At 42.8% G+C, this 137,793-nt stretch overlaps 1 protein-coding gene across 8 annotated transcripts; it reads right to left on the bottom strand.

The window, feature by feature from the left end:
- Nucleotides 1-29,079: 29,079 nt before the first annotated feature.
- Elovl5 (ELOVL fatty acid elongase 5) lies at nucleotides 29,080-109,389 on the bottom strand. Of its 8 annotated transcripts, none has more exons than XM_074081924.1 (9): nucleotides 99,217-99,252; nucleotides 59,340-59,405; nucleotides 56,965-57,152; nucleotides 43,851-43,928; nucleotides 42,516-42,687; nucleotides 40,734-40,858; nucleotides 38,870-39,004; nucleotides 36,802-36,985; nucleotides 29,080-29,923 (listed from the first exon to the last, which is right to left on the bottom strand). In XM_074081924.1, exons 1-8 carry the CDS (start codon nucleotides 99,221-99,223, stop codon nucleotides 36,842-36,844), a joined length of 915 nt encoding a protein of 304 aa, XP_073938025.1. In that variant the 5' UTR covers nucleotides 99,224-99,252; the 3' UTR covers nucleotides 29,080-29,923; nucleotides 36,802-36,841. The 8 variants fall into 8 exon arrangements, with proteins under 8 accessions (XP_073938025.1, XP_073938023.1, XP_073938024.1 ...); XM_074081922.1 differs by having other exon boundaries at nucleotides 29,080-29,866; XM_074081923.1 differs by lacking the exon at nucleotides 29,080-29,923 and adding an exon at nucleotides 32,771-32,980.
- Nucleotides 109,390-137,793: the final 28,404 nt, after the last annotated feature.

The following is a 137,793-nucleotide window of genomic DNA, read 5'->3' as shown; positions in this document are numbered from 1 at the left end:
TAGACTGAAATTAAAGATTCGTAATGAAATACATTTATCAAGGATGGATGGGTTTTAAACATTCCTCAAACCATATTTTAAAAGATAGTCACATTACAATATGATCTGGCTTTGAGATCGCCCATAACTTGATTTATTATAAATGATAGTCAACCCCTGGACTAGGAGGTTGGAGCTGCTGAAAAAGAATTGCATCCTTTGCCTCCCTTCAAGGATGGTACCAGGACCAGAAAAGACCAAGTTTTGAGAGTGAATTTGGGGAAGATTGAAGAGAGACTTCTCTGCCCTCTGACCTCTTCCCAGAGCTTCAGGGCAGGCTCAGAGAGGGTAGATATGGCTGGACCCTGCTCAAGGGAGCAATCTTAATTATGTTGGGGGAAGTCCTCCTCAGAAAAGTAAAAATCATGTCTTTTTTACCTTTTGATGCTTGAGATGAGTTCTGCTAACCCCAAGAATCTATCCTCCCTGAAAATGTAAGGACAGTGGCTTCAATGTGGAAGCCAAGGCATGGCTGTGGATATCAGTGAGTGGGCATTGGTGGGGGAGTAGGGATGGAGGCACCCCAGCTGCTCAGAAGTGTCCACTTCCTGACAAGTGACCCAGCTCACTGGCAGATGATGTTTTAAGCCAGATTTGCCTCCTGCAGTTGGAATAAGAGGAGCAATGAGCTATGGAGGAAAAATTGAATGAGAGACAAAACTATGATAAGCTTCAGGCCTGCAGATAAGCCACAGTTGGAGAAAAGACTATGGGACACTGTTAGGAAAATTTGGGGCTGGCTAAACTAATATGTCCTTCTCTGGGACTGTCAGTGAGAGAGCATGGCCTGCCAGCAGATGAGTCTGCCAGCTGGTCCCTGGATAGCTCTGAGGCCTAACACACAAGGACCTTTGGACAGGGAAGTTGCTGTTGAATGCTGACCCCATGTTTTGCAGAGATGAAGCAACAAGACCCCGAAGGTGGGGTGGCGAGTAATTATTGCTGATTCAAGAAAACTAGCAAAATTGTTAAACTATAATCACGGGTAGGGGACATAGCACTGCCTAATGAGGTATTCCTCTGTTATCAGCCACAAAGAGTGTTTGGAGTCCTGTGAGCAACGGACATCACACTGCTATGGAACCACATGGGGAGGCAGACACTTCCCCACTTCTAGGACAGGCACCCTGACTTCAGCCACAAGAAAATTTCATGCAAATGGAGAAAGGCTAGAAAGTGACAGTGAAAAATGAAAAATTCTTTTGTTAGGTCTATGAGTTTCTGCACATTTAAAAAGTTTAAATTACTATTATTATTTAGGTAAATGTTAAGGTTTTCAGGCAACTGTTCTGATAATAGTTTTGGTAAGTGATAAATTTATGGGATGCAGAGCATAGGGTAGTCTGACTTCATCCTCCTTGGCCTAATCCACTTTTCTACTCCAAACACTGCATTTGTTCCGAGGATGGTAGCTCCTGATGACTCCTCTACTGGTGTCACTGTTGCCTCCCCCCACTTGAGCCTGGCAAGAGCAGGAAGAGCAGCAGAGGAGAAGCCCTGGGGAGAGATGAGGAGGCCTGTGGAGGCCTGAGGGGGGAGAGGAGTTTATCCACCCTCACTTTCCACTCTCCCAGGCCCCAGGAGTTAAGGGGGCTCAGCCCTCGTCACTCTGAGGACACTGGGGAGAGAGGTGCTTCCTCCTAGTGCTCAGTGGGCTCTGATGAGGGACGGTGGGTGCTGAGACAGTAAGGTGCCTCCCTGCCACCCATGATGCTGTTGTCACTACAAGCTCTCTCTGAGCCTCAACAAGCCAGGGAGGGAAGATAGTAAAGAATACCTGATTGGCCTAGGAGCCAGAGGGAAGGCAAAAAAGCAGAATATGCAGTCAGCGGTCCCAGTGAGAGTAGAACCATAAGGGAAACAAATGACTGCCTGAACCAAAAAGTGATGAAAGCATTTAGGAGAATTTCAGTATAAATGCATACAAATGTACATCATGGGGCACACACATGAATACACACACAAAACTTTCTGGGGCCAAAAATCTTCATTTGTGAGCTAAAGTATTAGTAAATGGTTTGAAGGAGAGGGTGGTCAGTGTTGAGACCCATGCCTCAAGGTACGTCTTAGAACAGAAAAGCTATGCCTCTCGGCCTGGAGGACTGAAAGTAGAAGATAAATGTCTTATGACCCAGAAGAAAAATACAAAGATAAAAACCATGAAGACAGACCCGAGAAACTTTGCATGCAAATAAAAATCATTGTGAAAGGATCAAAAAGAAAAATGAGAGACATGAAGAAAAGAGATGGAGTTCTAGGCAAATTGATTAAAAATAATTCCTGAACTGGAAAAATGGAGGTAATCTGATAAGTTTTTATTTTTGAGACCAATTGGTATAAGAATCTGGACCTGCAAAACTGGAAGGAAAAATACATTGATGTAACTTCCAACTACAGAGAGAGAAGAATTGCAACTCAAGAATTTGATATCCAACCAAAACATCACTCTCCCATCAGGGTAAAAGAAAGGATTCATAGCACCGAGAGTTCTTGCCAAATCACAAAGGAGTAGGAACACACAGGATTTAATACACAGAGGAAGAGGTATTTCCTATTGGCAGGCGATTAAAAGGATAATTGCAGGGTGAGCACTGGTGGCTCACACTTGTAATTCTGACTACTTGGGAGGCTGAGATCGGGAGGATCGAGAAAGTTCGAGGCTAGCCTGGTTAAATAGTTTGCAAGACCTCATCTCCAAAATAACCAGGGCAACATTGTATGCACATATGAATAAAAGAAATTAAAAAAAAATAACCAGGGCAAAATGGACTGGAGGTGTGGCTCAAGGGCTAGAGCACCTACTTTGTGAATGCAAAACCCTGAGTTCAAACCCTACTCCCACTATCACCAGCCATAAAAGAGTAAAGACAGAGTGCCTGGGAAAGTATTTTAAAGAATAAATGAAGTGTCTTGAAACAGGGAAGACATGCCTCATAGGAAAGCCTGTCTGTGGTTAGGAACACAGGGACTAAGCCATGTCTTCCACACATCAGAGTTGAGGGATGACTGAGAAGAGGGTGTACATGTGGTTAATATTCCCACTAAGTGGGGTACAGTGGGAACTAAAAGCATTCTGAAGGTCTCATCTCATAGCAAAGACAATATGCAGTGGGAGAATTAAGCATTTATTTAAGAAAAACCACTGTTGTGTATTTCCCTAATACGAAAGAAATATGGGAATGTAGAAAAAGTAATCAATAGTGTGATAAAAAAAATTATAGCAAACCAAGTTAGAAAGGGGAAAAAGAGAGTGAAGGATAGGTTGTTAAAACCTGCAAAAGTAAGAAAAAGAGGAATAAAATGAGACAGCAAATGTAATGATTAAAGGAATAAAGGTTAAAAAAATCAATTTTTCACTCAAAGTGAAATAAATGAATTTTCCTACTAACAAATCTTTTGTTGTGTTGTTTTTGTTTTGCAGCATTAGCACTTGTACTCAGGCCAAGCGCTCTACCATTTGGGCACCCAGATCTTTTTGCTTCAGTTAATTTTAGATATGATATTTTTGCCTGGGGCAACCTTGGCCCTCAATCGTCCTAACGACACGTCCGGCTCCTGTGTAGCCGGGGTGCAAAATGCTACCAGTAGTTGCTTGTTTGTTGAGATGGGGTCTTGGTTAACTTTTTGCCCTCGCTGGCCTCAAACTGTGATCCTTCCCAAGTAGCTGTGATTACAGGTGTGAGTTACCACACCTGGCCCCTATTAACAAACTCTAAAAGATTGTATCAGAAAACCATTCCTAGCTCTATCTTACTTAAGAGAAAGGCACTTAAACCAGGGGTAATGAGTTTTGAAAACAAAGTATTGCACCAGCTGGGCGCTGGTGGTTCACGCCTGTAATCCTAGCTACTCAGGAGGCAGAGATCAAGAGGCCCAAGGTTCGAAGCCAGCCTGGGCAAATAGTTCATGAGATCCTATCTCGAAAAAGAAAAAAACCACAAAACAGGGCTGGTGGAGAAGCTCAAGTGGTAAGAGTGCCTGCCTACCAAGTGTGAAGCCCTGAGTTCAACCCCCAGCCACACACACACACACACACACACACACACAAAAGTATTGCACAAAGGTGATATAAATACAAAGGAATGGAAAAAAGATGGATGTTATGTTAGTACAAAATGAACTGTCCATCTTCCTGCCTCAGTCTCCCTGAGTGCTGGGATTACAGACTCACACTAGCACATTCAATGCAGGGGACCCTTCTAAGCATAGGACTCTTGTGTGATTATACAGATTGTACACCTCTGAAGCCAGCACTGTTTCTACTAAAAGTGTTTTCACAGAAAAATACATTGTAATTTCCACCTATGTCTGAAGCTCTGATCATTGGTTTTTTTGACTGCTCAGCGGATCATCTTGAAATTCATTAGTGGCGCCCTGACACTGTCCTAGTAGGAAGTCCCTCTGGAGACCCAGTTCTTGTACAGTCTATGCTACCAAAATTCGATGAAGTGTCACAGGGCTGGTACCTGTGCTGTAGCTCCAAGGGAGCCTGGGAGATCCCCTCTAACATTTTCTGGTTTACTTAGATTTTAATTATGGCTAGCAGCTAAATTTAGCAAGTGTCTTAAAAATATCACCTGTTCATGTGATCCTTGGCTGTTCCCTCTTAACCTGAGGATGCAATGCATTGTAATAAGGAGTTCCTGAGATTATACATCCTCTTATCCAAGGTAATAATTTAAGTAGCAATATGGTATTAATCTTTTGCTGTTGTGATGTCTTTATTTGGTAATCTTAGGATTATTTCACTTTTATTTGTAAGACTGGTCTGTAGTTTCTTCACTGGTTTTACCTTTATTAGGTATTACTATTAAGATAAGATGAAATAGGGGCTTTGTTTTTTCTATGGTCTGAAATAATTTGGATGATAATGGAATTTTCTATTATTTAAAGGTTACATGGAACCAGGCATGGTGGTGCACCTCTGTAATCCCAGCTTGGTGTCCAATCACATCTAAAAGCCACCAAAAAAAAAAAAAGACCCTCTACCTCATAAACTATATTTTGTGAACTATCTCATGTTGTTCTGATCTTTCCTAAGTGTGTTTTTTGATTAGCCTGATAAGATTTTGTCCTGTTCACAAACTTATTTTTTCAAGAACATACGATGCGTGAGACACTGCAGGCCCTCTGCAGATGGGCCTGGTATGGGTGATGGTTCCTCACAGCCATAGCCAACTTGTGGAAAAAGTTATGAAGCACTGAAGAGGCAAGAGGCAACCGTGACAGGGTCCGTGACTTAAACTGGAGGGCAGGCAAGGCTGAGGCTGTGGTAGATGGCAGGAGGCTGCAGCTTCCTTGGGCCTCCACCCACACAGAGGTGAGGTCTACTGCTCTCCACTGAACCTGGGTGGACCCGGTGACTTGTTGTGACCAATTAAATGCAGACTCGTGTAACTTCTGAGGCAGGGTGTTAAGAGACCGTAGTTTCTGCCTTTGCTGCTTGGAATGTCCTTAGAGGCCAGCTGTAATCATTTAACTGCTCTAACACCACCACGCTGTGAAGAAGGGCAGGTCAGGAGCCAGGTGTGGTACCACAAGTCTGTAATACTAGCACTCAGGTGACTTGTGAATTCAAGGCCAGCCTGGGCTACGTCTCGAGTTTCAGGTCAGTCAAGTCAATGGCTCCTGTGGTCCCACCTGGAGCAGAAGTGCACAGCTGAGCTGTGTCTTCATTCCTGTCTAATAGAACCACAGCAAACAGAGCTGATGTTCTCTCATTCCATTTTGGGCACAGTTAACCCACACATTGAGGAAGTGATCTTTGGCAGAAACAGAAGTGACATTCAAGCTTTGGCACAAACAAGACTCCTTAACTTGCATCATAACAGTAGTTTTTAAATTATGCTTCACAGAACCATTCTGAGCCCCTGGGGAAGAATGGAGAAAGGAAAAGGGGCCCACAGTTCACAGAAAGGAGGGTGTGAGGAGCAGTAGGTGAAGTAATGGATGCTTTGTGTGGGACCCGAGGGTGCACTGGTGCTGGGATGACTGACTCTGTGACACCTGGAAGCAAAACGATTCGACGGTTCAGAATAAGGGAATAAAGAAACAACCCAACGCATCCTCCGATTCTTCTGGTCTCTGGAACATATTGCTTCAAACCCTAATTTCCTGGGGTTTCTATAAACCCAGTCCCAACAGCCCAGCTAGAGGATCAAAATGGAAGAAGTTTCTGGAGGACTCGGACTCAGTTTCTACTGCCTCACCAGGGACACCTGCTAGGCCTGGGCTCCCTTCTAAAAGCCACACCTGCTAGCTAGGTGTTCGCTCCATCTTCCTTAGGAAGGGGCTCGGAATAAGGGGAGATGGCAGGCAGTCTCTGTGTTAATTACAGCCCTTTATTTATTGCATACTTACTGTGTTTCAAGATCTTATTTTAGTAACACAACCCTATAAGAAAGAAAATATTAGTTCTATGCCTTAGATGTGGGACCTGAGGCTCAGAAATTTAAGTCGTGTTCAAACTTATGCTGCCACTAAGAGGCAATCCCAAGGCTAAGGCTTTTGAAGGCAGTGATTTCCCTGTGTCCCAGATCACTCAGCAAGAATGTCTTGCATCCTGAAGTGGCCTCTCAGTGTCGGGCACATGATCTTTCTTTGAAAAAGAGGCTTTGGGGTGGAATGAGCGCTTGAAATTATGCTGTCTTGGCACAAATGGCCCTTTCTAAAATGTCGTCTATTTAGTGGTGGGATTCAGCATTTATAAGTAGCACAGGTGTTTATAGAGTGTTGGGCACATCATTGTGTCAGAGGATATAAGCTCTGCTTGCAGTCTGAGCTGGAACTCTGTGACAAATGGCTTTATTATTCAAAAATTTCCAACCCCAGTTTCTGTCCCCTTCATTAGAATACTTCAGGAAAGAGAATGTCTGGTCTGTTTGTATCTCTAGTATCTAGGACAGGACCCAAAAGGGTTTGAGGGCAAAAGATTAGGGCGGGAGAAAAGGAGAAAGAATGAATTTATCGTTAGCATCTGTCATGAGGTTATCACTCTGAGTTAAAACAATAGGCAGGGCTGTTGAAAAGGTTTGTTGTGGATCTGGGTAGCAAGCTTTTTGGAGGAAACAGAATCTGTAGCAACAGCCTCTTTTGCACAAAGGGCACAGGAAATGGAATCAGTGTGAACACGGAACACAATCTGATGCTTTGACAACCTCCCCTTTCTCCTTGTTCCTCCCGAAGCAACTGATGCCACAGAGGTGGAACAAAAGCAAAGCAGTCAATGAATCTGGTTGCTTCCTTTTCCATTACCTTGTGGATAGCAACAAGAATGCAAAAGTCAGAGCTGCCTCTGACACAGTTTTGTGCCACCAAACTCACCTATGTTCTTTGATGTCCTTGGTCCTTTTACCTTTGCAGAGCTACCTCCCATTTTAGGATTGTGCCAGGATTAAGTGGGAAGGTCAGCTGCAAGGGCAAAGAAGTCAAACTAATAAGCTCTCCACTTCTGCTTCTTGAGACTACTTCGGTTCTGAAGGAGAAGGCATTATTTTTAGAATTCCTACAGGCTTTCACCCTGTGCGCTGAATGAGTAACTCGTAGCAGCTCCCTTAAGTTTAACCCCTCTCTCCTCCACTTGCTCCTGGCAAAGCGAGCACACTTTCCACCCAGACAGAGACTAGAAAATTTGCAAAATAATTTTAACCCTCCACATATCTTTCCAATTTGGGCTCTCACCTCACCCCTGCTATCAAAGTCATCTTCAGTCTCTGTGCTTGTTAGAGGCACATTGGGAGAATGACCTTAATGTTTTTTGATGAACCCATGACCTCATGCATGCTTAGTCCACGCTCTACCTCTGAGCTCTACCCCCAAACCCTCAAACCTTCAATCATGTTTAAAGTACAGGCTAATTCTTCTGATGTCTGCAAAGGGTGACTTCATGGGCTCTTCAGACAGATGATAGAGTTACTCACTTCATGCCATTAGAATACAGAGGCTGGATGAAGGGAGAAGAGGTGCACACAGGTCACCATACTTGAAGTTCACTTTAATAAAGCTTCATGGCCTTTCATAGAGTTGGTGGATGAAATCCCTGATCATTTCTAAATCAACAAAACACTTTAGAAATGTAACTTCATTCTGTGGTTACTTACGCTAAACTACCCTTGACTAATCTTTAAAAAAATCACAAAGAGAAGTCTATGCTTTTCCCTCATTGATTCAAAACCCAGGAGCATCTTTCAGAAAAATTTTAAGAGAAAGATACATACAAATAGTCATATTGGGGAAACATTTGTGCCCAAAGCAGTAGAACACGTCCTATTGTAATAGTGAGTGGTTCTTAATGTTGACTTATCCGAATGAGTAAATGTATTTCTTTTTTAAAAAGATGTCACTATGGTGACTAGAAAAGGAGCTAAAGAGGAATTTTGAGAGTAAACACAAAACTTTAGGTGGGGCTGGGTGTGGTGGCACAGGCTTGCAATCCAGCACTCAGGAGACTGAGGCAATGAGTCTCTGAGGTATTGAGAGTTTGAGGCCAGGGTCAAAAACAAACACCAGGGGCTCACGCCTGTAATCCTAGCTACTCAGGAGGCAGACATCAGGAGGATCACAGTTTGAAGCCAGCTCCAAGAAAATAGTTGGCAAGGCCCTATCTTGAAAATATCCAACACAAAAACGGGGCTGGCAGAGTGGCTCAACTGGTGGAACAACTGCCAAGTAAGTTTGAGGCCCTAAGTTCAAACCCCAGTGCACACACACACATACAGACACACACACTGTACACACAAGACTTGAGACCCTGTAAAAAACAAAACAAAACTTGACTGGATCTGTACTTAGAATAAAAAGTTAAACTCTGGGTAATGTGTTTAACATTGTACTGAATCTGGCTCAGTGGAGACGGGTCTCTCTGTGTAACTCAGGCTGGATTTGAACCCTCCATTATTCGGCCTCACCCTCCTGAGTGCTAGGATTATAGGCATGAACCACAGCCCTGGCTTGGTTTTTGAGATGGTAGTGATTACAATAAACATAGCTTATCCTTCAGTTCTCTAAAGCAGGTTTTAAGTAAAATCAGAATCTGACAGGGACTCTTACATTCATTCTGTACACAGATCCAGGAAGTTAAGCCACAAAAAGAATTTCCTAGTTTCTTTGGTATGACTTATGCAAATAAAGTTGGCATTGAAGATCTGAAGAACAGTGTTTTAAGTTCTGAAATACAAATGGCTTTATGCAGAGACACAGATGAGTAGAAAGGGGCAGGAAAGGGAGAGATTTCTTTTTCATATGATCACCAAAATGGTGCCCTGTGTACAGTTTTTAAGGTACACAAGATGGCTGTTAACTCAATGCAAGTAAGTTTGAGGAAGGAAGAAGCTGGTGTGAAATTCTGAGATGAAACATCAGTGGTGAGATGTTGGAACATGTAAAGAAAGTCATCCATGTTTGCCCTCTCTTTTATTTACTTTCTCTCCCACCAAACAAAACCTCTATTCATATTTAAAGGAGAAGGAAATATTTGTTGAGAATGTATTCATCCTTTCCTTATAGCTTGACAAGATTAAACATAACACACACACACACACACACACACACACACTCCAACCTCCTCATTTCTCTAGAAAATCCAAAATAGATCTGATCTGCTTAAAATGATTCCTTCAACAGCTCCCACTGCTCTGACCTCCTGGCAAAGCAGACCAACCCTCTGTAAGTTGGTCCTCCACCCTCTGTCCTCATCCACTCCTCACTCCCTTCCTTTGATGGTTTCCACCTCCACCAAGTTGACTTGGAGACCCTTGGGCATAGGCCTTTGCTTTTCCAACTCCCTTTACCTCCAGTTCTGCCCAACCTCACATTTAATTCAGATGCCCCCCACTCCTTGAAAACCTTCCAGGACTATCTCATTGCTCCAACCAGGACCAATAGTTTCACACACCTCTAACACCGAGTTTGTTTCTAGAACACATTGACTTAATTACTCATTTGCCAAAGTGGGTGAGGATAAGTGAAAAAAAAATCTTCATTTGCTTGACTAAGAATATTTTCCTGGTAGTGATTTGGCAACCCCAAAATTAGCAGAGGAAGTAGCAATGATTAATGAGACTGCCAATTTAGATTCTGATTTTCTGTTGTGAATCATTTATTTAATCTACAAATGCTTTAAATGATCTTTCTGTGTATAACAACAGTGTGACTAACTAAAAGTAATGAAGATCACATTTAGTGTGAACATATGCTCAACACCTGTTTTTGTTCTAAGTGCTAAAATTGCAACCCCCATATTTATCTCCTACCCTCACCTTGCCCATCCCGACACACACACACACACACACACACACACACACACACACACACACATGACCAGATTTGGTCATTATTAGAGTCTTCAAGACAAAGTTCACCACATTTCTAAAGTTAGAATGGAACTGGGAAGGGAAAGCTATAAGAAATGGTGACAGAGACCTACTAGATTGGAACCTGAGACTGCCTTTTCACCTCTCCAAACAAACCAAGAAACCAAGAAAATCATTTATGAAGGCAAAACTGCTGGGGTAGTCCCCTTGCACCCAGTCATGTGGGTCTGAGTGAAGTACAGTCAGTCTGAGAGTTATTTTAGGAACATCGTCTCAGCAAGCTTAGCATACTTCCTCTGAAGTCACAAGTCCAATGAACCCTTGAACTGGAGGACTGAAGTCCCTACTTCCTCTTGTCACTTGGAAAGCAGTTACTCTGATGATTTTCTGTGTGACTACTGGGAAGTGCTTAGTGATATTATTAGCTGCATCTTGGCCTGTTTTGGTGAAAGTTTTGATAAACACATTTTTAATTGGCATGAACTAATTGCACATATTTGTTGTGGGGAGCAATGTGATATTTCAGGCTATAATACAACGTGCAGTGGTCAAGTAGGGTAATTAGCATATCCTTCGCTTCAGACGTTGATCATTTCCAAAATCCTCTTTTCACTGGGATGGTGGCAGAGACCTGTAATTCCAGGGATGAGGCAGGAGGATGGTTTGAGGTCAACCTCTACATAGTGAGAACTTGTCTCAACAACAACAGAATCTCCTGTCTTCTAGCTACTTTGAAACATGCAAAAAATTATCATTAACTATGCAGATAAAGAGTGCAAAGAGTGCACCCAGAAAGTCTAATGAGATGACATTAAAAAGTCTCAATATTAAATATTATTAAACATTTAATATAAACATTATATTTATATATTATAATATAAATATTGTCATTAATATATATTTATTCAAATGTTATATTATATAAAACAAATATGTTATATTTATATTATATAATATTTATATAACATATTTATATTTTAATATAAATATTAAAATGTCTCGATATTGAATATTAACTTTTCAAATGACAGTTGAGGAACTGTCAAATGTTATTACCTAAAGCAATCAGTTTTCTGTTATAGAAAGGCAAGGTTATAGAGCTGGCATGACCTTTGTGTAGAATCTTTTCCCACAAGGTATAATGAGAAAAAGCATTGGATCTTTTTTTTTTTTTTGCAGTACTGGGGTTTGAATTCAGGGCCTATACCTTGAGCCACTCCACAGCACTTTTTTGTGAAGCTGTTTTTTTCAAGATAGGGTCTCGGGAACTATTTGCCTGGACTGGTTTGGAATTGCAATCCTCCTGATCGCTGCCTCCTGAGTAGCTAGGATTATATGTGTGAGCCCAGCAAGCATTGAGTCCTAAGACTCTGTTTAGTCCTGTTTGTCTTTGGGACCCTGACCCAGTCACTCTAGCATGAACTTTTTTCCACATCTACAAAATAAAGGTCATTTTGCCAGGCACTGAGCGCTCACCCTAGCTACTTGGGAGGCTGAGAACTGGAGGATCATGGTTCAGGGCCAGCCCAGGCAAATTGTGAGACCCCCCCATCTTCAAAATAACCACAGCAAAATGGAGGAAGGATAGCTCAAGCAGTAGAGTGCCTGCTTTGCAAGCCAAAGAACTAAGTTCAAACCCCAGTCCCACTTGCCCCCCCCAAAAAAAGTTGAAGAGCTCTTTATTGCTCTGTCTGTGCTGGATTAGTCCGTATCTAGATAAAGGAGGCCAGATGTTAATGCCATTTAACAAGTCACTCTCCCTCACCTAAAAAGAGGAGGAGGGTGAGAATTTCAGTCAGCAGCCATCTGACTTGTCTGAAGCCCATCTGGGTCCACTGACTGGCAAGCTTTGCAGGCAGCTGGATCATGTCACTTTGACCCTACTGGCAAAGCAGAAGAACAGTCAGATATGCTAGTTTTCACCTAACTCATCCTCAAGAGGGAGGATGGGGTGCAAAGTGATTCTAGGGAAGGGTTCATTGCAATTCTTAGCTCTTTGTACAGAGCCCAAGGCCCTTCAGCTAGCCTCACTATCCCACCCCTGCCTTGTTTGCATTTCCCTACATCATTTCTGGGTTTTCCCCTCCTTGGTGGCTCATGTAGAAGACAGCATATCAAAGTCATTCACCCACCGTCCCATCCCGCCTGCACACACTCTCCTTGTCAGAACCTAGACTTTGTGCAAGGGTGCCTCCAGCCCCATGTGATTAAGTGAAGGCTCCCAGGGAAAAATCTGATTAGTCTAAGCCAGCCACTGCCTCTCATTCTCCTCACCTGTGATTGGTCTAGCTATGGCTTAGGAGTGTAATCTTGGCCAATGAGGGGAACTCCGTTGAGAGGCTTCTGGGAAAACATACATTGTGGTGTCTGTGTGGGTTGCCTGGAATGCTTGGCCATCTTTCAGAAGTGCCAAAGATAAACTTCCCAGCTGAGCAGAGAATAACCGGGATCTTGGGAGGTACAACAGCCTCTTAGCTCATCAGCCCTGGAAACCTCTAACTCTAGAATTCTTGGTATCTGAGATTACAGTCTTTTCCTACTGTGTGAGTCAGAAGCCCGCAGCATCTGTGTATAGCTCATGCTGGTGGACTGGAGGGGCAGTGAGGAAATCTCATTTAGAATTCCACAGTTCTGAGTTCAAATTTCAGTTCTTTCTTCCACTTGGAAGTTGTTGCCGAGGGCAAAATTATTTCAAAACTTAGTAATTCCTCCTTATGGGAAGAGACATTCCATGACTCCCAGTGGATGCCTCAAACACAGGATAGGACCAAACCCTTTAAATAACGTAAGTTTCACTAGATTGATACACCTATCATAAGCTTTGATATATAAAATACACAAGTAAGAGACTAATGACAATTACTACTAATAAAGTAGAATAATTACAACAATGTGCTGTAATAAAATTTTTTTAAAACTCATGAGTTATTTATTTCTGTAACTTTCCTTGTAATATTTTTGGATCTTGATTGTGTGTGGGACAATGAAGGCTGGGAAACTATCAATGGAGGGCTGCTCTGGTTTCTGTGAGTGGCTTGAATGGCAGTTCTGACTTAGCTCCTCTCCTTTCATAAGATTGCAAACGGGTGTTGGCTGGGGTTGCTGGATTCTAAGGCTTAACTGGAGATGGTGTATGTGCTGCTGAGGTGGCTTGTCCACATGGCTGAAAAAAGGGTGTGGGCTGTGGTGGAAGACCTCAGCTCCTCTCCACATGGACTTCTCTACACGACTACTTGAGTACTCTCTGTCTTAAAATATAGGTTTTAGCTGGGCATGGTGGTTCATACCTGTAATTCCAGCTACATAGAGGCAGAGATAGAAGGAGCCAGTTTGAGGCCATCCCAGGTAATAAAAGTTAGTGAGACCCTATCTGAAACAAAAAACTGGGGGTGATGGTGAACATATGTAATCCCAGCTACATGGGAGATGAAAGTAGGAGGATGGAGGTCCAAGGTGAGCCCCAGGCAAAAGCATGAGACCCTATCTGAAACAATAACTAAAGTAAAAAGTGCTGGGGTGGTGGCTGAAGTGTTAGAACACTTGCCTAGCAAGCATGAGGCCCTAAGTTCAAATGCCAGTACTGCCAAAAAAGAAAATTATACAGAGATTTTATTATTATTTAGGTATGGCAAGACCATACATCAGGAGATGACTGCCAATGGAAGGATAGTTTGTGGGCTGGGGATACAGTTCAGTGGTAGACCATTTGCCTAGCATGCCTTGGGTTTGATCCTCAAAAAGAAAGAAAGAAGGAAGGAAGGAAAGAAGGGAGGAGAGAAAGAGAAAGAAAGGAAGGAAGGAAAGGAGGGAGTGAGGGTAGGAGAAAAAAGTTGTTTTACATCATAGATCCCAAGAGGAAGGGACATGCCACACCCTGGGAGTCACAGGGGGAAGTCTGGAGGGGTCAGGAGGCAGAGGATGCAAAGGGAAACGAGAGCAGGGGAGTCTGCGTGGGGGAAGACATAGTTAAGACAGAGCAATCAGACAGAGCATTGACCAGTTGAATGTTTTCCGTGGGCTCTGGGGATTAGAGCTGTTCCTGGTTGTCTAGGACCTGGCCCTGGGGTGATTAGGGGAGGTACAAAGTGGCTCTGAGTCTGCAGCTCCATAAAGAGGTGGCTGGGGTGTGGGCTCGGTTGGTTTGTGCTCTCAGAGGAGCGTTTTCCTTGCTCTAGCTAGCAGTGGGAGGGCAGGTTGGAAATTGCAGTCTCTCCAGGGTCAGCAGGGCTTCAGATGTCAGAGTATTAAAGGTGAACATAAAAGAGACGGGTGAAGTCTTCAGGGCATGGCGCTGGCTTTGCCCAGAGCAAGCAATCCAAGAGTGCGAGACAGAAGCTGCAGCATCGTTTATGACAGACCTGGGCTCAGAAGTCCCATGCTGTCACCTCTGCCACGCTCTACAGACTAGGGAGGAAACTCAACAGGGCACGGATACCTGAGAGGTGAGGACCACTGGGGCCATCTTGGAGGTTGGGTACCACACACATTTGGTAAGGTCCTTATCCTCCAAGAGTTGGTCTCTGCATCCAAAACAGGTGGTAGTAACATCGTTAGTCAGACTCCCCAGTTGCGAGCTACAGAAAATGACAGCCTTGCTGAGGCAAAAGAGGAATTCACCGGATGAGTCTGAGACAACTCACCCAGTAGAGGGAAAGGCTACATCCAGGTACTCATATACCTTTGCAGAAACCAAGGGAGGCCAGGAAGCAAGAAATTCATGAGGGTCAAAGCCTCAGGATTGAGCTGGCAGGGAAAGTAGTGTTGGCATCACTACCTTGGCTGAACACCAGTTATGGTGACCAGAGCTCAACTCCCATTCCCATGCTGCTATAGAGACCCTAAACCCTGTCTATACCCAGAAAGTTCCATAGCACCAAGGGGAGTGGAGAAAGGAGGATGGGCTCTCATTTTGCTTCCAAGAACACAGCAAGGTCCACTCCACACACTGGCCTCCTGGCCTCTCAGGAGGGTTAATCTCCTCCCTTTAGAAATCCAGAGTGCTCAGCAATTGCTGGGGTTCAAAAGGCAGAACAGAATTTGGGGTTTGGAAAGTGGATTTGGAGATCTCACCCAGTCAGTGATGTGATCCTTTTTTTTTTTTTTTTTTTTGAGGTGCTGGGGATCAAACCTAGGGTCTCACACATGCTAGGCAAGCACTTTCTGACTGAGCTGTACCCCAGCTCCTACCTCTCACTGTTCCTAGCTATGCCCTCACCCCACCTCCTCTCATCTGCATATACTTGTCTTAAATGGCTGACAGTCGTACAGATCATAGCCATATGCTGATCTGGTTGCTCTGTGACCGCAGTTGGAGGCAAGGGCTCAATAGGTGATTTGTTTGTCTTTTTTTTATTAGCACACACTAATTGTACAAAAGGGGTTTGGTTGTGATAGTTCCACATATTCATAATATACTTGGATAAATTCACCACCTCTATCACTTTCTTACCCTGGCTTTCTAAAACAATTTTTATGGGTTTTGTTATTCTATTTCCATATGTGCATATGAACTACTTGGATCATGACCACCCGCCTTCATCCTCTCCTTTACTCCCCCTGCCCTTTTGTTTTACTCTCGTGACTCATTTTGTTTTTCGGGTCTACATTCCACATATGAGAGAGAACATGCAATGTTTGTCTTTTTCAGTTTGGCTTATTTCATGTAACAGGATGATTTCCAGGTCCATCCATCTTCCTGCAAATGACATAATTAACAATAGGTAATTAAGGCAAACAAACGGAATGCTTCCCATGGAAAGTGCAACCCTAGCCCCTGGCCTAGGACTAACCTGCTTTCCAGGTGGGTGCAGCTCCCATCTGTGTTACCATTGCCTCACCTCCATCTCAGTTTGAATCACCAAGGTGTGGCAAGTTACCCTTCCTAGAAAACCTGCACTTTGTTAACCGTGGGCATGGGCCTTGCTGCCCCAACTCAACTGTTTCAGTCAAGAGTTTCACCTCTGTGCGTTTAAATGAAACTTCAGCATGGGGAAAGGCCCCAGCCTCTGATCTTTTGACTTACAGTTTTTCAACTTTATTATCCTGTGAAAGTGGTAGACATTCAGCAGAAACCATTCTTTTCTTGCGTTCTGGTCTTTTCACCACTTTGTGGATGTAGGTTGACCTTCTGTTGCAATGCAGGACTCTGGTGTACGACAGTCACAGGGCAAACAACCGACTCTCTAGCAGGTAGGGTTGCTGGGCCGTGATTCTCCCTCAGCGAATACATTAAATACATCTGTAATCCCAGCACTCCACAGGCTGAGGGAGGAGGGTCATGAGTTCAAAACCAGCCTGGGCTACATAGTCTCATAAAAATGGGGGGGCAGTGTTTCTCCTAATGAAGAAGGAAGGCAGAAGGGGTCGTAATTAGCAGGCTCCAAGTCAGCACTCACCTGCTCATGCTCAGGCCATGCCCACGTGCAGTGCTCAGCCAAACACACGGGTGAGAAGACATGGGGAAACTGCATGACCTGCTGCTGGCAGGTGTTAGCGGAGAAGGGCCAGCTTTGGGTAGGAACTTGTTTCCTGATCACAGAACTGAAAAGTTTTGTTACACTTAGGAATGTAAAGACTTTCCAAGCATGGATAAACATACGCCACTGCCTAAGCTTATCAAAAATCTTCCTGGAGGGCTGGTGTGGTGGCTGTCATCTGTGTTCCCAGCTACTCTAAAGGTAGAGATACGGAGGACTGATGTTTGAGGATCGCTCAGGCAAAACGCTAGCAATACCCCATCTCAACAACCAAGCCAGACATGGTAGCTTACACCTATTATCCCAGCAATGCAAGAGGTGTAGGTAGGAGGGTTATGGTCCAGGCTGGCCATGCAAAAAGGTGCAATAAGTGAAGCAAAAAGAGCTGAGACTGTGACTCAAACAGTCGAACACCTGCCTAGCAAGTGCAAGGCTAGACAGGTTTTTGGGGTACCACCAAAAACCCCAGACAAAATGAAACATTCTTCCTGGAGCATCTTCCTAAACTAAGTGCCATGGGACTTTTGCCAGGAAATCTTTATTTGCCATCTATCAGTTTCCACAGCACCCATCAGAGGGGGAAAGCCCTGAGGTTTGAACTCAGGGCCTCAAGCTTGCTAGGCAGGTGCTTTGACCACTTGAGCCACTCCACCAGCCCCCCACATTTGTTCTTCAATCAGTAGAACAGCCTTGTTTTTTAAGGGGAAGAAAATAAATAAGAGCAGCTGATGAGTCAGGAGCTGGGGTATGGTGCCCACCTGCCATCTGGGGACTACACAAATCTGACAGGCCCCTCCTGGAGTCTCCTGTTCTTATTTACAAAATAAGATCTGTAGGCTTCAAAAAAGATCAAATACCTGGGTGTAAACCTAACAAAGGATGTGAAAGACCTCTACAAGGAAAACTATACACTTCTGAAGAAAGAGATTGAGGAAGACTATAGAAAGTGGAGAGATCTCCCATGCTCATGGATTGGTAGAATCAACATAGTAAAAATGTCGATACTCCCCAAAGTAATCTACATGTTTAATGCAATTCCCATCAAAATTCCAATGACATTCATTAAAGAGATTGAAAAATCTACCGTGAAATTCATACGGAAACACAAGAGGCCACGAATAGCCAAGGCAATACTCAGTCAAAAGAACAACGCTGGAGGTATCACAATACCTGACTTCAAACTATATGACAAAGCAGTAACAATAAAAACAGCATGGTACTGGCACAAAAACAGACATGAAGACAGAACAGAGGATCCAGATATGAAGCCACACAACTATAACCAACTTGTCTTTGACAAAGGAGCTAAAAATATACGATGGAGAAATAGCAGCCTCTTCAACAAAAACTGCTGGGAAAACTGGTTAGCAGTCTGCAAAAAACTGAAACTAGATCCATGTTTATCACCCTATACCAATATTAACTCAAAATGGATCAAGGATCTTAATATCAGACCCCAAACTCTAAATTGATACAGGAAAGAGTAGGAAATACTCTGGAATTAATAGGTATAGGTAAGAACTTTCTCAATGAAACCCCAGCAGCACAGCAACTAAGAGATAGCATAGATAAATGGGACCTCATAAAGCTAAAAAGCTTCTGTTCATCAAAAGAAATGGTCTCTAAACTGAAGAGAACACCCACAGAGTGGGAGAAAATATTTGCCAGCTACACATCAGACAAAGGACTGATAACCAGAATATATAGGGAATTTAAAAAACTAAATTCTCCCAAAACTAATGAACCAATAAAGAAATGGGCAAGTGAACTAAACAGAACTTTCTCAAAAGAAGAAATTCAAATGGCCAAAAAACACATGAAAAAATGCTCACCATCTCTAGCAATAAAGGAAATGCAAATTAAAACCACACTAAGATTCCACCTCACCCGTTAGAATAGCCATCATCAGCAACACCACGAACAACAGGTGTTGGCGAGGATGTGGGGAAAAAGGAACCCTCTTACACTGTTGGTGGGAATGTAAACTAGTACAACCACTCTGGAAAAAAATTTGGAGGCTACTTAAAAAGCTAGACATCGATCTACCATTTGATCCAGCAATACCACTCTTGGGGATATACCCAAAAGACTGTTACTCCAGAGGCACCTGCACACCCATGTTTATTGCGGCACTATTCACAATAGCCAAGTTATGGAAACAGCCAAGATGCCCCACCACTGACGAATGGATTAAGAAAATGTGGTATCTATACACAATGGAATTTTATGCAGCCATGAAGAAGAACGAAATGTTATCATTCGCTGGTAAATGGATGGAATTGGAGAACATCATTCTGAGTGAGGTTAGCCTGGCCCAAAAGACCAAAAATCATATGTTCTCCCTCATATGTGGACATTAGATCAAGGGCAAACACAACAAGGGGATTGGACTTTGAGCACATGATAAAGCGAGAGCACACAAGGGAGGGGTGAGGATAGGTAAGACACCTAAAAAACTAGCTAGCATTTGTTGCCCTCAACGCAGAGAAACTAAAGCAGATACCTTAAAAGCAACTGAGGTCAATAGGAGAAGGGGACCAGGAACTAGAGAAAAGGTTAGTTGGAGAAGAATTAATTTAGAAGGTAACACACATGCACAGGAAAGCAATGTGAGTCAACTCCCTGTATAGCTATCCTTATCTCAACCAGCAAAAACCCTTGTTCCTTCCTATTATTGCTTATACTCTCTTCAACAAAATTAGAGATAAGGGCAAAATAGTTTCTGCCTGGAAGCGAGGGGGTAAGGGAGGGAGCGAGAGGGGGTGGGGGGGCGGTAAGGGAGGGGTGGGGGGAAGGGGGGAGGATTGATTCAAACATTGTTGCACATATGAATAAAAGAAAAAACAAACAAGCAAACAAACAAAATAAATAAATAAATAAATAAATAAAAGATCTGTAGGCAGGCACCAGGATGTATCGGCAAACCAAAAGTCTGCGATTTCATAGCTCCTAGAAAAAGCCAGATGGGATATCCTCATAGTTCTTTGCTAATGGGGGAAGGGGGAAAATGAGATAAAGGATTTTAAGGTTAAGAAGTCCTTTAGAAGTCAAGAAGAGTTCTGAGGAGGCAACACCTCAAAGAACAGGCAAGGGGTAGCAGGGTGGAAGATGTGGGGTTCTGCTCCTTTCTTACTGTGTGATAAAGTGACCACAGACCTGATGGCTTAGAAAACAACATGTGTATTATCTTACAATTTGGGAAGCCGGAAGTCGAACATGGATCTCTCATGGAGGTGTGGACTAGGCTAGATTCCTTTCTGGAGGCTGTAGCTCCTGGAGGCTACTGCGTTCTTGAGTTCATGCCCCCTGCTATGTGATATATTGGGACCAGAGGTGGAGACCAGCGGGACATTCTTGGGTGTTGGGGGGTATGTCCTCAAAAGGATGAAAGCATTTCTCATTTGAGCTCCTGGTAGTTCTCACCAGGGGGCTATCTGGCTTTTATGTCTCTCAAGTTGTGATGTTTCTTCCTGCACATGTCCCCCCACTTGTCATGGAACCTTACCAGCCTGCACTATGCTGTCTGGCTGGATTTTCAGCTCCCAACACTGCCCTAATTGAACCTCCTACTTTATAAGCTAGTCTGTCTCATGTATTTCATTATTTTACCAAGAGGCTGCCAATCAAGTCCCTTTCCTCCACCTCAAAGCCAGCAGCACAAGTGAGTGACCATTTTTCCCTTGTCAGATCTGCTGGGAGAGGTTCTCCCCTTTTATTAACATGTGGTCATATTGTGCTCACCAGGCAGTACAGGATAGTTTCCCCATCTCGCCCATGCTCCAAGAGAGCATGCGAGCAAGTCCGGGCCGTATGAGTATCTTGGGATGTGGTTGGTTGGTGTACTGTCTACACCACACAGATGAAATCTATTGTTTAAAGAAACAGGAACGGTATTGAGAAATTAAAGGATGTCACAAATACTGAAATTAGGCTCAATATAAACAATATAAAGAGGTAGGTAGGGTTGACAGTTAAAAAAATCCAAAATTATTATACAACCCCAAATAGGAAAACACTAGTTAACAGTGCTGGAAGCAGTTAGTGCTTTGTGAAAGAGCCAGCAAAGGTTTATCATGGACTTTTTCCTCTCTGCTACATATAAAACTTCAGAGCAGAACTAAAAATCTAAAACCATGCTGTCTGAAAAGCAAGAATGTGTTAGATTCACTCAACTGCTCCTGCAGGGCTAGCTTGACGTTTAGGGGTGGAAGGTGGCAGGACCAGCCACAGGTGGCACGAAATAATCATGGAGCTCCAGTCAGTGAAAGAATTTGTAGAAACCACAGTGGTGGGGGGCGATGGACGGATGGTAAGGGCAGCCTCTCTTTTGTTCAGTGGCTTGGGATACAGAACAAAATAGAAAATATCTATCCAGGGCAAAAGTAGACTTAGGGCCAAGTCTACTTAAGAACAAGGACCAGTTTGATTGAGGGTGTGCCCAGGATGTCTCAGCCCAGGCTCTGTTGGCACTTTGGATCAGATAATTCATTGCTGGCCTGTCCTGTGCACCATGAGAGGGTTGGAAGTCCAGGAAGCATTCCTGGACTTCACCCATCTGATGCTGGGTCTCCAGGCGTTGTCAAATGTCCCTAGGTTGGTGGGGAATGGGGTCAGGAGAAAAATGACCCCAGTTGAGAAGCCCTGGTGTAGACTCAAAGAACAGGCAAGAGGGAGCAGCAGTCCAGCAGGTGGAGCCCATGAGCCTGGGGACAGTCTCTGGTTCTGTGAGGTGCCAAGGAGCTTTTCCCCAGCCTTTTCTGGAGCCCAGCCCATTTGAATATTGGTCTCCACCTTGGCGGGGCAGGCTGTAGATCAGGAGACTGCAGGTACAATTTGTTCAGTGGTTTCACTCTGGCTGTGTCTGTTATGCAAGCACGGGTTTTAAAAGACCTTTCACTTGGGCAGGTGATAGGCTTGTTTGCAATCTAAACAGCTTGGGACCTATTATCTTACCCAGTTGTTTTACTTCATCGATGTTAACTGCCTGGCCTCCTGACCCGTGATGTGTAGAGAAAGGAGCAAAGGAGGGCAGTGAAGAGATGGGGAGCCAGCAGGGCCACCTCTGCCTGTACAGATGCTTGTAAGCGAATTAGAAAAGGTGAATGGATGGGAAAGGGCGCCCTCCCGGGGCAGGTCAGGAGCAGGGCTGAGAGAGCAGATGGCACTCACCTCCTGCTGTGTTGGGAGTGCAGGACAGTGCACTGAGAGCCAGCAGGGTCGCTGTGGGGGCTAGCCCCCCATCTTAACCTATCATGTGAGACAGAGGTTTACACATGCAGGCGACACTTGGGAGCCCCTAACTGCAAGATGAGCTAAACTTCCTAACCAGCAGTTAGCATTGTGGTACAAAATATGGCTAGATTGCAAACATAATAGGATCTGGAGGAACCAGTGCAAGGTGACTTACGAACATTCCAAGGGGGAAAAGAGCACAAGGCTCTGTGTGTCTGGCCTGATGAGCCCCTCTTCATTTGTAAACTTAGGACACAGGTGACGAAGGGCTGCAAAGCTAAACACGAAAGCTACGCTTTTGCAAGTGAAGGCAGACCTCTAAAGCTCTCCTAGGTTGCAAACTCAAATGGTACAACGATGTTAAATGCATTTGCCTCGGGAGATGGTGTTCCATAAAATAAATTCTGATTTGTTGTGTGAATTCCCATCACTACATGTTGTACATGAAACTTCCTTCGATGAACATGGAAGAGCAGAAATTCCCAGGTGTGCGAGGTGCCATCCAGACAATCGATGGAGAATCTCAGGAAGGTAAATGCTGAGTCCGTGGCAGACTATTTTCCCATGTCATGGAATGTGACCTTGAGTCACAGAATTAGACCAGCCCTAATGTGCTGGTCTAATTCACTCTGGGGCAGACGGAGTGAAAGCAGGTGCTTACATCAGATATCTAGTCTCTAACTACATGGATGATGAGTGGATGGATGGGTGGATGATGGGTGATGAGTGGGTGATGAGTGGATGGATGGGTGGGTGAAAGTGAGAAAGAGTGTGGTTTACCTACACACTTTCTTTCACTGAATCATGTGGCCAAGGGAAAAAGATCACTTGCAATGTGAGCTTTAGGTTCCAGGTTTCTGCTCTTTGCCTCTTCAGCTTCCACTGTCTCCATTGCCCCCTGGATACCTTACTAATGACTTCTTCCTTCATGAAAACACTTGCTCTACCCCTGACTTGCCCGCCTCAATACTCTGTGCCCCCGGAGCAAGTCCTACCTCTTATCCATCTCCCCAGTGCTTGAAATCACAGAGACTCTTACTTTGGTTTTCAGGCTTCATATGCAGACGGTTCCAGAAGATAACAGTTCATCCACTCTCACCATGCAGGTGAACTTACCAATTATTTTCTGAGAGAAGGTTTTAGTTTGGAAAAACGAGAGCAGAAGAATGCTTTGGAGATCCCAGTGGTGGTGTAAAGTGGAGTTGGACAGAAAGCAGGGGTTTGTAAAAGTGAAATTAGGGTAAGCTCCCATTTTGTTTAGAACACCTTCTGTCAGTACTAAGGCTCCTCAGCTTTGGACTAACTTAAAGATTATTGGTGACCACAGTGCTGTCCTCTCTCTTCCCCATCAGTCTTCTGAAGAATGCTCTCAACCGTGGCTTCAGACCTCTTCTAGCAGTTGTTGGTTAGTGTAGTACAAAGGCATCTCCTTGAGAGAGTTTATGCTAGCATCTCCTCCCTACTTTAGACACCTGGGTCCAGAGAGAACAGGTGGCCCAATGTTAGTCATGGCCCTGGACTCAGGGCTTCCTCCCCAAAGGCCTCTCAGGCACTAACAGAACCACTCAATGAACCCAAGTGATGAAGCATTGCAGTGGTGACAAATGAGGCTTGCATTCTTGTAATCAACCCAATTGCTTGGGTAGAGCTTCCAGACTGATTTAGGGGGCATGTGTACAACTTTGACTCTTTGTCTCATATTTGGGTCAGAGCAACAGGAGGGACACATGACTTGCTTTAAAGTTAGCCTCAAAAGTCATTGTGTAACAATCTCATTTTCACTAAATGCAGTGGTTTCTTTAAAGGACATACAGGGCATTTGTAATTAGTCTGTTTGGTTGAGTCGTCTTGGAGAAAATCTTTTAGATTCACCAAGACTTAGTGTTCCACTTGTATAGTGGGATGTAGAATTTGTTTGAAAAAAAAAGAAATAAAAATCACAAAATAAAAGTAACCATCTCATCCAGACCCTAACACACACACACACACATACACCAGCAGTTAGAGAACAATCTCCTCTACTCCTTAGACAAGATAAAACTAGAGAGAAAAAGAAATGCTTATTTTCTAAATCATGCTATCAACAGAGTCCAGGGTTGATATTCTGATAGTTTAATGTACTCAGAGAACATAGTTCACTTAAGAAAACAAACTTTTCTTTTTAGATACTTCCCCAGGGACAGTGAAGTAGTCTTCACAAATTCAAAATCAGCAGAAAGCAAGCAACAAACAACCATCCTGACCATTGTCCTTCTCCAAGGACAAATAGTTTCCTCAAATTTCTGATTCATCTTGGCAACATCTACAAATAAACCCAAATGACCCAGAATCTGAATAGATACAAAGAACTGTGTGTGACTATGTCTGTGGAAATGTTTTCCCGTTATCCCGAGTTAGATCATCACGTGTCTTATTTCTCAAGTGTTAGTTCTATATGGAACTGAGGGTCAGAGGAGAGAAGGGATGCTTAAAGAATTGGACCCAGCTGGGTGCCCATAGCTCATGCCTATAATCCTAGCTACCTGGGAGATTGAGATCAGGGGGATCAAGGTTCGAGGCCAGCCCAGACAAATAGTTCTCGAGATCCCATCGCCAAAATAACCAAAGCAAAATGGACTGGAGGTATGGCTCAAATGGTAGAGCACCTACCATTCAAGAGTGAAGCCATGAGTTCAAACCCCAGTCCCACACCCATAAAAAAAGAATTGGACCTAAGGGGGACAAGGACCATATAACAATGGTCCTTGGTCCATGGGTGTGCAGGTGAGAAAAGGGAACTCTTACCTTGCCAGTATCCAGCACTGCAGCTTGACCAGTGTGCCTGACTATGACCCTGAAGCTGAGAGTGTTTGTTGATGAGAACTGGAACCCAGTTCTCTCCCACTGTGTCAAGATGGCTAGTGAGCTCTCACAGAAGGGATTCATCGGTAGCTAGGGTAGGTGGAAACTGACATTGCCAGAGGGCAGAGCAGTCAAAACACAGCTGCAAAGCCCAGACCGTGTTTTGGAAATGTCTGAACTTGCATCTCTGCCCTAGACCTTGGTGGACTTCCTGAACTTGCAGGAACTTCCTGTCTCCCCTGTCTCTGCCCCAGTCAGCCAGGGTGACTCACTGCTGTCATGGGCAGTTTGCTCCTTATAGAAGTTTATCTTTCAAACCAGCTCTTCTCTGGCCTTGTAGTAAAAGATACTGCCCCAAAGAAAACTGTTTCGGAGAGTGCCCAGCCTTGCTTTCCATACCATTCAGGGTTTCTGAGACTCAGTGATCATTTTGGTAGGTCCTCAGGATAGTGACATTCTGCACTTTACAGATGAGGAAACAGGCTCTGGGCTCTGAGGGAGCAGATTCATCCGGAGTTTAAGAGTAGTAATTATCAGAGCATGAACTTGAACCTCTGGATTCTCTCTCTCCTCTCTCTCTGTCTCTGCCTCTCTCTCCCCCACCCTTTCCTCTCTCTCCCCCCATTTTAGGTGGGACTGGGTTTTGAACTCGGGACTTTGTACTTGCAAAGCAGGCTCTTTAAACACTTGAGCCACACTTCCAATCCATTTTGCTCTGGTTATTTTGGAGATGGGGTCCTGTGAACTATTTGCCCAGGCTGACATCAAACTACGAACCTTTGGGTCTCGGCTGCCCAAGAGCCAGGATTACAGGTGTGAGCCACAGGCACCCAGCTTGTGTCTTTTCTCACACACCAGGGATTTAGGATCCATTTGAAAAATGCTCAATGATTTGTTCAAGATCACAAAGCCCCTTACCCCTCTACAATCAAAAGGTTCTTTTTATATGAGATCATGATTTGGAAACCAAGAGCAGTATCTACAAGGGGAAAGAACTTTCCTCTCATTTTCTGACAGTTGTTCATTTCAGGTAAATTAATTACTAGGTGAGGAGCTGATTCTTTCCAAAAAAAAATAGAATGACACTCCTATTATAATGTGGCAGAAACTCTGACAAAATCAGAAAAACTCAAAGGGGAAAACAAAAATCACCTACAATTCTCCCACCCAGATGTAACTACTGTTGACATTTTGATGTATATACTCCCTGTCTTTTTTGTACACAAATATTTTAAATAATTGCGAAAAGATGAAATAAAGTGGTTGATAATGATATTTCCACGACCATTTTCCCACACTTACATTTTCTTTCAAAGTACGTTTGACTGCCTAACCGTGAAAGATGCACCTGCTTTATGTAACCTAATGGTGGTTGTGAAGTTGTTACCGCTGCTTTAATTATAAACAAGAGTGCAGTTAGCATCTTTGGTTTTATTAAAATTTAGTGGTGTTTCCAGCCAGTGATTTTCCTGGGTCTTGGTTTGAGAAAAATTTGACATGGGGGAAGGAACAGAAAAAGTTAATGGACATTAGCTCAGTTTTCACAGGAGAAGGAAGAAAAGTAATGCCACAGTTTCAAGTGTCTCTCTGTAAAGGTCACTTCCTTCCCTTTGCTCTTAATTCTGTTTCCTGTGCCGTGGGCTATTTATCACCCCCATCTCTGCTGCTCTGTCCCTTTGTCTACCCCACCTTGGCCTTCAGCTATGATCCTTTGTTTTTGCCCCTCATCACATTGCAATCCACCCGCCTGGTCTCCCCAGCTGCTGCTGAATGCTCTGTGTCTCTAATCTGCCTAAAAAGTTACTTGTAAGGGCAACAAATGAGGAGTCCTTGTCATACTGTCCGAGGCTGTGCCATGAAGCTCTTTGACAAATCACTGCACCCATTTTGCTTTGTGGGCACATCCCCACGGCCCAGCTACAACTGACCATCGGAAGTGGCAAGAAGCATGGACGTATTTTGGTTTGCTTTGGGTTTTTGACACAGGGTCTTGCAATGCAGCCCAGGCTGGTCTTGAACTCACTACCCTTTGACCAAGTACTGGGATTATAGTATGCACTGCCACGACCAGCAAGCTTGAAGATTATTAACAATAGTATGACCTACAGATTTCTTTCTTTGCTGGACTGTGTTATTATGGGGTTTTAACTCTGGGCTTTGCACTTGCAAAGTAGGTGCTCTACCGCTTGAGCTATAGGCCCCAGTTCATTTCACTTTGGTTATTTTGGAGATGGGAGTCTTGTGAACTATTTGCCCAGGCTGGCCTCTAACTGTGATCCTCTGGATATCAGTCTCCCAAAGAGCTAGAATTATAGGCATGAGCCACCAATGCCAGGCTCCCTCTATTCCCTTTGTATCAGGAGCTGTTTATTCAGTTGTTAGAACTAAAAAAGTTGGGGTGAACACTGTTCCTATTCTATAGTGTGAAAAACACGTGAGAGGTTATAAAATCCAATAAGCCTGAACTGAGTGCCCCTAAAAAACAACCATCTCATTTGTAGCAAGGCTCTAAAAATAGTATCCAATGTGTCCTTCACCTTCACAAGTATTTTTGTCTTCAGTTCTAAATCCAAATGGCACAGAACAGCAGAATTTATACATTGCTTGCAGAAGACCATAAAGCTCATTAATTCTTAACACTGGTGGGGTCTGACTGTTCCCGTCATGTGCTCCATTCTAAACTGCACCTGGGTCTACTCTTCTGAGCTAAGAAAGCTGTCTTACTGACAACCTGAGGGCTGTGAAGACACATCACCCTTCACACATGAGACAAGGTCACAGCTTCTGAAATGGGGGGTGGGGAGGGGGCGTGGCATTCATCTTAGGCTCATCCATTCAGATTCACTTACTCAAATATTTAGGTCTCTCCTGTGCACTAGGCAAGAGCTGGAAGACAAATGAGCACAAGACAATGAAATGTGACAAAGAAAAATGAAGCCAAGTCAGCAAACTGTGGGGGAGGCAGGAATGAGTTAGGGAGGGCCTCTTTGGACAGTGGCATCTAAGTCAGGGACAGGTGATGCAAGTAAGTCTCTAAGGACAGCAGGACAAAGGCCCTGGAAATGGCTGTGGTTCCTCAACAACCAGCCACTAAGTGCTGTGGCTAAATACAGTGGGGGAAGGTCTAGGAGGCAGATCTGAGGGGGCAGGGCCAGCCCCAAAGTGTGTGTAGTCCAGAAGAAACTGAGGATTTTATTCCCTGAAAGGCAACCACCTAGCCTTGGCCTTTTAGAGGGGAAGCTAGGGAGCCCTGGGTGATTTTATAGTCTTGCTCCACTGTGTGTTATCTAACAGCCAATCCACTGCAACCTCTCACAGGTCCTGTCCTGGTAGTAACACCCTTGGTTTCCCAGCATGGGAAGTGATTGGCTAGGAATTCTGGGGAGAACCTCCAGGTCTTGTAAAATGGCTCTGTGGCCCAAGCCCACCCTCCTGGAGATTTGACACCTCAGATGAGCCACTCTGGTACCCTAGGTGTACTGGAAACAGAACTTAGTCTCACTGCCACCAGTCAGTTTCACCATTTCACCTCGCCACTTACATCTTTGCAGACCATGTAATCTATGCATATGTTCTGGAATCTGAGAAAGTCACATGGTTATTGAGTGATGGTGAGATATAATTGGGTAGAAATCCTGCTTTTCTCACTATGAACCACGTTGTCTAACACTTCCCAAGTGTTCTCTTTGTCAAAACATTAGTATCCAGATGTGGTGGCACACACCTGTAATCCCAGCTACTTGGGAGGTAGAGGCAGAGGGATACAGTGTTTTAAGACCTGCCCAGGCAAAGATAGCTGAGTGGAAGAATTTATTTTCTTTTATTTATTTTAGTCAGGGTTTTATTATGTAATCTAGATGGCCTTGAATTGATCCTGAATTCTGGATTCTCCTGCCTACATTCCCAAGTGCTGTGACTTACAGGCGTGTAGCACCACACCTGGCTAGTTCTGGTTCTCTACAGCATAGTCAGGTAACTGGGCTGTGATAATCTAAAACATTTCAAAACAAATACAGAAGAGTATACAATTTCCAAATACAAAAATAAGCTTAGCATTTGAAGAGATGGAAATGCTTATTATCCTGATTTGATCATTACACACTGAATACATATGTTAAATGGTCACAAAGTACCCCATGAAGTTGTATGAACATTATATCCTAATAAAAATGAGCCAAAGCTTTAAATCAGATATTTTAATATTTAGGTATTTGAGTGATTCTCCAAACATCTCTTCTCTCATTCATGACTAGATATCCTCCTTGGACAATGTGGATTTACCAAATAATTTAAAATTACACTGATGTCACTTACAGACAGACCATCACCCCCAGCTAGAAAGAAGCTGCCATCAAGACCTGAGCAAATGCAACTCTCGTGGTACACAGAAGCACAGGTCTGGAGTTGCTTTCTCTGGAATCTCCCAGATGGGGTTAGCTCCAATGTCAGCACCAGTTTTGGAAGAGGAGGGCGCAGACCATGCACCTTGAGCAGGTTATTCCTCATCTGAAAAATGAGAAGAGAGCCAGTGGTGCCCAGACACGGGAGAAAAGCACCCCTGTGCCTCACTTCAAGAGGTGCCTGGTGCCCAGCGGCCGCCTTAGAACCCCCTCTGAACAGGGGGTGAGTCCTGTGAGTGATCTGCAAGGCTGCTGAGATTACTGATGTCATGCAGGTCTTTAGAGAGTTCCCACCTCTAGAACAGCACATCTTCTCTGGTGTCTGTGTTCCTCCAACTTCGCAATTTTCCTTTGATCCAAACTCTGAGTCTTACTCCATTCGTGCCTCTGCTTCTTCAGAAAGCTCACTTCAAATCCCAGAACAGGTCCTGGGGCTCAGTCCACACGCACCTGGATCTTGGACTTGTGTGACACTTGAGACGTAATTTAGTCCCTTGACCTCATTTAGAAAGGACATTAAATCACCGTCCACCAATTCTCTCCAACACTGGGATAAATTTAAAGTGTGCTGTAAAAGATTACAAATTTTTTTCTTAGCTATATCCTGTAAACGTTTGAGTCTAATCTGAAAGAAGCCAACAAAAGTGAGATATTAAATATAGATGAGGAGGAGGGTCTCACCTTAGTTCACATTTCAGGCTGCCTTCTCAGGCAGTGCAGATTCACTTGGGGGATGGGAATTACAAACCCACAGACTGTCAGAGCTTCCCTGGGTGTAGGGCACCTCGTATTGTATGTTGTGCTCAAAGTCTAGCCTTAGAGATGCATGGGAAATGTGCTCAATTCCTTGTCAGCACCCTGTAAGAAAGGGAGCTAGAAGCAAACTAGGGCTGTGTGAGAGTCCCACTTTGGAATCACAGAATATTCGAGACAGGTATAACTGGAATACTCCCATAACCCCTCATTTGTGGGTGAGAGACCTCCAGAGTCAACATGCACCTGACCAGAACTACACGCCAGTTACTGCAGGAGCAGATGCTCTCTTTTTGACGGACCATTTATGATTAGACAATTCTCATATGAACATATTTTAAGTTTAAGATCTGTCTCATCTCCTCTCTCTCTCTCTGCAGTACTGGGGTTTGAATGCAGATCTTTGCACTTGGCTAGGCAGCTGGTCTACTACTTGAACCACTCTGCCAGCCCTTTGTGTTGGTTATTTTTGAGATAGTGTCTCACTTTATTCCCTGCAATCCTCCTTTTTGTCCTTCCTCATGTAGCTGGGAAGACAGGCATGCATCACTGTGTCCAGCCATTGATTAATATGAGATCTCAGGCCAGGCATCGGTGGCTAACACCTGTAATCCTAGCTACTCAGGAGGCAGAGATCAGGAGGATCTCGGTTTGAGGCCAGCCTGGGCAAATAGTTCTCTGAGACCCTATCTTGAAAATACCCAACACAAAAAAGTGCTGTGGAGTGGCTCAAGTGGTAGAGCGCCTGCCTAGCGTGCATGATGGTCTTGAGTTCAAACACCAGTACCACAAATATATATGTATATATATATAGATACATGTGTGTGTATATATGTATGTGAATATATATTGTGGAAGCAATAGTGTAAGATATGGATTTAAATGAAAAATTGAGGGTTGGCAGCGTGGCTCAAGTGGTAGAGCACCTGCCTAGCAAGCATGAGACCCTGAGTTCAAACCCCAGTACCACCAAAAAGAAAAACATAGGGTCTCATGAACTTTTTGCCTTGGTTGGCCTCACACTCCCATCCTCCTCATCACCACCTCCTGATTACAGGCTTCAGCTATTATGCCCTGATTAAACGTAAGGTATCTAAATTCATTCATATTTTTTGAGAAATTTGAGTTCCCATACTAAAAGGTAGTATTAAGTGAGCTTCAGCCAAGAATTGAGTAGAAATATGTTAACCAATAGAATTTCAAATCTGATGCAAAATCAACCAATGTGTGCCACCTTCTGTCTACTTACCTATTTGGTAAATGACCCTTGATGATAATGACTTAATGTAAAGCTGGATATTAAAAACTTATGTTTCTGTATTTACCTTAGGCATTCATCTCTTTTACAACTAAGGAAAACTGAGGTTAAGAAATGGGAGGTAACTTGCTTACGATCCCACAGTGGTAAGTAGCAAAGTCTCTACTGTAACAGTTACACCAGGTAGTCACCAAACACACTTGGACACCTTCTAGCATAGACAGGAGTGTTCTGTCTGTGCCCTGAGATATGTCCAGCTCTAAAATAAGGGTGTAATTCAGAGCCTAGGTTGGGGCCATCACAATTTCCCTTTCACTCCCATTGGGAAAGCTGTATTTGGGATTTGGCTTTCCACACTCTCAGTGCCCTTAGAGCAGAGGGCCAGAGCTCTAAACGAAGGGTACAAGGAGCAGGCAGGTGGGATTTGGTCAACATGACTGACTATACAGCCTTCTTCCAGGAGCACAGATGGCTGGAACCTGGCACAGATGCTTTGCTACAAAGACATGCCCATTTCACTGGGCAAGAGGGAGGCCCACAACTTGCTGAAAAGCTCTCGCTTGGGTAAAACACTGCCAATCCATTTGCCAAGGGAAATCCACATCTATGCCCATTCTTTGAACAAAGAACACCAGTAGTGTGTTGACATAATCACTGAAGAATGTTTTTGTTAATGTGGAAGGTAGCTTGCAAACAAGGACCCATTCCTCAGGTGCCCACATTTTCAGACTTCAAGTGCCCTCTTCAGTTTAGAAGAAAATTTCTGGCTCTAAGAGACGACTTCCATTAGTTTACAACTGAGAGGGAAGCAAGTCTAACTCTCATCGCCACCAGCTTCGTGCTTCTCAAAGGACTGCTGGTGAGCATAGCACAGCAGGAGAGCTACGGTAGGCACAGCTGGGAATGCTGTTCCCATGGCATAATTACCACTTCCCCTTGGAAGTGCTGAGCAAGCTTCTACACATTTCTTCAATGAGAACATTCAGACAAACTCCACCTCCCACTTTACCTCTTAATTTTAAAAACAAGCACTTTTACCCACACATCCAGTGTCAAGTGCGATGTCTGTCTCCGCCTGTGCACATTTGGTTCCTGAACTTGGAATGCTGTCTCCCAGACCACCTCCAACCTCCATCTACCGGAAACCCACATGGTCTTTCAAGGCTCAGATTAAAGGCCAACTCCTTCAGAGCTTTCCTTAATTACCCTTGCTAGAAGAGGTCTCCCTCCCTGGACTCTCAGAAGTTGGCTTATATGAATATCATGTCACTCGCCACAAAGTGTCCTATGCTGAAGGCATCTGTGTTTGATCCCTTGAGCAAAAGTTCCTCTGGGGACTGAATTAATTTCTCAGAGATCCCTGTCTGCTTGGTCCACCTAGTCCAGTCCTCTAGGCTAAGCCCTCCCAATGAGCATTCTGCAAAGGTCTGGCCAACACAGCAACACAAATGGGCTACAGAGTCAGAAAGGGGACATTTATTGTCAACCATACATTGGCTCTCTGCCACCAGTACGCTATTACTTCACTGGGTCCATATTGCTTGTTCCTACAACTTCACCCTGGAAGTCTTCCATGACCTTAGACCAAGTGCCAAGTCTAGATGTTCCATGAAGACGAGGGCAACCATGGGCCTGGGAAATTTCTCCCTTCAGGTGAGAGCCATAAACATACTGGAGAAAAGAGATGAAGGTCATAAAGACGTCATTGGAGGACGAAAGTGATCAAAGTACATTATATGCATGTGTAAAGATGTCATAACGAAACCCATTATTTTGTACAACTGACATATAAAAAACTTGAAAAGGATGACAAATGGGTTTTAAATCTATGTCGGGAGAAAGAACTAGTGACCAATGGCACAATGATAAGACCAGAGAACAATTTACAGCAACCACTGTTTTGTTCCTATTTCTCCTCTGAGGACAATAATCTCCAAATTAAGAAAATCTGGTCCGGATTTGAAGTCCAGGACTGATGAGGGAGAGTGGGACATCTATGTTTGACTGAGTTCATGCAAAAACAGTCTCAGCACTGAGAAACTGAGGATGTGACCATCATAACTCTTGAGAAATAATGAACGGATGACCAGAGACCAACAAATGCTATTCTGTTTTCAAAGGGAAAAGAAAGTAGATTCTAGAAAGGTGAATAAAATAAAAACAAAAAACACCTCTGACAAATCAGGGAGTAGATGATGAATATTTTGATTCCTTTCTTTTCAACTCTGATTCAACAGAAAGAATACCACTCCAAATTCCCTTCCCTTTTTTGGATAGGATTACTAGTGCAGCCAACCAGGGAAGTAACAGTAAAACAACAGCTTACAGTTGAAAGAGACAAGTAGGGTACACTGAGCACCCTACCTTTTTCTTGGTGCCAGGGATCAAATGTAGATCTTGCAAATATCAGGCAAGTGCTCCAGGCCTACTATCCTCAGTCTTAAATCACCACTTGTAGTGAAGTTGTACTTCTTACATGAGGCTCCACTGCCTTTCCATTTGAGTAACAAGGCTGCTGGAAACAGAAGGGAGCTAGGAGTTCTTCTTTTCTGCCCAGATGAGTGAGCTCATCTTTCTAAACAGAAAAGGAAAGGTGCAGGGGCAGCCTGGCCTCATGTTGTCCTTTCACCCACTCATTCTTCACGAGGGAGGAGACACATGGACTGAGGAGACTGGGAGGTCTCAGCAACTGAGCATTTCTATGTTGGTGTGGTCAGGTCAGCAGGATAAAATCTGTAACTGCAAGGGGAGCTGGTGCAAATTTCAGGGCTGATTTTCCAAATATTTTAATAACCAGTTAGTTCATCAACGGGCCAAAAATAAAAACCAGCATTGGTTGTGCTACTGCCAGCCCTGGTGAGTTTAACTTAGTAGGGTTATCAGCTAGAATAACTAGAGAGCCATGTTGTGGTCTTATTCTCACCAGTCCAGTCTTTTCAGTAAGACATTTACTATTTTTGATTTCTATTGCTCTGATTTATGCTTTACTTTTTTCCACTTTGCTCTGAACTTAAGAGGGGAAAGACAGGGGTATGATTATTACCACTGACCCCAACAATCCTCTGGCACCTTTTCGTATCACAAATACTAAATGCAATTTCAGATGTTGTTCTAAGGTGATATTTACAAACTTGAAGCCGCCCATGCCCATACGGGGGCCTGGGTGGGATAAATAGAACAGAAGGGAGATGGGACACTCATCCCATTCCTTGCATTGTGGACACGCAAGGACTGTGAATTCAGATGGGCCAGAGTAGAGTGGGAGGGGCCAGATCTGGAATATGAAGTGGTTTTTGGCAAAGAAAGCGATGGAGGTTTGGGACCAAGAAGGAATCTCATACTCCAGTGCAGAGGTCAGCCAACTAGGGCCAAGGTCTTCTGTTTGCACACAAAGCTGTTTTAGAACATCGCCAGACCCTCATGAAGCCTAAAATGTTTTCTATCTGGCTTTTTGCAGGAAAAATCTGCAGACCTGTAGTCTAGACCTAGGAAAGTAAGCCTGCAGGTGAGGGGAGAGAGTGGAAGCAAAGGCAGGGAGCGTTAAGGAATGTCCTTGGAACTGGGACCTTTAGTGGGGAGGCGTGGAGAGGGCAGAGAGTAAAGAAGTAGGCTAGGGTGGGAAGGCCACTGAGCCTTATCGGGTGAGGTCCTTCTTCACAGAAAGTGAGCGATCATATAAACTTACATCCTGATGAATTTAATAAATTCCACAGAGTAAAGAATGTGGATTTTTTTTCTTCATCTTTGAGAACTGGCATTACATCAACAATGTGAAACACGAGCACTGGTAATCAAAAATGCTTTAATGACTAATGCTTAGACATTATTTGACAGTGCGGGTGTATCCAGATGAGCTAAGCACACTTTGACAGCACACTAGTGAGTGTTATAGTTTCTGTACTGAAGAATGGAAAGACATCTGCAAACTAGTACCTAGGAATGAGGACATACATTTACAAATATACACATTCTAGGTTTGATAAGGTAAGTGTAAACAGATGCTGTGACTCCTTCCAAACAGAAAACCCACAAGACTAGTAAGAGAACCCGCAGGCTCCTTGTAACATGAATGTGCAAAATTAAAGCATGGTAAACTGATATTTACATAAATATCAAACCCACAACTAGTTTATACATTGTCAATGACCTTCTGTAAGATGTGTCACTAGTGGTTCAATGAATTTTTTTTTTTCCAATGGAGAAGATATTCAGAGGCTAAACTCTAACACTTTAAAATGATACACGTAATAGTCCTTACCTGTTTGACCACTGCCTCAAGTGTGTGAGACATGACTTTACGACAAGCAGTCTATTACTCTTAAGCGGATCTAAACAAATCTTTAGATTCTAAGCAGAAGAAAATTACAGATGCTAAAAGACTTACATTAAACAAGGTATCACTGTCCAACTGCCCAGATCTCTTATGCTGTACTATCTGTTTAATTTTACCTTAGTTTTTTTTAAAGGTTCTTTCTTCTTCCTTTGCAAATTCTGGTAAATTAGGCACATTTAAAAGGAATTTGTGTCAAAACAGATAGCAGTATGGAAACCAATCCAAATTTGGACCCCAGTAACCAGCTCCCCATTGTTCATCTAAGGGACTCTGTCAAATGGTTGACATTCAACACCTCTCCTGGAAAGTGCATATCCTCTCTTGCACAGGTGGAAAGCAAAATGGACTTTTTGTTCCCTGTATAAATCCACTTAGCGCTTCTGAAATTAAAAATGGCCTATGTACCCTACACTCTTCCTAGAATCTTGAGGACAAAGAATATATGTTTAAGTTTCACCAAGACTGCTTTAGAGTTCCTCTCTCTGCTTTTTTTTTTTTACATTATTAATAGTGGCACTCAAAATAAAAAAATAAGATCTGTTAAAAAGTTAAACTGACTGTTCCACCAGATTTGAGCCTGCTGGATTGAAAGCCAGCATTACAAAACTGAAGGTGCCGTTTCTGACTTTGCATCTACAAGTCCACTTGAAGTTACGTATCTCACATTCATTTCATAAATCATGGTCTTTGATTTTTCTGAACAGAACTATTACAAATGAATACAAACTTGAAACATACCCTAATTAAACTAATAAGCTTTGGGCCCTGCTTTTTAAATTTTAAGGCATGTGTGTTTTTCTACTGTAACAACATTATACAAATTTACATTTACAATCACATGCATGATCTACAGTTTAAAAAAAAAAAGGGTCTGGATTACAGTGTTTTTAAATTGTGAACCACAATTCAGCACCTATCATGTTATAACTAATAAGGCAACAGCAGTGTCATATACTACAATATACTCCCTTTCCACAGTCTAGCGCGGGGGGTCAATGAGAGCCCAGAAATGTGAGAAATCTTATGCCTACTTGTATAATCTGTGACGTATTCGAGGGTTTTGAACTGATGAAAAAGTCCTACATGAATCACACTATTGTAGACTGGACTAGTTCCAGCAGCTGTTAAGGAGCGTCAGGCACAACACAATTGTGCTTACGATCACATGGTGGGGTCTGCATGTTCTCAGCTCTGCCGCTTCAATCCTTTCGCTGCTTCCGGGGCTTCACATTGTTTTCCAGGGAAGAGAAGGTGTTGGTGTGTCCGTTCACAACAGTCGCAGACCCGTTCAGGTGGTCCTTTAGGTGGTCTCTCCTCCGAGAGGCCCCCTTCTTGTTGTAAGTCTGCAATGCATAAGGGCAGATGAAAGCCACGGACCAGGGGGACTTCACTGGGAACTGCATCTCTAACTAGGCCTCGTTTTCTTTTATGATAAAAGCTTCTCAACACCTACTCCTGTGGTTAAGTAACCATGAGTAAACTTTGGCCACTGGTTTCAATCACTTCTCTGGTGTTTTGAGGCTTAGCCTGAGGTTAGTTCTCTGAATCACAGGCTACAACAGAAATGCCATTTAAAGCACTGCACAGAAAACTCAACTTGTACTCATTCCATGTTGCCTTTTTAGTATCTGGATGGCAGAGGACAGGAGCTATGTGGCCAAATTAGTTGGCGCATGGTCCACAGCGTAGACCATGAACTCTAAAGGCCAGAAGTCTGTGAACCCCACAAGCCACGGAGAGGCTCAGCGGCTGCTGCATACTGCTGGGCTTCCCTCCTCAGGCCCCATGGCCTCTGTCCTTGCTCCTGATCTCCTGGGTCTTCCTCAGATCAGTGTGCAGCGCAACTACCAGGCACTGGCCACAAAAGCAGGAACGCAAGTCATCCAGGAGTGACTGGGGGCAGGAAAATCAGTGTTGCCTGCCATAATCATTATATGAAGAGAAACTTACATCAGCACATCATGTAGATGAACTGAACCCCTCAAACTAGAGCACCGGATGTGTAAGAAAACTAGGATTAAAAAAGCCCCTAAGATCTGTAGCCATATCGGGGGATCGTGATGGACATTTCCTCTGACATTTCATTTAGCCATAATAATGCCAGGTAGCAGAAAATCACCTCTTACAGAGACAGTATGATTGTAATAGTGGGCCTATCTGAGAGGGTACGGGAAGGCAGGAGAGGAAAGAGAACAATAGAGAATGAATACTATTGAAATACATTGCATCTGTGTATGAGAATAGTTTAATGAAATTTGTTGTAAGCTATTGAACAGGGGAGCAAGGTGATAAAGAGAAATGGGGGTTAGTCTGATTAAAGGATAGTATATACATGTGTGAAGAACCAAGGTGAAACCCTCTTGCAGATCAATATACACTTAAAAGAATAAAGGACAGGAAGGCAAAACGAGTCCTGTCCAGGGGAGGGTAAACGGAGAGGATGAAGGAGGGTGAATATGGTCAGTATACTTTGCACACATGTGAGAAAACGGAACAGTGAAACCTGCCGAAATTGTTCTAAGAAGAGTAGATAGGGAAAATGATGGATGGAGTGAATCTAATTAAGCTTCATTGTAAGCACAGTTGTAAATTTACAATGAAATCCCCGTACAACTAATCTATTCTAATTTTTTTTTAAAAAGAAAATAACCTTATGGTCTTGGTGTGGTAATGCATACCTATGATCACAGCTATGTGAGAGGTGTAAGAAAATCACAGTCTGAGGCCAGCCAGGCCAAGAGATGGAGACCCTATCTCCAAGGTAACTGAAGCAGGGCTGGGGGTGTGGTTCGAGTGAGAGTGTTTGCACAGCAAGCCTGAGGACCTGAGTTCAAACTTCAGTAGCGCCAAATAAACAAATAAAAATAAAAGTAATTAAAGTAAAAAGGGTTGGGGGTGTGGCTCAAGTAGTAGAGTGCCTGTCTAGCAACAGTGAGGCCCTGAGTTTAAACTCCAACACTAAAGAAAAAAAATCAACTCATGTGTGCCCAACAGGTCAGCAGGAGCAACACAGTACCCTGCCACACAGTTTTGCATTTCTATATGAATCCCAAGAATTCTGGCCCAGAATCTACAGCAGATATGAGCCACTCCTCCCTCCATCCCCACTAACTCATCTTCATTAGAGCTGGCATCCAGCAGGGACTCCATCCCTATTAATTGAACGGATGAGGCCTGTGTTAGAAGGGCCCCCAGAATACCAGAAACCAGTGAAGGGTGAGATTTACCTGAATGTAGAAGTTTGTGAAGAGAGCGATTAGGGAAATCATGTATCCAATCTGGAAATACAACCATCCCAGAGGGAAAGAGCACGGCCAGAGGACCCCACAGCTGGTCTGGATGATTGTCAGCACGAACTGAATCTGGGAGGAGAGAAAAGGACAGAGCTGAGCAGCAACAGTGCACAGACAAGGTCCAGTGCCAGACAGACCGTGCACCCAGCACCCCTAAATTTCACAATCAACATTTGCCAATCTTTCTGTTAAGTTCAGTATTTCATAACCACAACGCATGAACAACATTTACCACAAACTCTGTGCGTGTGTCTCTTCTATACGTTCTCCCTCTTCCCTCCAAGCTACTTAAACCCCCTTCTCCAAACCTCAAGAACACAGTCTAGACAGATGAAAGGCTCGTTATAAAAAGTTTAGGAAGGAAGGGTGAGGGTGTGTTCTTCAAGGGCTTGGTGATGTACAGTAAGCTTAGATGTTCTTTCTAGTCCTCATCCATGTATGCTTTCGTGTGGTGAACGCTGGTAAGTAGATTTAACCTCTTCTTGGCAAATAATGCTAAGTCCACAGATGACTTCTGATGAGTGAACCTTGAAGAGCAAGCTGGGCTTGTGGGTGTTAAAAGGCACAACAGAGGGAGCAAGGTCTGCCCATTGGATTTCAGCTTCCAACATTTCTATGTGGACAGTCTTCTCTATCTCTTTTTTTAAGGTTAGTACTCTAGGTTGGGAAGTAACTATGAGTGGTGCTTAAAATCCAGACAGACTGGGTACAATATTCTACCTTGAGGCACAGGATTAATGGGAGATCACCTCCCACACCTGTTCTTTCATGCTCTGCTTCTGCCAGAGGCAAGGCATCGTCCCTCCAAGTATAACAAGGAGGTTTGAGAACAATTACCTTCCTCATGGTGGGTGAGGAAAATTAACAAGGACTGTACAGCAGTTGGTAGAGGTGAGAATGAAAACGTCAAACATACAAGTGGCTCAGATTTTCTCAGCTTGTTATTCTTTAAATATTGAAAAACCGTAACTGACTCACAGGGATCTGAATCAGCTTGGCTTGTTTGGGAAAATATTCTTATAAGGTAAGGCAAGGGCTGAGGGTTTAATGTCGAGAGCCCCCCATCGGCTAGTTTGGCCAACTTCTCAGTGTTCTCATCTACAAAACGGGGAAATAATCTGGCTCTAGAATACTCCATGCAAAATGGTTTTAGCATGAGTGCTGACATGTGCCTGCAGTTAATAAATATCAGTGTTTCTCATTAGTAGTAGCATCAATAATTAGCTCACAAAGGAATTCAGGAGGGGAGGAACAGGCCTCTGTGATATGCTGACAACTGGGAACACTTAAGAAAAGATGGGGAGAAATAACTATCAAGTGCAAACAGTTGTTGCCCTGTCCCTGCTATCTGAAGAAACAGGAGCCATTCTCACCAACAGGTGCTCTGCTACAGATGGCCAAGGGGCCACCTGGTACTGTCCTAGTCAATTTCCTCACTGCCTAATAAACTCGAATGACTCCACAGCTCCATCTGAAACTCCTGGGATCACAGATGAACAGTTTCAGGCTTGGATTTTGGACAATAGAACATACACACACATACACATGTGTGCACATATGTGCTTATATACTCATAGTAAGAACAAAGAACTGAGCATGAAGCTAGAGATGAGACTCAAGTCCTCATTCTACAATTCAACTTGCTGTGTGCCCATGGGCAGTTTTTCTATGATTAAAGTAGGAACATGCTGACCTGTCTACTGCAAGGGCTCGGTCAAATGGGAAAGGGACATCTCAGAGCCTATCAAACAGTAAGTTCAGGAAGAGGGCTATGTCCAGCAGGGTGCAAGTCACTTACCAGCTGCCCCTGAGTGATGTACTTCTTCCACCAGAGGTACGGACGCATGGAGGGGACAGAAGACAGACCATAGTACGAGTACATGAGGACATGGATGAAGCTGTTAAGTGTGGCACCAAAGTAAGCTGCAGAACAGAGGATTTCGGAGGAGGATGAATTAGCACTTTATGCACAACAGGTGAAAAAAAAATCCAAGATACTTTTTGAATAAAGAAGTGAGATGCTTTTGAACAGAGCATGGCAAACACTGCAGCTGGAAGCTGCATGGAAGTGTGGTGAGAATTCAATCTTTGTGTGGGCAGGCAGTCACCACGATGCCTGATGCCCAGGAGTCAGTTAGAGCTGCCATGTGCCCCACTCTGGTACCTTCAGGCTTGGCTCCCAGACTCCCTCCATTTCCCAGAGGCAGCTGCTTTTGCTTCCATGCCAGCTGCCTCAGGTGTGCTATTCTGAAGGCTGGGGGAAGACAACTTATGGGCAAGGTGCTCAGAGCAAGCTGTTTCCACACACTGGCTGAGGTTTGGAGAGGCCTGTGGAGTCACCTCCTAATTATTCCCCAGGACTGTAGTGCTGAAGCCATGCTATCTATAACAGGATCCAGAGTCAGTTTCTTAGGGATGAAAGACTCATCTGATCATATGACTTTCTTTTCCAGAAGGACCTCTAGTTTTTTTCACTCTCTCTGTCCTCTTCGGCAGAGAACAATGAAACCAGCTGTTGGCTCTTCCATGAGCAGCTAGAGACATACAGGGCTGGTGTTAGCGAAGGGTGTCTGCTGCTGGATATGTGGCCTTAGACTAGTTATGTCCATTCTCTGACTCAGTTTATCAGGGGCCAGGTGGGGTTACTCGTCCTACAGGATTTTTCAAAAATTACAGGACTCTTCAAGTATAAGGAGGGGCTGTGTCTATTAGAATTGTCAATCAATCCACAGTCATGAGGTGTGATGGGGAAAACACTAGGGAGGAAAGGAGCTCAGCCAACTTCCAGGCTCTTAAGTGTCCTCCCAAGCCCAAAGGAGCTGTATTTGGAAAGTCCTTTCTAGCTCTGCAGCTTTCTGGCTATGGATGTTGGTGGTTGTTAATCAAGGGCAGTTAATCAAGGAAGAAAATGATCCGGGAATAGACCAAAAGGTGCTCAGTCCAATTCTCCAAGGCCAGATGACAAAAACTGTGACTGAGACATTTGTTAAAGTTCCCAAATTGAGCCTTAGGGTGACAACTTAATCTCTGAAAATTATAACTTTATAGCACTGTGTTCCAAAAATCAGCTCCAACTTGGAGAATTTGTATCAAATTTTGGTGCGTATCATAGAAGTGGCCCTGTTAGCCACACTTCATTAGAGTATGTGGAGGCTTCCTAATGCACCACATAGCTAATGTTGTATTTTACAACCAGCCATATTCCCTACCAGCCATATTCCCTGGTACTCACTTGATGGTATGATTGCATTTTCCTGGTGTGCCCTGCAGCAAACACTTCCCAAACCCAGCAGAAAAGGATTTAGAAAGAACCAGAAACAAGCTGCCCTCGATGATGGAAAACGTCCTTATTTCTTAACATGCCTCAGGCTACTATCTCCCTCCTCTCACCCAAATCAGCACAGGGCATTTATCAGAAAAAGGTTTTGTTGGGTGCAGGCCATAAAACGATCATGAAAGCCACCTGGACACAAAGTTCAAAAGCTTGACCTAGAAATCAACAGCACTTTTTTGAAAGCCTCGGCTTCCACTGAGCCTCTCTGCTCACAAGTGCTCCCGAGGCGCCCTCCGTGGTACTTACAGTGGCCGCAGGGGACCCAGTTCATCACAAACCACCAAATGTTGAGCATGGAGGCGTGGTGGTAGACATGCAGGACTGTGATCTGGTGGTTGTTCTTGCGCAGGATGAAAAAGAACGTGTCCATGAATTCTATGAGTTTGGAGAAGTAGTACCACCAGAGGACCTGGATGATCTAAGAGGAAGAGGTCAAAGGATTTAAGGTTTCATCCCCTCAATGCTTCTCTGGAATATTGCCTCTGACATGTTACCAACATCCCAGAATCCAGCACCAACCCAGAAAAGCCCAAGCACCCTGGCTCCTAACATTCTGCAGGCGCTGGAAGCTCTGGCTGCTCGGTGCCTTTAACCAAAGAACACGGTGTGGTGGGATGGGCGGTGAAAGACAGCAGAGAAAGGCTTCCAAGGGCCCCACACTCTTCTATGCCCTATCAAGAACAGGAAGCTGAAGGTTCCAAACAGTCTGTCAGTAGAGAAACGCCACCCAAAAGATGCTTTTGCTTCCAGCATCTGGCATGGGACAGGTAATGTAAGACACAGGAGAAAAGGAGCAATCCCTGCCAACTGATATGTCCAAGTGATGCTCCAAGGAGACGTGTGCCCATGCTGAGCTTTGGCCATCAGCTGTTCTTCAGAAAACAAAGAAACAACAACAACAAAAAAACCAGGTGCCAGTAGCTCACGCCTGTAATCCTAGCTACTTGGGAGACTGAGATCAGGAGGGCTGTGGTTTGAGGACAAGAAGGACAAAAAGTTTGAGAGACCCCAATCTCAACCAGTAGCTGGGCACAGTGGCACACACCTGTCATCCCAGCAACATTAGGAAGTATAAAATAGGAAGATTGTGGTCCAGGCCCACCTAGGAGAATAACAAGGCCCTGTCCTCAAACTAACTAGAGCCAAAAGGGCTAGAGGTATGGTTCAAGCAGTAGAGAGCCTGCCTAACAAGTGTGAAGCCCTGAGTTCAAACCCCAGTACCACCAATAAACACCTCAGAGTGTAAGTTGGGTTGGGTTCTATCTTTAATACCACTACTCAGGGCATTTACAAAAGTGATTTAAAAAATTTAAAGACTTTATCCTTATGATCTCATTTATGTAAATAAAAAACCTGATAAAATACATGCAATTTTCCTCATCAACTCTTCACAGGATTTATTTTTGCAGTGAGGGACGCTCCTGTTTTCACATTCAAATTTTCATAGCATGTGCTGTACACGTGGCTCTTCCTTAGAGCTTACTTGGTAGAGAGGTTGTAGTCTGTGTCTTTTGTATAATTTCTTTATTAAAAATAAAACGAAAACCACACATATCTAAGAATTGTTGAAGAGAGACCTACCTTCATGTCTGATTCTCCCGCACTGCGCGTGCCCTGGCAGAAGAAGTTGTACTTGCCCTCCCATACTCCCGTCACTAACTGGAAAAGAGAGCACCAGTTAGCCACCACGTAGAACCAGGGAAAGCCTAGAGTCCACTTCACTAGTGAAGAAAGCAAACGCTGTTGTTGTTGGAGACAAAGTCTCACAACGTAGCCAGGCTGGTCCAGAATTTGTGATTCTCTCCTCTCAATCTCCCAAATGCTGGCATCACAGGTATACCCCAGCATGCCTGGCTGAAGAGAACGTCTGAACTGCTCAAAGGGTGAGCATGTTGGCAGATTTAAGTGGGGGACTTGGGAGTCACCCCAGGCCTTCAGAGACCCTCCTGGTGAAATTGGGAAACCCCATATCACTACCCTCTTGGTTCTCCCTCAAGGGCCCAGACTAATCCAAATGCAGAATGCATACCATCCTGCCCCCAACAGATTGAGCTGCTTTCCCAAGCGAGGGCACCTCCTCCTCGAGTGTGCAGTGTCAAAACCACCTAACGAGCTCGTTAGATACAGATTGCTCAGGAAAGCAGGACATTTCTAACCCAGCAAGTACACCTTGGGGTCCAAGAATTTGTATTTTAAACAAGGTCCCAGGATGCTAATACCAAGGCCGCTGGTCTGGGGACCACACTTTGAGAATGATGCTACAGGCCCAGGGATAATTCAGTCCAACTTCGTATTCCTTGTCACTTCCTGTTACTGTGTTATCTTCTGGACCCATGGACTAGACTTCTGCAGACTGAGGAAACTGCGCCATACCTCAGAACTCACCTGCAGAACAGGACCAGACTGAGGTACAAGCTCTGTGTCATCGCCCTGCAGTTTTTTCCCAGGTCACTGGAGGGGGCTTGATTCCTCACTGACACACAATGAGATGCAACAGCTTAAGACAGGCCGAGGGACCCACAGTAATGGTCCAGAGGGAAACTCTAACTCGATGTGAGTGTGTATTTCTACACTGTCTATCTGCCATGTTCCAAAATAACACCACTGGCTCTCAAAGTGTGGTACCCTATCTGGCAGCATCACAAGGAAACTTCTAGAAATGCATTCTTGACTCCAACCCCACACCTTTAGGATCTAAACTCTAGGACAGACCATCAGGCTAGGCCTCAAAGTACTCACACACCCTGTTGAGACTCTAATGCTGTGACTTTCAAAGTGTGTTCCCGACACTCAGTTCCAACATCGCCTCAGGAACTTGTTAGTCTCATGCCCCACCCTAGATTTTGTGAAACAGAAATTTCGGGGTTGGAAGCCTAGTGTGTAATAACTAGGCTTCTGAAGCCACTGAAGTTTGAAAACCCCTAGATTGCAGCTGTGGTTTCCATTCTAGCTGCATCGCAGAATCACCTGACCATGAAAGGAGCCTCTTACAAAACTCTCCAGGTAATTCCAGCCTGGAGAGGTAACTCAGCCTGGGAACCAGTGGTTTTGAGCTTCAACTAAGAAACAGTGTGCCTATCAATAGTGTTTTAGGAAAGAGAACACAGTACCCAAGAGACAACAGCTGCCCTTGAGTATAGGAGTTCGGCTGGGTGAGCAATGCAGACTCCCTCCAGGGAGTGGCAGGTTCAGACAAAGGTCTGAGGACGTACTGTTAAATTTCCATCCAGTCAGTCTGACCTCAGAAATAGATGCCAGCTGTGGGCGTGGCCTTTGCACTCATATCAACACCTAGCTTAGCATCTGATGTTTCTTCTAACTTCCTTTTTGCTGTTTTCCGTCTGCTTTATTGCCTTCTACACACAAGGAAGCATTAAGCGTTAATAAGGTTTTCTTGACCAAAGAACAGCACAGGGATTTGGAGTGCTGTCTGACACAGCAGAGAAACATCATTTTATGATGCAAAGCACAGTGGGAGGCCCAGAATCTGAGGAAAGCAGCTAACTCCTGTGGGTCATTTTCACTGTCAAAAGATGAGGCCAGTCTAAATTATCACTAATAGTTTTCTAATTTTTCAATAATTTTTATGCTGGGACTTGAAAACAGACTGCACAGCTCTAGAGTATCTCATATCTCTGAAAGACCAGGACTCACAGGGTAATTTATTAGAAAGTGTATTATCTTTTTGGTCTCATGCCCTGCCTAAGTCAGGGCTAGTAAAGTAGGTTGCATGCAGATATCAGAAGTTCTAAAATTCAAGATGCAAAGCCTGAGTCAAAAGTGGGTCAGGAAGGGCTCAGTTGTGGCTCAAGCATGATATGTTGAGTTCTAACCCCAGTACTGCCAAAAAGCAGACCAGGAAGTTGGGGTGGGAGGAGGCTGTCATGGTGTCCTCAGGAGACATGGGTGGAGAAGGATGTGGTATCCAGGCTCACTGTCCTTCACTGCCCTTCTTTTCACCCCAGGAGGGAAGTGATGAACTACCTTCTGTGGTCTGAGATAGAGGAAGGGAAAAGATGAGGCTCCATAGGCTGGCACAGTAAAGTTTCCAGGAAGTTAAATCTGTGCACTTGAAACTCACTAACATGATTATCTTCATTAGGCTGTCTTCTGAAATTTTACCATCTTAAAAGTACTATATTCTAGGACCTTCCATCACTGTTTCCCCCAGCTCAGCTCCCACTTTGGTTTATGGTGTCCTGCAATGTCCTATGTTGGTTTTGCTTTCATCGATTTATAACAGGATGGCTCACTGTGCATGCACACAGATGGGTATGGATGACTGTGATCGTGAATGTATACCTTGGTGGGAGTGGGAAAGCAAGGAGCTCCCTGGGGAAGAAAAGGACAACTGCTCCCTAGTAAGCCTTTTGATGCCTCAACCCCAAGGATGGGCACAGACTGAGGGGCTCCTGCTAACTTAGCCGAAGGACTCCTCTGGCATGTTTCCCTTCTTTTGTCTTCCAGAAAGAATCCAGCTGGGATTACCTTGAAAATCCATTTGCTCTTTCCCATCGCCCCCAATAAATGAGAAAATCCCTATGTAAAATGCTGTCTTTGGAGAATAAGAACTCAACCCTGGGTGGTGAGCCCTTTGAGTACTGACACATAAACCACACACTGGAAGCTGCTCGTGTGGTGGCCCTGCTGTTCGCCTAAGACAGCCATTCCTCCTGTACCTGCAGGAGAACCCCAAACTTCCCTGTAACATTCCCTCCATGGCTACTGTCATGTACCACTTTTACTGGGGCTGCTGAGCCTCTCAAACCAGTAATTCCATGTTCAAAACTCTTCAAAGATTCATCATTGCCTTCAGAATGAAGCCGCAAATCCAAGGTGCAATGTTCAAGTATTCACATTCTACCATAAACCATGAGCTTATCTTTTGCTCCTCTCTTACCTACAGTCAAATCACACCTCTTCCCGCTCTCCAAGTACACCTTTCCTTAATCACCACTGAGGTCAAAGGGCGAGAGCCTGCTATGAGCTAGGGAACCTTGGGTAAGGTCCTTCGAGCCTCAGGTCCCTCCTCCTCAAGTGGGATTAACCTTTCTGTTCTTGCCTCAGAAGCATGTCATGATGTCAGTGAAATGAAATATATAATGTTTATTCTGCCATGGTACGTAAGGCTAAATATACTAAATCTTGGCAAAAACCATTATTTTATTCTTTTCAACTAGAATGCTCTCTAGTTGATTCCAGCTCTCAGAATCCTATCCCACACAGTTCAGTTAAAATCCTATTTCCTCCTTGAGCACTGCAGCCTGAGGTCTGCTCTCCTTCCCCTGCCATGTTCCCTTTCAGCTTCTGCTAATGGGTCTGTTTTATGGTCCCCTCCCCCTCAACAGAAGATTTTGGGTTGTGTCTGTGACTCCCAGTAACAACAGATTCAGCACAGGGACTTGTACATAGGAGGTGCTAAACAAATACTCATGAAGCTGATGAGAAAAGTTTAAGGCACTGAGGCACTGTGTTTCTTTCCCCCAAATCTAGGCCTAGTGTTTCATCTGCAGCCAAAAACAAAACAAAAGATTCATTTCATTTTGCTTTGCAATGTGATAAAGTACTTTAATGAGGTTGAATCTGTTGATAGATATCTGAATTCTGTTTGTAGAGGAAAACCATCCCTCTTCAAATGTTACTGGGGACATGGAATTCTTCTCGTATCTCTGGTTTCAGAGTGATAAAATAATTTAGCACAAGAAGACCAAAGACTGGAGTGAATGTTTATTTATCTAAGTCTCTACCAAGTCTCTATAAAATGGGCCAGTTTTAGAAGGTTCTGTTCCCTCCATCCCCATCAGAAGAATCCAGGGTATCCACAGGTAGTATACCCCAAGGCTCCTGATGCAAAGAACTGAACTTTCTTCCAGTTCCACAAGGAGCTCACTGCGGGAGACAATTCCCCAGTCATGTTAATCACAGTTTCCCTTTAGGGCTTCTCTCCAAAAAGCTGCTCTGCTCAATCTCTGGAAGTTCCTCATGCTGCGTGTAAGCAGAATCAGCTCAAAAGAAGGCAGGACTGTATCAGGACGAAAATGCAGGCCACAACAAACAGCTTTGCCATTACCTTTGCAACTCTCCATGCTACCAACTACTCCAAGAACAAACAAGGGAGCATTATTTACATGGTTCTTCCCAAGTCACCAAGATACAAGCAAAACCACATGTGCGTTCTCCTTCCTTGGAGTAAAGCAAACCTTAATTAGTTCAGGGGCGTGTGAAGAGCTGTAATTAAAACACAGGCAGAAGCACTTTTCTCTCCTCAGGGGACAAATTCAATAAGCAATGATGGTTCTGTGCATCTTTTCACTGAAAGAAAATTCAGAGGAGCATCACAGCTGGGCCTGGATAAAGCCATTAACAGAATGAGCCATTCCTAATGGAGAGAGCTGATTTCCCACCTAGTATTACATTTAACCACAAATGAGGTCTAACCTTCAGTGTGGTACTTTCTGGAATACTACCGAAGCATCTCGGGAAATAAGATCATCTGAAACACTTCAAGACTGAACAGAAAACACTACTCTCAGGGCCCTTCTCAGCCCTTCCTTTACCCCAGCACCCCAAGATGCCAGAGCAACAGGATCACCCATTCCCAAGGAGGATAAAAGCTGGAGAGCTACTCGGACTCCACCCTCTGGGCGGACATGGATTGAAAGGCAGTAAAAACCGCCTCTCCACCCTTGAATTCAACTGTTTCACAGGACCTGAAGCATTTTCCTAAGAGGGTGGCCCATCTCACAACTTTGATTGTTTCTGTGTGTTTTAACATGCACATTTTAGGTCTGGTACAAGTGCATGTTTTAAATGAGGAAACAGAGAAGTGACATGGGTCATCCCAGGACACACAGCTTTTGGTGCTACACCTCTGGGATTAACACTCAGAAGTCCTAACTCTCAGTCCAAGTGCACTTCAGAGTCCAGGCTCCTCTGACCTTCGCTGTCCAGTCCTTAGCAAGAGCAGGGATACTCTGTCTATGAAGGATGATGGAGGAAAAGTAGACCTCTAGCTGCATCTTTATCCTTAGCAGATGTCCAGCTTAAAATTAGTCATCAGCTACTCTGCAATTAAAAGTATCCATTTCCTCTAGGATTTAGCTCCAATTTTGGCAGTGCCATAATAGAACAGAGTAAAATCAAAGTATGTAGCTTCAAATCTCAAATTTGCTTACACTCCATGTCCAGAGCACTGGAAAGTCCATGAAGATAATTTTATACCTATGGCTCCCAGAAGAGTTTTGCCCCTTCTCTTTATCACCAGGAACACCCTTCTCCTGTTGACCCAGCTGGGTGACAATAGCTGAACGTACTCCTCTTGGTGGAGTCATAAGGACAGGTCCTGTACACTTGAGAAGTCTTTAGAAAAAAGCAAAGAACAGTTTGCTTTCAGGCTAACCTGAAACAGGTATGTCTGGCATCTCCTGAGCCCCAGGCCCTGCTCTATTATGCTGGAGGTCCTTTTCTTACTGTTCAGGCTTCCTGGAGCTTTCTCTCTGTAGGACAGGCATAGTAATAATGTAACCAACTTTAAGCGACTATGCCCAGTACCCCTGGCATAAGGAATGTACTATGTAAGTCTTGGATATGATTCTAGCCAAATGTCTCATATGTCTGCTTCCACTGTCTAAAGGTCCATAACTAGGGTTGTGTTGCTCCAACCGTAAGGGAGCCCTGCCAAGCACTCTTTGTGTAATTTAAAAAATGGCCTTCTGACTCCCTTCTGGGTCTTGCTTTGTAGAGCAAGTCGGCTTTAATTAAGGGTCTGTAGAGTGACACGCATCTTCCTTACACCAGCTGCAAAGCCAAGTCCCAGAGGTCCTCAGGTAGTGTGGGGCAGTGAGGTCTGCCTTGGGTCAACCCTGAATCATCTCCTCTAGCACAGGCATTCTTTCCCTCCCCTCTGTGTGAGAGGGGAACGGGAAAAGGGTGTTTGGGCTGCACGCTTCCCTTCCTCTCTCCACGGTGAAGAATCCTCTCAGAGTGGTATCAGACAAATGAGGGGCAAGTAACTGTTTCCTTTCAGTCCCTGAGAGGAGTTTCTCCCTGAGCAAGGAATTTCAGTGGTAAGGGGACTAAGAGTGACAAGTATTTTAGGCAGTCATTTTAGGCCTTTCTTATAAATACTGATCTGCCCAGATGTTTCAACTTTTGTATACCTCTGTTAAAGGTGGATGAGCAAGTATCCTTTTCAAAGCATTTTAATAAACAAAACAATTATTTTATAGAATTCAACAACCAATGGACAGGTTGTTTTACTGTTTTTCCAAATCCTATTCTACAGTAGCTTGAAGTGGAAGAAAAACAAGCCAGTTTAGAAGCTAATGCTTCCAAAGAAACTGTACTGTGGCTCCAGGAGAGGACCTCTGAGTCAGAGGCCAGGGAGGGCCTCCAGGTGTCTGGGGAGCTACCCTAACAGCCCTACAATTACACAGGTTAGGAAGCATGAGAAAAACATGCAGCCTGTCAAACACTCCATTTCTTTCATCTTTCCAATAAAGTAGCATCTGAAATCTTCAAAGGACGATTCAAACAAAAACCAATACAACTCTGGCTTCTACGAATGTGAAAACTCAACCAAAGCAGAACCAATTCCCCCACAACCAACACACCCAAGCTCCAACACCACTGGTGCCAACCCATGACGGGAGGCATTTCTGCCCCCAAAATTAATCTTCAGGAAAGAGGAATTTGGCTCTTTGAAAAGCTTTGAAAGTTCCTTCAAAATCTTTCTCTTACTTGGGGAGGCAGGCTTATCTGAGATAACCCAGCAATACTAGTTTACTATGCTTACCTAGGAGATTTAATAAATCTTTTTTTTAAGAAGTTTAACATATTCTTAATTATTATTTAAGAAGCTACCTCACAGATGAAACTGTAAGCAAACTTTTTAAAGATATGTGGAAACTACTCCAGGAATGTGGGGAGAGGGGATAAAGGAGAGTGTCAGAAGGGGTGAATTCAACTATGATATATTGTAAGAGCTTCTGTAAATGTCACAATGTACCCCCAGTACAACCATAATATGATAATAAAATTTTTTAATAAAAAAAATAAAGACTACTTTTAAAAAGCAGCATTTGAGCCAATGGCTAAGTTTGGAGACCACTGTTAAATGCATATTGATATCATGGAGACAAAATCCTCAATGTTTCCATGATAGGGAATTAAAAATGAACAAGCAGTGAACTTGCAGAAGTAAAAGATATATGGTCAGTTAACCTAAAAATGGGGGGGCTTGGCAAAGGTCTCTGAAACAATCCTTGAAAAAAACAACTGTTAATCTACAATTCTATGCTCTGTTAAATATTAAGTATAGAGACAAAAAGATGCCCAGAGGTTGAATTTGCCCCACAAAGAAGAAAACTACTTCAGAACAAGGTGATGATGAATTTGAAAGGAGAAAATGGATTTCGCAGATCAATAGCGAGTAAAGGGAAACCAGTTAAACAATGATTGCTATAATAATGATTGTTCAGGACCTTAAAAAAAAAAAGTGGACCTAAACACTTGACAATGAGAACACAGAAGACTGGAGGGATGAGAGCCAAAATCTTTTAAAGTCTCTGTATTGTTCAGGACAATGGAAATATCGATTCATCTTAGGCTTTATGAACTCAAGGATGCATGTTAAAAACTTATCATTGAAGTGATGAAATTGGGATGGATAACTTTCAAATCAGTAAAATGAAAAACAGTGATGAACAAAAAAGCTGGAAAGGAGAAAAAGGAACAAAGAAAACACACACACGGGGCTGAGAGTGTAGCTCAAATGGTACAGCACTTGCCTAGTAAGTGCAAGATCCTGGGTTCAAATCCCCAGTACCAACAAACAAACAAACTAGTTAAATTCAAAAAAGGTTATAGAAATTACTCTATAACAACATTTATCATTTAAGTGAAAATAGGTTAAATTTCCTCATTAAAAGACAAGGCACTTAGATCTAGTCATTGAACACCTACATGTGTCCCTGTTGGGGGAAAAAAAAACCAAAATGATCACACGTACACAAGGAAATACTTATATAAAACAGCCTACCTTTCCATTCAAAGAAACATGGATAAAATGATACAATTCTAATGCTAAAATTATGCAGAACAGTTAAATTTTAAGATGTAACATTGAGTGCAAAGTTATTCGAAAGAGTATAAGCAGTATGAAACATGTAAACTTTAGAAGAGAGTTACATCTATGAAGAGGCTGAGTCTTAGATGTGTTTTCCTATTTGTTTATTTGCTTACTTCAATGCTGGAGACTGAACCCAGGGCCTGTGCATAAGTACACATTCTGCCACTGAGCTAAACAACCCCACAAATTCATACTCAACAATAACAACAAAATCCCAGGAAAACATCAACATCTGTTAGGCTCATAAATATTTATATGATTTTGATTAAGTATTTTTGAATAATCCAAAATTATAATTTAAAATAAAAATTGCAAAGGGGAAGAAATAAAAGCTTGAACTTATGCCAAGTCAGATCCACATACCCAGCAATAAATCTTTTTTACCCTAAACTTTAAATATTATGAATATCGGAAAGATTTCTCTTACACCATTCACAACATACAGTTCTAACTGCAATGGAAGAAAAGTAACCGTTTGTAACCTCTGATTTATCTTTGATTGCTAAATAACATAAAAATGTATTTCTGAGGTTTGTTTTTTTTTTCTGATCTTAACACTTAGGATACGTTTGGTTGACAAATCAGCCAGGTAACAGTAGGAATGAAAAGATGTCAAGGGACCTTAAACACAGCCATCTCGTAAGTCAGTGACTCTTCAGTCAGTGATTGGTAGGGAGGGATGGATCTAAGGCGAGCACTTCAAGGGAGAGGAAGATGTCATGCTCCCTGGCAATAACAGAAAGGCCACAGAGACTAACAAGAAATTATAGTCCTCATCCTCAGAACTTCACAAAGGCGCTGGATCCCTGCACAGAGTCCTGGAAATGAGATCTAGGAGATGCGACAGGAGGCCTGAGAGGAGTGGAGTTTCTAAGGGGTAGAGGCCCTGAGGGATGAAAGAGCCAGGTGTGCATGGAGTTGGAGCAGAGCTAAGGAAGCCCAGAGTGCCTCCTCCTGAGCACTCAGGACAGTACCCTGGGGTGATCAAAGCCAGGCACTGTACAACACGGACCTGCCTCCCCAGCAGCTGCTGGAGTCTTAAGGCTCACTGTGTGAGGCACAGGCTGATCAATCGGACTTCACCCTCCAGGACTGTGACAAACCACACAATTAGATGCTCTCTGTGTAGGGACGACGGGGGTCAGAGGCACAGTGGGAGAAGTGCAGACACATCAAAAATGAGAACAAAGCGGCTGCCAGGAGGGAACGCACGTGTAACACTCTGACAAAGGATCACACAAAGGATCACAAGTGGCTTTCATAGCTTGCTGGGTGGGTCCAGCTGGGTAGGTACACAGAACAGGAAAACACAGTTGGCAACATGCAGAAGGGGTTCTTGCCTTGGCACTTGGGGATAAGAGGAAGACATGTGGATAGTTTGAAAAACAGCTGAGCTTCTATTTGGGTGAAATGTCTTCTGAAACTCGGGGGAGGAGGGCACATGAGTTTGTTTTTTGTTTGCTATAAGACTGCTGTTTTACAGGGCTGAGTAACTAATGCAAACTAAGTTTTTCTTCTATAACTTGCAGTTTTATTTCTGAATCTTTACCACTGAAGGTGACTGTAGACAACACTTAAGTTAGCAAGCAAAAGCTAAAAGCCTACTGTAAAAGCCTCTACTTACAAACTAAAATAGACCACTCTTGAAATATACTTCAAAAATCATGAATCTGACCCTTCCCACCCCCAGAAATAAGCACTAAGTTAATGAGATAATTAAAGCAATACCTTTTTTTCTACTGAAAGCATAAACTATGACCAAGTCTATATTCCTTCTACATTTTGAACTCAGTTTCATAGTTTTAGAACTTGAATTATTTCCATTCCACCTTTTTTTTTTTGAGAGTCCTATTATGCAGCCAAGGCTGGCCTCAAACTCACGATCCTCCTGCCTCTCCTCTCGAACACTGGGATTACAGATGTGAACTTGCATGCCCAGCTCACTCCACTAACTTTAAAGTCTCACTGACTCCCCTTTTTACTTCCTTTTTTTTTTTTCTTTTTCTTTTTGGTGGCACTGGGGTTTGAACTCAGGGCCTCATGCTTGGTAGACAGGTGCTCTTACCACTTGGGACACTCCGCCAGCCTTCATTTCCACATTTCCCTTGTCTTAAGACTTCCCTCTGTCTCCTTAAAGTGATTTAATTTTCCTTGTATCCACCCAGAACTTGGCGAGCCAACTGTGAATTTATGTCACAGAATTAAATAAACAAAAATACCAGTGACTACTTATTTACTTTAAAAATTCTTTACAGGCCCAAATATGAAGATAAGCAGAAAAGTAAATAAAGACTGCTCTGCCTGACTCTGCACAGGTGTGTGACCACAGACAAACCGCTCCACCTCATGGGTCATTTCTCTAAAACGAGAGGCTGTGATCTCCTCATTTCACTTGTTGGAAAACAGGACTGCTTTCTTGAGTCTCGGTATTCAACAGAGAAGAAATGTTAAGTGAAAAAGAAAAGCCTGGAATGAAAATGAAATCCAAAACTTGGCAAGGGACACACTACAGTGGTGTTACTGATGGGGCTCATGTGGCTATGGAAACACAGGCAAAAATCAAAGTCATTTCCGTCTCACTTGGAGCCCCAGGCTAATTCTCAACAGACATATCTGACCTGGAAATGTTTTATAACCTTAATATAAAAACTATTGCTTACTTGTCTATCACCCCCTATGTCACCTCAATTATGAGTTAAAAATGTAACTTTCCAGGCTAGAGGTATGCCTCAAACATTAGAGTACCTGTCTACAGCAAGAGTATAGAGCCCTGAGTTCAAACCCCACTACTGCCAAGGGAAAAAAAACCACGTGATTTTCCTCCCCTTGAGTATTTCTTAAATTTCTACATTCAGTGCTTTCATGACTCAAAACCTTCCATTGTTCTCACCAAGTACACAGACGAAAATTCTGTCCTTTCTTTTTCAGGTTGTTTAGGGACTCCTCTTCCCCCTCCCGCCCATTTGTACAAATGCATTGAGCATCGACCTATACAGTAATTTTCTTGTCTTCTTTACCAGGGTAGTGCCTGTGTAAAAGAGGTTAAATTATGAAGTTACAGCTCTATCTCTAGGGCTTGAGAAACATCTAAGGCAAATGCTTAAGTTCTCTAAGATTTATCATCTTACATTTTTTTCTCTAGAATACAGTGTATAATCATAAACTATAAAAGCTTTCTTAAAGAAATGGTTCTATCATCTATTGATTACGGGCGCGTAAGCAGTTTGCTCTGAAGAACCCGACAGCTGCTGCAGCTCTGTCCCTTGGGGCCAGGAGTCACGCCTGTGCCCTTCCCCCGCCTGCAGGGCTGCAGTCTCCATCCCCAGGCTAATTACACTGCTTTCACTCTAGAACAGGACAGAAAAAAGCAAAAAGGAACGGTAAGCATTTCTTGGAGTATCAAGCATAAAAGCATCTACCCTTCTAGTTACAGAATCTGCACCTTGGCTTATGAAACCTTACATGGGAACACAGGAAACAGGTCTCTCACAGCTATGGCACCTTCGATGACAAACTGCAGCATTTTTCCACAAGCTCACACACCTGCACACACTCTGCACATGCCACATGCACACAGTCAGGGAACAAGACCACAGGCAGAGGCTGAGGGAGAGTGACCCTTCATGCCCTTCACCTCTTACATGACTTAAGATTCATGATCATTTCTGCTCCCTCAGCCTCCTCTTTGCTGACCCTCAGGGAATTAAAGCCATGAGAAAAGGAGTGTGTGAACATGTTTGCTTTATGCACAGCTTACTTCTCTGCCCAAGATGACTCAATTAGTGCTGTGAGCCTGGAAAATACAGTCCTTTCCTAGGGCCCATTTATAAACTGTGTCAGCCCTGGAGGGCGCCTTTTGTCTCCTGTTAGTTACTCAGGCCGTGTTACTATCCCTTGCAAAATAGGGAGACCCAAAATGTTGATTCCAACTTGGTTTGTATTTTTATTTAAACTAAAACATTTACTTGAAGGGCATCTAAATTCTATTTCCAATATACCAGTCACATAAAAGAAGTAACTTGCACAGGCCGTTCAAAACCTAAAAGAGGCTCTTTTGCCATCCACTTTTCTCTTCTTAGATTTTAAAAACTTGTGAGATTTGACAAGTTATCGGATGAGGACAGAAACTGAATTATCACAAAACTTACCAAGCACAAGTACCACCCACTTCCTTCCTTCCCACTTCCATGCAAGAAACATGCTCTTTATTAAGTGCCTAATAATGAAATGCTTACAGATCTGTTTTTCACATTTGCTCATTTTTCCACTCTATTTTGTTCACAAGAAAGTATTTTTAAAGCTATTTAATTCTGAATATCACATAAACGTAAGTAACAAAAGAATCAACAGCAAAGGCTTTTAAATATTTGTGAAGGTGTTTATACAGAAGGTGTTGGACAAACTCTGTCATTCTGAAGAACCAATTTTAAAACAAGGTGCTGACAGGCCTGCTTCCCCACCTCTCCCTCCACCCTGGCAACTGCCTTTCCTCATTTAGGGACACAATTCAGGACTGCCACACAAGTACGTTTAAGGGAACAGAAGCCCCCATTAACCATTGCCTACCTCATAGAACATGTAGAGAGACAGCAAGGTGAGTCCAAGGTTATATACCACTAAAATTCCCCGGCAAGAGAACGGCTGTCTATTCTTCATGTATTTAGGTCCCAGCCATACAATGAGTAGGTAAATGACAGAGCAGACAAATGTAGGTATATAATTGTCCAGAAGAAACCACCCTTTTACTCGGGTATCTAAAAACAACAGAAGGAAAATATTCAGTGATTAATAAGGTACATATGAAAATAACCAAAAGTTCACTGAAAAACCTTCTCTAATGATGATTACATAAAATCATGTGGTGCTGGGAAGTGAAGCCAGGGCCTTGCACATGCCAGGCAGGCTCTCAACCACTCAGCTACACCCTCAACCCAGAGCACTTGGTGTTAAAGTCTTTGATCCTGACAAAGGAGAAGAGGAATCATGGATCTCCAATGTGCATCAAACAAGGGAAGCTCCTTGTTACATTGTTCTGAATAATAATGTCTATCAGTCATGGTTTTTGCTAAATAAAACAACAAAAACATGGTTTCCAGAGAATCTAAAAGAAAAAGTAAGGAGGAGGCTAAATTTCCCAGTGACACATGGGATCATGAAACCCTTGAGATAGCACTCCACTCAGTGGATTGGCAGCAAGTGTGCCCAGTGTGTCAGACTCAGGAAATGTGCTACTTAGCCAGGTTAGTGACACTGGTCCTGACTACAAAGGCAGTGTCCACTGTGGGGGCAAAGTCTATAGTAGAGGGACAGTGATAAAAACAAAACATGATGGTGGTGTAGTCTCATCAGATAGGGACTATTCAAGGCATTTAAGAAGGAGCTACCTTGAGAGAGAGACTCACTGATTCAAGGGAACTACTGGTATAGAAGAGGCCTCCTCTCCATCCTCTTTCCTAGGCAGGGGCAAGGGAAAAGAGGAAGAAAACAGGCCCAAGTAGCTGCCAGTAGCAAATGGCCAGCACTCTCTTCTGGCTGGACCATCTTGCTCCTTGCTCCACTGCTTCTCCCCTGAGCTCGCAGGAGAAGCAGAGGTTCAGTGAAGAATATGCTCACTTGGAAACTAACAGCCAGTCTTCATTTCTTGTTCAGAGGTGGCACATTTGGTAAGTGACGGCACTGTGAGGACTCTGGTCTCATCAACAAATTATCCATTGATAAGTTCATAACTGAATAGATTAATAAGAGGGGTAGGAACTACAGGAGGTGGGTCTAGTTGGAGGAAGGAGGTCACTGGGGTGGGGTGGGGTATATCTTGTGCCTTCTCCCTCTCTCTGCCTCCTGGCCACCCTGCACTGAGCAGTTTTGCTGCTCACCTGCTCACTGTCCTTCCTACCATGAGGCAAAACAAATCTTTCCTTTAAGTTATTTTTCTCAGATATTTTGTCACAGTGAACCTAAGAAGTTCCTTCTTTCTAGAGAAGACAGGAGAAGACATTGTAGATGAAATTAAAAGCAGACAAGAGGAAGATGATTTTCTTTCTAAAGAGTGAAAAAGACTAAGAGAAGTATAACAAGAGAGTTCAGGTCCAATTATTTATGGGTGATCTGACAAAAGGTGAAAGGATGTTACAAAATCCTTAAGAACTGTTAGAGGTATGGAAGGGGATGGGGCAGGGATGGGAAAGAGAGGGTTAAAGAGGAGAAGAAAATGACTCAAGTATACTGTATGCATGAATTAAAATATCAAAATGAAACCCATTACTCTGTACAATTAAATACATGCTAAAATATGTGTCAATCAAAGAAATTAAATTGCCCTTATGGTCTCAGCTCAGTGGTAGAGCACTTGCCTAGGATGCATGAAGCTTTGGGTTTGATCCCCAGTGCTGTGTGTGTGTGTGTGTGTGTGTGTGTGTGTGTGTGTTCACTCAGGTGTGGTAACACACTCCTATAGTCCTAGAACTTGGGAGACTGAGGTGGGAGGATCACTTGAGCTCAGGAGTTCAAGGCCAGTATGGGTAACACAGTAAAAATCTGCCTCCAAAAAAAACCCACTCACAATTGTGAAAGAGGAAGAGTTTTGAAATTTGACTGTAGCAGTGCGTTTTGGAAACCAGCTTCTTTCAGAGATGCACAGGAACTGAGAGAAAACACCATCACCAGTGGTGAAACCTGTGGCATTCTCGGGCTATAAGCTCTGCAGCCTGACCTGATCGCTAGCTGAAGTCGGCAGGTGGCTGACAGCAGCTGTGCCTCTGCCCCCAGGTGCACAGCTGCCAGAGGACTTTGCCTAGCCCCTTGTTACCCGAGGTAAAGTTTTGATCTTATCACAGAAAACGCTAACATTTTCCATAATCTCCTCATGCTATATTCACAAGTGGCTATATACAGAGCATGGGATGAGGGCCACGGAGGTTGAGCAAAACCAAAAGCTGCCTTACCTCGGGGGCCCAGCCATGCCCTGAAATAGGTACTGAGGGATGCATCAAAATTTTCCATTCTGAAACCTATTAAGAAAGAAAAGAGAAGAGAAGATGCTGATTAGTCTCCACTCAAAATGCTTTTTATATAGTATTTTTTCATAAATAACAAGAACAAATTATTTTCAAAGAATAAGCAATGGACAAGGTTAAATTCATGTCAAACCAAAATTTTTTTTAAACTCTCAAAAGTAACTTATGTGCTAGTTCTAATTTGAACACCAAAAAGGAAGACACAATCCTGTGAATTCACTCTCTAAATGAAGTGCCAGTTTTCTGAACTGCTTTTCTCAGTTCCATAAAAAAATCTTCCTGTGAAACTGAACCTTGGTGGGGGGGAAGTAGAACTGGGATGAAAGTCAGCAGATGAAGATCTGCCCAACAAGACGCATCAACAAAGGCAGGAGGAGCCCATCAGGGAATGGGAGGCCAAGACAAAGAGGTGGTATCCTTGCTTGTCATTTTGTTTATTATGACTGTAAAGTACTTCATTGTCTACAGTAAAAACTTAGACTATTAAACATCAAAAAACAGGGTAAGCATCCCATCATGCTCCTCCAGCCACAAACCCTCAGCTGCAAGAAGGAAGCTAGTGGCAATACCTGAGTGAAGTCTTCCAGAGTTACCCTTTTGAGCACAAAATGGTCATGCTAAATAGGATTTTAATAAGTTGGGGTTACAACCCATAAGTAGATGATCACATCAACTCAGCATTAAAATAATAGTAAGAAGCTATCATAATACCAAACCAAAGTGATTTGCCACTGAGAGAATTTATAAATAGGATTTCATAGAACTTAAGCTTCATTGCATTATATTTGGAGTATGATGCACTCAGCTGTGACATAAAGTACATTCTGGCTGTGGGTACCATAGTACCTAAGACTTAGGAAGGCACTTGTTTCATTTAACACTGTATCCTGGAGACAGTAGTTACATGTTTACCTCCATCTTCTAAGATTTTATATCTCCCTCTCTTTCCCTCTCATTTAAGAAAAGATTTGCATATAGAGGGTGTCTAAACAGCTTTTCATGCGCATACTGCCTAGGGTTTCTTTTTTTTTAATTTTTATTTTATTCATAGGGTTTCTTTACTAAAGATAGTAGGCACACATTACCAACTTTCTTTTCTCTATAGAAAAAAACCCCCACCAATATTATAGGATTCAAGGGCAAAGGCAAAGTCAGTTTTATTAACAAAGCTGTTAATCACTAAGTGACATTTCTCATCTTCCTTGGCTTGTTATACTGAAGCATATATATTCTTTGGCTAATTTCAGGATAAACTACTCTTTCCATGAAATTATCTGATGACTCCAGTAATTAAAACTAAAGCAATCCAGCCAGGATGTGAGAAAGAGATAGGAGGAACTGCCGGTGATGTCTTAAAGGAAGTAGTTCCTTGGGTTCTGTCTGGATAGCTTTTCTGGTTGAGGGGGGACCTGGGCAAGACACTCCCTCAATCTGTGGCAGAAGCCATGAAAGGTCTCACCCATCCAGGACAGTCACCTTTTACCTCTTAGCTACACAACCTCAGCGCTGGGTCACTTCTGAAACAAAGGACCTGACTACAGGACTGAGGAACTGATGGGCAAACTGCTCGCTATAGGGACAGATCTACTGTCCTCCAAATCATCTGAAATTGAGATCTTATTATCTTATGGGCATTTTCTTTTTGGTGGGACTAGGATATGAACTCAGGGCTTTGTTCTTGCAAAGCAGGTGCTCTACTGCTTGAGTCACATCTTCAGTCCATTTTCCTCTGGTTATTTTGGAGATGGTGTCTCATGAACTATTTCCCAGGTTAGCCTTAAACTGTAATTCTCCCAATTTCAGTCTCCCAAGTAGCTAGGATTACAGGTGTGAGCCACCAGTGCCCAGCTCTAATGGGTAATTCTTACTACTTTAACAACAGGCCACATTAGATGTACAGTAATCAGGTGTTAAGCTTGACGGGGCTTTAAGCAAATGTAAAGGCATAACTTTAGCTGGCAGGTAAGTGGTTCAGTGCTGAGCTCTGTATAAGAGAGCCAGGTTCACTGGCCCAAAAGACCAAAAATCATATGTTCTCCCTCATATTCGGACACTAGATCAAGGGCAAACACAACAAGGGGATTGGACTTTGATCACATGATAAAGCGAGAGCACACAAGGGAGATGTGAGGATAGGTAAGACACCTAAAAAACTATCTAGCATTTGTTGCCCTTAATGCAGAGAAACTAAAGCAGATACTTTAAAGCAACTGAGGCCAATAGGAGAAGGGGACCAGGAACTAGAGAAAAGGTTAGATCAAGAAGAATTAACCTAGAAGGTAACACCCACGCACAGGAAATCAATGTGAGTCAACTCCCTGTATAGCTATCCTTATCTCAACTAGCAAAAACCGTTGTTCCTTCCTATTATTGCTTATACTCTCTCTACAACAAAATTAGAGATAAATGCAAAATAGTTTCTGCTGAGTATCGAGGGGGAAGGGGCGGGGGTAAGGGAGGGGGCGGGGGAAGGGGGGAGAAATGACCTAAACATTGTATGCACATAGGGATTAAAAAAAAAAAAAAAAAGAGAGCCAGGCTCAGGGGCTCATGCCTATAAACCCAGCCACTGTAGAGGCATAGGTAGAAGGATCACAGAGCAAGGCCAGCCAGAGCAAAAAGCATGGACTCCATCTGAAGACAGTGACTGAATAAGAAGGGTGGAGGTGTGGCAGAGCACATGCCTAGTAAGCATAAGCATAAGGCCCCAAGTTCAAACCCCAGTACTGTAAATAAATAAATAAATAAATAAAGACAGGATTTGAAACCTATTTTTCCCTACTTACTAGCAATGTGGTTATTTAATCTCCTGTCTGTGAAATGGGAGTATTGTAAAGTGACTGCCTCTCAGATTAAGAAGAGCAAGCAATCTGACACACTGAAGGCCTTTAAAGCAATGTAGGGCACGTGGTGAGCCCTCATGGTATGTCTGTCACCTGCTCCCTGACCAATACTGCAAACCATCCATGGCTGTCTGTCTGTTCAGCTTTCCGAGTTGAGGCCATCACTGTCCTGTGCACGGAGGATCGCTAACCCGTCCCTGGTCCCTGTCCACCGCACGCCATCAGTGAGCACCCAGTCATTATAATACCCCACAATGTCCAATCTCAGCCCTAAATACACCCCTAGGGAAACAGCAACAGGGGAAGATGACAACCCTCAGGAGAGGAACTCCTGAAATATACAAAACCCAGAAACAGATAAAAGCCGGGGCTAAAGTGAATGTGCTCATTAAATATGACAGGATCAAGTATTTACTGTGTACAAAGATCCCCAAGCAGGGATGAACGTAAAGGTGCAAGAAAACACTCCCAGAAGCCAGACGCAGTAAACCAAAAACATCCTATGTGCAAATAGCAGATATTCAAATGGCACACGGTGACACAGCTGCACGTATAACACAATGCCGTTAAAAATCCAAGTATTGATCTTTTGGGATCTAACGTCAGGAACAGTGCTAACAATATGGGAATCATTCATCCTTTTTAACTGAGAGGCTTTTCAGAGGGCTTGCGACTAGTTTCAATTTCTATGTAAAGGATATTGAAAAGCTGGAAACAAGTGAAGAAATGTTTAAAATGACAATACAGACTGGTGAGTGCAGGAGAGCATTAGTGGATTGGGGGGGTGGCAGTAAAGGCCCAGGCATTGCTGTAAATGACCCATTATTACAAGGACAATAGTCCAATGTGAGAATTTAGGCTAGCCTGGCAGGAAAAAAGCAGCCTGACTGAACAGAAGATGAAATTTCAGCTCAATAGCACGACCCAGCAGCAGGCTACCAAAAGAGGCTGTGGAATTTAGCACCAGAGACACTGAAGAGTCCTTCCACAAACCACCTGTCCAAAGAACCTGCTCAAACCCATCTTCAACAACACAGCCCCTGCGGGAGCTGGCGCACACAGGAGCACTCTTTTGACTTCGTAGAAAGAAATCTTTGCACTACAAAAGCACGTGGAAGAGGAGATTTGGCCAGGAAAGGTACACTTGTTGTCAGCTTGAGAATTCTTCTCTTGGCTTTGCAGAACTTTTCACAATCAAACTCAGGAACACATTGAAAAAGCAGCAAAACATTCTTTAAAAGAACAGATATGTGTACATGTGTGTCCAGAAACATCACAATGAAACCTCTCACTTTGCACAATTAACATAGGCCAACAAAAAAGGCCACGTGGAAATAACAAGAACCATACTTTTCAAAGAGCTGCTTGTGCTTCTGAAAGGTCTATGATGAAAATGGGCAAAGGGTAGGAAAAAGTGGCCCCTAGAACACAGGCCCAACTCTGGGATGACGCGCTAAATATTTTCTCCAAACTCTCACAACTGGACATGTAGTACAGTCTGTTCCCAGTCAAGGCTGTTTGTTTTTACAAATTAGCAAGAAACATCTTCACCCAAGGTCTCCTTGTTTCATTTACTCAGCGCAATGCCATGTTTCCGCCTATCAGAAACACATCTCTACACCATGCATTCATACTACACACTCATTAAGTGCCTACACCATGTCCCAGGCACTGGGACTGTAGGGAATATAGCAGGGAACAAGTCAAACTTCCAGGCCAGGGAAGAAAGAAATTCTGTGAACACATAAGCTAAAGTCTCAGTTACCTGCAGTCAACAGCAGTCCAAAAATACTACCTGAAAATTCCAGAAATGATTCATAAGTTTTAAACTGCACGCCATTCTGAGTTATATGAGAAAATCACACCTGATAAGTCATGTCTTCCTGGGACATAACTTATTCTGTGTCCAGCATATCCACGCTGTATATGCTACCCTCCCAACAGTCACTTAGTAGCTTCTCACTTACCAGACTGACTGTCAGAGTATCACAGTGCTTGTATTCAAGTAGCCTTATTTTACAAAGAATAGTGCTGCTAGCAATTTGGAGTTGCCAAAGAGAAACAATAAAGTGCTTCCCTTAGGCAAAATGGTTGAAGTTCATCATAGTACGTCTGTATCGGAAAAAACAGTGTAAACAGGGTTCCAGAGGCATCCACTGGGGTTCTTGGAACATATCCCCCATGGATATGAGCAGACTGCTGTATTAATAACAGGCAGTACACACGTGTATATGATATGTGAAATAATTGTTAACAAGAAAAAAAAGCAGGGGAAACATGGAGTGGGATTTATTTTAGAAAATGGAGTTAAGAGAAGGCTGCCCTGTAGTAAGATGGCAACACAGCGTGGGCATGAATGACAAAAGCAAGCCATACGTCCATCAAGAGAAGGAGTGGGTGTTCCACTCAGAGGGACAGAGAAGCACAATGGCCCTGAGGCCAGGGTGCACTTGGCCAGGACAGGGGTAGGAGTTCTTCTGTCCTCCATTCCCTGCCCAGCGCGCAGGCCTTGCTCAGCAATGGACAGGACAGTCAGTCGCATGGCACACCTTGCACAGAGCACGTGGCCAACAGTTGGGAACAGAGGTGGATACCAATCCTTCACTGCTCAATGCCTGGGTTCCCTCAGTCTCCTGGCTGCAGTGCACTTGCCAGCAACACACCCTTTTCATCCCCCTCTGCCTCGCTGAACCTCATCTGCTGCGCCACATCAACAGTACAAAAGGTCTCGGCAGATGAATTCTTCTCTGCTAGGCTGGGTTGGCCCACTCTGCTGGGTAAACTGGGCACTTGTTGAGTGGCTTGCGGGCCAAGCTATAGTCTTCTGTACTTTTCTAAAGGAACGGGAGGCATGGGGCCCTGCAAAAACACTTGACACTTTGCCTAGTGATCCAGGATCATGGGAACAGCATGACCCACTTTGCACAAAATGCTCAATTTCAGTGCCTGGCCTGCAGCCTGCCTGACTGCTGCAGGTCCTCATCTTCCAAGATGCAAGGGCCAGTGAGTTCACTGCTCCAAAGCCCCACATACCCAACAGGCAGCTGAGCTATGCTGGGCTGTGGGCGAGGACAGCTGCTCTGTGCCCTGCACAAGCAGAGACCAAGCCTGTGCACTCGGCACCCTGGGAGAAGAGTTCTGAACCTATATGCATCAAAATAATAGGCCATTCTTTGATCTGGCTGGTTTCCCACAAACTGACAGGAAAAGAGACATGTCGGGGCATGTCAGCACCTCCTACAAACTAGACCCTGCTGATAAAAAGCCAAAGTATCCTTTCTGTCCTCTTTAGCAGGAGTCTGCCCTCCACCCAACCTAGGGGGCAGGCATCTCAGAATTATAGGTCACAAGAGGGAATAATGGGATCCATCGTTAAAAACTCCAACCATAACAGTATCCCAAAGCTACTTACTAGTTCAAGAACAACACGCAAAAAATGATGACAAAGAAAGCAGAGCCAGGACAGGAAAATCAGAACAGGTTTTAAAGGACTCCCTTCTTATGCACATTTCCCAATGGGCAGTCTCAGCTATTTCCCACTGTAAAACTCTGGAGTGTTTTTGGTAACCATGCAACTCTATTACAATTGTGCCTCATTTTAAATATTGCCCTTTGGGAAATTGACTGAGGCTTTCTAAACTACCCTATATTTCAAGGACAGCTGAAAACAGCATGAGGGGTGAAAGTTCAGCACACTCTTGCTGGAATCGCTCCCATCATGCTTAGCTCTGTGGCCAGCAGTAAGTTCCTGCCACATGAACTCAGTGTTTTACAATCTGGGGATCCTTAGGCCTGAACTCAAGAGAGGGAACTAAACCTGGGAATATAGTGAACACAAACAAAGCCCAACCTCCCCCAAAGAGAGCCCTGCTCATGGGGAAAAACAGTTTGTTTCCCATTTGTGTCCTCCAAAGACAGTGTATGCCTGGGTGAACCATGAGAGGGAAGTGAAATAAACACCAGTGTTCACCTTGAACTAATACCAAACAGTTTCTGGAAGCACATCTGAAAAATGGCACTGCGATAAGCTTTCCAGAAAATCAGTCCCCTCCTGCTCCTTTCCACTGGGCGCCCAAGGACAACAGATGTGGGGGAAGGCGACAGGGATGGCCAACAGTGGAAGAAGGTTGCTGAGGTTAATGAGAGGACAGGCAGAATGCACTGCTCTGTCACATTCTCCAGATAAAGTCTCTGCCTCCCACAGAGTGCAAATGCCAACCTCTGGGCCATGTCTGTCTAGTGCAAAGGGAAGTGAGAGAGCTGCTCACCAATGAAAAGCATTGGGATCTGAAGGCAAATCTGCTTCAACAGACACGATTTTTAAAAGTATATACAAAAGAAGTGGTGATGAGTCACAGAAAAGAAAGGTGACCTCCTAAACCTGTAACCATGCCATTTGCAGACTCCATGTAACACAGAGATGATCTTAGGGTCAACCCCCCCCCCCACTTCTCTGGCTGCAAAGGTGGAAAGCCCCCCTTCCTTCCTGTGAACTCAGTCAAGTCACATTCCTCTAGTTAAAATATATTTACTGCAGAAGTTTAACTGCTGTCCAGCAAGAGTTTGCAATGCTCATGAAAAAGTTCTGCCAGGTCATAGACTGAAGTCCTTTACAAGGTCACGGGCAGTGAAACTTGCCTACACCCAACAGCTCTGTTCTCTATTTTGGGTAGAAGCCATAACAATACCTGTGGAACTGTACATGAACTCCTCTGAAATGTTATGGAGATGCTGGCCATTGACTCTCTGTGAGTGGAGGCCAGATGGATGTCCATCCTGCCCTAGGACACAGAGGAGAACCCACATCTGTTGCACCTTTCTTATGCTCCTGCTACTAGCAGATGGTGATGTTCAATAAATTTATTGATTTACTATACAGATGGCCTTGACTTACGAAGAAGGCTTACACTTTTTGACAATGGTGTGAACACAAGACACACTTGACACCCCGCTTTGACTTTTGAGCTTTTCCCTTGTTAATGATTTGCAGTATTGTTCTCTTGACACTGGGCAGCAACAGTGAGCTGTAGCCCCAGTCAGTCACACAGCCATGCGGGAAAACCGCGTGTTGTATGATGTGTTCATCGATGTCACCCTGTCCTAAGTCCAGAAGCATCTTACATGAAGAGATGGCTGAGATGCCAAAGGTCACAGAGCCTGGGTGGAGCCTACTGCTCTTAGAACTCCCCATGCAGCCTTTCAAGAGAGTATCTTCATGAATTCGTTATAATGGAGACAATGTATTTTGTTTACACACACATAGCTTTGCTATGAGAATAAGAAACAGAATTAATGTAATTTTTAAGTAACATTACCAAGTTTTTTTTTTTTTAAATAAAACAATCAAAAGAAGAACCAGTTGTGTTCACCTAAGATTTTGGTAACAGAGGCCTTAGAAATCTGTGTAACTCAAACCTAGACGAGAGGAAAAAAGTGCAATTATCTTCCTCAGCCTCATTTGCATACTCCCTCAGTCAATTCCACCATATCTCAGTCAGTGATAAATCACAGGTTTCTTTTTTAAGTGCTATGATGATCAGTTACAATGTAATTATCTGTTCATCCGTTGGTAGGCCCTCTAGGCTCTAAATTCTTTGAGGGTGGAACCTCTGGTGAAACATTTGTAACTCCAGAGAGCCAGGAACTGTGCATGACTGATGACTGCTGGGTAAAACCATGGATGAAGGAGTAAATGAATGCCTTCATGCTTTTCAGAGCTTCTTATCAATGGGTTCTCTCATCTAGCAGTGTCTCAGAATCACCCAGGAGCCTTAAAAACACAGAGCTCTGAGATCCAACCCTGGCAGCAAAGACTCATTACTGTAGAGGCTGGGAAATTTGTCTTTCTGAGAAGTTCCTTAAGCAACTGTGAGGTGCAGCTTGCTTTGAGAATCACTGCTGGTTGTATAAATTGGGCTTTGGGACTCTAACTATATCCTTGAGGTCACTGTCACCTAGACAGTGTCCATCTGTTGTATTACATCAACAGAGCTAGACAAGGAGAGTGGACTCCAGGACAGCGATTATTTTATTCCAACAAATGACACTTCCTCATTTACTTTAGCTTCACCAGCCAAGGGGAAAGGTCACTTTGTTTCATCTCTCAAAATGAAGCAAAATGCCATCAAGGCAGATCAGCTCTCTTATTAGCTGAAGACTGCATCTCATGGCACACAACACCTGCAACCGGCATGCATAGTGCAAGCTCTCCCTCCATTCTGGAAGCGGTTGTGAAAATACCACTGTCAGAAAAAGCTCCCTTACACCTGTCACCACCTCCTGAACCACAAGGCAGTGGTGGCCATGTCTGTAAGGGAGAGAGGGCAGGGAATTTATCTGTCTCACTCCCTGTAATCCCCAGCAGCTCTTCATGGTACACAGAAGGAATTTAGTAACTACTTGTTTAATCATACTGAACTGGGAGACAATAAACACCACAGGGCTGTGGCTGTCATCACCAAATGGTGGCATAAACTTGGCCACAGTTAAAAGTGTACACTCCTTGGAAGGAGGCAAGGTGGCGATGGGAAGAATCTGGACCCAAATGGCAGACGTGAGCTCTGGCTCTGTTACCATCAGTCCAGGGCTGAACCACTTCCTCTTTGTGATGGTCTGGATATTAAATTACCTCAAAGGCTCATGTGTTGAAGGCTTGGTCCCTGGCTGCTCACACGTGGAGAGCTCACTGGGTCATGAAGGTTCTTAACATGAATTAACCCCTTGATGAGTTCATGGCTGAATGCACTATGAAGAAATGGTGCCTTGTGGGAGGTAGCAGGTCACTGGGGAATGTGCCTTTGATGGTGTATCTTGTCCCCAGACAACTTCCTCTCTGGCTCTCTCTGCTTCCTGGCCACCATGAAGTAGGTAGCTTTGACCCACCAAGTGCTTTCCACCATTATGTTTGACCTCACTTCAGGCCCCACTGATGGGGCCAGGTGACCATGGATTGAAACCTCTGAGCTAAAATCTTTCCTTATCTTTCCTCCTTGAAGTCATTTTTATCAGGTATTTTGTCACATTGACAAAAAGTTGACTGACATGCTATTATATTGTTTTATTTCCTGGACTGGATGAGCACAAGCTTTCTTCAAATGGATGTGGCATCTATGGGAGACGGTCTCTATGATGGTTCCCAAATGACTCCCTCTTCATGATATGTACACCCTTACCAAGTGCCCCCTGCACTGAACCAAGGGTTGCTGTTGGTGTGTGACCAATAGAACACAGCAAAAGAATGTATGTCATTTCCAGAATGAGGTGATCAGAAATGTGGTTTCCAACTTGGTCACTTGCTGTGTTTCTGTCTCATAGTTTCTCAATTACTAGCTCTGAGGGACACCAGCTGCCATGGTGTAAGCAATTGTACAGAGAGACCAATGTGGCAAGAAACTGAGGTCTTCCACAGAAGCTCAGAGGCTGCCAAGGGAACTTCAATACAGCAGGGCTGTGGTAGTCACACCCAGTTCCCCAGCAAGGCAAGGTGAACCACAAAGCTCTGCCCCTTTGTCTTTGAAAAAGACCCATGTAAGTCACTGTAATGGCTCTACTCATAAAGACAGACATAACAAGGAACAGTGGAATAGTCATATGTTAATTGCTGCTGTGGAAAACAGCAGTCCTCAAAAGTGAGACAGAACTTCTGTATGACCAGCCATTCCACCCCTAGTACATACCCAACAGAAATGAAAATATGGTCATAAAAAACACACAAATAGTCACTGTTATTTGTAACAGTCAACAAGTGGAAACACCCTCCAAAGTCCATCAAGTAATCAGCGAATAAACAAAATGTGTATAAGCATATGATGGAATGTTACTCAGCCATAAAAAAGAATGAAGTTCTGCTATGACTACACCATGGGCGAGCCTGGAAAGTGAACAATGCCAGGCAGAATGGCATATTGCATGAGCCCACTTCTGTGGAGTGTCCAGAATAGGCGAATTACCAGAGACACAAAAGTACAGTAGTGGATGCCACAGCTGGGGAAAGTAACTGTGTGCACATAGTTTCTTTCTCAAGTAATTAAAGTGCTCTAGAGTTATAAACACTTTAAAAACTAGAAATAAACTTAAGAAGAAGAGAGGCTTAAAAATTCTGAAGCTTTAGCCCACTTCTACAAATCTATACTGAAGAAATAAAAGCAGATGTACACTAAGATTCACCTAAATTGTCATCGGTGATATTTATAGTTGCAGAAAAACTGAGGGAGGGAGAGTGAGTGAACATTGCATCTGGAAATAATCAGCTACAGAAATCACGGTGCTACCGTTAAAAGGAAGCTACTGAACACTTGGGAAATGAAAACTATGTTCAAACACGTTCACAGCAGCTTTATCCACAGTATCCAAAAACTGCAACAACCAAGGTGTCCATTAACAGGTAGACAGAACTGTGGCACATCCATGGGAACATTACTTAGCAATAAAAAAGAACTTGATCTGCACACAACCACCCGGTTGAATCTCCACAGATTTCAACTGAGTGAAAAAGCCAGTCCATTTATACAACATTTTTGAAATGCCAGTATCAGAGATGGAGGAGTGAGATAACTGCAGGGGTCAGAGGTGGAGGGATGACGACGTGGCAAGAACAATAACCATGTGCTGAAGAGAACCGTTCTGCATTAATGTCAACATATTGGTGGTGATACTGTTCAAAAGCTCTGCAGGACATTTCCACCACAGGAGACTGGGCAAAGGGTATTTGGGATCTCTGTGCTCTTCCTTACAACTGCATATGCATCTACAACATTCTCAAAATTCTAATTTAAAAAATCCACAACGGTGAGGAAAACCATCCATCATATGTGACCCAATCCATGTGGTGGTGACTTCTGGGGCATCTATAGTAGGCTGTAACCGTAAAGGGGGAGTGTGTTGGAAAAGGACCATCTGAACCATGACCCCAATCCTCAGAGCTAAGCCTTCACCCAGATGTGATGTTTTATGCTCCCTGTCTTCACAGCAGTCTGGCCAAGCTCCCCAGGAAGCACTGATCCATTAGAGTCCTGGCAGGGTGTGGGGAAGAGGCTTTCCATCAGCTTTAGTTTGGATTCACTACAGGGGATAATGTGTTTCACACAGACTAGTTTTCAAAGAGTAAAAAAACCATGCAATATACCAAATAAAGCCCACCTGAATAAAGAGTTATCTTTGGTGATTCAGAGGCATTTTGTGATCCCAAAGTATTTCAGAGTCAAATCTCGCTTCACAGGGTGGTATATAAGCAGGCGTAGAAAACTAGGATCAATTCATGAAACTGTTATGTCTCTACGGCTCTACACAGTGAGTTCACGCCATCAGTTATGTTTCCCTGTCATTATCCTTTCTTATCAATGGACCACAAAGAAATTTATCAGTGCTTTTAGATTCTCAGATTCCAGGTGTTTCTGATAATAAAAAATTATCAAAGTTTACTTTGTCATGAAAAAACAAAAACTGTGCTTTCTTCTATCTTTGGGTCATTTTCTTGTCAATTCCACTGAAAAACAAGAGGGTTAAGAAGCACTTTTTCAGCGTAGGGAAGCCTGTCACTGTGACTGCAGCTCCACATGCAGGAGTGGCCCTCGGCTCTGCACTGGGCTGTCCACCTAAGAAGCCACTGGGCTCACACAGCCCTCCAGAGCACCATGGATGCCTTTCAGAAAGAGGTGAAGAGACCTCTGTAGCCCTCTTGGAAATTCTCCAGCAAGATTAGATAGATCTCTTCCTGGCAATGTTTTTCCTCTCTTCACCAAGTGCTACTTTCAGCAAATGTGCCACTGTGTTTAACACTACCCCCCTCATAACCATTAAAGGTAAAATGCTGAGAACAAGGCTGAAGGTGATCACGTTTTAGTGGAACTGCAAGGATTTTGGCAAATCATATTGATGTAACCGAATGTTCTGCCTTCATTTCAATTCTCCCCAAGTACCACTATCACTCTAAGCTATCATAAAAGCCATTCTGCTGTAAAAAAAAAAAAAAAAAAAAAAAAAAAGAAGAAAAGAAAGGTAGTGATCAAATTAACTCAAAGTCAATTAGATGTTTCAAAACAGGCAGAACACAAGAGAGAGCCATCAAAAGACTCCAAAATGAAAACTAAAGACATAGTTAAAAAGCAGGAGGAATGCATCTATTTGGATATACAAGTTGCAAATATGCTTTTCTGGAGAAGTCGATCAAGAGAAAATTTTAGGAAGAGAATTTAGATTTTCTTAGTTTCATAACATGCCTTTCCTGAGCACCAAATGCACTGGGAGCACTACGGCGAGGGTGGGGCTGGAGATCAGAAATCCAGTTGCCACCCAGTTAGCGCCCATATCTTCATCTTGTTTTAACAGATCCCGTCCCCCCAGCACACACCTTTGAAAGGAAAGACTAACTGTTGGGGGACAGATGAAGCGGCACATAGCATGCTACTTTGATTAGAAAAAACTGTCGTGTACTCTCCTGTGCAGAATCAAGTGAAAACTATTATTTAAAGAAAAGGAACGTGACTACAGAAGCAGAGGCATGTCTAAAATGCACTGTGGTTCTTCTTCAATGACTTTTGTCATGTACATGAGCAATTTAATGTATTCTACACCGGAATGGAAAATGAAAGTCTGTTTTAACCAACCTGGCATGCTATTTAAAAAAACAAAGCCATGAAGTAGGCAGTTTATTAAACAACAGCCATTTTCTCTGACAGTTCTAGAGGCCGAAACATCTAAGACCAAGATGCCAGCAGATGCTCTTTCTGTAAGGGCCCTCCCCTCCCTCTTGCTGACTTGTAGATGACTGTGTCTCTCTTCTTATAAAGACACTAACCCCACCGTGGGGCCTCCAGCCTCGTGACCATCTAAACATAACGACCTCCCCAAGGGGCCTACGTGATATCACCCCCAGGGCTTGAGACTTCAGTATATGAGTGAGGGGGGAGACCCACAAACATCCAGTCAGAACACATGGATAGTTTTCCACTTAAGAGGAAAAAGAAATGACTGTTTGCAGCATTTAAAGAAAATGAACACTTTTTAAAGACCTAGTCTCTACAGTGAGTCATTCTCCTGCATTTCATTCATTCAGTCAAGTTAACAAAAAACACACCATCTCCCCTTTGTGAAAGGTGTGTGTCATTTGTAAATTAGTCATCTGCCCTTTGGAAAACAATTTTTCTATAAAAATAATGTTAAACTCATACTTCTTAATCTTTTGTGGATCCCACACCACTGGTGAAAATCTGATTAAGCAAAGATCTGTTATCTATGCCCAGAAAGCTCAGATGAAAAGGAATGAGATTTACTGAGCCCTCCAACTCCTAGGAGTCCCCAGTGCCCAAGTGAAGAACCCAGCCTGTCAGTGGTTGATATATCTCCAGCCCTGGAGATGAAGTGGCACCGAAGGAACAGTAGATTTCACCATTCTAAGAGAAAATGTGGTCTGCAACAGGCACAATGTGACCAAAGTCCCCTGGGCACTGACACCATCCCTTAACAACCTTGGACAAGTCACCCAACCTATGATGCACTCCATTCCTGATCTGCAAGCATGGAGACCATAATGCTTACACCTCATGGGGTTGTTCTGAGGATTAAATAAGATTACAGGAGGGCACATGGAGAATGCCTAAGCACCTAAGTTCACAGTAGCTATTTTTATTATTTTTGGCAAACATTCCATATATATTTAACAGACTGTTGTAAGGAATAGGGAAAAAAATTAGTCCATCAGAAAATAAAGCTGCTTTCAAAGAGGCCAGAGTCTAGTCCAGTAAAGGAGTGTGATTTCACGGTGTATTTTGATTTTCAACTCTAGCTGATAGCTCGTTAACTCCCACAGCCCTGTTTTTGCCTGAATGACTAGGAAAGCATCTCTTCTTAAAGAATGTTCTGCCCCTTTTATCTTTAGTTCCTGAAGCTGCTTCAGAATAGCTTCAGAGCCCCAAAGGTGAAAGACAGTCTTCTGTTATAATGTTAGAGTGTTTTAGGCCTCAGAAAGCAAAGTCTCTCCCTCTGACCTACTCCTGACTTCCTTTCATCTGCTTCTCCTCCTGCCCTAGTGCAGGCCACAGAAACTAGAATTTCTTTTCTCTAGGAAGGGTCACAGAAACTAAAAATACTCCTCTTCATATCTTGGAGCTAGTCACAAAGAAATTCTTGGACCTACCCTCTCTGATAGAAGATCTAAGACCCTCACTACAGAAGGAGTCCTGTCCTATCCCTGGAAGAAGGAATGCTGCACAGAGAGGCCAAGAAGAACCAGAACAGACAAGCCTTGCTGGGTTTCCCCACTCGGTCTGTTAGCATAGCTCAATCCTTTGTCCAATCGTATTTCCCCACGCTTGTCCATGCTTCAGTCATGCCTGTGTGATGAGGCCTCCACAGAAACCCAAAAGCACAGGGTCTAAGAGCTTCTGAACAAGTGAACACACTCAGGCTTGCAGGAAGGTGAACAAGAGCTTGCGCACATGCTGGGAGGGTGTCCCACCCCAACTCTGCAGGACAGAGCTCCTGTGCTGGGGACCTTCCACACCTACCCTCTGTATGTTCATCTGTATCCTTTACGATATCCTTATAACAAGCCTGTAAATGTAGGTATAGTGTTTCCCCAAGTTCTGTGACCAGGTCTAGCAAATTAATGGAACCCAAGGAGGGAGTCATGGAAACCCTTCAAATCCCAATCTGCAGCCTGTTGGTCAGAAGCCCCAGAAGCTTGGTCTTGCCACTGACATTTGTGGGAGGGACTCAGACCTCAAACTGTGAGGTCTGACCTTACTACCAAGTAGATAGTGTCAACTGAACTGAATTAGAGGTCACCCAGCTGATGTCCACTGCAGAATTAACTGCTTGTAGGAAGCACCCATACATGCAGCAATCATAGAAGTGATCTGAGCTGCAAACATACAGTAGAACAGTTTGTTTTCCCTAAGATCTCCAGGGAGAGAGGAGAGGGGAGAGAGGAGGGAGGAGGGAGGAGGGAAGACGGAGGAGAAGGTCAGGTGGGGAGATGAGATGAGAGGAGAGGAGAGGAGAGGAGAGAAGGTAAAAGAAAAGGGTACATAACAGTAATACAGTGATGGATAGGCCATGACTACATACGTCCTGGGGAAAATGGACAGATAAAGAGACAGAACAATCAATTCTACATGGGGACTGGCGGCTCAGGTTTAAGGCTTGCCAACGGGAGGCAGGAGAAAAAAAATAAAAAACGCAGAGGTAAGGGTTCCAGTGTTGGTTTCAACCTGGGGCGGGGATGCTGAGAGTCGGGGTTAGCAAGAGGCTGAAAAGAAGGTGAGATCAGCTTGCTCAGCCAGAAAGCAGCTACAATAGTTGTCAAGAGAGATGGAGGCCACCCAAGGCAAGGCAGGAGAGGGAATGCAGAGGCCACACAGAAAAGATGTCCAAGATGGACAAGCAAGGGAAGGGAAGTCCAAGCTTCTGTTTTCTCACTCTGTGTCCTCGATGAGGGTGCCATGTGATGAGGGAGGGAGCACAGGGGCAAGCAGGACGGAAGAGGGCATATGGAAAATGCTGCCCACCTAGAAACTCATTGCTCTAAGACTAATTTTATTAATTAAAATAAGTTATATAGCTCCATATATGCATTTTTTATAGTGTATTGAATTAGTGAGTGAAAATTCACTATACTGATTGCTATGTTCTCTTACAGTAAAAAAGGCAGAAGAAGAACTGTGCGTTGAGTTCATGATGTTAAGTGTATAAAGTCCAAGCATAAGCTGGGCCCTAAGCCACCCATTTGTTTAGGATCCCTCAGAATCAGTGAGGGTTTGGTTCCTGACCCACCACACACCAAAGTCCACAAGGCTTAAGTCCCTTATATAAAACAGCAGAGTGTGTAGAACCTACATACATTCTCCCATATGCTTTCAGTCACCTCTACAATTCTTATAGTAGCTAATATGATGTAAATGCTAGGTCAGTAGTTATTATACTCTAGTAATTCAGGAATAATGACGAGCAAAGTCAGCATGAGTGCGGTACAGATGTGATTTTCTCTTCACGGATATGAAGGACCCACTCCACTCTGTGGTCCTCAGAAAACATTAAGCAGCTATACCCCAACATGAGCTACACACTTCAGGAGGTTGAATTATTTAGCAAATTGCTATTTCCTTCAGTAAATGGTCTGCTAATGACCGCTTATGAGGAAGCTTTGCAAAGAGCACTCTTCTATCCATTAATGCCTCTCCAGGAGACTTGTGACCATCCAGAATCTAACCAAGACCACGGCTCCAAATGACCTTCTTCTTATGCTACTGTCCCTACTGCCTCCCTGTGTTAGTCAGTGCTCCTTCACTGTAACTGGCAGTGTGTCCTCTACTTTCTAACAAAATACATGAGATAATCAACTTAAAAAGACGAAAGATATACCGTGGCTCACAGTCTTGGAGGTTTCAGGCTGTGACTGGTTGTTGACCTGTTGATTTGGGGCATGTGTGAGGCAGTACATCAAGTGGGAATGTTTGACAGAGAAAGCTGCTCCCCTCATGGTGGCTGGGAAGAACAGAGAAGAGGAGCTGGGGTTCCAACCTCCCCTCAAGGGCACACTCCAGTGACCTAACTTCCACCAGGCCCAATTCCTGAAGGCTGTACCATCCCTAGAAACACCACAGACTGACAGTGAAGCCTTTAACACGTGGGTCTGTAAGGCACACTTACCAACCCACAGCTCTCCACAAGTTACGGTAAATATTAAAAGGGACATTTATGTGTGAAAATTGAGAAACTACAGAAAAAAATTATTTCGTTTTGAAGTCAAAACAAAAAGCAACCAGGGGACGGCAGAACACACACATTTTCCCTCTACCTTTTATGAATGGGCCAGTTAATCTCCTCACCTGAAATATTCCCTTCAAATCGGAATAATAAAAAATACTGACCGAATCAGTGTTATAGAGATGGACCATGGGGGGCATTTAGCATGGAACCCTGCTATTATAAAGTATAATTTTAATTCCACTTTTCTCTATGCTTTAATAAATGCACATATTTGTAAATCTTAAATTTTAACAGCATAGCATCATTTTCTCCATTAACCTAATTTGAGTTTCAGAGTAATATTTTTATAAATGCTTTTAGTCATGCCTCATCATTAGTCATTTAATATTTCCAAGTTTTTATCATTCTTGTGTCTTAACACATAAAACCGTAGCTATATATTAATACACAGTGCAAAATTCCTTTCCAAAACATTGTGAGCTATTAACATTCCCACCAGCAGCAGTATTATGTAGGCAGCTCAGTTAAGTGCACCCCAGCCAGAATTGGATAATTTCATGAAGGAAAAACATCTTTTCACTAGCTTAAATGTAATATAAAATGCTTTATGGGCATGCCAAAAATATAAATCATGCAGAAATCCTGACGCTTCAATAAACAAACACTTACTATATATTAAAAGTCTGTGTAAGTAAAGAAAAGTGAGCAGTAAATTTTGTGTCCTCTACAGCCTACATTTGTGAATGTAAGCTGGTATTTGCTAATTGGTCCCTTTCGTTAACAGAGCTCTCTTGTCTCCGGTCATTACTAAGTAGTAAACGGAATTGTCTGCATTCTACCAAACTCCCCCTAAAAGCAAGGAGCTGGGTCTAGTGATTTTAAAGTGTCTAAGAAGCATTATGCCTTACATAAGCAGTGGGGCCCACTGTGAGCACAAGGATGGGTTTTGAAAGCATTTGTTAAGTGTCTATTTTGTCTAGGGATTGTGGATGGTTGTCTTTAAAAATCCGAATCTTCATACCCAACCAGAATGAAGCACTGTAAAACAACAGTAAATTCAGTTCAGGTAAAAATGGGTCATAAAACCGTCTTCAAAAAGCTGAATCTTTTACGTCTTTAAGAACCTCACGTAGAACGCTCCTCCAGCTGATTTTTCACTGTGCACACAACATTTTGCTGAAGATAGGCCATTTTTGCTAATCAGTAACTGAGTCAGTCAAGTTCGGTTGTGTCATTAGCATCAATGTAAATAAAGCCACACGAAACAGCTTGATCTTTCCAATCCCATGTGGAGGTACTGAGTGAACATCACAAAGAAATGTCCTCTGTGCAGAGAGGACACACAGGAGAAACCTGAAGAGTCCTCTGCCTGCCCTTTGCAGCTCGGTCGCCACACTTAGAATAAGGAAGGGGCACAGGACACAACAGCCTCAATTTAGCATCCACTAAGTCCTGCTAGGGTCCTAAAGTTCTCACAGTGACAAGTAGCCCAGAATTAAGTCACAGGGAAGGAAACCTTCATCAGCAACACGTCTGGCAAATAGGGACATAAGCTGCCTACGTTTTAATAGGATGAGATGGTATTAGCCCTGGCCTAATTTGTCATAGCGTCAAACCAGACTGTCATGCCTCATAACAAACTAAGAGGATTTCACTATGAAACCATCATTTCCTTCCTCTTCTGACTCTTTGGCTTCAAGATGATAATGTCACTAACTACAGAAGCATATCAACACCAACAGCCATGACAGCCACCAACACTGAGCACTCAGCAGGTGCTAAGCACCATGTACCTCACGAGCACCATTTAATCTTCTTCAGCACCCCATAAAAGGGTATTTTCCCCCATTTACAGGAGAAATGGAGGTTCACACACTAAAATATGGACCTGGTGGAAAATGGGATTCAAATCCTGGGTGCTGGCTCCACCACCTGAGCTCTGCCATTCAAATTAGTGAAATTTAGTCTTGTCCCCTAAAGAAAATAGAGCAGTGCATCAAACTAGCAACCTGCAGGTGCCTATGACAGACTACACAGTAACCAGAGGTGTGTGAGAAACAATTTATGCCCAGAGCAGGCAAAAGCCAAGACAATGGTGCACACACACAATCTCAGCCTGGCAGTCAATGGTTACAATGTTTATGTGAGTTTGTTTTTCTTCCCCATTGAAATGAATTCTCAGAGAGAGGATGGTACCACACAGGTGAGCACGCATGGACTCTTGGGTCAGCAGGTCTGCTTGGTAATGCCAAAGGTGAATACAGTGATAGCGTGGTTTCAGTGAGGCTCTGTCTAAGAAAGTTCAAGTTTGTGTGCCTTGGAGGAAAACGAGATACAGAATGAGAACTATCTGCTGTGGTCAGCACTGGCTGGTTTCAAGAGCCAGGATGAGAAACAAATTCCTTAAAAATATGGATATGCAGCACCCAGGAAAGCAGTTACAGAACTGTAACTCTTGATATTAATTATGTAAGTTTATGTAATTAAAATGCACATTTAAAAACATGGGTTAAACAGAGTTATGGGAAAAATAACCTATTCATTGCTTATAACAATGAATCTTGGACAACTACCTAGTCCTAGATTAAAACAGAGAGCAGAGGAATGGATTATCATAAAGAAATTTTAACATCTGAATTTCTTCATTTCCAAAGTCAGTTAAAATGAGAATTAGCTTGAGGTGTGATGTGAGGAAGAACTTCCAGAGAAGTTCAGAAAGTAGAAGTGCAGAAAGTAGAAAAGGCCTGTGTAGATACTGTATGAAAGAAGTACAGACGAACCTGAGGTCTAGGGCTTGGAGGGCACTGACAGCCCTCTTCCACACAGAGTGAAACAAGGCAGAGAAGCGCTATCTATGGCAGACATCACTGGTCTCTGTGGTGTGCCCCCCCACACACTAGGCCTCGTCTCTAACCAGAACATCTCATCCTGCCGTAAGTTCAGTGCACAACCTTATCCTCAAAATGCCACATTTCAGGGATGGGGGTGTGGCGCAAGTGCTAGAGAGCTTGCCCAGCAAGCACAGGGCCCTGAGTTCAAACCTCAGTACTGCAAAGAAAAAAAAAGCAAGCCATGTTTCAACACTCAGTTCACTACTCACCAACTTCACCCATGTTTAGGTGTCTATCCCAGGATAGGACAAAACGCAAACTCTGAGCTAAGATAGCCCCTCACCCCCCTTAACCCAAATGAATAACACTATGTCCAAATGCCATTAGTGCCCTTATCTTACCTGTCACCTATGGGAAATTATACATGGAAGCTGGTGTGCCATGTATAGATGTATATGCACGTCAGCTACTTATGAATGCTCTTCTGGATGGAGTGAGTTAACAACTAGCTGACATAGCCAGAATCCCACGTGCATTGACAGTTAGGAATACCACACTAGAAATAAGCAAGAGAGAGCAGCCAAAGAGGAGAGAGCTATGATGAAGATGGGAAGACAGGGCTGGGAATGGAAAGGGGCTTCACAAATGGGGTTTCCCCTGCTACTTACAATGCTAATAGGTGTGGGCAGGCCAAGGAACGGAGGAAGGAAAGTGTGACCCACCACATGGACACAGAAGCACACTGGGAAGAACCACACACTGGGGAGCTGATCAATGTCTCAAGTTTCATGTCAACCTTGTCAAGCAGCACATTGACTACATGCATTAACACTGCGCTTCACCAGAAAACCAAGTCAGCAAGGGCTCAAAGCACATGAAACACACGGATGCCCCATAAATATTTGTTCAATGAATTAATTCCAAGACTTTGCACAAGTGGCCTCTGGCCAGATTTAGGAGGTAGAATGCTGGTAGTATTAAGAGCTGAAGGCATGTCAAGAAAAGATACCCAGAGGCAAGAAGGATACAGTAAAAGGATGGGCCGGGGTGTCAGGGTAACTCAACCACCTCTTGGCTGTTGACACTACCTCCCGAGTGCTTTATAAAAGCCACCTCTTTCTTCCCTCCTGCACTGCCATCCCAGACCAAGGTCATCTTCTTTCACATGGATTCCAAGCTGGCTGCCAGGCATTCACTCTTAGCCCCCTCCCCCCATCCCACCACATTGCATTAAAAAGTGTGTTCTTTTTAAATCATCCAAACTGAGGGCCAGCTCTTTCCGAAGTCTTTGTCCCCTGCTCTTTGGATATAATCCCAATGTCTCCCATGGTTTGGAGACCTTTTGTACCCTGGCACACAATGGCTTCCTCAGACTAACCTCTGCCCCTGCCACTCCTCACAGACCCTCTGTCTCCACACTAACCACACCTCTCATACAAATGAATATCCATGAGGGCTGAAGGCAAAGTCTGTGCACACAGAGGCTGCCCATTGTGCATCTGAGTTGAATGGTGGGCTGAGCCACAAGACTGCTCTCAGCAGACAGCCTTGCCCTACAGCAAGAATGGGTGACTGAGCTTTCACCACCTTCGTGAGAGAAGCAGAGGCTCCAGGTCTACTCTCTATTACCCTGCTTCGCACTGAGTGGGAAGTCATCAGAGCAGGAGCCCTGCGCCACCTTCCCACCTTGTCTGTCTCCTTAGACCTGGAGAGTCCACCTGCTTACTGGAGTGGGTGATTATGAGGGATCGCCCTGATGTTCCCCACAAGAGATGACCCCACTGTAGGTGCGCCCAAGCATTTAACTTGGGACCCAGACCTAACAGGACACCCCCCCCCACCATGGAAAGTAGATGAGTGGGAGCTCCTATCCCTTCGCCTTCGCCTTCGCCATGCCCTCACAGATGAATACCATCACCACATCCACACCCACCCAGCTCTGGCCCTGAGGGTGCTTCCCTATGCAGACAGGACCCAGAGCTGCCACCCCACAGATTCTTTTGATGCCACACCCACCCACGGATCCTGAATCCCAGATAAATCCAACTGGCTGAACCATGATTTTGCCAAGACTCAGGATGTCCACAGGAATAAAATTCACTCATACTATGATGGGGCGTGAACCTCAAAACCATTATGTAGGTGTCAGGAGCCAGCTGCAAAAGGCCACATATAATGGAGCATTTAAGGAAACACCCCAAACGAGTAAATCCATAGATAGGGAAGGCAGGCAAGGGGGAGCAGGGGCTGGGAAAGAGAGAGCAGGGGGAGTGGCTGCTATGGGGTCTCCTCTATAGGTAATGAAAATGTGGAATGAGACAGAGGTGACTGCAACAACACTGTAGAGGTGCTGAATGCCACCAAATTAAATGCTTTAAAATAGTTAATTTTATATTTTGTGAACTTCACCCCAATAAAAATTTCAAATATTTAAAAAAGTCACTCTTCCCTCTCATAGTGTCTTTATTTCTGATATATTATTTTTATTGCTAGTGTAGTATTATTTTTAGTGGGATTGGGGTTTGAACTCAGGGCTTTGCACTTGCAAAACAGGCCATCTACCACTAGGCCTCCAGTCCATTTACCTCTGGTTATTTTTGGAGATGGGGTCTCTCAAACTATTTGCCTGGGCTGATCTTGAACCTCAATCCTCCTGATCTCAGCCTCCCAAGTAGCTAGGATTACAGATGCGAGTCACGGTGCCTGGGTTTAATTTTTAATTGACATAATAATTGCATATACTTATGGGTACAGTGTGATATTGTAATATATGCATAAAATGTATGATGATCAGATCAGGGTTAGTGTATCTGTCATCTCGGACACTTATTTGTGTTGGTAACATTCAAAATCCTCTCTTCTGGCTATTTGCAAGCATTCAAGTAATTGCTGTCAACTAGTTATCCTGCTGTGCTACAGAACAGGAGGAGTTATTCCTCCCGCCTAGCTGCACCCCTGGTAAATGTGCCCCATCCCCATGCTGTCCCCCTGGTAACCACTACTCTCCTGTCAACTGCTTAGCTTCCTCGGCAAGTGACAACATGCGCTATTTGCCTTTCTGTGCTTAACATGGTGTCCGGCAGCTCTATCCATGCTGCTGAAGCAAACAGCATTTTCTTCTTTAAAACCAAACAGTACTCCACCACACACATACACCATGTTCTCCTCATGCTGATGGACACTTCCATTTCCCAGCCACTGTGAGTAGTGCTGCAATAAACTTGTGAGTGCAGACGTCAGACATACTCGTTCCTTTCCCTTGGGTACACGGCCATGGGGGAGCGCTGGACCACGTGGCAGTTCACAGAGCGCCTCTCCCTCCACTTAGTCCTGAATCCTTCCCCACTTCTTTCCAGAACTGACTCATCCACCATCTCCTGTTTTGCCTTCAACTGCCTCTCTCCACAAGCTGGGTTGTCTCTAGTCAACCGACAAATTGCTCCCTGACCACTTTCCTCCCCAAACCTCAAGAATGATCTCGAGAGTTCATAAAAAGGCTCTGCCTTTTCACCTCCTAAATTTCCCTAGTTCTATTTCCAGCTATGATACATCTAAAATTAGTAAAATACACACACACATACACACACACACTAGTGTTAAAATGAAGGGATGAGGACGATCCTGCAAGAAACTGTAGGGTCAGGAACGAGACAGGAACGAGCCATTAAAAAGAGGTTGTCATGGACAACCAGCCAAATGCAAAGTATTCATCGGACAAGGGAATGTCCAGAATATAAGGAACTTTAAAAAGTCAGTTTTTAAAACTGGGCAAATGATCCAAGCAGACATTTTTCATGGCGAAAAAGCACATGAAAATGTGGTCAACATAGGAGTGACCGGGCAACTGAAACATGATCTCACCCCATCAGTAGGGCTGCCACTAAAGAGATAGCCAGTAAATGCTGGTGAGGACGGGAGAAGGGAGCTCTGACACTGTTGTAGGGATGTACGTTAGTAAGCCACCAACAGAAACAGTATGGTTCCTCAGGAAACCAGAAACAGAACTACTGTGTGATCCAGCACCTTACTACTGGGGACATAGCCAAAGGAAATGAAATCAGTCTGTCACAGGGAGCTGAGGGTGTAGCTCAGACTTGGAGGACCTGGACTTAGCATGTCTGAGGTCCTGGGATTTCATCTCCAGTACCACCACCACCAAAAAAAACTTTTTTTGTTTTACAAGACATCGTATGTTAAAGGGATACTTGAACACACATGTGTATTGCAGCACTATTCACTATAGAAAAGGCAGGGAATGAACTGATCAACTGATAGATAAAAGTATTAAAAAAAAGTACATGTATACAATAGAATATTATTCAGCCACGAACAAGGAATGAAATCCTACAAATTGCAGCAAGATGGATGAAACTGGAAGGCATTAAATGAAATAGTCCAGGCACAGAAAGACAAATACTCATGCTTTCACTCTTATTTCAGCTAAAAAAAAAAAAAAAAAAAGCTGACCAATTATTACAAGCTGGGAAATAAAAAGAGTACTGGGGAGAGATGGGTTAGAAAATAGGTATAATGTGATTAAGAATAGCTTCTAGTGTTCTGTAGCACGGTAGGGTGACTATAGCTTACAACAGTTTACTAGACATTTCAAAGGCGAGAAGAGTTGAAATGGTCACAACACACAATGCTAATTACTGGATGTGGCCATTACACAGTGTCTGCAATGTACTGACTTATCACACTGTATCCATGAATATGCACAATTATTATGCAGCAATTAAACATTTTTAAAGAACCTGCCATAGGCCCTTGGCACCACACTGTGCAATATGACAGACAAGGGCCACATGCGGCTATTTAAATTTATTAAAATGGAATAAAACCAGGTACTTTCCAAGTGCTCAGTAAGTACCACACAGGTAAAGCACATGGGGAATCTCTTATTTAGAGCTAGAGGAGCTAGAGGCTCAGGCCATTGAAAGGCTTCTTGGAAGCGAGTGAAGGAGAGGCTGAGCGCTGCACACGGCATTCAAGGCCAGAGGAACCTTTGCGCGATACACGGAATTATGGGTAAGCAGCTACATAATAAGACAAGATGGAGATGAGGAGCATGAGGCAGTGTTTTTATTAAAACAAAGGCACTGTCCAACAGCAACAGTAAAAGAAAAGGTCAAGGGTACTGAACAAAAAACAAGCATGAGACAAAAAAAGAAATTAGCTGTTTTTAAAACGATTCCAAAAGAGAACCAACCCAAAGGCCCAAATATCACTAAGCAAAAATGTGAAAGTGAAAGGGATGAGTTCAAGAAAAAGCGTGCAAAAAGCTATGGATGCTACATTGCCTTAATCTTACTCCTTCCTGCTTTGATATTCATTTAAAAACTGTCCACTACAGTTTTTAATATAGCACCTACCCAAAGCAACCAGTGTTAAGAGGCACAAATTTTCTTTTAAAAATTATCTGACCCAAGTAAGGGACCCCAAAGACAAACTCATTTGATAAAAAGACCAAAAGCAGCAGGACCTGCTTTCCTTATAGAGATATCCCATGTCTAATAAGGGCCTTCTTAAACAGGGCCTTCTAGCTGTGTCCTCACGTGGTGGAAAAGCCCACCCTAAGGTATCCCAGCCAGAGGCTGCGTGATGTCTCGACAGAATGAATGTAGAGGCAAGGAAGGGGATCCAGGTATCTTTCATTAAACCAGACACAAGAGACTCGCAAAAATGCCAGGCACTGTCTTTTCCTTCACTAACTTTTTTTGTTTTGTTTTCTGAAGTATACCTTTCACAAATAGGTTGTTTATGTATCGTGTAATTACCATTTTCAAATGTATTAGTAATTATTTAAAATTTTTATTCAAAATAATTTAAAATTAATTCTCAGCAGGGAATAGATACGACCCACATAAACGAAAGTTCTCTGAGGCGCTAGGTAACTTTTAAAAATCGAAGTCATGAGACCAGAAAGGTTAACAGCTGCTATATTAAGAACTGTGTATAATGCTCCCCTTTCTAAACTTAAAATATCCCAGATAACCTCAAAAAGAGAAGTTTTTACATGTAACTTCAGGAGTTAAACTTGAAGTATACAAACTCAAAAACTGAACATTCAAATATTTGAAGTTTCTTAACAGTCATTTTGAAAATGAGCTAGCAATACTGAAAACTTATAATACATACATTATAATTAAAAGTTCTTGTGAGAAAATTTCATTCTCACCAGTTCCCTACTAATTATATGTATATGGGATTAAGAGAAATTTCAACATGGCCAATCATAAAGGAGTTTCATTTTCTCAATACTTTGTGGGCATATATACTGAGTTTCTTTGAGCAAAGCATGTCACTAACTCCTGTTTCAAATGAGGATACTCACGGCAAGTTTCCCATAGCTAAGTCACATTAGCAAGTGCTGCAAATAGAATGAATTCAATTTCAACCATGCATAAGTGCTGGAGGGTTTTTATTCATACACAGGAACGCATGAAAAAGAGAAGGGGAGAGGCAGGAGAAGAGGGAAGGAGGGAAGAGGGCAGAAGGGTGTGGGGGTGATGATATTCCCACCTCCAAAGAGACATTTGACCTCTCTCAGCCTGCCTCTCGTGACTTGGAAAAGGACTCTTTGGAAAAGAGCAGTGTGGATGACAGAGCTGCATCCTTACCTGCTCTAAAGGCATGTGACACATCCCCTCCTCCCTCACGAATAGACTCAATGCTTTGGAACTAGAGCTCAGAGCATTCATCACTAGGCCACAGCCACAGAACAGACATACATTTGCAGGATTCCCCCCACAAGATGCCTTCTGTCTGCTGCCTTGTTCGGAAAACATTAAAGAGAATGCCTGTAAGCCAGGTGCACTGCCTCATTAGGGGAAATGATCTTGCGTGTCTCCGGTGCACTGAAGAGCACGACTGCCAGTCTCATTCCTCCCGTGTCACCCTCCCTCATACCTGGTCACCCTGCACTGGCTTATGCTTCAGGATGCCTGGGGCCTTTGCCTTATAGCGATTAATGTAAACGACAACCCACAATTTAGCAACATAAATCTTGTTTTAATCAAATCAAATGGCAAAGGGAAGAAAGAACAGTTTGGAGGTCAACTTAGAATGAAAAGAACTTCTTGTTTGTAACTTATTTATCTTTCTGGAGAATGAAATAGAAATAAAGATAATTGTAATGAAAGTGGTTTCCATGTGTGGCTTATGGAAGTCATTATTAGTCACAGTTCACGTCTTTATAGGATTTAAAATTCTCCATTGCATTCAGTATGAGCTGCACTGAAATAGCTTTTTTCTCACCTGTACGCTCAAATTCCATGGTGCAGATCCTACTAGGTAAGGAGAGACAGAACAACAACAGACAGAAAGGCAATGAGGTACCAGAGAAAAATCTCTAATGTCAAACATTCTACATGCTTGCTGTAAAATACTTAATTCTCTCATTTCTCAGGAAATAGACTAATTTTAATCACTATAGCCAATTTAATTAAGAACAAAGGAACTGAGAAACCAAGACTTTGAAAACAGACGTCAAAGTGTGTATCATGCACCTTGGTCCCTTTCCAGCACAAGACCAAGTTCTGATTGGGTTTCTACCCTCCCCAGTCAATAATTTAAGATCTGATTAAGCACTGGAGCCAGAGGGGCAGAGTCTGTGACCTGGAGCTACTCCTACATGACATAGGAACCAAGAAGAGCCAGAGTGGCAGAGGGGAAAGACCTGGAGCACAGGGGGCCAGGAAACTGTCATTTTTTGCTACTTCACTTTAACTTATTAATTAAGTAGTATTAACTTACTGCATTCTTATTAAAGAAGTTTTAAGGAAATTTTCTTATTTAAGAAATTTTAGGGGTATACAATTTTGCAGCAAAATAATAATTTAGCTTAAAAATTAGGGAAAAAGACAAGTGTGGTCCCATGATCTACAGCCTGACACTGTGTCACTGATGGCCCCTATGAGGTCCTTCCACTTAATGGAGCTGATGTCCACACCGAGCTGGAAACTTCCTGTCGCCGAGTGACACTAGCTGTCATGAAGCCCTCGAGCCACGTTACTGTGTTTGTGGCAATGCCGGTGTAAATAAACGTACTGTCAGTCTTACAAAAGCACAGCATGGTTGTGACTATGTTGCTGCTTTAAGTATCTTATCATTATTTTATTAGAGCATACTCTTCATACTTATTTTTTTAAAAAGTTTGCTGTGAAACAATGTGCGTGGTATGCTGACAGCAGCCCCATAAATGTCATGCTATCCATGTCTCTTGATTGCACAGAGGTGACACTGAGTGACTGACCTACACCATGTAGGTTTGTATAACTATACCTCTCTGATGTTTGCCCATCCATAAAATTCAATTAACCATGCATTTCTCAAATGTATTATTATGCAACACATGACTTTGTGCTTTTGTTTTCTAAATCACTAGAATAACAATAAACTTCACAGTCCCAAAGGTGAAAGACAGTCTACTGTGATAGTGTCAGGCCTCAGGAAGTCTCTCCCTCTGACCTATTCCTGACCTCCTTTCATCTGCTTTTCCTTCTGCTGGAGTGTAAGCCACAGAAAGTAGAATTTCTCTTCCCCAAGAAGGGTCAGTGAAACTAAAAATACTCCTCTTCCTGTCTTGGAGCTAGTCATAAAGAAATTCTTGGACCTGCCCTGTCTGATAGAAGATTTAACACCCTCACTACAGAAGGAGTCCTGTCCTATCCCTGGAAGAAGGAATGCTGCACAGAGAGGCCAAGAAGAACCAGAACAGACAAGCCTTGCTGGGTTTCCCCACTCGGTCTGTTAGCATAGCTCAATCCTTTGTCCAATCGTATTTCCCCACGCTTGTCCATGCTTCAGTCATGCCTGTGTGATGAGGCCTCCACAGAAACCCAAAAGCACAGGGTCTAAGAGCTTCTGAACAACTGAACACACTCAGGCTTGCAGGAAGGTGAACAAGAGCTTGCGCACATGCTGGGAGGGTGTCCCACCCCAACTCTGCAGGACAGAGCTCCTGTGCTGGGGACCTTCCACACCTACCCTCTGTATCTCTTTCCTCATCTGGCTATTCATGTGTACCATTTACAATATCCTTTATAACAAGCCTGTGAATGTGGTGCTTCCCCAAGTTCTGTGACCAGCTCTAGCAACTTAATGAAACCCAAAGAGAGGTCATGGAAACTCTAATTTGTAGCCTGTAGGTCAGAAGTTCTAGAAGCTTCGTCTTGCCACTGGTGTCTGAAGTGGAGGATGTTTTTGTGGGACTGACCCCTTAAGATGTGGGAGCTGATGCTACCTCCTGATACAGTGTCAGAATCAAACGGAATTGAATTAGCACCAGCTAATGTCTGCACCAGCTTGTGTATGGTGCAGAAGTGATTGTTTGCTTAGTGTGTGGGGAAACCCCCATACACCCCGTATCAGAAGTGTACCATGTTCAGAGTACACCAGAGGAAACCAAGCTTGAATTCTTCCTTCTAAATCTGTAGAGTAGGTGATACTATGTAGAGTTAGATGTTTCAAAGGGTAACCGAGTCCCTTACCTGGAGAAATTTAAAGAAAGGGTATAAATACGACCAGTGCCACCACATCCTACATTTCCAATCCTAGTCTCCAAGGCCAGTTTTCATGTGCTCTCTCTCCATCCGCATCTGGTACTTCTGAACCTCACAGTCAACAAAACGAAAAGTAGTCCATTGGTTTTCCTTTCCTCACAGCCATCTTTTCCTCTGACTTCCTTATTTCTGTGATCTGCCCGAAGCTTTCCCAGGAACCCTATCCTGAAATAGGCTACATTCCTCCCCTTCTGCTGCTAGACAACCCTGGCAAGCCACTTAGTCTCTCAACCTCGGTTTCATCATGGGTAAAGTGAAAGGGCAGACCAACTATTTCTAGATTCTCTTCTAGTTCTTAAGCCCTGTCAGATTTATAAGAGTTGTATCTACTTTCCACAACCCCCAAAGTCACTATCTCATTGCTACCACTATGTTTCAACTGGAGTCAGGCATTTCCTCCCCCATGGATCTTTCCTGCCTTCAGTCTATGTTGCTCCTGCCCCACAAAAGCATCATTCTAGGTTACTCACCTGCTAAACCAGTTAAAGGCTCTTAGGAAAAGGCCTAGCCTCCTTGGTGTGGCCAGGGGGCCTACTTGATCAGGTCTGTGTCTTTTAGCTGCACGTGGCCACCAAGAATCAAGATGATATTTTTCAGCCTCTTACAGCTTTGAATGGTCATATATTTAAGTCCTAGTCAATGTAAAACATGAGCAGACTTGTCTAGGAGCAGTTTCTGGGAACTTCCCCTAAGAGAAGGCACCAATCATGCTTCTGTATTCTTTGTCTCTTCTCTCATCCTGATGCCTGGATGATGGGTGGTGATACACTAAGGCTGACACACCATGAGCTGGAAAGAGCCTAAGGAAAGTCATACCAGCCCTGGACCATCTAACACAGTTCTACCACCACACACTGCTACATTGTTTGGAGATGTCATTTTTGGAGTCATTATTATTTTAGGATCTCATCACTTACAGCCAAAGCTAACCACAATGTACACAGTCTCATCTGCAGTACCAATAATTACAGATTCAAGTACATACCTCACCTTTCCTATTACATCATAAGCTTTTTGCAAAACTTATAATAGTATTGTCATACAATACAATTGTAGGTACCACGTTCCTTAGGCAAGGGTAGGACACAGAAATGCTCTGTATGGATTGATCAATGAACTAATGGCATATGGCTACTAAAACAAGACAGGCTCTGTCTAACCTGTAAGATCTCCTTTAATCTGAGTACAATGTTGCTGCCAACCAATATGAGGTTTAAAAAGACTGCCAGTTCTACGATATTTATTTATTTTTGAAGGGTCTCACTATATTACCTATAGTGGCCTTGAACTCTCGTATCGTCCTGCCTCTGCTGAGATTACAGGTGTGTCCCACCACATCCACCTTCCACTATTATTTTAAAAATGGCATTCTTGGATACTTAGACACTGCAGTTGACTCTATTCCTTGTTTGGACACGGTACCACCAGAGTTGTCCATCGCTGGCATATTCTACCTTTAAACTTTGCAAAGTAATAAAAAAATAAGCAAGGCCTTTAAAATAATTGCCTCTGTTTCTGGGCAAGTGGGACAAATATCCAGCAATCTGTATGATCTGAGAGATGCTATTCTACTCTGTCAGCCTGGAAGCACAGAGGCCAGTCTGCTGAGTCCCCTCCACAGGTGAGCTCTTCATTTTGAAGCATTCTAGATTCTCAGGAGTCACAGGCTATCAATGCCTAGCTGTACTTCATTTAGATTCTAAACATCTAAGCCAACCTCTGAAACTACCAATCTGCCTTTAGTGCAGATTATGGAATTGATAACATTTGAAAGGTACACATGTACAGAAATATTCATGCAAGTAACTGCTGTACACCTACATTACTGGCCAGACAGTAAGCAGGCCAAAATACAGAGATAACTATACCAGACAGATTCTTAAATATCAAGAAAAAAGGCACTGAGCATTCTCACTTTAAGAATGAGGAGGTACACATAATCTCTGTGAGGTACATAGAGGTTAGGTGTTAGAACCAAGGCCATATAGCCAGCAAGGGGTCAGAACACCTAATCCAACCAAGAAAGTCAAAAGCAAGGTGCAAGGGTTTGACTCATGATGAACAGGCTTTTTCTGTTACTATTCTGTTTTGCTTTTGTGTTGTTCTGTTTTGGATGGTGGGGATGGATGGGGGAGATGAATGGGGGAGACAGATGGTGTAGATGGATGTGGACGCCATCCAAACCCAGAATGCATGAGGGAGACATGACAGCAGGAAAGGCGTACTTGGGAAACACAATTCCTGTTTGTTCATAGTGAAAGGTGCGGGCAGGCAAAGGGCAAGATATGATGCTGGATCCACTGTGGCCCTGAAGAGGGAAAGTATGAGACTTTTAAGTGAAATGAAACGAACCTTTTATAACATGTTAGAAAGTAACTTTGGCAACAGAGTAAGGAAGAGAAGACAAGGGAAACAGAGTATAGCCAGGGAGAAAGTGCAGTCATCTAGGAAGAACTGATGTGCTGAAAGCCAGGGCAGCTGACAGGGACAGAAAGCCTGAATGGACCGTACCTGTTGACTGACAAGGAGTAGCTGATGAGAGAAAAGGACCAAAACATTGCTATGGGCTTGATGGCTTGGGCAAACTGATAGATGTAATTCCCCTGACCATGTTAGCCCATAGGAGAATTTTGTCGGGTGCCCAGCTAAACCTAGCTTATGAAAAATTATAGTCTGGAGCTCAGAAGAAAGAGGTGGACTAGCAACAAACAAGCAAGTGGCTGCAATTGTGAAGCCATGACAAGCAAATCAGCCAGTGAGAGCTGGTCTTCCGACAGAATTCTGCAAGTATTACCCCAATCTTGAATTCTAAGAGGCCTTTAAAATATGCCAGGCCCATCACAAAATGATACACTTCAGCTTGAACTCTGCTCCAGGGCTCAATGAAAAGCAAAAACCTGGGCCACGTGTGGTGATGTGCACACACATACAGGAGGTAGAGGCAGGAGGATGGAGAATTTGAGGCCAGCCTGGGCTAGGGAGCAAGTTCCAGACCTGCCTCTTTGAGAGAGTCTTAAAACAAAAAGAAAGAAAGAAAAGGGTGCTGGTGGCTCACACCTGTAATCCCAGCTACTCAGGATACAGAAATCAGAAGAATCATGGTTTGAGGCCGGCTGGGCAAATAGTTCAAGAGACCCTATCTTGAAACTACCCAACACAAAACAGAGCTAGTAGAGTGGCTCAAGTGGTAGAGCACTTGCCTAGCAAGCATGAGACCCTAACTTCAAACCCCAGTACTCCCCCACCCCAGAAAAAAAAAAAAAGAAAAGGAAGAAAAAGGCAACAACATTAGGCAGGGGAAGAACACGTGCTAACATAATCAGGGTTCAATCTCCAGCACTGCCAAAAAAAAAAAAAAAAAAGAAAATGAAAAACAAAAGCACCAATCTTACTGTAACTATAGTCACACTCAACTTTCTTTGAGGTCACTAAGCCCATTCTGAACCCAACTATTCCTTGCAAAGAAAACAAAAACAAAACAAAACAAAAAAATGAGCTGCTCTGACTGTGACAACACCACGGTATTTTTAGCATCTTCCTAGGGACATGGAAGTCCTGAGATGTCTCTATGGGATGATCTGGAGAAGCTTCCATCGGTTTCACAAAGTCACTCACTATCTTCTTGGATGAAGCACCCTTGTACAGACCATCAATGGCCCAGGCAGATAATGGACAAGAAGACAAGTACATATGCCTCTGGGGTTCCCCTTCAAGACTAGACTTAAAGGGCTGGTCTCCACTTCAATCAGATTCTAAACCTCTAAACCAACAAATTGCAATTGCAAGCATCTGGAAGGCAAATATTCAAGAGGTTTTAAGCAATATTTTCTTCTATGGGTAGCTACTTGCAATTCTCTTCTGATTACAGTCTCATAACTGATGTGAATACTTGAATATTCAAAATAAATGATCATCTTCTCCAAGCTAGTTTGTAAAAAACGTGCAGAGGCAGAAGTACAACCTCAGTTGAAATTAAGAGGGTGAATAAACAATTAATATAACTATGCAAACCCCTCCCCAAGAGAAAATGTCTTGGAAAGATGTTAATTCAAACCAGTGTGACATAAGGCAGGTAACACAAAAATACAGTTTTTAAAAACTCAATCTAAACACATTCATTTTATAACTGAGGATGGAGGGGAATGAGGAAGTTAAGATGTGTTTAAAAAAAGATTTTAAAAGTCTTTGCTATAATATGGCATTTTTTTTAAAGCAAATACAATCTAGTGGTCATGTTTTTATCTCTTACATAGAGTGTGGCTAAGGCCAACTGGTTTTCTTACCTCCTCAGCTTCCATGTTAATATATAAGCAATCAGGTGACTTTTGTGATGTTTCTATTTTAGGAGTCATGTGACTTTTAACCATTACAATCTTGTCAGACAGACCTAGAGACTTGACTCTCACCCAGACAGAAAACTCAACTCTGAAATCGTCGAAGAACCCCAAGAGAACTGAAGATGGGGGTGCAGGGGAGCAGAAATGTCTGCAGTCTGAACACTGGACCTGTGTCAGAATGACCCAGTAGCTGCTTTCAAAATACTCATGGCTTATATCTCACCCAAAGGAAATCAGAGGATCTGGAGTCAGAGGCTCCCTAGGGGATATGGGTGCTCTTTAAGACCTCCCTGCCCACACCTCTCAAGCCTCAATCTTGAGCACCAGATGGGGCTGGGGTCAGGTAAGGACAACAATGCTGGATTCCCTAGACCAGCCAATCAGGAAATGGACTTTTGAACACTTATTTCTCATACCAGTAAGTGTAGGGAGCTGTTTGTCTGTTTTTTCCTGCTGAGAATTAACCATAGCCCCGCCCATGCTACATCCCCAGCCGTGTTTTTTTTTTCTTTTTGGGTGGTACTGGGGTTTGAACTCAGAGCCCTCACACTTGCGAGGTAGGTGCTCTACCACTTGAGTCATTCTACAAGTCCAGCCCTGTACTTCTGATTACCCCAAAAAGAGGATTCAGTTCAGAATATCCTCCCCATTTTTTTGTGGGACTGGAGTTTGAACTCAGGGCTTCACACCTGCAAAGGAGGTGCTCCATCTCTTGAGCCACACCTCTGGTCCATTTTGCTCTGGTTATTTTGGAGATGGGGGCCTCATGAACTATTTGCTATGGCTGGCTGATCTCAGCCTCTCAAGTAGCTAGGATTACAAGTGTGAGCCAGCGGCACCAGGCTCAGTTCAGAGTATTTAAAAGAGGAGTATGGCAGGAAACCAAAGGCTCCCTCTGGAGGGTTGACTGTAATGCTATTCACTATCAGCTTTCTACATTGTAAATCTCTGTTTAGTTACTGTCAGTAAAAGTCTTATGTTGCCTACCTTGTCAACCTACCAGAACAAAATGAGGAGGAGCTCAACTTGCTCGCTCTGGGTTCTGAACCAGAGCTGCATACGGGGATTACTATTTAGGTCTGACAGGCTACAGCACAATAAGGTGGCTATGGGCCGACTCTGTAGCCACCAGCTAGCTGTGGAGCTTTGGACAAGTGACACAACCTTTCTGTACCTTTGCTTTCTCATCTGTAAAACTGGGATCTTACTTCGTGAAGTTTTATAAGCCTCAAATGAACTCGTTTATGTCGAATACTTTAGAAAAGTACCTGGTATGTGGTACTAAGTAGCTGTATTCAGCACCCACAAAACAACATCATACTTTCTAAAATTGGCAGAGAAGTCTATTGCCAGGATGTAGCACAGTTTTCCTTCTGAAGGACATTTGCCTTACTAACTCTTCTAATCTTTTGCTATCACAAACAATGCTTCGGTTAATATTCTGTACAGAGGGATCATTTTATCTAACTGTTAATCTAATCAGCACACCACTTAACTTTCACATATAATACTCCAAAGTAGGGGCAGTTACTGTCACCTCCAAGTTCTAGACAAGACCTTGGAGGTTCGGGAATGGAGGGAGTTACCTGCCACGGCCCACCCAGCCCTAACTGGTAGAGAAGGAGCCCCACACAGGTATGTGTCTCCTAGCTGTAAAGGCACTGTCTTTAATCCACTTCCTACAGCAGCCTTCCATACTCTAAGAAGCTCTTTGAATGCTCTTTTAAATGTAACTTCGATTCGTAACAGGCAACTATTCATGGGTTCCATCAGAAACAAACTCACATTTTCACAAAGGTGCACATCTACTAATAGATAAAGCTGATGGGTTGTCAACAACTTCAGTTGGTATTCATTTGTTTCTTCTGCCAAGACTGAACTAGCTGTAACCACAGGGGAATACACCACACTGACAATCCCCAGGCAAGCAAATGGGTAATTACTGAATTTGGTATCCGGAGAACTATTCTTTAGGGAGGGAGAAATTCGTAACAATCACTTTGTCAAAGCATTTGCTATGCCAAGACAAAAGGGGAGCAGTACTCTGGGGTTCAGAAACTCAGATAAAATACATACCTGAGAGGCCAGTTCTTCAGCAAGACTTTAATTAAGTCTGTTTAGTTTGGGCTTATGAGAGGCTGGTTCATTGGGATATGTAACTGTTGTCATGGGTAAAAAGAGAAGGGGTAAAGGAGGAACTTAATAAAGTCAGAACGTATAACCAGCATTGCTAGTAGACGGGGAAAGGGAGAACTGGCATCGTAGAACTGTAAGAATTATAGTGAACTGCAGGTATTTTCAAGAAAATGGTTGTTCTCACAATTAGGAAAAGTGTGAGTATCAACTCTAAAAACACATGAACTACTTCCTAAATCCAAGATAGTAAGAAGACACCAAACAAAAGGTACAAAAATCCAACTTAAAAATATAAGGAATACTGAGACATACCGTTGCCTGAATGCAACCTTCAGACCGAACTGGCAGGGAGGAGGAAGGGTGGAAATTTAGTCTTTCCAAACTAATCAAGTGTGAGTATTTTAAAAATCAGGGCCACATGATGCTAAAAGTAAATGTCTACAAGTCAAGTGAGCGGGCTCCCATGGAGGGAACATGCTAGAGGAGCCCACGGGGAAGCAACAGGTTGGGTGATGCTAACATTTATTGGTTGTAGTCAGGGCTGGCATTGGTTCAAGTTAGGTCAGGTTAGTTTCCTTAAAAATTTGTTCCATTAGGCCAGAAGAACTCCAGCAATTATGTCTATCCTCTTAAGAGTAAAAACCAGGCTGGTGGTAGTACATACAGGGAAGCATAGCAGGACCATGCTCCAGGCTGGCCCCAGGCAAAAATATGAGACTCTATCTGAAAAACAACCTAAAGCAAAAAGGGCTGAAGGTGTGCTCAAGTAGTGGAACACCTGCTTGGCCAGTGCAAAGCCCAGAGTTTAAATCCCCATACTGAAAAAAAAAAGTGAAAACCATCAGCAGTTTACCTCTGCCACTGCAATTCACATCACCAACTGTGACATCTACCTTTCCAAGACCTAAAAGAGCTCAACTTTCATTCTCTATCCCTGGCCAAACAAAAACAAAGGGTTTAATTCTTGGCAAAAATGAAAATGTAAAATTTTAGCCTTTCTTTCTTCTTTTTTTTTTCCTGCAGTACTAGGGCTTGAACTCAGGGCCTACACTTTGAGCCACTCAACCAGCCCTTTTTTGTGAAGGGTTTTTCAAGATAGGGTCTCAGGGAACTATTTGCCTGGGCTGGCTTCGAACCACAATCCTCCTGATCTCTGCCTCCTGAGTAAGTGAGGATTATAGGCATCCGGCTTAACCTCTCATTTTTAAAGAAAAAGAGACCAGTGGTCAGAGCTGCATCTTTACCCAGATGTTTAAAACGTGAAAAAACTTCTAAGAATGGATGAAATGTGGGAGAAAAATGTATTTACCAAAGGTCAACCAAAAATGTGTCCAAGACAAAGGCCGGCCACAAACAGGACGACTCTGGTCTTAAGAGGAAGAAACACCTTTTCTGAACAGCTATCCAAACTATTCTGATATTTCCATCTGGCTACAAAGCCTCCTCCTCTCTTTATAATACTCTGTTCTCTTCTACCACCTAGTCTTTGGGTGCCCTTCCCTTGTTGGCCCTTGAATCCAACTGGTCCCCAGGTCCTATCCTGTTGTCCCAGTGTCAGTCTCTATAATTAGCTCTCTCCAGGCTGTGTTCATAGGTACAGTCAGGCCTCATCACTGCTCTGGGCTCTTCAAGCAGACTTATGGTTCCTGTTCACATTCCTAACTATGTCCTCACCAATCCATCCTACACACTCTTGTTTTTTTGGCAGTACTGGAGTTTGAACTCAGGGTTTTGTACTTGCTAGTCAGGTGCTCTACTGTTCGAATCACGCCACCAGCCCCATCCTACACACTCTTGCCTCACAATGCACTCCTTGTAGTTCAAACACTTAATGGTATCCTGTTACCAAACACCTTAGGCGAGACAACAGGCCAGAGAGTCAAGAGCGTCTGGGCTGGATGTTTACAGCCTTGGGCAAGTATCTAAAACTTCTCTGAGCACTCATTTCTTCACCTGTAAAGTTGAAATGCTCTAGTACCAATTAATAAAAATTGAGGCTGAGGGGCTTATGCAGGGTCCGACATACAACACTTCAATAATTTAGCCATTTTACAGCAATACCTTGACTATCTAACCTTTCCTTTTACCTCTGCCTCCTCTACCAGCTTTAGCCAAGTGGGCTACTTGCTTCTTTCCCAATGTTCCCACACTGTTCACTATCCAAACTCTTGCTGGCCTAGAATGGACATCCTCCTATCACTGCCTGTCCACTAGGACCCTGAATAAAATGGAAGGCTAAATTCAAGCGTCAACTCCATTCAATTTAGTTTAATCCAATCACCTGCTAGTACTAACACCCTGGACATCCTCACAGAAGACACCATAGCTGACTTCCTGTTGTTCACGCAGGCCCTCCCTATAAAAGCACAGCAGCCACTTAGGTGAGGTGAGATTTAACCCCGCTTCTGGGAGGGTCCCAGGTTATCTGATTTCCACTGTATGAGTTACTGCTTCAAGGCCTAAGTCAAACACCTCCAGGCCAAGGACTGTCTGTGGAAGGTCGTGGGAAGAGAAGTCCTCTCACAAGAAGTTCCAGGAGAGTTCACATGGTTGCTGGCAGTCATCTTGCAAAACTAGTCCAAGGACATAATGAGTATCTCAGAGCGTTCAGGGAAATGCAGCAAAAGTCCTGCCTTTGAGAACGTTACAGAGCAGGTGTGAGGTTAAGCTATCTGAATTGGCTTTTTGTTTTGTTTCTTGCACCAGAAGTATCCTAACCAACTCAGCAGTGCTAGGCACTGCCACATCTTAGATGGACAGTGTTCCCAGATACAGGGATGCAAGTAGCCAAGAAATCCATTTCTGACTCCCTTTTGGTGCAAGGTGCACATTGTGTTCGAAAGACTTGACATGGAAACTATATTAGGAAGCCTCTGGAACCAAGAACTGTGTCATTCAACTTTGTATCCAACCTCTTCACTACTCATAACTGACAAGCCAATAAATTTAAAAAAAAAAAAAAAAAGAATGAATCAAGTATGAGCTGAAAAGGGGAGATAGATTTTAGGCAGATCTGAGATATGGCAAACAGTTAATTCTACATGGTTTTAGATGGAGGTTTAAGCACAGGTTAGATTTTTAAGTTACCGAGTAACACAATTACATAAAAGGCACATAGCTTACTGGACAAATAATCCTAACCAAACAAGAACAGGTGATGGGGTGGCTATGTTGTAGGGGACAATGCTATGTGAATTTGGAAAAGTCACTTGACAGCTCTAGGTCTTAGTTCTCAATTCCTTAAAAAAAAAAAAAAAAGGTGGATGACAAAACTTCACACAGGGATGTTACATAGAATATTTGTGGAAAAAACAATAAACAAGTAGATTATCTCAGCAATGTAGATGAAACATGGACTGAAGGGTGTAGCTCAGTGGTGGAGCACTTGCCTGGCATGTGTGAAGCCCTGGGTTCAAGTCCCAGACCTGGAGGGGGGAGAAAATGAGTAGTAAATGGAATGCATGCAAAGAGATTTACAAGTAACTAATGGGAGTGTTATCCTACTGGTAATAGACCTAAAATAATAAGGGGAGGGAAGTGTGTGGGTGGGAAAGAAAGTGGTAAAACTATCATATCAACTCAAGCTCTCATCTTTCTTAGTTACCTTAAGGGAAGATAAAAACAGTTCTGCCTTGATTTCTATCATTGAAGTTGGAAATAGGACACCAAGGCTGAGTACTCACCTTTAAAGGCACAACAAGCAATAATTACAGTGGGAGCAAAAGAGGAAGTAGTGAGGGATGGGGGGAAAAGACTGCAAAACATCAACCATCTAAAAATTAAGGTCTCTGACCAAAGGAAGCACTGTTGATTCTAGGGGAGGAAAAGGCGACATTTACCAAACCCCATTCGGAGCTCTTTCATTTATTACCTCTTGTCATCCACATGAAAAATCTACAATAGGAAAAGTTGAGTAAAGGGGGCAAGGACGACAGTGTCTAAATTCAGGAGATACTTTTCTTGAAGAATGAACAATTTTAAAATGCTTTCTACTTTCACTTTTCTGCAAAGTTCTAGCCTTTGTTCCATACAACCATCCCATAAACTGAAGACAGAAGAGAAAATGCAAAATGAGATACAGTACACAAAAAATTCCTGGCAAGAAGTTATAATCTGGGGTGAGAATCTAAAAAGGAAAACGAGCAACACTTCTCTTCCAAGAGCAGAGCTTTCCTGGAGAAGCCAGCCAGTGTCTGAGCTGACTTAGAAAAACGATCCACTTGTCCCCAGCCGCAGGTGGAAAACTAAAGTGTTTGCACACAGCCACCTAATGCAAAACCTCTTTCTGTATCTGTAGATTCTGCACCGAATGTTGGCTGAGACAAGCAAGCAAAACAAGTGTACACCAAAAGGTTCTATTTGCCAAGTGGTTACAGGAACGAAATTACAAAACCTACCAAGCAGCATTAGCTCTTCCGTACAAGCCTGTAAAACACTTCCTGCCACGGGTCCCGCTATGAAGAAGAAGAAAACTGCTTAGTCCCCACAATTCCTCACCAGCACCTATCTCTAGGTTATCCAGTCCAGCTAATAAGTCATGCATTACCTTTTTCTTCCAAACAGGACTTTCCCACCCCTGCCAAGTGCATTCTTCAAATCAAGGAGCCAGGAGATGAGCCGTAACTCACCATCTTGGGGAGGGGAAGCTACCAAGTTCAAAAGCATGCAACGGTCGCACGACAGTTCAAGAAGCACAACTCTTGCTTGCATGCATTACTACCTCCACTCGGAGGCTGGAAGAAGTCTCATGGGCGTCCGAACAGTGAACGGGCACTTTTCCTAAGAACTCGCCACCCGACACACCCCGCGGCTCCCCAGGCCCAGGGCAGCTCCCGCGCCGCGAGCCTCCCTCCCGGCCGTCTGCTCCCGCCTCTCCCGCGCGCGCCCCGACTCCCTAAAAGGCCGCCCAGGTCGCCGGCGAGTCCCCTCCCGCCTCATCTCCCTTGCTGCTATCTGGTTTTAGTAAAAACTGAAGTGGTCCGGAGCTGGCTGGCTTCCCTCCGAGGGGCGGAGGCGGGGGAAGAGAAAAAGGAAAGGTCGAAGGGTCCGCGCACCGCCACGGTCTCGGCGAGCTCGCCCCGGAGGCCGGGGCCGGGTCGGGTGCGGGTGTCAGCCTCGGCCCGCGCCCCCGCGTCCGGATTCGCCCAGGCGACTTCCCCCAAAGCCGGCTCTGACAAGGGCGCACAAACCCATGCATCCCGCCCCCAAGTCTCCGCACCGTGGCGGGCCCGCCGCGGCGCCTGTCAGCAGCACAAGCGGCCGCCCGCGGCTCCCACCCGCCGGACAGGTGCGACAGCATCGCGGGGGGCCCACACCCGTCTCCCCCGGCCCCCGCCCGAGGCACTGGGAAGACTCCCCCTGGGTCCTCCGCCGGGCGGGCCGCGCACGCAGCTGTCGTCCGCACCCGGCCGGGGACCTCCCGGAGGCTTCCAGCCCGCGCCGGCCGCGCGTTCGCCCGCGGGTGTCATGGCCGAGCAGGGGAGCGCGCGAAGTTTGCAGGGTGACGCCTCACCTCCGGGCCTGAGGGGCGGCAGCAGCGTGGAGCAGCAGCGAGGCAGCGGCGGCGGCGCCCGCGTCCACGGGAGGATGGAGCAGGGAGGCACCGGCAGCCGGGATCCGCCGCGATGGGAAGAGGAAGGCGCCGGGTATCTACAATCAGAGCGTGGGCTGACCGTGACGTCACAATGGCGCGGCCAGCCAATCCCCATCCGAGGGACGAGTCAAGCGCTGTGATGTCATGCGGCCGCGGAGCCAATCCCCGCGCGATAGAACTTTCGTGATTGTAAATTCCAGAATCCGATGCAGTGGGGAGCCGAGCCCAGGGTTGGTCCCCTATAGTTCACGTGTCTCCGGCAAGTTTTGCCCCTCTGTCTTCCTAATAAGCCTGCGTGGAACGCAGAGCCTGCGCAATGGCAGCGGCCAACTTCCCGAGGCCTGAACTTGACCCTCAGCGCGCCTTCGGGCTTCTCTACGATTCCTAAAGGGCTCCAGTTCCTGATCTTAGCAGAAAGGGTTACATGCCTTCGGAGATCACCAGAAGCTAGGGCGGCCAAGCAAAATCACTCAAAACTCTTCTTATGACCTTAATTTCTTTGCGATAGGCTCATTATGTATTCTTAGAAATTCTGGGTGTTCTTTAGAGGTGACTACCAGCTCTATTATCTACTCTAGAAAATTATTCCAAAGGCCTGTAAAAGAAGGAATGGTGGTGGACCAAGTAATGCCTTGAGGCTGGGCAAATTTAAGCACTTAAAAGACACTCAGGCACAAATAGTTGCTTTTCATTGGTATTTGCGTAATTAATTGAAGGCTTTCATCGTCCTGGTATCCTGTTTTCCCCTTGTCAAGTCTGAGAAATTTAGGTCGCCTTCTTGTGTCCTTTTTGCTGTACTCCACGTCCATAGACACCGCAGAGCCAACCACTTTGTGTAGCAAGCTTATTCTTTTACATATTTATAGTGTAATATTTCCAGGCTATGTTCCAGGAATACAGGTACACAAACTATACACGAATTAGGTTATTTAAACATACGCCAATTGAGATTGTTAACAGTCAACTGCCATTCAATTCCACAAACACTGACTTCACTTAGATACTGTGCATGATGGTAGAATTTTTTTTTTTTAACTTAAAGGGCTTCCCTCTCTGTAAAATGATACAGTCAGGAAACAAGTACAATGCAGAACGGTGAATGCTACATTAGAAACATACAGGGAACTTTCCTTCAAGGAGCACATGATAGACCTGTTTGGTGGCATAGAGTATGTTGGCAGGAATCCTTTATTCTTCAATTCTCTACCAGCAGCCCAACGCCAGAGGTGGTTCAGCTTTCTGTCACCCTAAGTTCTGTCTTTCTGAGTTTTAAAATTTTCAAGATCAGTGGTAGAGTACGTCCCCACCATGCACAAGGCCCTGGGTTAGAAACCCAACACCAGAAGAAAACAAAATCTCAAAAAGCATAAATAAATAAAGAAATAATTCAAATTTAACTTGAGAATTCAAAAATCTCAAGTTTTATGCTGCACAATTTTTCATTGCTGTCTTCACTTACCGATATAAATGTTTTAAGCCCATACCACCAAAATATTTATTTGAATTATAAGCTAATATAACTGTTGAGGTATACATTAAATATTAAATTATTTTTTTCTTTAAATTAAAAATAAAGTTCTAATATTTCCTTCCCATCCTTTGAAGGATGCTTTTCCACAGGCATAGATGATCTGTGTTTCTTGGTTTTCATTATAGCATTAACTGAGTAAGTTTTTCCAAATTGAAAAAATAGCTGGGATTCAATGCCAGGCTTATTAAATAGTGGGATTCAAAAAAAGTGTTTTAGGGACCATAAGAGTCAGATTCCTGGCCAACAGCATTCTAGACAGAGCTCAGCCATTCCACCCTTTTAATCTACCTATTATGTGTGACCTGCAATTCTTTATAGCATTCACGTGGTAGTCTTCAAGAAATGATTGTTGAATTATCTTCATTAAATAACTATTTTCTTTTTATTTGTAAATACTGGGGGCATTTTTCCTTTTGCTCTTAGTTTTTATCATAGACCCAAACATACTTCCAAGGGTATTAGAAAGTTGCTCCAGTATTGCTTTTGAGAAAGAAAAATAATTCCCTGGGCAATTTGTTTTATTGTTAAAGATGCTGCAGTTGACTTAAAAGATACAACCAAAAGTTTCATTGGACTGCAATTCTAATTATGAAATTCTCGTTTCATCGGAAGTAGTTGCATGACCAAAGTCTGTATTTGGCTCTGGACATTTTGGAGCTGACTAAAATAAAGACCAAGTATAAGTTATTTTATGCAATCTTTATTGGTTCCTACCTTTTCCCCCTCTCTCTCCTTGTAATCGTTCTTCCTTTCTTATAATTTGTGTTTTCTGTTATCTCGCTGCCTAGAATTCCCATTGGCCTGGCTTATCTTTGCTCGAAGCAGATGAAGATTAAAGACAGTTTAACCTCCTAAGACCTTGGAGCCAGTTCCACACTTGCATTATTACTTGGCTACTCGTCTTCACTGTGTTCAACAGCACGTACAGCAGTTTATCTCAGTCCCTGTCTTTTAGCATTCATCTTGACAAACATGAGCTACTTGAAGGCACTGCCTGTGCCTGGTTGGCTATGTTCTTTTCCCAATGGCTAGAAAAATTTCTGGCAAATAGTAGATGGTCACAAATATCTCCTGAGTGAATGAACAATCTGTTTTATTCCTGCATTTCCAGCCTTTTCCTCTCTCCCTTTACACTCTTCAGTACTCTATCTGGGATTGACTGTGCACTCTTCTCTGTTCACATTTTCTTCTAGGTGATGTCACCTGGCTCCATGCTTTTGGATGCCACCTAGACTCTGGCTTATTCTCAGATGGGTTTCTCAGCTCACACCTTTTCCCTGAATTCCAGGCTCAGATATTTAACTGCCTATTAAGAACTTCTCCTCTGGGATGTCGAAAAGACATCTTGTACTCACCGTGGCCAAAAATGAACGCCTGATTTACCCACATGATCTTCCCTGGATGTGTAAATGACAACTCTATTGATCCAATGGATCAATATTGATCTATTTCTCAGGTCAAACACATTATACCTATATTTACCTCTTCTCTTTTTCTCACCTCCTACACCCAATGCACCGGCAAGACCTTCCCATTCAACCTTCAAAATATGTCAAGAATCTGATCACTTCTCACCATCTCCACTTGCAACCACCTGGTGTAAGTCACTGTCAGTTATCATCCAGAATTTTGCAACAGCCTCCTGTCTTAGTTCGTTTTCTGTTGCTATAACAGGATGCTTACAAATCACCCGAGATTGATAAAGAATAGCGGTTTATTCAGCTCATGGTTCTGGAGGCTGGAAGTTAAGGGATCTGGTGAGACCCTTGTGCTGACCTCGAGCATGGTGGACAAGCAAAAGAGCAAGAAGGCAAGCTTGGAAGAGAAACAAGCAAGAGGGCCTGAGATTGCTTTAAAACAAGCCTCTTGGGGTGAATTCAACTATGACATATATTTTTGTTGTTTTCTTTTTGTTTTTTGGCAGCACTGGGGTTTGAACTCAGAGACTTATGCTTGCTAGGGAGGCACCCTTACAGCCTGAGCCACTCTGTCAGTCACAACTATGTTGTATTGTAAGAACTTCTGTAAATGTCACAATGTACCCCCAGTTCAACAATATGACAATCAAAAAATAAATTAAAGTTCACATGAACTGCAAAAATAAGTAAGTAAACAAACAACTCTCTCCTGTGATAAAGGCATTAATCCCTTTTAAAGACCCAATCATCTTCCAGCACCACCACAATGGCAAGCCAGTTAGGGCATGAATTCCAGAGGGGACAAGCCTTAGCATCTCCTAACAAGACCTCTGCTTCTGCCTTTCCTGCCTCAGTCTATTTACAACCCTGCTGCCAGAGAGGTCCCTTTAAAACCAAAGCCAAATCCTATCATATGTATGCTCAGTACCATCTGTCAACTTCTCATCTCATCAGAGAATAAAAGTCCAAATCATTACAATAACTTATACATCCTTCATGTTTCAGCAACTCATCATTTCTGACCTTCTAAAGCTTATCTGTCTTCCATCCAGAATAGCCTCCTTATTCCTTGAATATACCACGTACTGGAGCACTTCAGGGCCCTTGGATCTACTATTCCCCCACGCCCAGAAGGATCCAGCTCAGGAATCTCCAAAGTCCACCTCTGTTTCATTCTGACATTTATATAAATGCCATCTTCTCAGGGAGCAGTGACTATGCTCCCCAAAGTTGTAGCACCTCCCTCTGAGCCTCTCTGCTCTGGAACCTTTTATTCTACTCAGTTTTTCTCCTTAGCACTTATCACTGTCTGACATGCCACCTATTTGGTTTTTGTTATTTATTATGCTATCCTCCAAGATAGCTTACTCAGGGCACAGACTTTGCTCTGTTCATACCTGTATCCCCAGTGCTTAGAACACTTCCTAGCAAGGAGCTAAATACATATTAGATGGGAAATGAACAAATGAGTGAGTGGAAAACTGAAATGAAAACATGCTTGCAGTAGGTACCATTTGGCCAAAAATTAAGTAAAAGAGAAAGATGATATCAACTACAATAATTTTTAAAGTGTTATCAAATGTATATGGTTTGTCTTTTCCCCTGTGTAATAAAGATGAGAAATCTCTTTAAAGTGCTATAAAGAAAGACTGTAGTGGCACTTGTGATGAAAAAAGAGTATTATCAAATCTTAAGTTGATATTAATTTGAGATATCTTCATTCTGTTATTTTGAACATCAAGCAATTTCTCTTGAAATAGAAACTTGTATTTATTTTAATGACTAATCCAAGTTAGTACAAATTCTTTCCCTTTTTTATTACTTGTACATTTCTAAGTTCTTTCCCAATAAACTCTTACTTTATTCTTTCAAAGGAAGATGATGAAATGAGGAGAAAATTGCACCATGGGGTTGTCAAGTGGCATACGCATGGCTGCAAAGACAGTTAGTGTAGAATTAAGATTCAAATTAGCCTTGGTTCTCAGCATCTTCACATACTAACAAAAAGAAAAAATTTTAAGACAAGACAAATTATCCATGTATCTTTTACATTGCTGGATATCAAAAGACAAATTTCACAATTGACTTACTCCATTTCATAACATATTAAAGAGCTAAAGATTTCTAGAACATAGACAAAACCAGAAGATAATAACTAAACTTTTAGTCAAAAAACTCTCTGGGTACAACTGGCAAAAAGTAGCAATATGGCTTTTGTTGTTAGGGAGTGTGTTCTGGCTAAGTGCGCGTTCTGAAAGTGGTCTACAAGATTCTGGAGCTGGTGATACAGTTCATGCTCTGCCCTGATTCTCCCATTTATAAAACAAGTTCTCTAAGAATTGGTCACAAGTGATTTAGCCATTCTAGGTCATGAGATCTTTTAGTTACCTGTAAAATGTGTCATTAAAGGCCTTGCTTTTGTGCATTCACCATGTGAAAGATGCTCGTACATGTCAAAACCTGATAGTACAATTTCCAGTCTCAAATTCACACTTACCGAGAGTGAATGTACCATATTCAGAATCAAGTAAAATTCTACAAGTTCATATTGCAGCTAAATTATTTTTGAAAACCATTGCTACCTGATTGGGAAGCACATTTTCCCTCTAAAGTCTTACATTCCCTTATGTTGGGTTCACTCTGTCAATTTAATTTGGGTTAGAGAGCATTGCAGTATTGTCTTCTAAGATGAATGGTTAAATGGTATCAGGTATATTTCAATGACCGGACTCAGTTATAAAACTTAAAAGTTGTCAAGTAGATAGCTTCTGAGCGTAAATGTGAGGATAATTTTAGACTGTTTAAAATTTTGGAAATATGCAATACAGTATATTATGACTTTTTCATCTTATTAATGAATAAGATTGATTTTTAGGCTCAAGTGCAATCTTTATATTTTTTTCATTTCTCCCTCCCGTTTACTTCACTGAACGTGACCTAGAACAAAATGTTTCTTTCCTCCTTTTCCCATGACTAGAGCACTCTGTGTGGGCTTTCATTTTATCACTTATAATGCTTTTATAGCATTAATATAGTGATTGTTTGCTTGTATCTCTCTTCCCCAAATCAAGGGCAGAAAATGTGTCATTCATCCTTGTGCCTCTAGTACTGTGCTGTGCCAGGTACACAGTAGGCAAAAATTAAATGTTTATTAAACTAGACTTTCTGAAGACCATTCACCTTCTTCATGGCAAAGACAACAAATAGGATACACGAGGCTGTCTCAGGACATATGCAAAATAGCACTTCTTTTAAAACCTCACATTCCTATAATCAGTTTACTGTGCTTTGACATTTGTCCCAATAATTTCTGCCTCCTGATATTCAAGCTGTGGGCTGGACTTACCAACTTGCTACTAATAGGCAGAACATGGTAAAAAAAAATGCATGTCACTTTCTAATTATTGGCACTCTTTTGATAGCTTCTTAATTGCTGACCTTGATAAAGCGAAGTGATATATTAGAGATGTCCACATGGAAAGGAATTAAGGTTGGTCTCCCACCAACACCCAGCTCTAGGAACTGAAATTCTCAGTCTTAACAGCTTGTGAGGAATTGAATCCTGCTAATGACCACATGAGTGATCCTGGAAGGGGACTCCTCCCAAATAAAACCTTGCCATGACCATAGGCTCAGTTGAGATCCATTCCATTCTGTGAAAAACTCTGAAGCAGAGAACCCCGCTAGCCAAACAATGTCCTGATTCCTCATCTAAAGAAACTACGAGATTAAAAAATATTGTTTCAGACTATAAGTTTTGGGATCATTTGTTACATAGGAATAGTTAACATCAACTTCTACTTCCTAAAACAGAAGCAGAGAAGCACTGAAATAGTTTATTTACTTTGTCAGAATAATCAAGGTGTGTCTAATTTTTGATAACTATGTCAATAACCAGATTACAAGAATTTGCCTTTCCCAATCAATACAGAGAAAAACACTGACATGACTGGATACAGTGTTCCCAGTTTCAAAAGGAAGAGGCAGAGATCAAGGTAGGGCATTCTGTAAGGGAAGTAAACTGCTTCTTCATGGATTGAAGGACTTGCTTGGAAGGGACTCTTTTTTTTCCCAGCCCATGGTCCAGGACATCAGTAAACATTTTTCGCTCAGAGTGCTAGTCAGTTGCCTCAAATTTTCACTTCATTATTTTGAATTAAGGCATTGCAGGTTACTATTACAACACACACATAAACATCTGTGAAGAATAATGCCTTTTACTTTCATTTACTGATGTGTAGACCCAATTAGTTTGTTGGATCACCCAGTTAAGAACTAGGCTTTGAGAGCCTGGAAGTTGGGTTGCAGGAAAAATTCTCAAAAGAGTGGGTATGCGCCACAAGCATAAAAGACCAGAATTAATTTTCAGGAAACATTCGTGAATGCTCCTTTTTCAAACTATCTTCTGCCCATAGTAGAAAATCTGTCAATGGATATGAAGTGCTTATTTCCTGACTATCCTCTGGGGGACCTGGTGTCACGAAGTGAGATAACAAGACTACAATATTTGATGCAAAGTGATGCCTTTAGAAAATGCAAAAACACAAAAAAACGCTACGGGTATTCAGATGCTAAGAGAAAGAGGAGGAGGCAGGGAGGGAGCCCCCTCTTCCCAAACCCCTCACTGCCCCCTTCCCAGGGTCACCTTGCAAGTCCATCCCCGAGCCAGAACCAAGCCCTCTCCCTCCGCGACTTGTTCCTCCAAGGCGCTGTCCCGGTCTGCAATGGCTTTGCTTGTTTTTGTCCCCTACCTTCCCTGTCTTCGGCAGAACCAAGGCTGCCTGGTTCGCGGAGGTCTAAAGGGTACAGGCGATGCGCGGGGGACAGGAAGATGCTGCAATGGATGAACCTACAAACACGCACTCAAAATCGGACCCCTCAGTGCACAAGCCACGGATGTCCGCCAGCGAGCCAGGCCACCTGACAGAGCCTCCTCGGAGCACCGGCGAGAGGACCCGAGGGGCGGACACCCTTCCCGGCTCCTGGTCCCCTGAACGCGTGGCCATCACTTCCGGGCTCTCGGAACCGCGGGCGGGGCCGCCCCCCACCACGCGAGGGCCCAGCAGCAGAGCCCGCCCACTTGGACCGCTCCTCCCCTCGCGGGGCGCGGGGACCGTTAACCGCCCGCGACCGGGGCGGGGCCCGAGGAGGCGGGGGTGGGGGTGAGTGGCAGCCGCGGCCCCGCCCCCTCCCCTCCGCGCGGTCACCCCATTCATCCCGCGGCCGCGCTGGCCAATCACAGCGCGCCCTCGGCGCGGCATCCGGCGATGGGGCGGGGCCTTGCCGGGCGCGCTTGGCCCCTGGCCGCCCTCAGGTCGCGCCCGGGCGGGGTTATTCCCGCGTCATGACCGGCCGCGTCCTCGCGCTGACCCTGACCTCGCACGTGGGCTGGGGGCGGAAGAGGCGCAGAGTCCCGCGGGTCGGGCTGGCCCGCAGCGCCCGGGGATCACAGTGTGCGCCGGCTTTGCCGGGAAGAGTGAAAGCGGCCTTGACTCCCGGGGGGTCCCAGGCCCCATCGGATCCGGCGTCCAGAGGGTCCACACTGGACTGCAGGTGCGCGGGTCTGCAGACGAGTAGAGCTGCATGGGGCCGGAGAAGAGGCGGCCATGAGGCCTCAGGGAAACGCGTGCCTAGCCTGGTGCCCAGGGAAAGGCCGCTAGGGAAACCTTAGGTCCTTACTCATCCTTCCCGGCCCCTAATCTAGGCCTTGTTGATGCTGGTCCAGGCCGTCCAGGGTGAGGGCGAATCAAGGAACCGCTGCTTTTGCAGTGATCACAACCGTATTTGGTTTTTGTAAATTCACAAAACGTATGACGTGGGAAGTAGTCCCTTGATGTATCTCGTACCTGGGCTTCCTTCTCTTCTCCGATTGATTATTTTCCGTAAAGTCGCACTCATCCTAAGAAGAGGAAAACCTCCCACCGCCACTCTTCTCCGGGGTTGGGGATGGGGGGTGGAGGCGACCCTTAAAGGCACAGAAAGCAGTTTGATCACAGCTGCTCTTTGTGATGAAAGCCACCATTTGGTTAAATGGATACTCAATAGACGTCTTCGTCACAATGACCCAAACTTAGTAAACTAGCTAGTAAACTAGCTAGACTTGCCACCTCTTGATCATGATAATGTCATTTGATAACGTCAAAGTAGTATAAAAGCAAGAAGGATTGAATGCATCAGGTGTCCAGAACAAAGGGAAACACTAATGCTAAGGCAAGTTTAACCCAAACCCCTAACCCACCTTTTCACAACGCCCCAGATGTTAAGAACACTCAGGTGCCTCTTACCATTCCTGAGTGTGTACTCTCTTTGCTTTGTTTAATGATCTTGGTCTCTACTTCGATGTGTCTTAAATTTCTTTTTCTTACGACTTCACGAACTACTCACTATCCAAAAGGCCTCCTCTCTTCCTAGACCTCCCTAGAGTCCCTCACCAGATGTAGTAACAAAAAGGAATCTGATGTTTTTAGCACTCTTAGGATGGTGCATCTGGCCAAGTGCAAACACTTCTTGGAGGAAGGTTTGTGCGCCTGGAGAACTCTTGTTAAGTCCATAGTTCCCATGCTAGAATTTAGGATTGGCAAGTTTCTTGAGATTCTTAATCACAGGGTCCCATATGAGTTGATGCCTTTTGTAACCCCAGCCTGACCTAAAACAAAATCCCTATTGGTTAAGTATTGCCAGCCCAGATGCCGCAGGACTGCGCAGTGACTTCAGTCTTCATGGTAAAGCAGGGTGCTGAGCAGTTAGATTAAAGACATAACCAGGTCACATAATGCATTTGGAGGGGGCAAAGTAGGGTCAGACTTTTCACACGATCGGTCTAGTTTAATAGAGGTGTTGAGTATAGGTGTTCTTGTGTTCCCCGGCTGCGGGCCCACTAAGGGAGGTGAGAAACATTTTCTGCCTGCTGGAAAAGATTACTGTCCTGGTAAGGGATGTCAAAGAGTCATCTGTGTATAGCTAATAAAGAGGCAGCACATGTCTAGGGAAGCATAGGCAACACGTATGGTGGATACAACAGGCTTCCACAGCAGTGAAGGTCAAAATCAGGGAAAAGAAGGCAAGCCCTGTAAGGCTCTGAGCTGAGGAGTTGGGACTTTCCTTCGTCAAGCAGATGGAATAGTTTTTAAAAAGAAATAACAACTCAACATCCATGAGCATCCTCTAATAGGTTTTCTATCCTGCTTGGTGCAAAACCCCAAATCCTTCCATGGTGTAAAGGCTGGCATGAGCTGGGTCCTGCTTACCTGCCCTTCCTCACCAGGGACCCCTTTCTACACTAGCACCACTCTAGTCATCTCTTTGTTTTTCAAAGGTTTTTCTCACCTCAAGCCTCTTACATGTCTGTCCTCTCTGCTTGGTCCCATTCCAACAGCCTGACCCCTCCCTGTATCCCTGTGTCTGGCTCATCTGTCTCCTAGCTTAGCTTCAAGTTGAGTCCTGTGAGAAGTCTGTCTTCTAAATAAGGCATACCATTATATAACAAATCGTTTGCTTTTTCTTAACATACTCATCAAAAATTTATATCGTTATCTGTGTTATTGTCTCTCATACATGTGTCTGTCCTACCATCACATACCTTCCTCCACAGGTCTTATCATAATTTATAATATACACTATGTTTATTCGCACAATCATTACAAACACTCATGTCTGCTAATCCTACCTGTTTTATGTGCTTCATGCAGACATGGTTTTGTTTCCTGTTATATCCAGCGCTTAGCACAGTGCTTGACATATAGTCAAGTGCGCAGTAAATATTCATCAAGTTAGTGTTCAGGATCAATCGGTCTAGGATGCATGCTGGAGAGCTCTGGGAGACTGAGCAAAGGAGGATGGAGTCAGATTGTGAGGGCTCAGAGAGTCATTTTTACCCAATCGTTTAGACCTGAGCTGTTCTATACACAAGCCATTATACACATCTGGTTATGAGCACTTTGAACGTGCCTAGGGTGACTGAGGAACTGAATGTTAATTTTAATTAATTTATGTATTCTAAAGTGTGTTTGGAACAACCTGGGTATGTGAATCTACTTTTCCAAGGGAAATTTAGCATCCAAATTAAGAAGCACTGCAAATACAAAGAAAAAAAAAAGGTAAAAATCTCCCTCTCTCTCTCACTGATTATGTCAAAATTGTAATATTTTGGATGTATTGGGTTAGGTAAAATAAATGGTTAAAGTTTATTTCACTTGTTTCAGGACACAGATACTTGTATACAAATACATAAATGTTTATAGCATCCAAAATGTCCATCAACAGATAAATAGAGGGGTGAAAAAAAAACCCAGATGAACAGATAAACAAAATGTGGCATAAATATACAATGAGATAGTTTTTTAGCCTTAAAAATCAATGAAATTCTGAACTGGTTGAGAGTCTCTTATACAAAATGCTTGGGACCAGAAATGTTTCAGATTTTGGAATATTTGCTTATACATGAAATATCTAAACATGTCTAAACATGAAATTCAGTCATGTTTCATATATACCTTATTCACATATGTAAATAATTTTGAACAATATATTTTTCAGTGATGGGGAGTAAACCCAGGGCGTTGTACATACTAAGCAAGCTCTCCACTCCCAGCCTATACAATATTATAAATGATTTTGTGCACAAAACATAGTTTCATAGTCTGGAACTTTCCGTTTGTGGTATCATACCAGTGCTCAGAAAGTTTCTGATTTTGGAACATTTCAGATTTTGGGTTTTCAGGTTAGGGATGTTCAACCTGTATGTGTTATTACATGGATGAACCTTGAAAACATCATACTAAGAGAAGTGAACCAGATGCAAAAGGTGTTTTATGATTCCACTTAGAAGAGGTACTAGGCAAGCTCACGGAAAAGAAAGAATGGTGGTTACCAGGGGCTAAGGAGGAGGGCAGCTAATATTTAATGGGTACAGAATTTTCATTTGGGATGATGGTGTTTCTGGAGTGGTAATGGCTGCAGAACATTATGAATGTACTTAACATTTGCTTAAAATGGTTAAAATTGAAATTTTTGTTATTATGGTACATTTTACCACAATAAAACCTTTCTACAAAATTGATTTCACTTATTTCCTTTTCTTTAAAAATATGGTTCTGGAAACATTTAAATGATAGGTGTAGGTTGCTACCTGGAGCTGGCAGAATGGCGCCTGTGTAGAAAGAGGCTGAGAAGAAGTGCCATTATGCTGTTAATGAGATGATGACTCAAGTACATGCTGTCGACATTCATCAGGTACATGCATGGAGTAGTGTGCCCCTCTGGACCAGAGGTGGCGGCTCAAGCCTATAATCCTAGCTCCTCAGAAGGCAAAGATTTGGAAGATTGTGGTTCAAGATCAGTCCAGGCAAAAAGTTTGCAAGACCCTCATCTCAACCAATGACAGGGCATTGTGGTGTGCTCCTGTCATCAGCACAAATAGGAGGATCACTGTCCAGGAGAGTCTGGGCACGTGAAGCAAGACCCTATCTTAAAACTAATCAGTGCAAAAAAGGTCCGGGGGCATGGCTCAAGTGGTAAAGCACCTGCCTAGCAGGTCCTAGCATTCCTCCAGGTCCTGAGTTCAACCCTCGATATCACCAAAGAGAGAGAGAAAGAAAGAGAAAAAGCAAGCAAGCAAGCAAGCAAAGAATCAGAAATGCTCCCCTCTGGCACTCAGAGATTCAGAAATTTGCCATGAAGTTAATCAGAATGGCAGATGTTTGCACTAATACCAAGCTCAACAAAATAGTCTGAGATGAAGGAATAAGGAATGTGAAGAAACAAAAATAACAAAACAAACAAAAAACACGTAATGAGGATGAAGATTTACTCTGTGTGTTGGTTACCTATCTACCTGTCACCATCTTAAAAAATCAACAGGATCAACATGAATGAAAACTGCTGATTATCATAAGTATAAACTCACAAAATAAGAAAATAAAATGGTAACTCTTTTGTTATATCTTTACTGGACAGGACTGGGTCAGACAGTTGGCATCCCCGGAGAGGATGAGTGAATGTCTGTGATGAAAGTCTTCATTAATGTCTGTGTACCAGCAAGCCTGCTTGAAAGGAAGCAAAAGGGAAAAAGATAAAAGACGGACCCATGAATTTGGGACGTGTATGTTGAGTATAAAAACTTGAGGAGAAAGCTCTGTAGGATTGAATATGAAAGGGACTTACTTCCTTACGGCTTAAGTGGGACCCTGCCAGGGACACTGTTGGCTGTAATAGGATAACTTGGCAGGAAGCCTGGTGTGATGTTCCTTAATTTGTTGTGGGATCAAATGAATTAATATGTGTGAAAGGGCCCTCTAATCTGAGCTGAGAGGCCCAGGTAATGTATCAGGTGAGGTTAACCACTAACACAAGGTTTCTTCAGTGTGTCCATGGTGGTGATGCTTCTCACGCTCTGTTTTCTACTCAGAAACTCTAGCGTTAGAGTATTTTTTTTTCCTATCAGTAAGCACATATTTTATCTTTTACCTAAAACTTTCTGAGGGAGTTTTCCATTGTGACTACCTGATATGTCAACATGGAACCCCATTCCTCTAAAATTGCATCATCATCCACCTCAAGAATGTTGCTCTAGAGAATAATTATCACCAAGTGTTCAACATTGCCTAGCCTCTGTGAAGTTTTCAACCACCCAGAAGTTAGGCAAGTACTAACCCAAATTCAGAAAAGTGCACTGAACCAGAGTCAAAACATCACTGGACATTAGTCCAACTTAGTCTGGTGCTGAGGGAAGCTAATGAAAGGTACACGATCCAGGAATGTAGCAGGGCTGATCTCGTGGGTTCTCAGGGGTTTGAGCCACACAGGGCCTGTTCTAACACATCCTCATACTCTTCCACAGTCTTTAGGAAGCAGTCCAGATTTTGGAGCCTGCTCCAGATTAAGAATGGCCAATCCTGGGGCTGTAATACCAGTTCCATTCATATGATTTTTGCCTCTTCAGAATTAAAATTGTACTTGAGTTGGGCTGAAATTTGCTCTGAGCCTGAGACTATAGGGAGAGAACACTAAAGCTCACTGGGGAAAAATCTCTATGCCCAGAATATGAGTTTAATAGGTGATAAAACAACACTGGGCTGTTCTCTGTCTGGATGCAATCAGGAGCGTAGGACCTTTGAAAAGTTTGCACCAGGTAAGTACTTATTTTTATCAGTCTATCTGACGTCTTTCTATCTGTGTATCTGTCTGCCTATCTACCTACCTAATCTACTTACCTACTCACATATCATGTTTACTTCTATTTTTAGATTAGGTAAACATAGATTTGTTCTTTTTGAAGCTCTCTGTAAGGTATAAGACTATCTTTTAGTCTAGCCATTTTTATAGTTATTGAAAACCAAGTCCTACACTAAACCTGTCTACAGCATTGTCCCTGGTCTGGGATGAGAGGAGTATATGTTTAGTACCATCTAAATTCCTGCATTCTAACCCTGGATGATTGAGTAGTGCCTTTGATAGTATTTTGGTGAGATTTTACCCATAGATCCTACTGTGGTGGCCAAACCATGGTCAGTACCTGGCATTATGTTTGTAGGTATCAAGTAATTGAGCTGCCAAATTGTTCTTTTTTTTTGTCAATTTTGAGAAGAAAACTATTTCTGAGCTCCATTATACCTGAAGCATTCCATGGCCTACTTTTTCCTCAGCCAAGCAGGAATCAGGTGGTTATCTGAAAAAAAAAAGAGAAAGTCTACATTGGCCTTGTCCTGACTCTTAAGAAACAATTCATTTATCTCAACCCGGAAAGGATTCTAACATCTACCACTTCCCACTTGAATGGGAAATAAGAGCAGTACACAGTTTTCCAGGGAAATGTAAGAAGCATGGGAAAGGCGTTCACACATTAAATGCCCTAGTTGCCTTAATGACTATTAAGATTTGGCCCCAAACAGGAGACTTTTGCAGTCAACAAACTTCTGTGGCAAGGAATGCACTCTAGCTAAAGATGCTAGATTGAAAGACAGCTAACCTCTTACTGGATGAATACCTACTTGAATAAATATCGATGTTCTTTGATCTGTGAGATGGTTCTCAGAGCCACAGTGAAGTTATATGTATGCAGTTTTAACGTCTGCACACTGAAATGGAGCACACACATAACGGCTTTAAAACTTGGGGCAGCATTTTTTACAGTTTTCTCTGTATTTGTGTTTGAGAGAGGTTTATTATGATTGTACATTGTGTCTTGTCCTCTCATGTATTCACAAATCTATTTTCCTAAACCAAGTACAAATTTCCTTACTAATACTAATGAAAAGCCTTTACTGCTACTTTAAGCTCTTTTTTTATTCTGCAGTATGAATAAAATTCAAATTCCAAGTTTGCTTGCTTTGAAAGAATACAGCTTTAAAAATCATTGAAGCAATAATGTAGTATGTAGTACTCAAAAGGAAGATAATTGACTTTCAACATTTGAACTAACAAATCAAACTAGTTTTAAAAATCTGTCTTGCACCTTTTTTTGGTCTACTTGCATATACATAATTGTGTGATTTGTCTCTGCTTTCCAACTTAGTAGTTAGTTACAGTTTCTTTTCATGTGGCTACATTACCTTTAAAAAAAAGTCCATTAAGTTGTGAGTTGAGCAATGACAGTTAACTCCATTTTGCATAAGGAAGACATTTTAGAAGCAGACAGCCAAAGGGACTTCGCAAAGAAGTAACAGGCCTCTTACCAAGATGATGAAATGCAGCTGCAAGATGTGGATAATGAACCCCAAAGCCAGGACAGAACCTTCCCGAAATGTACTGTTCAATAAGGATGGGGACCGGCCAGGTTCAACAGAGAGTTGACTAGGTGCCAAGCAATAGAGTTTCAAGATAGAATAGTTGGATCTATACAAAGCCCTGTATCACTGCTAGACTCCAGCTTTTCCTAAGCTCCTCCCAGAGCTTTTCTGTCTTTTCAATAAACCTTACACTTACATTACTCTTAACTCCTGGTCCAGCGTCTTTAGTCATCGACTTCGCTTGGACAGGAACTCAGGATGAGAGATCCAGGTTCAAAACAACTGTATCATCGCCATTAGTGTGTAATGCAAATTTCTAGGTCTTAAGTTAAATCTGCTGAATCAAAAATATAACTGAGGGTGGTCTCAAGAACCTTGGTTAAGTCAGTTCTTTTTGTTCTATCAGTGGTAAAACCTGTGACTCAAGGACAGGAGGTTGCTTGGAAGTGCATTTACTAGGCAAGCTACCACTTTCCATTGTTATAAATAATATTGCAGTAAATACCTTTGTGAGAACAACCTTTTCATTCTTTGGATATTTTCCTTATTTTTTGCTATGTAGTATTTCTTTCTAAATAGAAAGGACCAAAATTGTACTGAACTGTTACCTACTTTCCTGACTTTCTTATGTTCTTTCCCCTGATGAATCAACAAATATTTTTAACAGCAGTAAGCCTGATTTACTCACATTTTAAATTGCAGATATGAGACAGTCAACAGCTTCAATTTAGGGAAGTTAACAGCAATCATTATTGTTGTTAAAGATCAAACTTTCCTCTACCCCATCTGGTTGACTAACCAATTGACGAAGAATATGGTGGAGGAACCCCATGTGTCTGCAGCCACTCATGAGTTGTTGAGCAGTGGGAATAGCAATAAAATAACTAATGATAGTGAATGTCCTTTATACCTAGAGAACCATTTCACATTCACTGTGCAATGAGGGTCTTCGCTGAGTTGGTACGATTATTCCCATTGTATTTATGAGGAAGCCAGTGTTCAAGGTTGCTAAGCAATTTGCCCAGAGCAGTTGGTAGCTGTCTGCTTATGGAAGGTCTTCTGCATCACAGCATGTTCTATTGTCTGTTTATTGGGGACATCATTTTCTTAATGTCCAGAGAGTTTTTCTTCATTATCTCTAATGTTATTTCTGTTTTTAGATTTAGGCAACTACTGTCCTGTCAGTTCAATTAAAAAGCCAGGTAATAAGCCACAATTCGTCACAAAGACACTGTACCAGGTACTATGGGAAACAAAATGAAAGGCCACATTCCCAGTGCCTCTAAAAACTTGCATCCAGGGAATGTACACAGTATGTTTAAATCAACACAAAGCAGGGGCCAGGATTGTGGAGTATTTTAACATCTCTTCCTTTACAGTTGAGGACACTAAGTCCTGGCATTGAGGATCCCCCCAGTTATTGCAAACAGCCCCTCTGTGTTGGGCTCCTGCCCTGGGCTGCAAGCTCTTCCAGGACAGGGAAGGCTTTGCTGTACATATTACTGTCCCCAGTGTCAGGGTCTGTCAGGTACAGAGTGGCACACATCAAATACATCTTGACTTTAGCATCTTCTGAATGGAAAATGCCTCAGTATTTTTCTTCATGCAGCAGGTATTTATTTAATTTCTTCTATGTGGGGAGCACTGTTCTGGGCACTTGTGAGATAAGGACTAAAACAGACAGAACTCTCCACTCTTTTAGAGTCAAGTGTATGGTCACTTTTTCACTTTCCAGGAGTTTGACATCTACATAGGAGTATTGTGAAAAGTGTCTATTTCTAGCTAGTAGGAAACTTGAAATTGTAGGGAACCGTCTAGACCAAGATACAGAATGATGAAAGTATAAAATGGTGTGAGCTGGTAGATGACTATGGCCAGAAAGTGGGGCTTATGGAGTCAGCTGAAATGAGGTTGAAGGACTGGTTTGAGATCAGAGTAGAGGCCTTGGGTAACTGAGAGTGTTGTGAGGTTTTTGAGAAGAAAACAAATTATTTGTGTTTAGGAAAGTAAAGATGGTAGTGATAATAAGGATGCAGTAGATGGGACAAGATAAATTGAGAAGTCACAGCCTGTGATGAAAAAACAGACCTGTATAACAAGACAGAAGAAATGAAAGAAAAATTGTTGCAGAAGTAGAAATAACAGAACTTAATGGTTGGCGTGACAAAGGAGAAATCTCAAATGTGATAGAGAGGCATCTCGTGGGATGGTAGTGTTTTTAACCATTAAAAATGCAGGGCAATGAGGATGCTTTTGACTGATGGATGTGATAATGAAGCAATTTGGATATTTTGTACCAATTATCTAGGATCACATAATTCATCTTTATATCAAGTAATTATACTCAATTCAGCTCGATACACATGTTTTTAGTGTACCACTTTGCAAAGAGATCATTCAAAGATAAGACAAATCCTGCCTTAAATGTCTTTCAGCATGAAGAACGCAGTAAATACAAAAGCAATGGAAAATAAACTATGATATTTCATTAGAAAACTGCCAACAGTCATTAAGACCTGAAGAAGGTAACCATTACAGAGCTTTAGGGGTAAAATGTAGTGGTTAGAGTAGGACAGGATAAGAAAATGAGTTTTAACTGAAAAACTGTATTCTCTTCAAAAGAATCTGTATTCAGAAATATCTAATAAATATTGACTCAGTATGCACCGAAGTGTAGTAGCTGTACCATGAAAATCTTAGTGAGTCCTCTCTAAGGGGATGGCTTAAGATGTGTAAGTGAAAATTCATGCCTTAAAAAAATGAAATTGGGAAAGATGATTTGGTTCAAAGATATTTGAACTTACTTTAGATTGTACTTATGGATGTGAGCTGTGCATACTCTGTCATCTCCTGTTTCCTCTTGCAAACACTTTGACTAAAATACCGCAGCCTAGGTTTTCAGCGGACTGTCTAGTTTGGGGCAGCTTGGCTAATGAAGACAGCTTCTTTAAACACGGCAATGGAATTGCTAAGCACTTCAAAAACCTCTTTTGAAACTTGTGGCTTTTCCAGTACTTCTTTCCTGAGATTATTCAAAAAAAAAATCAGCATTTCCTTTCAAGCCATCTTTACTAAGTTCTCCCAGAAAGTGATCTGGAAGCAGGTTAAACTGCAAACTGGTCAGTGTCTAACTCCTTCCACATGCACAGGAGTCTGGTGGTTCGTGTCTGGCTGGATCTACTGCAGCATATTTTAAATTTTTTCTTCAACATTTCAAGCACCACCTCAAAGAAGGAAAACATTCCAACCTGAGTTCAAGTATTGAATCAACTGCTCTTTCTGAGCAGAAGTGCAAGTTTCTACCCATTGGCCTTCTCTTTCTCCCCTTTTGCTCACTTTTATAGTTTTCCCCCTTTCTTTTCATAATACCAAGTTGCTTCCTGTCTTCTATCTGGGAATGATTTTTGCACAACTCTAATATCCAAAGTTAGAAATACTGTCCATATTCCATTGGCTTTTACTTGTTGTTGAAAAATACTTTATTTTAATAATTGCGAGGCTGGCTTTGGCCAGCACATCGATCATGAGTTGCAGAGTAAGACAGATAGATCAGAATGTACTGTTTTCTTCAAAGAAAGTCACTTCATGTAATAAAGAGAACAATTCATCAAGAGATGATAAGAATTATTGACATATATGCACCAAATGTTGGCACACCCAAGTTTGTTAAACAAACATTAAAGTGTTTATAAGCACAGATAGATTGCAACACAATCATAGTGAGAGACTCAACACCTCACTCTCACCAATAGATCACTCAGATAAAAAAAGTCAACAAAGAAACTTCAGAATTAAATGATGCTGTAGGTCAAATGGATTTAATAGACATCTATAGAATATTTCATCCACCAGGTGCATCATATATTTTATTTTAGGATAAAGCAAGTCTTAACAAATATAAGGAAATTGAAATAACCCCCTGTATTCTATCAGACCATAATGGGATAAAACTAGAAATTAACAGAAAAAAAAGAAGTTGCTTTTCTCTTAATAGAGCTGACAAGTCATCCAGCCATTGTTTTCAATTCGAGTATTATCTGACCACCAAACAAGAACACCTGTACTCTTCTTGCCTTTTGTCTAAGGAGTAGGAGGGTTATTGGAGCCACCAGTCAAAGCAGATTTCTTGGCCTCTTAGACAGAGCTTCTGCCCCACCCCCAGGCTTGTGGCTAGTGACAGATTTGGGTAAGAATTATAACCACACTTCCATCAGCTGAGAGGGTTGATCTTAAGCTTGTTTTAAATATACTCTGACACTGGCTGTTTGCATTGAGAGTTTGTTTAGTTAAAAAAATTTTTACTTTGTGTTCTGTTTTATGAAACTAATATAGATTCATTGTAGAAAATACATTTGAAGAAGATAATTCTACCCATCATATTACAACTCACTGCTAAAATCTTATTGCCTTCCTGTCTTAATTTTTGTTTTTAAAATACAATTTATACACATACACCTTAGATATTATGCATGAACATGCATAAGTGTATTCTTAGTTTTCCACTTTGGTTTTGCTTAGCAGATTGTGGAGGGTGGTTTGTAACAGGTACATGTGTGTTTGAACAACAAATCCTTTGCACTCTGACTGCCTCTGGAGTTGTCTTTATTTCTTTCTGTTACACATTTACTTGACACAAGGTCTTTGTGTCTGGTCAGCCTGAGACCTTTGGTCATATTTTGTTTATAGGGCAAATGCCCAGGAGGGGAGAACACACCAATTTTCCAATTCTGATTAGAGTATCTTTGTGCATTTGCTTCAGTCTTAACAATCTAATATGTAATCTCACTACTTTTATGTGAAATAGCACAGAAAATGGCAATTCTAGCTGGTGCCAGGAACGGTGGTTTTCTTAAAAGACTTGGACCTGACATGAGGCCATGTCATCAAATGCCATGCAATGACTATGCTGTCCTTAAAAACAGTTCTCAGAATTTTCAGTTGGTCAAATGCTCAGAGTCCCTAGTTGTCACAGCCATAGTTACATAAATTGATGGTCTCCCTAGGTCTCATATGGAGTACACTCAGAGATCTGCAAATAGGAAAGGGAATCAGCCACCACCCCCTCCACAGTCTGTCTCTCTTCCCCCTCACCCTCCTGTCTCTCTCTCTCTCTCTCTCTCTTTCTCTCTGTCTCTCTCTCTGTTTCCTTTCTCTCTCCACTTCAGTAGAGCCCAAACCTAAATCATCAATTGTATGGTTTTTGTTTCTGGAGATTAAGTAAACGAGCTCCTGGATAGTTGTATGACAGGGTCAGCTGGAAAGAGATTAAAAAAAACATTTTTGAGTCTCACTGATTTCAGTTGACTTCACTAAGCAAGATGGGTCAGTAATTAAGCTATCAGAAAAATCAAAAAAGCCTCTGTTTTTGCATCAGTCCCTCAAAGAACAGTCTGACTGGCAGAAATTATGATGTCAGCTCACCGCCATTGCTAAGTACACACCTCACATCAGTTCAATTGCCAGTTGTGGACATTATGAGCTTTAAGAGTTAATTTAGCCAGAAAAGTTTTTGTTTAAGTATTTTTCTTGTTTTGATCACTTATGTTTGACTGTGCAGGCTTGGCACAAAAGTACTTCAACTCTGGCAGAGGAAATTGCTCTAAAAAAGCATAGTAACTACCAGTATTCTCAAAATTGGTAAACTTTCAGTATTTAATTTAGATGTTTCTGAAAGAAGGGTGACAGTAACAGACTCTTAATCAATAATATAGTTGAATATTCAGCATACTGAGTACTGAGCTAACCACCTTAATGTGTTTCCTTATTTTTATCTTCATCACAACCTAATAGATAGAATGATAGTTCATAATTTGTAGACCAGAGAGAGGTGAATTAGCTTTTCCAAGGTCATGGAGCCAATAATGACAGAGCTGAAACAGGAACTTAGGTCTGCTTGACTACAAACATGTGAGCTTAAGCTGCAAGCTTTGTGGTGATCAGCTCTTCTCAGCAACACCAAGGCGAGGCTGTTTTACCATGTTCAAGATCATTGATGTTTCATAAAGTGACAGTAAGCTGGGCGATCAATTAGGGGGTGTAAGACTTCTTCAATTTCTGTCTCAAAGATCCTGTAAGTGCAAAAATACAAAATCAATGTGTTGCAAGGGGTACATGTTTTCTATTTAAAACACTGCAGACAAACCTCAGTTGAGTTCAAATTCTGAAAAAAATGTTAGGACTACATTAAAATTTAAATATAATTTGAAATATTGGTAAATAGAACCTAGCAGAACATTTCAACAGAGCAAATTTCTTTGCAGGAAAGCAAAATATAGTTTTAAAATAGGGTTTACAATATATAATCACCCATAAGAATAGATTTAAAGAATTATTATGATCAGGTTAATAATGAAAAATGCATTTGACAAAATTAAACATGTAGTCATGCATGATGGTGCACACCTGTAATCTCAGTACTCGGGAGCTTGAGGAAGGAGCATCATAAGTTTGAGGCCAGGCTGGGCTACATAGTGTCTCAAATTTAAAAAATGAAACATCCACTTTTTTATAGAAGTTCTTATAGTAAAACAGGTATACATTAATATCCTTCACTTGGCAACATGTGTGTATTTCAAAGGAAAAACTAATATTCCATTTAATAAAACTGGAGAGCACTAATTTTCCTATGAAAGTTCAGTGAAAAAGACAGGCTGTGTGTCACTACACTGCATAATGAGCACAGTTCCAAAAATAGTAGCAAAGCTATTAGATTGCCCAATGTCTGGTGCACAGTAGAAATTTAATTGTTTGTTCAATGAATTAATAACTTATATAAGAGGGTTAGATTTTGGAGTAGAGAAGGAAAAATTATTATTCCTGGTAATATCGTTTTATTTCAAGAGAATCCACTAAAAAAATGTTAGGAACATTAAGAATGGTATCTAGCTTCAAAATTAATATATAAATATAAGCATAATTAATAAATATAATTATCTCTTTTAACTAATGAGAGAACTAACAACAAGAAGAAATACATCTCTCTATATTTAAAAAACTTTCAAACTCTGCTGAAGTTATCTAATTGTATGTAATTTGTTCTCAGCAATTGTCACAGAACCAACCTAACCTACACATGAATAGAACACCAGTAAAAATGTCAGTAGAAATTTCAAAACTACCTAACTGATTTAAAATTTTGATAATGGTTTATGTGGCAAGGAATTTTGAAACAGTACCCACTGAAGTGAAAGGTTAATGTTGCGAAAGTTTGAAGCAGTGATTTTGCAATACTTATAAAATCAAATTGACTCACTAATTTTACTGTTAGAAATGTATTCTCCAGATAATTCACAGAGTGCACAAGTTACATAAGTATGTCACTACACGTATGTATTCATAGCAAAAGGTATGTATGTTTGTAGGGTTTTTGTGGGTTTTTACATTGTTTTTGTTTTAATTGCTTAAACTATGATGACCAGAATTTATTATATTTTAAATGGAAGAAATTTTAAATAGAAAAAGTCTCTCTATATTTCTGTTTCTCTTCTGTCCTCCTCCTCCCCCTCTTCCTCTTCCTCCCACTCCCTCTTCCTCTTCCTTCCTTCCCTTCTTTTTCTCACTCTCTGTCTCTCTCTCTCTCTCTCTCTCTCAAACACACACACACACACACATACACACACACACACACACATCTATTTCTGAGCATTCTTTCTATCAACTTACAGGGTAGTAGCTTATTAGTTTATCTAAAAGCCATCTTACAGGGCAGTTTTTTTATTTTAAAGAGGCTTATTTTTTCTCAAGTGTGTCTGAGCCTAGGTCTTCTGGAAGCAGAGCCTGAAACAAGACTGCAGTGCACATGATTTATTAGGAATGTGCAAGGTCAACAATTTGAGGATGAGCAATGAACAGAAATAAGGCAAGTGCAATTGGAAGTAAGGCGGTAGTTCCTCGCTGGCTGCTGTTTGGCAACAAGCCATAGAGATTTATCAGGTGGCTGGGTGGGCACTTCCACCACAATGCAGAATTTCTCTGGAGGAATTTCAAGGAAGAACTGCATTTCTGAGCAGTCCATAGTGGCTGGGATACCCCACTTTTGACTTTCTGGGAATTACCAAAACTGGGAGAATTTCCTTCCTGGTTACCACTCATCTCTCCTTTCTCATTGACCAAGATTTACTCCAACAGGACTCCCCCATACTTCTGGGTTGTGTCATCTGGCTCTTCAATGGCTCCTCAAAAAGCCACATACCACACACCAGAAGGTGGTGCTTCCCAGCCGAAAGTGAGTCCATACTGTTGGTTGATTTCAACCTGAGAAAGAAAGAAGTGACAATAGACTCTGAGGAGGCAAAATGGGTTTGTGTGCAGTGCAAACTGGAAGACACGCACATGCCTCGGGTGTGTTTGCATTGCTCTTAACAACAGAGAACACGCCAATGTCAGCGATGGCTCTGAAGCTGAAGGGCTCAAAGAAATAACATCTTAGTTTAGAAACCAGTGGAGAAGCAGAGCTATAAGGAGAATTTCAGGTAGGAGTCCTCAGTCTCAATGGAGGCATGTCAGCATGCAGCTACTGAGCTGCTCTCCTCAGATGCCTTACAAGTTGGGTAACCTGCAGACTAGAAACCCTTGAACTGCAGCCAGCTACTGTTTGCAGCCCTGTTTAAATAGCCAAAGGTTGGAAAGTAATCTGTTGAAATTAATTATAGAATCCAAACAAAAGAATCCTACCCAGGGATTGAAAAACAATGAGGCATCAATGTTTTGACACAGGACAGTATTTAAGTCTTTTAAAAATAAATTTTAAAAAGAACAGGTTACACAATGGTATATATGTTATGATTCTGTGAGAGAAAAAATATGTATATTTACATATGTATATATACCTGTTGAAAACCTGTTGAAAGATAACATTAGCATGAAGGCTGTCAGGAGAAAGCAGAGGACAAGGATCTTATGATACATTCTACTATTTAAATTATTTTTGAAGAACACATGCTATTTTTTTTGACAGTACTGGGGTTTGAACTCAGGGCTTCAGTTTAAACAGTATGGGTAAATAACCATTTTTGAATAAAAATTAGAAATGCTCTTATTACCAACCATCTACTCCCTGTCTTTAAACCTGCTATTGCTCCCCTGACACACATTATACACCTCCAGGTTGTTCCTCCTTCTCACCAGTACATAATTGCTCTTCAAAGGGAAACAAAACCATACAATCAGATTGGGATGGATGTACCTCTGATTTCAAGCACTCTCTTTAACCTAACGAGTCTTTGATACTTATAGATAATCACAATTTTATTTCTAAAAACTAAAGCATTGTTTGGTCTTTGTACCTTCAGGGTATGAAACACACACTTCATACTTCGCTTTTAGCATAGTGAACCATTTTTTATTAAACCAATGAAGATCCAGGTCAAGGGATGCTGTTTAAGCTTCTCAATGTTTCAGCCGGAGTTTAAAGAGAGTCTATTTGTGTTTCATGTTTGTAATAATACTGAATGTAATTATGACAAGTTGCATGGGTCTTTTCCAGGTAGTCATGCAGAATATCAGCATCTGTGTTTTAAGCAAAAATAGACATTTAAAAAATAAAATTTAAATAGGAACTTCAGAACAAGAATAACCTTTGAAATATAGATTAGGGAAGAACAAAAAAAGGGGATAAAAGACAAAACTATTAAAAGGCTTCTAGACAGTACATAGACAATCTAGTAATCTGTAAGAGTACAGGTGTACTATATGATCAATTTAGACCTTCCCAAATCCACCACAGTGAACATGTCCAAGTACAAAATTCCAATTAATGTTAGAAACTCCACACTTATGTCTTTCTATTGTTAAATGTAGCAGAGCTTTCCTGTTTCCATTTATTTCTTTTATAATTCCTCGCTCACTAACTCTTTATCCTTTGGCTTGACTCATTGTGGCTACTGTTCTGTCAACTCTCTGACTTTTTTCTCTTAGTACTTCCTTTTAATCCCCTAATCCTATAACTCTTGTAACTTTGTTTTCTCCCCCAGTAGACTGCAAACACTGAGAGAAATAACCATGACCTTGTGATCAGGCTCTAGTAAGTGCCTGATGAACAACAGACTCCTAATAAATCATGTGGAACAAAAAGATGAAGGAAAATGCAAACTTTAAAACATGCAATTCCCTTCCTGCCTTATCTCTTGAAGTTTAAACCACACTTCATATGTTTTTATTGTATATGGACTGAGTTGGGGACAGAGATTACTTTATTTGATGTTTTAGTGTGTAGTACAGCCCTATATAGAAGTGGGTCTATGTGTTTTTCTTATAATATTGATCTAGAAATGCCAAATAATTCAAGATTATGTATATGAATAGTTTAAGGATATACTTTTAAAAGCAGAGCAAAGTAGAGAGATGACTAATTTTCAATTCTAGGCTTCTCTAAGATCCTAAACCATCTAAGAGAGTACCTATGAAGAACTGTTTTTCTCTGCAACCACAAGGTTCTGCCATTCTATCTCAACCCTTAATATATTTCATCTCAGGACACACCCCTTTGTCAAACTATCCCAAGAGAATTCAGACACAATCACACTATGAATTCTTCTTTCCTCTAGTACACATCAATTTTGGTATGAATGAAATCAGGCTAAAATGAATATCAAGAAGAATATTAAAGGGGAGAATCGGGGTTTCACAATGAAGAGCTAAGACAACTAGTGGTTTGCTGTCCTCAGTTTTTAGACTTTTTTGGGAGGCAAAGTAATTCGTGCCCATGGTTAAGACACCAGTTCGTGTTGACAACTCCCATTTCTCAGACCAGGTCTCTTTCATATATGTCGGATTCAATATATCTAACAGAGGTCACTGCTTTTTACCCTAAGTAACCCAAAAGTTTACCTCTTCCTGTACTTCTATCTTCCCAGTCAACAAAGAAAGACACCGTTTGTCAGCCTTGAACTGTTCCTCCTCTCTGCAATGCAACCTGTTGAGTTTATCTCTAACACTTCTCAGTCTTTTCTACTTAACTCCTTTCTTCTTTCTCCTGCCTGTTTCAGGATTTTATCTGATTAGAACACTGTTCTCACTGGCAAGCAGGCTTTTCCCTTCTCACTTTTTTGGGAGGGAGCGTTAGCTAGGGATTGAACCTAGGATATCACATGTGCTAAGGGTGACCACTGCTTGACCACTGAGCTGCATATCCAGCCCTTCTTCTCATTTTTATTCATTCATTCAAAATAAAAAAAATTTGGTGTTTACTGGGTGCCAAGAATCAGGGCAGATACTGGAGAGATCAGGAGTACTGAGATACAGGCCTGGCTCTCAAAGGGCTCTCAGTTTGATACACAAGGTAGGTACACAAACAAGCGATTGAAAAACTGAATGTAACTGTAGTGATAGAAATATACCTGGGGTATTTGGCAACATGGAAAAGGACACAGCACCCAACTTGGGTGGTATGTGCGTATATGTTCAAGTGTGTGCGCTAAGATTAACAAAGCTTCTTGTCAGGTGGTGCCTTGGTGGGGATTTCAAGGAGAAAGGCATGGATAAGGCTGTAAAGATTGATGACAGGGAGGATATTAGAAACAAAGGACACTCCAGGCCACCGTGACCACATTAAGGCTGACCCAGTTGTTTGGTCCTATCCTTGGCCACCGAGAGGCAAGATTCATCTTTTGCCTCACTTGTTGAAAAAAATGAGTTCTTTTTAAGTAGGAAAGACTGAACCATTGCAATACACTTGGATACTTATTTAGAGAAAGACCACATGATGTTAATCCAGTCACCAAAGTAAAAGGACAGACCCAGAACCTGCCTGATAAGGACATCAGGAGTTCAAAGGATGTTGTATTGATTGTTAAATTCACATATTTTTTTAGTCTAAATATACATTTGAATTAATTTATTTGTGATAATTTTCTTTCTTTACATCCTTTAAGTAATCTCATTTCTAAAACATGTTTAAAAAACAAATTTGATGAGAATTTATTGGAAGAATTATTTGGAAGAAAATAAGCTGCTGTAAATTAGAAAAGGGGAAAATACTTTTACATCAACACATATTAACTTTAACTTACAAGCATTGGGTCTACAAATGATGACTAGAGCCCTAAATATTCATTTCATTTTTCAGTTTAAGTTAATCAGTTGTTTGTAAAGTGCATGGGTAAATAAAGTAATTTTTAAATAAAAAAGAAAGAGGAAGGAAGGAAGGATGGATGGATGGAAGGAAGGAAGGAAAGAAGGAAGGGTGGAAGAGAAGGACATTCCAGGCCAAGGAGCAATCCTAGCAAAAGTATAGGAGCAAGGAACAACATGGTGTGTCTAAGACTCTACAAATATGTTTAAATTTCTGGTACATAAAGTGCCCAGTGGAGGTGGTGAGTGCTGAGACTGTAAGTAGGCAAAGGCCAAATTGTAGAGGGTCTTACATACGCAGTTAAGGAGTTTAACTTAATCTAGGAAATGAAGGGAATTGATTGATGGCTCCATGTAAGAAAGCCACCCCCATAATATGTTCAATAACATGGTCATATTATTGTTTTAGGTAGATTATTCTGGTAACAGTGCAGATAATTGACTTATGGAGCTATCTGCTGTAATCAAAAATTAAACTAAGGCAGAAATTGGCATGAAGTTGGGGACTGTGCAGGCAATCAACTGGCTGTCTAGCTTGAGAAAGAGCAAAGAGCAAGAGTACCTGAAAGGTTTCTAAATGAGGAGTTGGGGAGGTGCTGTCTTAAAGTTAGAGAATAGAAAAGGTGATGATTTGGTGGAGAAAATGATGAAGCCACTTTTGGTTGAAACTGAGATGATTGTGGGATATCCTGTAGGCAGCTGGCTAGAAACACCTGAAAAGGAGGGACCTAACTCCAGTTGTCCTTCCAAGGTGTGCAGGGGCAGGCAGTTACAGCCCTCAGCACATAGGCACAAAGTGCAGGAGATTCCCAGTCTCTGCCAGCCCTCCTAAGGGACAGATGCCTGGCACTGCAATTCTTGCTCTCCCATTGTTGCAAAATGGCAGATCTATTGGCTAGCTAAGAAGGGATAGGTTTTTACTTAAAATCCTGGTACTGTCAACCCTAAGAAGAGAGTGGGTTAATGATTTGAACACTGCTTTTCATGTAACAAACCTATTTCTGATGCTGTTTGTCCCTGGCAGAATTGTTTATTATAACTTGTCCAGTCAGTCTGGAGGGTAAGTGGAGTGCACCAAAACTGAAGAGAATTGTCCCCTTGATTGGAGAGGGAGGTGGGGGTGGTGGAGGGAGAGGGAAGGGAAGTCCATCAGAGGAATTTCAAGCAGGCAGCAGGTTCTGTTTGTTTAACATGGTCCTCACCTGGTGATTATAATTTTTTTCAGTCCTTTCCTCATCATATAAAAACCAAGAGTTCTGAAGTTGAAATGAAATATTCAACTTCATTTGGACTTTGCTATGTGTCCAGTACTGCTGTATGTGCTTGGGATATAAAAATGACAGACATTGCTTAAGAAATTCAGTCAGAATGGCAGTTCTCAGTGCTGGTGGCACTCCAAAAACTACCTGGGGCTTTAAAAACATCCCAGGGCTCAGGCCCTGCCCCAGGCCTATTGAATCAGGATCCCTGGGATAGGATTTGGGGTAGAGCAGATTGATAATTATATCAACGCCACAAAGAACTAAGACTTTCAGCAGAAGGAAAAAGTTATAAATATAAAATCAAAACAAACAAATCCTAAATGCAAATTAGAAATGTCAGAAATGAAATTGTTTATATTTTCTCCTGCCTATGTTGAAGAGCCATCTGCAGTCCCATGTTTATTGCTGCACCATTCACAATAGCCAAGATATAGAATATTAATGGGTGAATATTATCAGTGGGTGAATGGATGAAGAAAATAGTAATATAAATATGGTAATATAATACCATGTAGCCATAAAAAGTTTGAAATCCTGACATTTGTGGCAATACGAATGACATACATGAAGTCAAATATGGTGCTGAAAGACAAATTCACTTATATATAGAAGCTAAAAAGTTGATATTATAGTACAACAGTGTTTACCAGAGGCTGGGAAGGGTATAGGGTGGGGACATGGTGAAGAATGGGTTATTAATAGGTCAGGGGTGCAGTGGGTAGGAGAAACAACTAGTGATCTATAGCCCAATAGGATAGCTATGATTCATGATATTTCATTGTATATTTCAAAGTAGCTAGTAGAGGGGCTGATGGAGCCACTCAAGTAGTAGAGCGCTTGCCTAGCAAATGTGAGGCCCTAATTTCAAACCCCAGTAATCTCCCCCTGCAAAAAATACAGCTAGTAGATTGAGTTTTCCCAACATAGGAATGCTAAATGTTAGAAGAGATGGATATGCCCATTGTCTGATCTGGTCACTGAACATTGTGTCATGTACTGGTATGTCACACTGTACTTACTCCATAAATGATATAGTTATTAGGTATCAATTAAAACTGAAAAAATATTAAAAATAATATGTGAGAACATTAAGTGATATTTTCAGAGGTAAGAATAGTGACATATTTCCTGTGTTCACAAAAAGGCCACAAACTTCAGGAACAATGGACACTCTTCAGCCTGGATTGTCACCTCTAAACATTTGCTGATGAAAAGACCCTAACTCCTTGGAGAAATGGTTTGCCAGGACCTAAGCAGGAGCAGTATGAGATAAGCCTGGAACTTCCCCAGGTTCTGTATGAACCGTACCTCATGATATGCAAGGAGTAGATAACTAATATTTCAACTAATACAAAAGGGGACTGGTGACGTAGCTCAGTGGTAGAGCACTTGCCGAGGACACACAGGTCCTGGGTTCCATCCTCAGCGTCACACACACACACACACACACACACAAATGGGACTATCACCATTTTGCAAATCCTAAAGAAATAATGGCTTCATATCAAATGTAAATTATGCTTATTTTACTATTTTATTCTAAAACAGAGGGAGTATAAGTTCGGGATCTTATTCATCTTACTCTTTGGGACGCTTGTGCCTTGTCCTACCCACTAGGTTTTGTTTTTAATTGACATGTAATAATCGTACAAATCTATGGGTACAAAGTTACGTTAGGAGGAATAACTTTTGAAGTTCTATTGCACAGCCAGGTGACTATCGTCAATAATAATACACACTTCAAAGCCACAAGAGAAGTTCTGAATGCTTCAGCACTCGGTCATGAGTGCTACACAGCCAGGCTGGTGGAGTACCATGAAGTCAGGCAGAGGGTGAATGTCCCTCAGTGATCATGGGGCAGGGGCGGGGGGAAGGGGTTGTCCCATCCTGGGGTGATAGTTGCCAGTGGAGCTGCCCCTTCCTGGGAAACTTGTGCCAGGTTATTAATATAAACAAAGGACTTTTCACCCCAAAGCTCCCACTGCTGAGGATGCCATAGGATTCCCAGGGGCAATGTGTAATTAGCTTGCCTTATAGCTGGCAGTTCTACTCCAGAGGGTTTGTCCTGTCCCCCAGCCAGTCTTTGATCTTTGATTGGTTGATTGCCTTCCAGAAAGGTATGGTGGCTAGATTACTGCACCAGTTGAGTGTGAAAACAGATAAATGGCTACATAGTGGGCATTTCAGGTCTGTTAGTGCAGAATTCTCCAGGAAAAACTCACAGGTTGACAGACTCCTGGCTATGGTCAGAATCAACTGAGGCCCTCACTTTGCTGTCCTTGACAGTGTTTAATGAACACTTTGAATATAAATGATTTTAGTGGATACTCTTTCTAGTTCCCTGCAGGCTCCTCTATTTCCTGTTGTTTTACAAGCACAGGGATCACAATTTATATTTGGCCAATTTCCCCTGCAATTCCCTTTTCCTGGAGAACTTTTCCTCAGATCGTCCCACAGCTAAGCTCCTCCTCACCATTCAGGTTTCAACAAAATTCCCCTATTCTGAGAGGCTTTCTTTGCTTACCCTAGATCAGTGCTATCCAAAAGACCCAAGTCACAAACAAAAATCACAATGTATTTGAAATTTTCCCATAGCCACATTAAATATAAGGCAAAAAGAAAGAGGTGAAATTGATTTTACTTATATGAATGTTCTAATTTGAGCAAAAAAGATTCTGATAGGAATAGTTGATATTATTTTTTTGGTATTAAGTCTTTAAAATCAAATCTATATTTAATGCCTGGCATCACAGTTCAGGCTGGCTGTATTCCAAATGCTCCATAGACTCAGGTAGGCAAGTGGCTGCCATATTGGACAGCTCTAGGCAAAGCAGTCCCCGTATCTACTCAAAAGTCTTGGGTGCTAGATGCTGTGGCTCATGCCTGTAATCCTAGCTACTTGGGGTGCCTGAGATTAGGATAGCAGTTCCAGGCCACCCCGGGGGCTGGGGGTAGTTTGTGAGACCACATCTCAACAGAAAAATGCTAGGTGTGGCGGTAATTCCCAGTGACGGCAGGAAGCATAAAATAGGAGGACCATTACTATTTAATGGGTACAGAATTTCACTGTGGGGTGATGACTTTGGAGATTGATAATGTGATGATTGTACAACTATGTGAAGCGAACTAAATTCCCTTGAACTGTACACTAAACATGTTAAAATTTTAAGTATATCTTACCACAACACAAACCTCATTATGGTGCTTATTACAGTATTGTTTATGATTTGAGGGTTGGAAACAATCCAAATATCCATCAGCAGACCTCTGGCTACATGTAAATCATAGTACATCCATTCATTGAAATTCTGTGAGGTTGTTAGAAAATTCCTCATACACTGACCTGTGAGTTGGATATTGTCTATTTTCTCTTCTAAGTTCAGTGTTCACTCTCTCTGCTTTACTTTGTTTCCTGGAAAGCCACCCTTTCTGGGGTGTATCAACGAGGCTGCATTGCTTCTGGTTTCCAAGGTAAGGCCAGCGGGCAGACAGCAGCAGTGAGTATCGGGCTCCCTCTTTCCTGGGCCTCAGGTGGGCAGTGGTTTTGTACTTTTCCCAAAGGCCACAGGTCTAATGGGCGGGGTTGTGATAAAAAGTTATTAACTAGATTTGCTAAGTGAGATGTAAACAATGAATGTAGATAACAAAACATGAGAAATAAGCCCAGCCAGTGGGGAAGCCACAGTGGTGATGCTTCTATGAACATCTAGCAGCTGGGGTGCATTCAGATAGGCCCCTAAAATGACAGGTAAGTTGCTTCACTTCGAACTTTGAACCATAAAAAAAAGTCACAAGGCTTAGTGGGCCTCTTTTGACTTTGAAAGCACACCACATTTAGGTGTGCTGCTCTGACTAACGTGTTAAGTCAGTTTCTAGTTTTGTCTTAAATCTTATGACCCAATAGACACGGTGTCCCTGGAAGTGTCTGTGGCACACAGAGATGCTGCAGAGAGCCTCAGGTATGACCCAGTAGGAAAATCAAGCCTAGGTGTCAGGGTTAAGGCCATGTGCTCTTCTCTTGACTGTTTGCCTCTCTTTGGAAACCACCTTCTGGCTTCCTACAAGGCCCTGGTGAAGACTGAGTGACTGCTTCCTTATGGGATGCTAATTAACTTGGATTCCAAAGGACCCATCATGGACCAGGTGGTGTTTGACCTTCACATTCATAAGCTGGACACATGAAGGAGTATTCCAACATAAGTGGAAATGGAAAACCAAGAGGTTAGGAAAGCACAAGTAACTACACAATCAGGTACCTCAGGCTTCCACGGTGCCAGGGTTAATGAGTAACTACTTATCATTCAGTTTATACTTATGGCCACTAGTAGGTTTCCCATGGACAGTGAACAGAGGAGAAAAGAGGCTTTCACGGTGTGCCAGCAGCTGCAGATGGTCACTGCACTTCAACCTCACTTAAGAGATGGACCAGAGAGTGTGTGAAGGGAAACTTTCCCAGTCGACAGAACTGCAAGTGGCACATTCAGTCTTCACTTTGTGTGGAAGGAAAAATGATGTGTGAATCAGTGCTGGTTCATGTGTCTTGGCTAATGCACTGGGCTGCTTCTCAAGGTAGGAATAAGACTGAAAGGTCAGAGACAAAGCAATCTAGGGGAGAGGTATGCAGATCAATTGTCTTTAGAATGCGAAAATACTTTTAACTCGTATGAGTGTTCACCGAAAGTCATACATTGAGGAGGAATCTCTCAATGGTGAGGAACACAGGTGATACATCTGACCTGTCAGTCAGCCTGTCTCCCAGTTATTCTGGTGCTTTCAGTGGGACAGAGTACAATGTGACTGTGGAAGCCAGGGTGGAGGCTATGGATGCCCCACTCCCTCCAGGTGATCTGGCTTCCACCACAGCTTGACTGCTCAACCTGTCAACAGCACCCAAAGGTGATCTCGTAATACGGCACATTCCCTGGAGGGTTCACCCAAACACCTTGTGGCAGCTGATTATATCAGAGCCCTTTTATCTTGGTGGAGGTGGCAGGTTTTGGGGGGGACATGTTGAGACAAAGTCTCCCTATGTATCCCAGGCTGAACTCAAACTCTTGATCCTCTTGTCTTAGCCTTCCAAGTGCTGTGATTATAGGCATGCACCATGCCCAGACAGCAATTTCTTAATGGATAAATACAAATTTAAGCTATGGATTTATTCTTTCTCAAAATGCTACCTCTAGCCTTTGTTGACTTGATGGGGTTTTTTTCTTTATTGTGGTATGGCATTCAGCATTTGTTCTGACCAGAGGCACATTTTATAGCAAAGATAAAAACAATGGGTTCATGGTGTCAGAACTTGTTGGTCTTACCACAGACCCCACTGCTCAGAAGCAGCTGGAGCAGATGCTCTGAAAGCAGAGCTGCAGCTGCACAGGAGGTAGGGTCCCACCATCTGTTTGTCTGGGCTGGTCTTAAACCATGATCCTCCCAATCTCAGCCTCCCAAGCAGCTAGAATTATAGGTGTGAGCCATGGGTGCCCAGTCCATAATGTCTTGACTACTGTTGTTTTGTGGTAAGCTTTGAAATCAGGAAACGTGAATACTTTTTGCTCTTCTTTCTCAGACCTTTGTTTTGACTGTTTGGGGGTCCTTTGTATACCACATGAATTTTAGGATCAGTTTTTCTTATCCTAAAAAGAGACAGTTGGAATTTTGATAAAGATTGTATTAAATTTGTAGCTCTCCTAGTATTTAAGATGAAAAGCACAGTAGTGGTTAAAGTACAATGTTTTGAATATGAAGGAATGATGTCATCCTGTGATGACATGGTAACTGATAGAACTTTGTTTCCTGTGTTGGAGACACAAGGTCCTCATCAAGACAAAGGGAAAAAGTTAATGCTGAGATTTAACCAAAGGGGGCAGAGCTGGGTATTTTCTGTTTTTGACTCTAGATAAATTCTTACCCTTTCTCCATCCTGCTCTGGGCCCCAGGAGGCCAGACTTTGTGAACCACATCTCCCAATCTCCCTTGTCTTTTGGTTTTGATTGGATTCAGCCAGTAGGAGGAACCAGCAAAAACTGGTGAGATTAGGCTATTCCTTGGGCTCCCTCTCTGCTGAGGTGATGGGTGACAGTGGCTGGACTTTTTCTACTAGCTGCCCTACTCTTGTTAGGACATCACATCCTACAGAAACAGATCTCTCTGGGTCTGGTAAGCAGTCCGTCTTCTTACATATTCAGGCATAAGGGTACTAGAGATTTCCCCCAGCTGCCAGCCAGGAAGTACATCACCATTTCTCACTGGCTTCTCCTAACCCTTCTTAAACCTTTGCAAATAGTCCCATTATCAATTTCCCTGGTAATACAAAATGGAAAGACCTACCAGATATATTGTTAAGTCAAAGTAGAAATTATAGAGCAGTAAAGTATGGCATGTTCTATTATTTGCAAAAGAAGGAGCAGAGAGAATATATCTCATTTTCTTACATATTGTGTTCATTAGAAATTAGGTTTATCTTTGCTACCCGCTGGTGGATCATGCCTGTAATCTTAGCTCTTCAGGAGGCAGAGACCAGGAGGATATGGTTTAAAGCCAGCTCTGCCAAATAGTTCGTGAGACCATATCTTGAAAAAAATCCTTCACAAAAAAAGGGCTGGTGAAGTGGCTGAAGGTGTAGGCCCTGAGTTCAAACCCTAGTACTGCAAAAAAGAAAGGAATTAGCTTCAAAAGGTAATTACCCCAAAGAAATGTAAAGACACAGAGAGTTTAAAAAAGATAGACATTTATTTCTCTCTATTAATGTCTAGAGCAGGCAGGCTAGGGCTGGGACAGGAACCATCCCACTCTGGGAGTCAGTTTCCTTCTAGATCATTATGACATCTACTTTCCAGGCATCAGGTTGGAGAATGGGAAGAAGGGGAAAAGGGAAATACCAAAGAAGGTCCTTGGAAGCTGCCACACATCCCTTCAGTTTATACCCACCTGGTGGCACCTAGCTGTGAGGGAGTCTGGGGAACATAGTTTTAATTCCCAGCACTCAGGTGACCAACTCAAACTTCTGCTGCTACTTCAGAAGAGGAACATAGGTATTCAAAGTAGTTAACAGTCTCTGTTACGTATATGCATTTAAAAATAACTGGGGAGAATATCAAGAAACTGATAGCAACAGTCACCCAGAGAGGAGAGAGGCAAGTGAGAGCATGGCAGGTGAGAATAAAAATGGCAAGGACAGGGGTGACAGAAAGGCTCAAGTGGTAGAGCACTTGCCTAGCAACCATGAGGCCCTAAGTTCAAACCCTGGTACCATAAAAAAAAAAAAAAAGACAGGGATATATTTGCCACATAATTTTATGGTGAACCATATATTCATATTACCTAGTTACATATGTAACTGGATTAATTTAAGAATTTATCCCCAAAGAT

This window comes from Castor canadensis, chromosome 8, assembly GCF_047511655.1.
Source record: "Castor canadensis chromosome 8, mCasCan1.hap1v2, whole genome shotgun sequence".
In the NCBI taxonomy this organism is placed as follows: domain Eukaryota; kingdom Metazoa; phylum Chordata; class Mammalia; order Rodentia; family Castoridae; genus Castor; species Castor canadensis.
This window is presented reverse-complemented; position numbering and strand designations above follow the sequence as displayed.

Coding starts and splice junctions, on each gene's coding strand:
- Elovl5 (XM_074081925.1), bottom strand. Junction 39,005..40,733: donor ACATCACTCAGGGGCAGCTG/GTAAGTGACTTG, acceptor CTCTCCTCCCAG/ATTCAGTTCGTGCTGACAAT. Junction 36,986..38,869: donor TCACAAACTTCTACATTCAG/GTAAATCTCACC, acceptor TATGCATTGCAG/ACTTACAACAAGAAGGGGGC.